General features: G+C 37.0%; 1 protein-coding gene across 1 annotated transcript; it reads right to left on the bottom strand.

The window, feature by feature from the left end:
* Positions 1 to 254: 254 nt before the first annotated feature.
* Positions 255 to 78681, bottom strand: LOC149781008 (insulin-like growth factor 2 mRNA-binding protein 2). Its single transcript, XM_089938121.1, has 18 exons — positions 78652 to 78681; positions 78377 to 78559; positions 71337 to 71391; positions 64890 to 64993; positions 61636 to 61690; positions 56715 to 56763; positions 49266 to 49322; positions 46434 to 46600; positions 44312 to 44398; positions 42311 to 42353; positions 39832 to 39926; positions 38792 to 38908; positions 34295 to 34430; positions 33187 to 33300; positions 28564 to 28728; positions 27960 to 28070; positions 18774 to 18905; positions 255 to 8207 (listed from the first exon to the last, which is right to left on the bottom strand). The coding sequence occupies exons 2-18, from the start codon at positions 78546 to 78548 to the stop codon at positions 7986 to 7988; spliced, it is 1881 nt and encodes a 626-aa protein (XP_089794247.1). The 5' UTR covers positions 78549 to 78559; positions 78652 to 78681; the 3' UTR covers positions 255 to 7985.
* Positions 78682 to 121896: the final 43215 nt, after the last annotated feature.

Here is a 121896-nt window from a genome sequence, read left to right as displayed (position 1 = left end):
CACCCTCTCTGCTGCTAGCAGCTATAATGAACTTGTGAAAAATGATGGACAACTCTTTGGGTGTATGACAAGTAGTGCAAACAAAACTAAAGCCAATGGTAGGAAAAGTGATATATCTGTCTGACCCTGTTAACCAAGAAGGTGGAACAATAAAATCTATTTTGTCAACTGTAAGTGGGACAATAAACCTACTGGCAATGTCGTTTGTAAAAAGATGGAAGCTTGAAACAGGGAAGGAAACACAAACAACAGTGTGAACTAGAATGCTTGTTTATTCATGGTAGAAAAGGAGATGGCATTGCTAACTATACAGCCCCAAGACCAACAGGCTGTAATGGCAGCATAAAAACTTCTCATGTCCTGATGGGGTTACAACAGTGGCATTTACTGTTAGCCAATCTTAGTACCATTTACTACCATTCCTTCATTATTGTAAGAGCAAAAGTACAAAACTGGTACATGCAATACAGGCAGAACTGCAATGTATGCTTAAACAAATGAAAAGTGACAAAAATTTTAAGTGACATGAAGTGGATTCAACACAGAATTACAAACTGTGCCGATCATACCTACAAGGATGGAATGCATTTCATACTGCAGAATGTCATGTGTCTCAGTTAATCCTTGGTGAAGTTTGTTTGGTTGACAGTAAGATTTGGAACATTTAATGGACATGCATGACTAGTATACCCACTTTCCTTTACTTCACCCTGGCAAGATTTTTTCTTTACATTTTTGAAAGAAAAAAAATACCCGTTTAACCATATAGAATAAACTTTAAATATGTTAAAGTTATTCTGCACAGACGTCTTTACAGCAAGTCAAAACATGGTTTTCCAAGTTGTGTTTTTAACACATCCTTTATTATCACTACATCCGCAAAATCGGAAATTGATAATCAAGTCTGTGAAGGAAAACTAAGGAGGCATAATTCAACATTCAAATATAGATAGCGAGAAGTGCATTAAAAATATTGTGTATAATCCTTCATTAATACACATCCCCAAGCACAGCAAGCAATCAGTTTCTAAAAATCTGCCAGTAATGTATACAGAACTAGTTCTGGGCCTGCAAATGTTTGATGTTTCTGGTATCTTTAGAAATTAAATCTTGAACTATCTGTATGTGTGTACAACTTTCTCAGAATACAACAGGATAAAGTTTATTAGGATTATGTGATAACAAGCCATACATGTTCAATACCTAAAAAAGACATTTGTATTTATGTTATCTGTATTGAAAATTACAACTGGCTCCTCCATCATAAAGCTTCACACAACATTTCAAGCAATAAATGTTCATCCTTACTCGAAATGTACAAATCCTGCATCTTTATTGATCAGAAGAGATTCAAGATTTGGAGTGGAGTTTAAACATGGTGGGTCCTAAACATGCTTTGAATTGATGTTATGATGTTGCAAGACATGAACTTGCATTATTTGATGTCGATTAGCCAAATGAAATACAGTGGCACCCTTGTAATTGAGCAAATACGGATGCAACTAGAAGTACTGATGCAGGTTTACACAATTTATGAAATCTATTGTTCCTGTTCGATTAAAATGAAATTCTTTTTGCAGCAAACAAATTTCACTTCTCCCTTCGTTTTTAACAAACAAGTTCCATTGTACTGTGCACGAAAGCAAAACAACGGCAGGTCCTATAGTTGTAAAACTTGTTTTCACCTTGGGCTGTCATGAAAAAGGCCAGTCATTGCCTGGTGAAAAATTAATCTATATAGAACCTGGGGAAAACGGAACTGGCTTTCCCTGCACTGTGAAACACACCCCATAACAAAACAAAATAATAAAAAAACCAAAACAAAATTTCTACAGGTCTGCATCCTCTATGACCAATGGCACAACTATAGGTCAGCTAAATCAGTGTTACATTACATTTTTGCCAAGTACAGATTACAAAGCCTAACTGTCAGATTCCTTCATTGATATCTTTTAGAATTTTTCACTTTCCTCACCAATGTCGGTGAAGACCATACATTTTCTTGGCTAATTATTACTCAATAAATCGATTTAGTGAATGGTATTCAACGTTGCATCAACACATGAAAGGTATTTACTGCTGAGGCTAATGTTGAGTGAGTCTCGTGCCCAAAGACACAGCAAGGCAACTGACAAGTCTGGTCTAGAAAGATTTCTAACCCACAACCGTTTTGTTTTGCAACCGTACATGGTATACAGAGGATATGGACTTGAAAAAATATTTGCCAGGTAACCCATTACTCAAGTTTGAGAATGCTTAAAAAAAAAAAAAAAGAGAGTCTAAAATGTATCTACGAGAAAATACTCTAAATTGGAATTGCCTTCAAGAGGTTTAAGTTGTATTGTTTGTTGGCTTTTTCATTATGTATATTATGTATATGTCATGTAACTGACCTTAGTCCTGAATCAAGTTAATCATCTAACTGACCAGTGACATTTTAAAACCACATAAAGCAGAGCTAATATTTCTCTGATTATAGATTAAATATTCAGACCATTATTAATTGTAAACACATTTACTTCAGTTTGAGTTAAGATACGGTCTTGATTCTGACATTAGCATTTTCTGGAGAAGAATGTCTTTTAAGATGACTGCATATTTTCAAAAACTGGAAATTGTAACCTAGTGATGTGGAGGAGTATACAAACTTGTTTACTTGAGGATTATTCATTCTTAACATCCACGTTCTTCCAAATTTGCTAGTAATTTATACCTCTATATGCTGTGTATGGTCATTTACAGCACCTGACTTTACTGATCCCCTAATTCTATGACTGCACCACTGGCCATTGGAAGAGCTCTGTATTCTAGTATCTTACAAGGGAGTAAACAGTATACACTTATCAAGGACTACAATGATTATTAACAACTACAACGTTTAACCATTCATCACTCAACCTAACATAAACATGAAGATATTACAGCTGTCTTTGTTTCCTTTATATTGCAGTTGATTAAGAATTCAGACCTACAGACTAAGCATGTCCACACTGAAGGATAAAGCCCCTCTGAAATAATACCATTTTCCAGTGCATGTTATTTAAGGTAAAAACTCTGTTCGTCGACAACAATATGGTTATCAATTTTGTATCTAAACTGTCTATTACACAAAATTTGTAAAAAATATAGAATAGCAAAACAATTAACACTACAATCAGAATAGTAAATCGCCATTCTGCAAACATGTTAACCTGCGGATTTCAGCAAAATGAAGTTGGCATGTAGATGTAATAGATAAGATCAAGGAAAATTATGAAACATAATTTATACTGGACAGCAAAACTGCAGATCAGAATTTATCCTTACCTGTCTTAACCATGTGGCTAACTTGCTACATTTCAAACCTGCAAAATATCTTTGTAACTGAAAAATGAAGACTAGGTTGCACAGGCCACAGAGTTGTTTTTCCAAGCCTTTCTATTTTTACAAAAACTGTCACACAAATTACAGCTGAAAGTAAAATGCTGGATTCAAGTATTTAATTTACAAGCCACAATAGACACCTTGATCTGAGGATATGGTGTTTAACAAGAGAACCCAATACAACTGTAAAGGAACAAAGAAAATTTTATAATCTATCAAAGCCAAGTCTTGGAGAGATTAAATAGACGAATAACATGAAGTGCAAAAGAAATATCTGCACAAAGCATAAAATTGAACAGTCCTCACCACCTATATACGAGGTAGACACAAAAGTAAGACAAAATGTATAAATACATGTCACAAAACACCGTGCAAATGCAGAAATATCTCTGTGACCAATACAGGTTATTAAGTGTACGCTATATAATCTTTACATTATCAAATCAACACTTGGAAGATTTTTCTTTTACATCACTTCTCCAAATCAGTGATTTTTAGCATAACTGCTGCTATAAAATGACCGAACTGCGAACACAAGTATCTGCCTAAAGATGAGATCACAAATAAATTCTCTCGGATATCTGAGGATTATTTTTCTGGTCTGTCAGGTTGTTTTGGATTACGATATTATAGTTTCATGATGTTATAATGTAGTACAACACTATAACAATGTTAGTGTTTGCATGCAAGGCAAGACATTGATGTAATGGAGAAGAAAGAAAAAAGACCCTTCACCACCACCACCCCCGACTAATGAATGTGAAACAATCACAGCAGGGGTTAGCATTAAAAGATAAACTCCACAACTTAGATTTTCTGATCTCTCTGTCAACCCCAAATCAGACTGTATTAGACCCTACCTGCCAACATGTCAAATGTTCCCCAGTCTCTGCAGTTGGATTCAAATTTCATTCAATCAGGTAGATCTACTCCACTTTTCTGCCAGTTAAATAACAACAGAAAAATGGCCAACTTGAAATTCATGGGTAACATTCACAATTGACTGTTCAGTCATAGAAGTGGACACAACTGATTGGCTGCAATACTTCATTCAATATATTACCATGATCTTTGACAACACAGATTTTAATAGTGTTCTTTATTTAGTACACAGAAGACAAATCTGGATTATTTATCATCATTATTATTCCAGTTTACAAAAACAGTATTTATGAAAATATGACAATATTGCAAAATACACTGAACTAACTAGGGGACAAAATGAATGAAATCCATGCTGGCCTAAATGTAACAAGTTCTGTACTTTTCCTTATGTCATTCAGCAAAATCTACACATACCTGTCCTGCTCAACTTGTTCATAGTAAATTAACTGATGGATTAAAAACAGAGGAGCCAGGATAACATACCCACTCGTTTGTCTTGCCTTTACCATAAATATTAAAAAACTTTATTAAATTTTGACTGGACGTGACAATTTTGTAGAAACTGGATGAAACAGAAGTATTAACAATGTGACACTATATGCATTATGTAGTAAAACTAGGCATGCAAACGATACTTCAGGTGTAATTATGTTCAACCATATGCTAGCCACGTCTCAAATTTAACACGCATAGTATGTTTGGTTGAGTCACATGAAGCCAGGGATAACAGTTAGCTGGTTGTAGAGCAGAGGTGCTTGGTAAACACAGCATGAGGGTTACAGATGAACACTTGGCATATCCTCCATTACCTAAATTATCATTTCTCAAAAGGTCTGTGCAAAAACCCTACTTAGCAAAATGTGTACATGTATTAAGGACAAAATTGTCGACTTTTACTAGATTTCTTTTTACAGGTGTTTCAGATCCTATGCTTGCAAAAAATTTCACATTAAATTCATTCAGCATGGAATTCATTCACCTTGTACCAAGACTTGGCTTTATTTACAGATATGAATGTAAAGTAACAAGATATCTGAAGAAAAAAAAAATACAAGCAGTTTTTGCCACGTTGCGAGACTGAAATTTAGCATGAATAATTGGGCTTACATTTCAAACTGGCATGATAAATTTCAAACACAACATGTCAGAAAAAACTACAAAACTGTATGAACATTATCTGTACATTAACGAGTAAAACCCATTTACAAAGTGGTATTATTTGTATCAATATCCATCCAACTGTGACTACCATTGAATACCGGTCTTATCTCAGCAACAATGTGTGCTTGAGCATCTTGAAGGTGTCTTCAACATTTCCAGCAGAGTGATCCTAGTGAAGTGTGTCCATGATCTTACTACTGAAGGAAACAGAACAACACAAGCGCTCAATTAGATTTGTAATCGAGGTCAAACTTGGATGAATATCAACAACTCCATTATTATTTACGCAATCAAATTTAACAGAAAAATATTCCATAATTGCTCAATTTCATCAAATATGGATGGTGTAAATATTGTCTCCAATATACTTCAGAAAGTTAAATTGGCAGTAATGCCCCCAAAATAGAATTAAAATTTTGATACGTTAAAAATTTAGGTACTCAACAATCTGAATAAGATTATGAAATACTGGTATCCGATTTGATCTTTTACCTTTCAAGAATAAGAGTTGATAGTTTTAACTTGTGAAATGGAAAAAATATTTTTATAGGAGTCATTTTGGATACTCCCTTTGAAATACATGAAGAACTTCTCACAAGATACAATGAAAAAAGTATGTTTCTAATTCTAGTATTTTCACATTAAGACAATTATGTTTAATAAATGTCACTATTCCATGAAGTTCCATCTAGAACTGCACGAGTGGTATAATAAAAATATCTTTATTAAACTTTTTTCCAGGATTTACTTTTAGATGTGGTACCTTGGAAGAAACTGTGCATCAATTTTTACTTATTTGATAGATCTATCAAATTTACTTATGTTTATGATGCTGTTATAAATGTTTCATCACATTTCTTTGCACTGTTCTTGGAAAAATAACAAACATTGAAGTTTAAATGGATCTAAATGCAGACTTGTTCAGTCGACACAAATTTCATTTTTTTTAAAGAAGTTCCATGTTGTTCAATTTCACCACAACAGAGAACAATGTTAATAGGAATGAAAATCTTTTATAATCGACTGTAGATTTCAACATCAGCAATGCATGAAATGTAAAAAGGAAATAATAAGTGTTGTCAAAAGGCATCAAAACCTTTCTTTCAAAAGCAACTGTCACTGACCCAATGTCAATTCATTTTTGATAACATAAATTGGAATTATACTGGGTGTCGGAAATGTCAGGTTTAATGCATGTCATGCAAGTCGGATATCTTACATAGAGAAAGTTTCCATATTGGTTCAAGTTGAGGTAAATGTTCTTTCCTGAAATAAATTGGGTTGTAAAATCTCTTCAGTAATTTTACCTTAGCTCAGATGTTTTACTTCACCCAAAAGCACTGCAAAATTCTCAGGGACTAGAGTTCACATGATGGTACTTACTCCAAGTGTACTGATCAATTTGCATATAAATCACTGCAGTACGCTACTGAATATTTAATGCCATCTATGACTATGATTACAGTGTATATGGTTTGCAATCTGAATTCTAAATTTGATTGGCTGCAAGAATTTTTTTTCAATGTTTACCTCAAATCGAGTGAATATGACGAATAGCCTCGAAGTCAGTATCCGTATTTAATGATATAAATAAAACACCCCATGACTGTACTGTCTGCAACTAAGACTGCTGTAATGCCCATATATAAATACAATCAAGGTTGCTTCAAGAACTATCTGAACATGAAACTGGGTGGATTGAAAAACGATGCAACAGTTTTCAAGATTTACTTGTGCATGCAGTTCCGATCTACCTATTAGAACTGGGACCACAATTGGTTACTGCATCATGCTAAAACAGGAAAAGAGATAGTTGATAATTTATCTCAACCTGCAATACAATGCAGTAAACGAGTCTGGGTCAACAATTTTAACAACAGCACCTAGCCCTGCAGTGAACACAAGCACAAGTCGATAATATATAGGTTTTAACAAATGACGTTGGAGGACACCTAATTCCAACATCAGTGCTTGGGAGCAACAGAACATTTCTTGGTGTGGACTAACAAATCACCTTGTACAGTTGAATACCTGGCGATCAGGATCAAAATGGAAGCTTACTGGTTTTGATTTACTGGATTCTACTTTAAGAAACTTTGTGGTTGGCAGTTTTTCCTTTTTCTTTTTTTCATTCCAAGAAATAACAACGGGCCAAAAACCATGCCCATCTACACAAGTTATAAAAAAATTTAACAAAAAATTACCAACAAGTATCAAAAATAAATATTAATACAAAAAGACCATGACATACAAGTTTAACAATGGTCTACCCATGTAAAATTTGTTCAACTTGATTATAAGGTTGAAAATGCAAGTCCACAAACCATGAATACTTTCAGTTATCTTCATACAATTTTTCTATCATTAATTCATCAATAGAAAATTTTGATGCCTTTTCAAATATTAAACTTTTCATCCTATAATTCCAGATTTAATAATTTTTTTATTAAAAAAAGCAACTAACAAAATTCACTTTTTTTTAGTATTGTTGCCCAATTAGAAAACACAGTTTTGGTTTTTAAAATTCTTAACAAAATGTCAAAAAAAAAAAAAAAAAAAAAGTGAGTGGGAGAAAACTAGTTGCCATTTTGCTGTTGCATCGGTCGTCTCCCTGCACCCTGCCCTTGGCCACTAGAGCCTTGACCTGATTGTATTACTAACGCACGGATGCGGCGCTGAGCCGACTGGCTGGCATAGAAGTGACCTATAATTGTGACTGGAACTTCTTCTGCATCAGGGAAAGTCTTTGTGTCTGGGGTTTTTACAATTGCACCACTGACCCTCTGCATCTCCTTCACCTGCAATTCATAACAAACAAGCAATGAAACCTGGCACAGAATAGGAATATAAAGTAGACTACAGGCTTCAAAGCGAGATAACATATTTGATGTGGAATGATGTTATTTGAAGAATGCTGCTTCACTTTTTTTAAAATTAAGAAAATGTTTCATGGGGGTGGGGAGATGTGACACTAATTTCAATCATGTTAGACTTACCTGTTGCTATTATTTTGCAATACCTTTCTAAGACCAAATTTACCCTCTTCCATACAACAGATTCCATCCATTAGACAAGTTCAAGCTCAGAATTAGAAACAATATTGTCCCAGTTTGCTCCTCATGTCACAGACCCATGCGGAGTAGTCATCCTATTTTTTTCATTAGACAAGTTCAAGTTCAGAATTAGAAACAATACTGTCCCAGTCTGCTCCTCATGTCACAGGCCCATGCACAATAGTCATTATTTTTTTCAGGGACATGTACTTGTGGGACATTAGGAGAGTTGATGAATTTGCCAGTGCAGAGGAAGGCTGGTGACTTAAAAGTTCTGGTATAAAAAAGAACACAGAAAGAAGAGTGGAAGGTAGTTTCTGACCAGATAGCCCACGAGATATCAATGGCTCAGACTTCATGGGTTTAATCTTTATGAATCAAATGTCCCTCTTGGCAAGTGACTGACAATACATTACTTGAGATGAATCAAGCATGAAGATAAATCTGTTGACTATTGTGCAGAAGAGAGCTGTGTGGGTCACAGATGGGCCATCAAAAATGAGCTGAACTGTGGAGATCCAGACTTTTTAGAACACTGGACAGTGGGAAGGCATAATTGAATAGATTATCACTTCAGGAAGAAAGCATCTTCAACCAAAGTCCCTTTTGATTTGAGACTGAGGAAATGTAAATGGGGAGCATGTTTAGCTTTGTTCCAAGTGCAACAGGATTTCTGTCTTGTGTAACGTGGAGCAATTCACTATACTCGAGAAAATTCATCGCAATATATATGAAATTCTGAGATGGCATTAGTGCAGAGTGCTCTATGTTTTGCGAAAGGCCCAGTTGTGTCACTGCAGAAATCCTGAACAAGAAATTCTAAAAAAAGCTACTGTGGACAACACAGTCATCGAAATAGTGAAGGACCGGGATTCCCAGTCATCTTCTATCACATCACTTCTTTCAAATTGCAACAACAACTTTAAACCTTTTTTATGGTTTGCACTTTTGTGCACCCTGGCTTCTTTGCATCTGTGTGAAAAAGAACAATTTAAAAAACCTAATTTCAATCAAATTACAACTAGGTTCTCTCTGGTATTTATTTACGTTGTAAGTTCAGGCTGAGTTATGTATGATGAAGCAGCAAGCTGATGTTTATTAGCTTTTTCGTGCTCTTTATTTCAAGGGCAGCTCCATGCCCAACAGCGAAATCGCATTACACAATTTGCAAAACATATTCTCCTTTACTAGATGGTTTCACAAATCTAAACAAGACGGCACAATTGGAATTAAATCACAATTAATACTTCCAGTTCAGTACCCACAAATGTAGTTCTAGTCTATTTTTAGAACATTTTTCCTCTCTCATTTTGGTGGTGATAGAAGAGTTTTATTTATGCATTTTTGGTAGGGATTTAAAGGTCTGTTTATTCTTGATAATATGAGCTCAGGGTGTTGTTGTCTGTATGTATTTTGGCGACAGTGCACAGTGAGTAATAAGGCCTTGGTGATGATCCGGAAGTGAAATATATGTTCTGTTTACATGCTGTTATGTTGACAGTCAATCATCTAAAAAAAGAGCAGGTCAACCTTTGACAAGAACTTCACCGTGGAGTCATCTTTGAAGGTATTTTAGATTAACATATGATTTGCATTGATTGTCACACAGCGGAAAGGTCAGTACTAAGAAACAAATGTAGAGATCATATAATAAAATTAACTGTGTTCTATGTCCAATTGTCCTTCTAGTTCTGTTTTCACGTCTTTCCTGGAGAAAATTCTGAATATTCTGCTTTCCTATTCAACATTAGAAGTTGAATATTACGAAAATGAGATACAGTGACAGCAGTAACTGTTTGCAAAATCCAATATGGCAGATAAAGACAGGCATTGTAGCCTCAATTTTGAATGAACCAATATTGTAGAACTGTATTCCTATATAATGCGATGCATTTCTATCAGAATGGAACATAGTGCCTGTTCTAAACTGAAAATTGCAAGGAATTTTAAAAATATTTATAAAAAAAATAAAAACTTTTTTGCAAAAAAAAACGTACACCTGTATTCAGGTCCAAAATATGGGACAAATATGGAAAATACACTTGGCAGCTATGTGCCATAAACAGCATCTCCTGGATGTGCAACCAGCCTGAGATGATGCTCTGAGAATGGTTTTGGACTTCTTAAGAAACTTCAGTTTATACACAAACATGATTCTGGTTCTTTATGATAATAATAATAATAATAATAATAATAATAAAAATAAAAATAAAATAGCAATAATGCCCACCCTCCACAAATATTAGGGCAGGTGTTGGGGTCGAGATCTCCAGATTGGTGACCCGTATCAGGGTGTCCTGACCAAACATACTTCTCCAACGTTAGTGCTCGTCATTTTATGTGCGTGTCAATAATTCAAAATTTTCATGTGAGTCAATTCACATTTTTTGCTGTATAGATTGTAAAACAAATTTCCATTTTCATAAATCATCCAGGTTTTTATTTCTTTCTTGACTAAATATTTTAATTACATACATCAATTATATTAATATGTTCAAATATATTTACTTGTATACCCTCATTGGACACGAATAGTTTATGTGCACAACCTCTATTACGTCTAATCACATGCACACACACCGAATTTAAAAACAAAAGCATCAAGGATATGGAAAATGCACAAAACTTTGTCATTTAACACGGATTTATAATATGCAACCCTATCATAACAGGGGTTCTGAACACTGTCAACTTGTCAGCATTTCAAACCAAATCAGGAGCTCTTGGTGTTATAAATAAGACAACACTACACACTTGTTTTCTCGTTTTCCAGAACAGTCCAAATCAGTAAAAACTCACATGTCCAATATCTGCTTTGCCTAGTCCTATTATTTATATATATATATATATATATATATATGTATGTATGTATGTGTGTATATATATATATATATATATATATATATATATATATATATATATATATATATATATATATATTGAAAGAAAGGATTCTTCACTGGATGTAAAAGAACCCCAGTGTCCATGGATGACAACAAAAAAGTAATTTCTTTTGCAGAAGCATGAAAATTCATAACCTTCTGAACTGAATCAATCTTTGATAATGACCGACTATCATATAACCATTAGTTGTAAAATGTTAGAGGTTTATGAGCACCACAAACAAGCAAGTATCTGTGATGCAAATGGTTTATAAGACCTCTGATTTCTCTTGCATTCATCCCTTCCTGATATGACCCACATATTAAAGGCCAGCCGTACACAAGAATGCATGCCCCACTCATAATAAGCATAAATATGTTGTGAAATATTATCTATTATGGTTCTATCATCGTGCAACTTTAGTCAACATGGGTTCTGTCAGACATTCATAGACTACTTCGAACTGCACAGTGAAGGGCACATTTTATGCAGACCCTATGCTCAGAAGCACTTTTTGTAGTTAACTGAAATTTCTCAGCTGAAATCAGGTTTCATCTTCAGGTCATAGTGTCCTTAATCTACAACAAAAAAAAAAAGAAAAAACAAAAAAGTATTTTTCCTTACCCAAAGTAATGCAACTATGCTGAAACCACTTGTCTTATTTTAGCCACACATACCCATTCTTTTCTCATGGGACCCCAAAATCAACAGACTTCCTTCTTAACCCAAGTGCAAGCCGCAAAACAGTTTGGCACATGTCACTCACTGACACGGACCCTCTGACCCCAAAACTGATAGGATTCTTCCATACCCAATGGTATCGACTGGTTTCTTAATTGAAGCTGGTATGGAGCTAGAGTCATTCAGCAAAAACTTAAATTGGCAACAGATGAATAAACACGTTTTGATTATCTTCATGGCAGGCATATACAAAAAGGATTCTACTAAAGACGGCATTACTGCCACAGATTTTAAGAAAAATATTCCAGAACTTTTCCAGACCAGAAATAAAAACTTGTAGACTTTCCAGAGAGATCAGAGTTTGTACACAAAAAAATTTACCACACAACAGAGCACTCGCGTTGCTGATTTCCAACTACCGGGTACATACTGACCTGGAGAACTGAAATTCAGCATCTTTTCAATGACTACTCTACTCACTGTCCAAAGTGTTCTGCTTCAGTTACTAATTTAAATGCGTGATTTGAATTTTAACTTAGTTTTAACAATATTTTAATTGCACCACTACCGTGTCTGCATCAGGGGAAAGTCTTTTTTCTGGGGTTTTTACTATTGCACGACGTACCCTCTACATCTCTTTCACCTGCAATCCATAACAAACAAGCAATGAAACCTGGCACAGAATATGAATATTAAGTAGACTACAGGCTTCAAAGCGAGATAACATATTTGATGTGGAATGATGCTATTCAAAGGCTGCTTAATTTTTTTTAATTAAGAAAATGTTTCAAGGGGGTGTGGAGATGTGACACTAATTTCAATCATTTTATACTTACCTGTTGCTATTGTTTTGCAATACCTTTCTAAGACCAAATTTACCCTCTCCCATACAATAAATTCCATCCATTAGACAAGTTCAAGTTCAGAATTAGAAACAATACTGTCCCAGTCTGCTCCTCATGTCACAGGCTCATGCACAATAGTCCTTATTTTTTTCAGGGATATGTACTTTTGGGGCATTAGGAGGGTGGATGAATTTGCCAGTGCAGAGGAAGGCTGATGGCTTAAAAATTCTGGTATAAAACAGAACACAGACAGAAGTAAGAGTGGAAGGTAGTTTCTGACCGCCCAAAATCAACTTTAATAATAAAAAAAAAACATGAACGAGTTCGATGGCCCAAGAGATATCAATGGCTCAAACTTCACATGTTTAATCTTTATGAATCAAATGTCCCTCTTGGCAAGTGACTGACAATACCGCCTGAAAATCTGATCATCAATGTGGAAAATTTCTCGACCCGAACAACACACTCAGCAACTTTTCTTGAAAACTTGTCATTGATGATCATCACTTGAGAAGAATCAAGCATGAAGATGTCTGTCAACTATTGGGGTCACAGAGGGGCTATCAAAAAGGAGCTGAACTGTGGAGATCCAGACTTTGTGGAACACTGGACAGTGGGAAGCATAATTGAACAGGTTATCACTTCAGGAAGAAAGCATCTTCAACCAAAGCCCTTTTTTGATTTGAGACTGGGGAAATGTAAAAGGGGAGCATGTTTAGCTTTGTTCCAAGTGCAACAGGATTATGTCTTGTGTAACATGGAGCAATCCACTATACTTGAGGAAATTCATCGCAATACATATGAAATTCTGAGATGGCATTAGTGCAGATTGCTCTAGGTTTTGCGAAAGGCCCAATGGTGTCACTGCAGAAATCCTGAACAAGAAATTCTAAAAAGCTACTGTGGACAATACAGTCATCGAAATAGTGTAGGAACGGGATGCCTAGTCATCTTCTTGCACATCATTCCTATCAAAGTGCAACAACAATTTGTAAACCTTTTTCATGGTTTGCACTTGTGCACCCTGGCATCTTTGGGAAAAAGAACAACACTCCCCCTCCCTTGTGTCTCTATATTAGCAGATCAACCCTGCTAGGAGGCCAAGACCATGATGGCAGCATGTATGGGAAGGACAACTCACTTCCCTGAAATCGATGTCCCAGCATCAGATTGGAATTAAGAGATTATGTGAAAGGGTGTGCTGTCGATCCCAACCCCTTTATATTCAGGCCCATGCATGCTTACTCCAAGGCACCAACAGGGTTCTTACGCAGCCTGATCAGCATGTCAATGCATTCCCTGTCCCAACGAAAATGTAAATTTTTGCAATAGCATGAAAATTGATAGCCATTAAATGAAATTCAGTTGTTTATTTTTACAATTATCTTGACATATAGCTGTAAAACTAGAAACTGGACTGCATCACAACAATGGTATTGTCTGTCATGTAAAAAATGTAAGAGGTTTATAGACACCACAGGGAGGAATGTACCTATGATGATATTTTTTTTTATAGTACCTCTGATTTCTTTTGCATTCAGCCCTTCCTGATATGACCCACATATTCAAGGCCAGCCGTACACAAGAATGCACAACTTTCTCATAACAAGAGTTATTTCAATATACTATTATCCTTTATAGTTCAATTTTCAAGTGACCGAACAGGACTAGAGACCAAATTGTCTCGTGTAAATAATCAATTTCCAATAATGACAATGGCTTCATATGCAATGACTAAAAGAATGTACATTTAGTAGACCCCATTTCCAAATGCTGAATTAACTATAGCCGTTTGATTCAGGTTAGTGAAAGGTCCGCCCTCTACAGGACAAGACACCAGACAATGCTGGCATTCATATAACATCAGTTCATAGACTGGAGATATTAAGGACAAGAGCAACAAGAACAGGACAGGAAAGCAATATTCACATCTTGCAAGAGATTTAAATGGAAATGCCACTTGTGCTGTAATGACCTAGAAATGGAGCTGAAGCAAGGTATGATCAATTTTGTAAAATATTATGGACAGTTTCAAAGTAGGAATTTAACGAGTAGATGAATGTCCCCCTGCAGGTTCTTGAAGTGGAATGGGCCGATGTGCCTTCCTATGTCATAAGCAGCATCTCCTGGATGTGTAACCAGCCTGAGATGATGCTCTGAGAATGCATTGGATTTCTTAAGAAACTTCAGTTTGTGTGACATCATTTTGGTTTTATAATAATAATAATAATAATAATAATAATAATAATAATAAAATAGCAGCAATACCCCACCACCCCAACTTTTTTTTACGGTGGGTGTTGGGGTCAAGATCTCAAGATTGGTGACCCGTATCAGGGTGTCCTGACCAAAAATACTTCTATAATGTTAGTACTCAGGCCATTACATGTGCATGTCAATAATTCACAATTTCTGCTGCAGAGATTGTAAAACAAATTTCCATTTTCATAAATCAGAGTTTTTATTTCTTTCTTGACTAAATATTTTAATTATATACGTCTATTATATTAAGATGTTCCAATATATTTACTTCTATTCCCTCACTGGACACGAATTGTCGATTCAGATATGCTGTAGTATGTGTAAAACCTCTTATGTCTAATCACACACAAACAAACCAAATCTAAAAACAAAAAGCATCAAGGATACGAAAAACGCACAAAACTTTGTCATTTAACACGGATTTATAATATGTAACCCTATCATAACAGGGGTTCTGAACACTGTCAACTTGTTAGCATTTCAAACCAAACCAGGAGTTCTTGAAGTTATTTTCTACTTTTTCCAGAACAGTCCAAATTAGTAAAAACTTGTCCATGTCCAATATTTCCTATGCCCAGTCTTATATATATATATATATATATATATATATATATATATATATATATATATATATATATATATATAAAATAAGGATTCTTCACTGGAAATAAAAGAACCCGTGTCCACGGATAACCAAAAAATTAATTTCTTTTGCAGAAGCATGAAAATTCATAACCTTCTAAGCTGAATCAATCTTTACAAGATGTAGTACAAACCTGATAATGACCGACAATCATAAAACGATGGCATCAGTTGTAAAATGTTAGAGGGTTATGAGCATCACAAGTAAGTATCTGTGATGCAAATGGTTTATAAGACCTCTGATTTCTCTTGCATTCATCCCTTCCTGATATGACCCACATATTAAAAGGCCAGCCGTACACAAGAATGCATGCCCCACTCATAATAAGCATAATTATGTTGTGAAATATTATATATTATGGTTCTATCATCGTGCAACTTTAGTCAACTTGGGTTCTGTAAGACTCTAGTAGTCAATACCTTCAATACTCCTATGAAAAACTATCAGTCAATGATTCAAATGAGATGACTTTTGTACATCCAGTGCTGTGTCATCTTTGATTTAAGATGCAACTAATGATGAACGTCTATTTAATGACAAGTCTATCCTCTATGGAATAAGACACCAGCTGCACTTGATACAAAAAAGGTATTAATCTGGTCGTTTTTTCCTTTGTCATAATCGTTCATGAAATTTGCTTCAGAATCTATTATCATTGTCCACCCATGAATTCAGATTGTACTGGGTGGAAGTCATATGTCCTAGTAATGATGGAGTATCAGATACTAAGATCATTAAAGATGCTAGTTCATGAATCAGTAATTACCTTACTAGTGACTACAGCCAAGACCATGCATGAAATCCAGTCATTCAACTGGTTCTATTTGTACTCATTTATGCATACAATACACACTTAACCTCTTGACAGTAACCTGTATAACAATTATTCAGTTTGTGAGCGGTATTACGGAAAATGTTTCCAAATTCATTACTGAAGTATTTCCATATACCTACTGTATATACATGATCGGATATGCTTCCTAAATGGGAAAAAAGTAGTTACAAATGACATCATCAACGTGGCAAGAAAAGTAATATCACCATTGTGGAGGTCATTTTTCTCCCATTGCTACATTTCATTCTCTCTCGATGAAATATGTACTGCAATATATGATGAATGGTCATTAACATGAAATGTTTACCACTAAAGAGACATTCATAGATTACTTCGATATGCAGTGAAGGGCACATTTTATGCAGACCCCATGCTCATAAGATCTTTACGTAGTTAACCCTTTACCTCATACAAGCGTCTTTGGACGCCTCTACTCCATTCGCATGGAAGCGCCTTTTGAGGCCTCTACAAGATTCGCATAGACGCGCCTTTTGACGCCTGCGGCAAACATCAGCCATTTTGAGCTAGTTTTCGTAGCGCCACCTTCGGGGAAAACCCCCCTATTACATACTACATTCATTTCTGCGAATGACAATTACGTCAGATCATGTGGTCGCTATTCATGCACTGGTCGATATCTGCTATTTAAAGTAACTGGGTTGTAATCTCCACTCTCCAAAATGGCAGCCGCGGATTTCATTCAGTACGTACGAAGTTTTCACGATTAGAATAACAACCACGAAAGATTCAATAAATTAGGTAAAGTCTCTGATATTGATGTAGGCAGCAATTAGTTTTTATAAATTATCAAATTCAGATGACTTAGTGATATAGACGCACACGAAAACCTTGTAAATTTCGAGTATTGGAAATAGCAGCTACGGTTGGTCACGTGGCCTCACGGACATGACGGTGAATGAGTTCTCTCAAGATTTTGAAGCACATAAAAAAATTCTTCTGTGGAAAATAATTACACAGCTATAACAATCGGGCATTACTCTTAAATTTTTCCACATATAATATATGTGTACCAAAAATGTAAAATGGTTAAAATTGTTGTTAAATGTGACATACACTAAATTGCTTAACAGTTCACAGGCAGGATTTCATTCAGTACTTACGAAGTTTTCACAAGTAGAATCACAAACACGAAAGATTCAATAACCTTGGTAAAGGCTATGAGATTTATGCAAGCAGCAATTAGTTTTTTATTGATTATCAACTTCAGATGACTTAGTGATGTAGACGCAGACAAAAAACGTGTAAATTTCGAGTATGGGAAATGGCAGCTATGGTCGGTCACGCGGCCTCACTGACATGACGGTGAATGAGTTCTCTCTCGATTTTATAGCACATAAAATATTCTTCTGTGAAAAATAATTACACAGCTATAACAATCAGACTTTACTCTTCAATTTTTCCACATATAATAAACGTCTGCCTAAAACGTAAAATGGCTAAAACTGCTGTTAAACACCACTACATTGCTTAACAATTCACAGGCATGCCTATGCGGATACGGTCTGCTAGGTAACAGGTGTTCTATTTATAGCGTGCTGCACTTTGTCACTAAGCTCTATGAGGTAAAGGATTAACTGAAATTTCTCTGCTGAAATCAGGTTTATTCCTCAATTTACTACAAAATAAAAAATAATTCAGGCGAATCAAAGAATATAAGGGGTAGTCCGCATTTTACATGTGCACGTGAACTTCTTTGATGCATGGTTCATACCACATCAAAATGATTTGTCTAGGACCTAATGAGGCAATTAAACTTAGTGAAGTGAAAGTGTGTGCATCCATTAATTACAAAAGGGGCACTATACATATCCAATTACTTGTATGGATTATGATAAGAGTGGAATCCTTTAATGACCATACGAACCCTGGATTAAACGTTTTAAAAACAAAGATGTAAAACTTTTTTGTCTTTTAGGTTGCTTTTCAATTTATTTTTAAGACCTGGAAAAACAATTTTCAAATCTGAGACCTTTTCCAAGAGTTCCAGACCTGTGCAGGAACCCTGCAAGAAGCTTCTGAAACTTTTTTGCTGGTAAAAAAAACATGTATTATCATGAAAATGCCTCTTCAGAATTCATTGCAGCAACATACCAAAAATTACAATTCTTACTGAACCATGTCGTATCCAGTGAACTACTTACATTTTGACCTCCTTTGCCTATAATGCGTCCTATTAATGTTTTTGGCACCATAATTTCTGAACGTAAATGGACATCTTCCATGGCAGCAAAACCACCTTCTGTCTTTATTTTTTCTACAATGTAGAACTGAGCCTGCAAATAAAAAGGATGTCAAATTATTGTCATTGTGCATGAATACTTGCATAAAACATCAGTTTCTTTGTTTTAAAAAAATCTACAGCTTTCATTACTGGTATGAACAAGATTAGTTCAAATGATACAAAACAAAACATGTTACAGAATAACCATCACAAATTTTTTATTTAAAAAAATTGCAAACTTTGCCAGACCACAAATAAAAATTTCCATACCTAACAAAATGTGAAGAAATTTAAAAACTACAAGATTTGACATGTACAGTAAAACATCTCCCAAACGCAAATGAGCAGTCACATCACATTTCAATTAAAAAAACTTTTTTAGACTAGTTGCGTCATCTTTCAATTTTTCCAGTGATTTTCAAGACCTGTAGGAGTTACTGTCAAATTTGAGACCTTTTCTGGACCAAAATAAGTACAGTAGTCCCCCTCTTATAAGGCCACCCCTAATGGTCAGGGGGGCCGTTCAAGAGGGGGACTACTGTACCCTGATAGACAATTTTTTTATTTACATCACTCACTTGAACTAATCTTCATGTCTATCTGAATGAACACGTACTCAAATCCACAAATTCTGCAATGAGCATGATGACATGCTCTGCTCCAACCTGACTGCTGTATTACTTCACTCTCTTATGCTTTAAATCTGCACAGCACTATTAATTGGACCAATTTTTCAGCACAGAATAGGCTACATATTGTGGCCATTATATTAGGTTGAGGAATTGTTGTATGGTTTAACGCATTTTTCAGCACAAGATAGACTATACATGGCGGCCAGTGTTAATGGTGGAGGAAGAACCCGGGAAAACTCTGGAAAGAACTACCGACCCACGAGAAGCTATTGGCAAGCTTTCTATAGAAAAAAAAAAAAACACACTGGCCGAATCCGAGACTCAAACCCACGCAGACTGAAGTGAGATGGCAGTTATCTGTAAGGGACAGCACTTTAGACCACTCGGAGCCCCTTAGGCTGAGGAATAACCCATGAAGAACCACCAACCTATCTATGGGTAAACTTTACCACATACCCATATTGGCCAAGCTCAATAGGAGATGTTGGTCATCTTAAGTACCTTTGACCACTCAGCCACCTGGGGCCCCCAGTACTGAATTGTCCTTCTGTGATCCATCATGTTTTGAAGTTTAGAAAGATCCCTCTCCTGCAACATTTTCCAGTCTTGTAACATCCAGAAGTCACACTGATAAAGCAAATTTCAATTAAAATCTGGCACCATTCTTTTTCAAGTCGAGACTGGTCCACTACCTAAATACACGTTTCAAAATATAGTTAAAAGTTTGAAATGTTTTCAAAATAATGTAACCTGTCTGTTCTCCAGGATATGTGTCATTTACAGCTGTTATAGAGACAAAAAGGAAAATATATGTAGGTCTACTATAGACAACTGAACTTGCAATGCTATTCTTACACAGCATTCTTTTTATTTTTCAAGTATTCTCAAAATAAATGATGTATGCAACTTAAGAAAGGACAAAACAAACTTTTCATTGCGTTTTGTTTTGAATGTACCAAACAGGCATAATCCAAATGCTGGCAAGCACAAGACAATTGGGTGAAGAAAAAAAAAGCCCAATGACGAAGCCAAAAACGTGAAGTTTGGCAGGTTTGAAATCTTAGCAGAAATATGTAATTTAGAGGGGTAAAATGTGATTGGTAATGTCAGACACAATTTTTCCATAAAAAAAATCTGAATTTTTTTTTGGTGGGGGTGGGGTGTTTGCAGGGTCCTTCCTCAATGGGGTCTCAAGGGGTAGCACCCCGATCCAGGAGTCCAAAAACACATTACACTTATAAAATACTGATCCTGGTACAACTTACGATCATAAAATAAACCGAATTAATTATTTGAAAAACTAATAACCTTAGGGCTATTCCATTTAAACATACCCCATGGATAGCAAAATATAAAACTTCCATGCATGGTCATCAATAAACAATCACTTCCGTGCTATGTCATATCAAAAGAAAAAATGCTTCTATTGGTGGTGCCTATATTATTTTAACCCTTTACCTCATGCAAGTGCCTTTTGATGCCTCTACTCCATTCGCATGGAGGTGCCTTTTGACGCCTGTTGTAAACATCAGCCATTTTAAGTGGGTTTTCGTAGTGATACCTTCTGCTTAACGGACCCATTATTTTCATATTGAGACCACTATTTATTCCAATTGCCAATCATATCCTACTTTTTGCAAAGGTTCATCTGTCTGTTTGCAGCTCATATTGGTCTGCCTTAGATCTGAGACCAAAAGTCTAAATATGACAAAATCAGATACCGACCATAGGCGAATTTTGGGTAGAAAAAAAAATCGGGTCCAAACAGTGAGCTTTTCCCCTCTGTATTTTGCAGTGCAACTAGAAATTCCAGATTATCTGGTATCATTATAGAGCTACATATGTCTACCTTTCTATAATACCACTCACTTTAGTGTATCATACATGACCGTGACGCTATAGAGCTCGGCAACAGGCTAAAAACTTCTGCCACGTAATCTCGTCACCAAGGGTTAATGTATTAAACCTAACATATGCTACATTGCTTAACAGTAAACAGGCAGTCCTATGTGTATGGAGTCGAATAGGTAACAGGTGTTCTATATATAGTGTACTGCACTGGATAACTTTGCTACATGTGTATCGAAGGCCTATGAGGTAAAGGGTTAATATCTGTCATGCCACCATTGAGTTCCTTTTCTCTTCTGACCCCCCAACCCCCCCGGCCTCCAAAAACTAATTTCCAGATTACTCATTGTAATTCACGGAATTTCAGAGAAAAGAAAAACTAGATCAGCAATTTCCGATGAAATGTAACAGAAGTACAAAAACAATCGGAATGTGGATCTCCAGAAGTTTTCGTATGTAGCCATATATGGTACGGATGCTGCAGCCGAATATTTAGAAAATGACTAAAAATGGCGACAGAAAGACAATACAACATGTGGTCCTTCGAAGATGTGGGGATATGACTTCAGGCTGGCTGGAGTCAGCTGTGGTTAATTTTAGAGGTGACAACTTGACCATAGATAAAAGGTTGAGACATTCTTCAACCTTGAATTAAGTTTGAAAATCGTACATTTGAAACTCATCTCAACATGGTCAAGATCGCACCCACTTAATATGCAAGTGCAACACACAGAATGGAATGCTGTATTCTTATTGGCTGACCGAAAATGAGGTACTGATCAATTGATTTTAAGATGACTAACGGGGACCACATTCCATTTTTTGCGTTGCACTAGCATATTAAATGGGCGCAATCATGGTCATGTCGAGTGATAGCGTGGAAAAATGGTCTGGCATTCCATAAATTTATAAATACGATGTCAAAATTTTAGTAGGTGTATGACGTCGAATGCCTGAGCTAAACATCGGTACCAAATTTATTACACTACACGCAATGTAGCTTAAAATATCAGCACAGATTCTTCAATAGGTAGTGTGAGAAGGCAGAAAAGTGTCATCCCTTATAGTATTTTATATTGCATGTGTGACTGATAATGAAAATGAAAACAAGTATGCGCACCCGTGACTCTTCACTGAATGTATGCGATTTGGTCATACCAATTGTAACTATTTGACTTATCTCCATATCAACTAGGGAAAATTGGCGAAGGGATCCAAATGGTTGCATTACGTGACTAAGTTAGGCTTGCATACATTTTTCACTTATGGGTTTATTAATATTTACGTGGTCACCCATTTTTGAATGTGCCTTCTCCCCCAGGGGTATGTTTCAATGGAATAGCCCTTACCAAAAATGTTCAACCTGACTTCAATAATTTCACAATATTTAGTCACATGAATTTGTTCTCCAATACTATTGATGCTGAAGTTACTTCATGTGCATGTCAGTTTTCAAGTCGTAATTAAGTCACAATAATTTCTCAATTTTTGGAGCAAATATATTATAGTTCTCACTTTTCATTACAAATCTGTAAAATAAACACCGAAGTACATCAACTATATATAAATAAGCCCATACATTCACTTGTCTTTTTCTCCAACGGATACAACCTGTTGATATGCCAGCTGAGCTCTTTCTGCAGCTTTGGCAAAGATTTAAGCCTTCCTTTTTGTCACCACTGACTCTTGTGGCTCAATGTGCAATCGTTTCTTTTCCTTCTCAATGAATAAGAGCCCTTTTCCTTTCAAGCTGGTGCTTGTCATGAGTATGCATATTCTGACAGAGGGCTACATTTTTTCTCTCATGCAAGAAATATTTCTTCCTACAGTAATTAATTGCACATTTTCCAGATGCCTTCTGAGCTTAAATTTTTCCCTATGCAGCTTCTTTTGTAGGTGCTTTCCAACCTCTTCCAACTGCGATTACCATAATTCCGATCTTTATTGCCGAGGTCACAAAATGTCAGTCCTCTAGCGTTCAGTTTTCCTATACACTGACCAACTAAATTTCCGTCAACTTTTAGCCCCAGCAATTCCCATGTTTTTCTTAAACCTTTATCTAAACTTTTCGTGACAATGTCTCTCTTAACAACTCGGGACACCATGATTTGCTTCTTCTTTCCATTGCCATCAGTCTCCATTACATGAAAATTCATTGGATAATTTAAACTTTTGACCACTCAGAATACTCTTTACGAGTCGTGTTCCAACTAATAAATGGAATGAATATGTTACAAGGGTCGTTGCAGAATGGGAGCGGACAGATCCTTTTATAAATATTAAAAAAAACAGATCGGAGATGATATAAAAAACATTGAACAATATCAAGAAAAATCTGATTCATATCAGGAGAAAAGCAGAATTCGGCTTTAAAACAGAAAAATCGTGTCTGTAATGTATAAATTATCACGCAAAATGAACAACATAATCATATTTGGCCTTGTGGCCTGGTAAACTAGTGATCCTAGGTTCACATAACACTATATTCCATATCCTTCTATTGTCTGTTAAACCAGAATTGAATCAATGATTACATTGCCTCTACAAAGCTTTCATCAGCAAGCTTTATAAACATTAACTATTGTACAGAAAATTTTAATTTACAAGATCAAATACAAGCTTTTTAAAAAAAAATTTTTTATCCCAACATTTTTAGAACTTTTTAATCAACACTATATGGCCAAGAAGTGTGCAGTAATATTAGCAAACCCGTTTACAGTGGTATTTATTTTCCCTGGTACACAACACTACTTTTTCAGTACTTTAGAAGGTTCCATCAATAAGCAATCTCAGGGTTTCTACAGACTGTAAACAAATTTCATAACTTTTCCAGGGCCATTTTACAAGGCTCAAGGATATGTCTACTGACCACAACTATCTGAAAAAAGTTTTTTTTTCTCACTCTCTGCTCGGAGCTCTATGAAATGAGAAATTCTCATTTTTTTAAAATAGTCCACTGTCAGAAATTCCACTACTTTTCCAAACGGTTTCCACGACTTTCAAAGCGCCTGAAATTTTGTTAAATGCCAAAACTTTTCCACGATTCCAGGACCCACAGATGTATGGAAATTCCCAAGTTATCTTGTTAGGAATTTAAGGCTATTACAAGAATGGCTTCATTTTTCAGGACCAGATGAATCCAAGGTTTTATATATTTTTTAAAAATTCATTTTACAGAATATTTTTTGGGGGTCACAAAATTGGTTTTGAATGGAAAAGATATTGGGACCAAATCAAACTTTTTGAAAAAAGACAAAAATATACATTTATTTTTGTACAGTGGCCAAGCTTGACACTTGAACCCACCCAGATGAAGCAAGATGTCGGTGATCTGTAAAGGCATGTAAATTACACAACCCTGGGTCATAATTAATTTTGTCATGTACTAGTGCATGTTAATTTGTTTAAGGGAACATCAGGGTTAGTAGCATATTTCTTTCAAAATTTTCAAGGTTTTTGCAAGGTTTTTCAAGTGCATTATTACATTAACTTTAAAGGATACATAAATGAAACTATGTAAACACAAGTTAATATTTACTATTACTCTACACCAGGAAGATTTCTTGCAAACTTATTTTTATAAAATTAAAAAATAAAACATGAAGTCGATAGTATAATCACTGATATCTTTCCCATTAACATTAAACATCCTATATAAGGGCATCAGAATAATGTAGTCACTAAACTAAGTTCATTTTACTGTCTACGCTACACTAATTACAAAGTCCAAAATATTTAAGAGTGGTTCTTGTGGCTTGTCATAAAATAAAAAAATTAAAGATTCGTTTTTCACATTATCGCTTATTTAAAAACAGTGCATTGATACTTTAAACTATTTCATTGTAATATTTCTCTCAGCTAAGCTGTACTTTTAGATTTATCGTGTTCATTGCAATTATCATCTGTCCTACTGCCAATCAATCCAAAATTAAAACTATACAGTTTCTATTTTAAAACATGAATCTGTGTTCAAACATACCTCTTGATCTGCCTGTATTAAATGCCATTACAAAAACATGGTTTTGTTTTTTCTTCAGCTACATTTGACCGAGGAGCACTCTCTCCCATTCTGACATAATTTGCATTTTGAGAAAGAGGTCCTAATCCAAATTTTACATTTTTCTTCATCTAGCCACCAAAGTTGTAATCGGCAGCCAGCCATGTTGAAGTGAATGATTCAAATTTAAACCACTGCTACATCCAGGCTTCTTACAATCTTAAGTTCAAAATGTATGACTGCGCAGTGGCCAGTTGTGGAAAATTTTCTGCTGCAGCACAAGCTTAGCAAGAGATTGGGTTTTTCTTCTTCCCATTTTTCTTTTTATTCAATTCTGTAAAACGAAAACTATTAATTCCTTATGGTTTCATGAAAATCAAGTCTTTTCAAGGTACCCCTACAATATTTTGAATTTTCAAGATGTTTTCAAGGTCCCCTATGGACCCTGGAACATCTTGCAATGCGAATTATTCTAAAATGTTCAGAAGAACAGTTGTTTTCTGTCTAAATAATGTGCCATTTCTCTGGTCAACTCAACATTTTCTCGTCAAGTCGGTGTGTTTCTTGTTTACTATTTTTAATACACATCTTTCCCTGGGTGTTAGCTTCCCCCAAATTTTTGTCTGCATATTTTATCAAAGGCATTGCTAGTAAATTGTAGGCTTCAATGTCATGTAACATCAGCACAATGTCATTTAAGGGTGTCAGCTACAGTGTAAGCATCAACCCACCTTAGGCAGATTTTAACTTGTACAACAATTAACATACACATAGCAAAGTGACCACATAATGGGGGGGGGGGGCTAATTCTTTCAGCCAAGTTTTTTTATTTCCTTCAACTTCAAGATATTTAATTTAGAAAAAAATATAATATATTGTTGGATTTCTTTCAAGCAAAGCAAGTTATTTTTCCATCTTCATTAGAATGGGAAATGTTTAAGAAAATGTGTCCCTGCTTCATAAAATTAAATTGTTGGTCCACATTTTAATTTTGTTATACCATAGTACATATAGCGATATGTAAAAAACATTAACAGCAGTATACCATGGTACCCATTTCTAATAGCCAATATTGTACAGACATGCTGTTAAACCATATAAAGACATTTATACCTATGTATATACACATGCAGACAGAATAACGATGGACACCAGACCATATTATATGCTGCGTGGGTTCAAGTCCAAGGCTCGGCTAGCATGGGTACATGGGAAAGCCTGCCAAAAGCTTCTCGTGGGTCGTGGTTCTTCCCTGGGTTCTTCATCCACCAGTTATACTAGCCACCAGGAATAGCCTATCTTGTGCTGAAAAATGGCGTTAAACCCTAGTACAACAACATATGCTTGCAGGGCGTTTGATTGGGAAGACAAATAACCACCACAGCTGCCAACCTTCCAGGCTCACAATTAGTGAAAATATGGATAAAAAGTCGTGAATTTGGACATGAATTCGTGAAATATACCATGACAATAACTCCATCCACTCTGACTGTCAATACTACACTATATCAAGTTCGCAAAATAAAAATAAAACACTACATATATGCAGAAATATTTATTTATGATGACATGATACTGTGGCAGTCTTGAACTTCCTCAACTGCTTGATCGTAAATTTATTTTCTAAACATTTCTGACTTCTTGCCTGCTGGTTGATCTTGGAGATTAAAATTGCGGACAAATTTTCAGCAGCTAAGGAGGCCCTAAAGTCTGTCTTGTGTTTCCTCACTAAAGAAAATACTCTTTCGCTGTCACTGTTGCTGTGAGGAATGCACAGGAGCTGCAGCATTTTTGGTTCTTCAACAGGAAAATTTGGAAGCGATTTTCAAGTCCGGGAACATTTGTCAGAACAAATGGTTAGCATGGTCTCCAGGTGATAAAGGTAGATTGTGTTCGACAAGAAAACTAACAAATAATGCTTCAGCGTTGGTCTTCTGCAAACGGTTTAAAATATTCCAGAGCTGAAATCTGCGAATTCTTATTTTTCCCAACTTCGTGTTTTTTGCAACCAACATTCTTCCTCACATAGTCTCTGCGATGGCACACTTAGTGTAAAAAGCATGAATGAATATTAATGTTTAATGGCAGAATGCACGGCCAATTTTTGATATATTCCAAATTAAACTTCACTTTTTGAGTAATACATTTCTTTTTCCTTGGTGGTGAAGACATTCTCAAGATCTTACATTTGATGCTTAACAGTAACTGAAATCAGTGTTTTGACGCATGCGCGGAGCAAATTTCCGGTTAGGCCCCAGTTTCTCTCATAAGCATTTGTAAAACTACTCTTATACATATAGATTAAAATAGGCTAAAATGCTGGCTACCGGACCAAGTATACTAATCGGCTGTAGATCTACTAATATCGTGACCAGCTGTACCGGACAGTTTCGGCGACTGTGAATAGCACGTCTAGTGCTTAATGGGAAATCGGTTATTTTATTAAAGATTTAAAATAATTGAGGATTGGAAAATTCGTGAATTTTTGGCTTATGGCGTGAATCCATGAATCGCTGAAAAAGTCGTGAAATTCACACCAAATTCGTGAGGGTTGGCAGCTATGAACCACATCTGTGAACCCTGAACTCCATACTGATCCACAGAAATTCCTTCACTCCGTCCAACTTACCTTCCATTGTGCCTCTGGAGTCCCTGTGATGATGACCTTTCTTTCTTCTGCACGACCTGATGGTCCTCTCTTCTCGCCATTTGTCTCACCATTCTTATTCTGGGCTAAAATCTGAAATTTGAAGGGTCATTTCTTCAACAACACAAGTTTAGGTTAAAATTTCTAACAATACCAACGCAGATCTAGCAGAATTCACATTACTTCCAGTTAATGACTCAAGGTAGGCAAACATCTACAACCACAGACCAGGTTAAAACTGAAGCGGGACAATTTCTGCTTGCAGTAGGCATGTATAATGTTCCAGCATAAACAAAGTAAAGTTCAAACTCTTGTTAAATTCCTGTACCAATTTACCTAAAAGAACAACCATAACAGTTGAAATTTGTATTTCACATTATTGTTGCATCTATTTCTTTGTACATGTTAACAGGGAAAATAACTTCAAAGAAAGAGATAATATTGAGCAGATTTCCATCATTTATTAGTTTCTTAGTGCCCTCAAATAAACATAAAAGGATGCATTAAACAAGCACTTACCTCAATTGTAGCATTAAGGTATAGTGCGTTTAAATAAATCTAAATGATATATTAAACAAGCCCTTACCTTGATTCTAGCATTGGACAACCTCATGATATTTTTTATATTTGACCCTTTGCTGCCAATGACAGCACCAACTGTCGACTCTGGTATGTAGAGGTAGGTGACTTCCAGCTGTTGAGGGGGTTGTTGTGCAGGTCCACTAAAAAGACCTGGGTAGAAAGAGTTACCCTGAAATGTACAATTCAAATGTTTAATCAAAATGATATGGAAACAACAATGGGGAACAATATCTATTATTTAATTAATAGTTTCTGTGATAATGAAAAGAGACAATACAACTATGCCTTCTTCTAGTAACAATGCCAAAGGACCAATATTTTGTGCAGGCAATCCATAACCAGCTAATGAAAAACAAAAAACTAATGAATAATGGAAGGACAAGGTTTCACAGTAAAATTCCCAGCTCACTGTTCCCAAGCTTTTTTAAAGATAAATTTCCAGGTCATTTCCTGGATGAAATTAATTTTTTCAAGGTTCACATATGACCATTACCGAACGGAATTAAAGAACATTTTAGATCATAAATCATGCATTTTCTGAATCTAAAGATGGTTCTCTTTCAAGACTCTCCAAAACATCTAAGCCAGAAAAGATGATCACATACAAGACCACAAAATGTATCACACGAAACAAGTTTGATTATTTTCCTATAAATTGGCATGTAAAATCATTCCAATATACAAAATAAAAATTCTGACTTTATTTTGCTGACCTGCATTATGTTGCCAAGTGGGAACAACATAATGAACATAAATTAGTTTTGTTTCCGTTCAAGCCTTGTATTCTAAAGAATTCTATAGCAATATATATTTGCATCTTATAGAAAGTAATCATTTTATATTAGCAGTATAAAAAAATCAACACAAGTAGAATCTTGTCTTGTAACGAAGGGAGTTGAACCCTGAATTTACCTGTGCCAGTAAAATCCCAAAGATTTTTAAAACAACCTAATCTTTTTAAGACGCTCTGGTTAAAAATCCATCATTTAAAAAAACATTTTCAAGAGATGATTTAAATTTTGACAAAAGAGCTTCAAAAGTATATACTGTTGTATAAACAAGGACTGAATTTTCTGTAAAATCAACGTGCCTTCTTGTAATTCGTTAAACCAATCTCCAAACTTGTATTTATACACGGGCTTGAATCCTTTTTTTATATTTAATGCAAGGGACGTCAATTTCTCATTTCAGCAAAGATTCAACAATTTTAAATCCAAATTTGGTTTTAAACAAATAGCAGTCAATTTTCTAATCCAGGTTTCCTATGACTATTTCCACCCCATTATTCACATTTGGACATTTAGGTTGGTGTGTAAGGTCGCTGCAATTTCATATAGAAAATTAGGAATTTGCTACCATCTTGCGGTAGCAACGCATGGTAGTCGCTTACCAGCAGGCCTAGAAAATTGAAACTTGCATTATATGGACTTGTACCTGCATGAAACTGATAGGAAAATGAATTATTTTCTCAGAAATGGCAAGCATTATAACCATTACATCTTTAATCCGCTGACAGACTAGACAAAAACTAAGGCATTGATGAAATCTGACCAAGTACTTGCCATCTGCATTACTAGTCACTTCACCAATCTCAAATGACATCGAAGTCCATTAGTCACATGATGTCAACAACAAATTCAATTTTAATGTTCTTGTAGAGAAATTCAATTAATTAAATGTAAGTCAGATAATTTATGTAAAAACCAACAATCTGGCCAGTCTGATTTATCAAGCAGAGAGCACATGTCAACGTGGTAGTCACATGTTACAAAACTCCCAAAGTTGTTCTCGGAATATATAAATACGGAAAGTTGTGTTCCTTCATTTTTGTATTTTTATTAAAACCAGTATACGACTTGCATGTAATTTAAAAAAAAAATCCACAACAATATTGGAAAATGTGGGTCAGATTTGTGTACTCGTGCGACTAGCAATGCAAATTGTGAGTACCAGGTCATATTTCATCAACAACGTTGATTTATCATGTTTAAAAGCAGATTGTAGAAATAATGATTTTAATACTCACAGTTTCTGAGAAAAAAAGTAATTTTCATATCCATTTCATGGAAGGATCACTATATCTAACATTTAAAGTTTGCTAGGCCATCCGGTAAACGGATACAGATATCGAGCAGACTTTTAAAAAAAAAAGGTCCACTAGATGAATCTAATCCATTGAGCATTTAGATTGACTCGGCGAATATTCTGGTTAGAACTTTATAAATTTAAAAACATTGTTTCTACCGACTTTTTTCCAATTTCTTGGTAGTGTGGGAACCCTACCAACTACAGATGCTCTGACAGCTAATCTGACCAGAAGAAAAGCATAATAGTTAATCATACTGATTACAGGCACACAGGTCATGGATTTATTAAATTCCGGAACATTCACTTTTCAAACATAATACATTTTTCATCATTGTTTATTCCATCCACAGCAGTTTGATAAAACTTTCTTGTCGACGAAAATAGCCATGATCTGACTGGTAGACGTGATCATTTTAGTAGACCAGCAAACTGGCAACAAATGTGCTGGTCTTGTGTCGCAAATTACTAGATAAATGGGAATGACCCGACAATACTCAGCTTATATGCTGGAAACTGATTATAGACGCTACAATTTACCAGAAAAGACTTGAAAGGACGGAAAATACTCTCCACTTCTATTTCCCAAGTTTTCTTTTGGTTTACTCTTTTGGAAAAATTTAAATTTTTGTTTGCTATGGCACGATTTGTGAAGAGGCTCAGCAATTTGGGACACTCCCGACAAATTTTGGGATGATGGGCATCTGTGTAATGACCAATTTTCCAGGATGGTACTTGCTCACATCAATTAGATTTGTGATTCCAATGGAAAACTTGACGTAAGGCTCACATACTATGCACACTGCCTCATCATTCTTCCTATCCGCTTTACTCTTTTTTCCATTTGGACAACCAATGCTTTCAAAATTGTCACAATTTCATTCTGAGCTATGCCTGAAACACTTGGTACCCAAGGTCAACGTCAGTTGTCAATATCAGCAATGTGACTGTGGACAAAAGAGTTGAAGCTTCAGGGATGAGCATTCACATAGATGTAACTTCCGATTACCCATGCTGCATCTTCCCAGGGAAGGGACCTGGAGTGGCCAAGTGATCTAAAGCTCTCTCCGTTACGGATCACTGCCATCTCACCTCTGTCTGCGTGGGTTCTAGTCTCGGATTCGGCTAATGTGGGTATGTAAGAAAGCTTGCCAGTAGCTTTTCGTGGGTCACGTGTTTTTTCTGGGTTTTCCCAGAGTTCTTCCTCCACCATTAATACTGGTCACCATGTAAAGCCTATCATGTGCTGAAAAATGGCATTAAACCATACGACGACAACAACAACTTCCCAGGGAAACGAAATATAAATGTTACTGAAGCTTCTGATTTGGAATTCAATGGGCCATTGTCAATTGGAAACTATTTAAAGTGGAAAAATACTGCTAGTGTTAATTTATAAATATAATTAGAGTTCCATTGCAACTTTTTATTAAAATCTGCATCAATACTGACTTGTTCTATACTGATACAAGTTTATATGGCATTCACTGGTTTAATACCAAATGATCGAGATAACTAGATTACTGTATATCATACAAGTGGCCCACAACACCTGGCCAATATCTTGCCTAACAGTAACATGCAAGAGCAGTTGGCCAAGAAATCTGTCAGCAAGACATTTTATTAAACTTTCCTGAATGCAATTGATAAATGGGTGATCACGATGTATGTGAGGGTTTTGTTCTGATGCACGTACTTTGAGATTCGCATAAATTACGACGATTTTCTCTCTGCAGGAATTCAATATGTTACAAATTAGGTGATGCTTCTGTACAGTAGATTAAAATAAAAAATTAATAAACATTTTCATAAAAAAACATAGGACTGATTACATATTTAATACATGTTTTTATGATTGCTAAAATTTTTATATTTTCATCCATACCCTCTCCTGCATGTTGCAAGAGGTGACTGACTAGTAAAGGCATCCACCACTGATTGAATCCTGCAATATTTATCAAATTCTGTTGTCTTGACAAAACATTTTTAAAAATTTCGAATTTTAGTTCTGGCCACCATATCTGAATCAGCATTATTTTGCATAAATCTAAGGCATAAATACCAGAATGCTTTCCATCAAATTTGGTTAAACAGTTATTTAGATATTAAAGGTTGGTCTATTTTTATTACCAGCAGCTACATTTGACATCAATCTGGCATCATCCAATTTTGTATCTGAAATATCGTTTAAAGGCTTTTCCATTTTAGTACCAATAGCCGTATTTGACGGTGGATCAACACCATTTGCACAAACTCTAAAGGTCCACATACCAGGATAATTTCTGTAAAATTCAAAATCTGTCAAATTTAATTCAGCTATTTTGGTTAAGTCGTCTTAAGTTGGTTTTTTTTTCCTCTTTCTTTTACGGCAAACAATATTTGATGGCAAATAGACGTAACAAATTTTGCACATACTGCGTCGAGTTTGCTTGAATCTACTCTGGAGGATTTCAACAAGCTAAAGATGTCTGAGACAAATGTAAGACCGGCAACATATAACAAGGCCAAGAGAGCTAAAATCAAATGTAGGAAGCCAGCTTACCATCTGGGCCTGTTGAGAATACTGGAAAGGACTTCTTGGACTAGGGTAGTTGCCACCAGCAAAGTTAGGCATGACACTTGGACCTCCATAATTACCAAACATATTCATCTGGTTCTAGGAGAAGAAAAAAAGAAAAAGAACACGAGATCACTACAATTACATTACTTTGCTGCAACCTGAAAAAAAGGATCTTGTAAAATGGCAAGATGTATACATTGTACAATAAAATGAGTTGCAAATGACTGGACCCCTGTACAATTCTAATATGATTTGTGTAAAATTAAAAAGTTTCTTGATCTAACCTATTAGAAAGATCTAACAAGAACCCTATCAAATGCCCAGTGGTCTGCATGCCAAGTCCAGAATCAAATCATTCTCAGCATTATCATTCCTCCCCAAGTATGAACAAAACCCATAACACACATTTACTGACTATTACCTGGATGCATATTCACAAGGGAAAGTGAACAAGATGTATAATGAATAGTCTCCTCTTAACAAACAATTCAAAGTCAAACAAGAATCTATCATGGGGATTAGAAAATACATGCAAACAGAAACTTGAACCAAAGCCATCAGCAGAAAAATGAATGCTAGGTCTCATTTTCCCACTATTTTGGGTTTGACAAAAATTGTGCATTAACATGTTAGAACGACTTAAAATCCATATTGGTGAATCTTTTTGTTGATAGGATTTGGGAGCAACATTTTTATGACTAGGGAAGAAATCCAAACCATTGATGTTAAAATGTGTGGTCCTTTGCATTAAACATTTATTGAAATTCAATTATTCACAAAACCTACAGATTTTGTAAATATGTTCAAAACATTTCTTGATTAATTGTTCTTCCATGTCTGACACATTTTAATAGAAGTACATCTGTGAAAATCATTTTTGGACTGGTTATGCATGTAGTTTTCAAAATAAATTTCATTAAATGCATGAAAGCCCTGAACTGCTATCCTGGTCCAGTTACCCTTGAAAAGCTGATCCAAATGTAGTCAAAGACTTTGTTTTCAACACAGCTACATTACTTCATCAGAAGTTGTCTGAGATGCACAGATAAATATAAGCCCAAAAACGGCCGACATGTTGTTTCAAACTTACACTATAGTTCTGCATGTCCTGCTCAAAGCATTTCCTCATTTTCTCACTAACAAGAGTCTCAGCTTTGGTTGCATTATCTAAGGAACCAGTAATGGTGATGACTCTGTCTACATAGAAGTTACTGGCATCTGTTGTGCTGTTGGAAGAACAAAGGTAGATATGTAATTTAAAAAGTTAAATATCGTAACCTTTTATCTATATAAAGACATATCTATACACAGGCAATTTATACACAGAGGGACTATTTTCATTTAGCAATAATTTCCAACAAATAAATTTGTCAACAATTTTCTTGGAATTTCTGAGTGTTGTTCCATTTAAACATACATGGTACCCAGAGAAGGCAGTTTATAAAAAAAAATATAGACCAGGGTGCTTTGATTTCACAAAGGTCATATTTAAAATAAGAAAATTCTAAATTGCATCTATCGGTGAGTACCCCACATTAAAAGTGCCTTCCCTGGGTCTAAGGTACGTTTTACTGGAACAGCCCTGAATTGCCATCAGAATTTCACAGAAAGCATTCAAATTCTCAAACATAAAAGCTAACAGCAAATAGCTTCACCATTTTCATTGCAATCGATAGTGATCTTTCCTTACTTATAACATTTTTTGGGGCTATCTGTTTGGACAGTTTACAATACATACTGGTTAATAACTGACGTACATTTTGTGCCTTAAATTACTTGTATTCAATACAAACCATGAAATTTGTTCAAGATATGCTTGATGTCACAAAGTCTAATGTGAGGCTATAAAGTACTTTTTAGATTATGTCTAACGAACCAACACGCACTGTTTATAAGAACACTTCCCACTTTTTATCATTATAAAGGAAACAGTGTTCAGTATCCTAGTTTGTTGACTTCTGTCTTCTTGGTTAATATGCTGCAAAGATTCCTATCCTTTAAAACAGAACAGTGATTTAATCTGACGTGAAACTAACTCTTGCACCCATGTCATAGGACACCTTTATTCTTGAAACACCGAAAGTAATCACCAAAATTAAAATGAAATATAAATTTGCTTTTGAAGCTGAAAATAGCAGGGTATTATTCTTGTCCTTGCAAGCCATCCATTACGTATCAACAGATGGTGGAGAACTAGAGATGTGGTGCAAAAACCCTTTTTTTAAATAAATAACCTTGACCCTTAAGCTTTTGACCCAGATACTTATAGCCATGTAAAAATTAATGCAACCACAGAAGGTACAATCAAGAGTTACTTTGAGGCAACCATTTTTCTTTCAGTAAGTGACCACGACCTTTCAACCCCAAAACAGACAGAGTTCTCCCTTACTCAAAGTACAAGTCAGCAACTTCAACAGATGAGAACCTAGCTCTTGTGCAGAAACCAGTAATCTTCTTTCAGCCAGTGACCTCAACATTTCGACTTTTAACCCTGAAATCTATTGGGCTCTTCCTGATACCATGTTCAAGCCATCCACAAAATATGTACCTATTAGGGGTAAAACGATTCATCAATATACTGATGCATCAATACTTTTGCTGTAACAATACACGTATCGATATAAGATTTAGAGAATCGATACAAAACAATACTTACCGTATGCAAATTATTTTAGTCTTAAGCATTCATGAATAAGTATTACTAGTTTGCCTTTTTGCCTATTATTCTTTAAAATTATAATTCATCTGAAACACAATCTGCAGTCGCAGGCACTTATTTTTATTAGTAAAAAAAGAAAAAGACTATTGAAAATACTCGAGTGCCGTCTATAAATTAACACAATGTGACATGGTTCATACCCCCCTATTCTATGCTAATTATCTTAACATAGCAGCACATTCAGCATATAGGATATGTTCCAAAATGTGTTCCACATCTATAATGAAGTACTTTATTCATCATGTAATAACCACTTTTACGCCAAGTTTCTACATTGAATTGTATCATGTCTACACTGGTAAATTTCAAATCTACTGGTGTGTCGCATGGTGAAATTTGTTGCACTGAATTCTCATTGGCTGTTATTGATCGTTCCAGTCCAGGTTAAACAATAACCACAAATGCATGACAAACATGAAGTATTGCCAAATAAGTCATGAAGTGATATGTAAAGTACTTGACATGGGATGCTGTCAGGGTGTGCAATTGCGTGAATCATGCAAACTACAAATTCATGAACTTTGAGCATACAACTTTTATTTAACCATTCTTATTGGGACAGGTTTTTCGTGAAGGCAACTGTTTACACATCTGGGTTCTTCAAGCATGACATGAATGGTTGTTAAACAAAATAAGATTGGCATATGGTGCCCATTAATAAAGCATTATTATGGCATAGTTTTAAGTTCAACGAAGGAAGTTTTACAAGTGTGAGTTTAAAATGTGGGATACCTACAAAACCCAAAGTGGTTGATTCCTGGTGTAGTTCATTAGGATTTCTTTCGGCAAGTACTGGCTGATCGTAGTGATGATGACAATTTTTTAAGTTATGAAGTATATCTGATTATTGGTACTGGCCTGAGTGTTAATAGAAATGCCAAGGAGTGACACTGAACAAAACAATGGTGTTAAATGTGATTCAGACGTACATGTTAGAAGGACAAAAATAGATGGCATGGTGGTCAATATCTCCTTGTGCAGTATTTCGAACCAAGATGTAGAAAGGGCAGAATACTGAACCTAATTAAAAAAATGACAATTTAAAAGTATACTGCAATTTTCGTTTTTTTTTTTAATCAAGCAATTTAGCCTGTGGATCACATGCTACAAAACCATGTATCCTCATCAGGGTGAAGATAAACTTAATAAATAAGGGTTAAAAAAAATGAAATCAGGAAGTAAAGGTATGTATACATGTGATTTCGAACTTTAAGACAGCTTTAACAATTTTTCAGCCATAATGCTAACATGTCTACAATGTGACAGTTTATAGTGATGGCTAGCAGTGGCGCGACATGCCGCAAACATGTAACATTATGTCCAACCCAGTCGCATTATCCTGATACAAGGCTGACCAGTCTTAACACTAACCTCTTAATGCTGAGCAGCTAGCAAGGGATAATACCATTTTGTATGTCTTTGATATGACTCTGCCAGGTCTTGACCCCACGACTTCCCACATGCGAGGCGGAGGCTCTAACCACTAGGCTACCAGAATGGTACATTATAGAACAGGCAAGAAATCTGGCATTGTAGTCAGTAAACCACTGATTCAACAAAGTTTGTTGGTGAAAAATCCTATTTTGGAGCAGATGTATCCAAAAGATGATATCTGAGCTCTGGATAATTATACATAACAGTAATAAAAACCCGTTTCCCAACATATTCAAGCTGACAAAGCTAGCTATGTATATGACCCTGCAGAAGGAAGAACAGAACAATATTCATACACAGATAAGAATCAGAGTATGCTCAGAAATAATCTACAGATTAATACTTGTATAACTAGAGGTGACATCTTTTAAAGAAGTTGATTTCAGAAGAGCTCTAACAAAGTGGAGCAAGAAGAAAGAGATACTGAAGTGTTCAGCAAATACTGAACTATAACCACTTTTTCCTCTTATCCTTTCTTCCACTCCCCTTTGACAAATGGGGAGGTCTCCCTTAAGATAACACCATGGCACTACCACTACTTAAATTGCACATGGAGAACAGACTTGGAATGTCTTTTTATGCAGAGAATTTAACAAGCAAATGAAGGTGCCAATGGAATAAATAAAATTAGCACATAATCAGCAATGGGGCAGATTTCAAACCGCTGAGGTTTATCACCTTATTTAAATTTTAAAAAATTATAGGACTGGGTGTTACCAACAACTTTCCTTCTTCACTAACAAATACAAGTACCCATGGCCACAGCAGTCTTTTGCATCTGCAGGAAGTACAATGTGATAGATTTCGTTGGTATTCATCCTCATTTCCATACCTGCATTAATTCTAGATGAAATTTTCTTTACACAAGGAAACTGCACAATTTGTTCTGTTTCGAAGATAACATTGTAATGTCTTCCAAGTGAGACATGAAATTGGCAATATGACGTTTTCATGCCGTGCGAAACAAAGTGCCTGGTGGCTAAAGTAAGTTAAATGGAGCCACCAGTGAATGGCTTAAAACACTGAATAAAACTCACTGGCAACCAAAAGGAAATCTATTTGAAAGTATATCTGTTATCTTATCATCAATGAGAATAGCATATAAATATATGATTACTAATGTCTATATGTAAATACAACCAAGAATGTCAACATATATAAAAGGGCACCATCTAACTTCCAAAGATAGAAAGACCATCAAGGTCATGTGTGTATTGATATGTATCATTTCACAGGCTGTGTATTGTGAATCATATCGATACGAGGCACAGGTGCATCGTTTCACCCCATGTAACTATAGATGCTAAACAAATGTAGTTATGTGGAAACCTAACCGACATGCAGAGAGCACCACAAGATTATACTTTATGGCAACATTACCACTGGGACCTTGCTTATATTTAACTGTAGATACAAAACGACCAAAAGGCTTACCTTGATACTACAATATGAGAGCCAGATTCCTCCATAAATGATTTGATGACTGATCCTCCCTTCCCAATTATCCTGCCACAAAGGTTGTTAGGACACAGCAGTTTAATTGGATATTCTCTGCAAGGAAAAATAAAAGTGTGTGTGCCAATTTTATGTTCCACACATGTAATACATACAGCTGCATATCCCTTAAAATTTTAGCACTGTTTCAACAGCTTAACAATGCAATGCACCCAGTTGTGGAAGTAAATTACAAATCTTTGGTATGACTCTGCCGGGGTTCAAACCTCCAACCTCCTGCATCCAGAAGTTTAATCCACATAGGACACCAGAGTAGTCATGTATAGTTGCTATAAAAACTGAAAATAAGGAAAGCACATGAAGATCTGGGATGGACAAATCAATGTAATCTTATGCAACAGCCTTCTTTTCTAGAATATTCTTAAGTTTATATGACAAGTCAGATTAAAGAAATGTAAAAATTTTTTATACAAAATCTTTTTAATGCTTTATTTTTACTTTTTAATAAAAGCAGGATCCATATACATGTGAGCACAAGATGTAATCAGGTGGGAAAAAAAGCATGATTACTCTAAAGCACACTGGTTGGAATATATGTGACAGGTACTAAAGATGTAATCAGGTGGAAAAAAAAACACGATTACTCTAAAGCACACTGGTTGGCATATATGTGACATATCACCACCAATTTTATAATAATAGTGTTTAGCATGAACTGGTTCCTGCAAAGTAAGAATTCTTTGTGCATATCTTCAAAGCTATTAAGACCATATTGCCCATTATTGCTTTATTTTATTATCAACTGTTCATCACATTGGATTTGCAGGAGATGCATATAATGATTCGTATGCTGAATATGAAGTCAAACAAAAGTGTGGTTGATACAGAAATTGATCCACCAAATTTTTATCTAATGTATTTTATTTAAAAATATGTAAAAAGCATTCTGAACAAGAGTCGCTCAAAGTCACTGGCTCAACTGGCTGAAAAGAATTTCCTTGAATTCAAACACAACTTACCCTTTGTTCAGCGATTGTGCTTCTTGTTGGACGACTTTCATGATTTCTTTACATGCTCCTGTGCAACTTTCTGGGCTTCCTTTGATGGTGATGACCTTAAAATTAAAAGAAAATTCTGGAACTCTAGTTTTTAGATATCCTGCTATTACTATCTAATCTTGACTGCTTAAAACTGCACACTGACATATGAACCTCTGCAAAGAGTTGCAAGTTTGAGGTCGGAGTAAAATAATACCAGGACACATAATTATGGGTCTAACATACTCGTTAAAAAAAAAACACCCAAAAAAAAGCCGTTTTGTCAATCTAAAGCACATTTTAAACATCCAAGCATCTGGCAAAGTGAAAATATCTCTTGAACAGATGAATTTGGATTCAGTAATTGTACCCACCCCCAAATGTTTCCTACACCCACTTCAAGCATAAATAGGAAATGAGTTCATGTAATAAAGTGTTTCTGTGAAGTCTGACAACAAAAAATAATGGGGGGGGGGGAGGGGGCGGCGCGTGTCAATGGTATGATCACAATGCACCAACCTCATACTGAAACCTAATGTTGTATTATCTTTGCTTTGGATTTTCCTCTGATACTTCCAACTATATTTTAAGAGTCTAGTCCAAACCTGCAATTAGTCATCAGTCTTACAAGCTTTTGAGTGATTCTGTAAATTTGATTTTTATCCATCATTCTGTAAATTTGATTTTTATCCATCATTCCTCTACTGTGAAATCTAGTTCTTCACTGTATATTTCAGTTTTTGTTTGACTTGTGACTTAGTTCTTGTAGGTTTTACACAGAAGTCTTCATATTTACATTTTTTATGTTTATTGCTTTAACAATGTAAGCATGTTGCTGGGGAAAAGAAATCATGTGAGAAACTTTTTATATAAAAATGTAAATAAAACTATAGATGTTATCTTGACACTGCATCAAATTTGTTAATTTTTTTTCTTCCATTGAGACTACTGTATATCAGTCACATTCAATTTCCTGATTTCTGATGTATAAGGGGTAATTCTTCCCAAAACTTATACAAATATCACAGAACATAACTCTGTCTTCAAGTTGTGCTTTAAAACCACTTTTGTGCTCCGAACAAACCAAAAAATCAGAAATTTTGATGCAATTTTTTTTTGAGGCAGTAAATCTAACTTGGTGTCCACCCTCCACATTCCAACCACCACTAACTTGACACTGAAAATAATAATTTTACATCCCTATATGGCTGATTTCACTTCTGGGAACAGACCAAAGTTCACAGCCGTGCATATGAATGGAAAGGGTACAAGTTGCAGAACGCCCCTAAGGCACACATTTTGATTATGAATAATTAACAGCATTTGCAAGTATACTTTGGTATAAATGTACATCTATCAAATTTGGATGGAACACATATGGTGATAAAAAGAATGTCCTTACTTTTGAATTTAGTTTTAGATACTCATTGTTTCATTTTATCATAACAGAGCTAAATGTGTATACTGTCACAAAAAGTAAAATGTGCAACTCTTAACAAATTTGCCGAGTTCTCACAATCAACAATTTCAATTTGGACAAGTTTTGCGTGAATCATGCACCCTGGGAATCTGAAGTAGATGCATCCTCAAACTTTGCATCTACACAGAAGTCTTTATTTTGGAGTTGCAAGCCTCTAGTGTATGCAGATTAAACACCATCTTCTCATATAGACAAGATTCACAAGTATCACAGATAACAATTCTCATTTATGTTTGACATTAACCCTTTACATCATGCAAGCGTCCTTGTACGCCTCTACAACATTCACATGGAAGCACCTTTTGACGCCTGCTGTAAACAGCAGCAATTATTAGCCAGTTTTCGTAGCACCACATTTGGGGAAAAAAACCTATTAGATACTACATTTATTTCTGCAAATGACAATTATGTCAGATCACGTGGTCACCGTTTATGCTCTGGTCGATATCTGCTATTTAAAGTAACTGGGTCATAATATCCACTCTCCAAAATGGAGGTTACGGATTTCATTCAGTACTTACAAAGTTTTCACAATTAGAATCACAACTATGAAAGATTCAATAACTTATGTAAAGGCTCTGATACTGATGTAGGCGCAGACGAAAAACTTGTAAATTTCGATTATGAGAATGGCAGCTACAGTTGGTCACACGGTTTCACTGACTTGACGGTGAACGAGTTCTACATTGCTCAACAGTTAACAGGCAGGCCTATGCGTATGGAGTCAAATAGGTAACAGGTGTTCTATTTATAGTGTGCTGCACTTTGTAACAATGCTCTGTGAGGTAAAGGGTTAATAGTATATATAAAATATGTATATTAGATTTACAGGATGTGGCTAAAACTACAACTGGCCTTATGGCAGGGTTACTCATTTTGTTGCTCCAGTCTGCTGTAAAATTGGTAGGCATTGGAGTGGTTGGAATTTTGCCTGCTGCATGGCACGACGGATAACAAATCAATAAAATGAAAAGAACTTACTGTTTCTGAAGATGCCAAGTTGTCCCTGCGATGGATATCAACTCTGAAATAATTTAAATGAAACATGCATCATCTGTCACAATAGTAAACAGTAATACATATAACAACATAAAGATTTCTGGAGATGTAAAGGGGCTTAATATTTTCATTTTTCTAAATATATCTAAAGAGATCCCAAGTTCTCATGGTCCTTTCTATGACATCTGTAGCACAAAATATGAAATGAATCATTTATACTGGGACTTTTTCAAGTAAATGTTATCAACATCACTTGAATAGCATTTCATATTCAAAAAGAACTGAGTACAATGCCAATTTTTTTCAATCTGCTACACCAGACTTTGGAGGTCCATGCACAGTGGTACCAAAACTGGTCTCCTATGTGCAATAACAGTTATATCCAGACTGGTTCAATAGAAGTTATTTCCCAATCTTGTTGTCCAATGCAATCAGCAATATTAACAACCATTACAAGTCATTTCCCAATCTTGCTGTATCCTGTAAGGGCTGTTCCAGTAAAACATATTTTGTGGTAATTTAAGTTGTTATTGTTGTTGGGTTTAACGCCAATTTTTAGCACTAGACTGGCTATACATGGCAGCCAGTATAAACAGTGGAGGAAGAACCCAGGAAAAAACACAGACCCACAAGAAGCTATTGGCAAGCCTTTTCACATACCCACATTGGCCGAATCCAAGACTCGAACCCAGGCAGACAGGTGAGATGGCAGTGATCTGTAATGGAGAGCACTTTAGACCACTCTGCCACTTGGCCCCCCCCCCCAACCCGGGATAGTAAAGCCGTCAATACTTTTAATACTGCACTTGTGAAATGGTAGTGATCTGTAATTGTGAGTGCTTGAGACCACTAGGCCATGCATGGTCCTGCTAATTTAAGTTGAGCTTTCAGACAAACGGAATAAACAAGGATTTTACAAACTAAAAAGAGCACATTCAAGATATCCATGTCTGAACAAGCAGATTATGGGAATGTTGGACTTAAAACCCTAATACAGCATTATGGAAGAGAAGAAATCAGGCATAAAAGGCAGCAAAGCACTGATTCAAGAAGTAAAACTTCAGCAAAGTTCATGTTTGTGAAAACTTTTCTTTTTGGAAGATATATCCGAGAGAATACCTGTGAGATGTTGAAAATTGCACAACCATAAAGAAGACAAAAGGTATACAGTCAACTAAACCAATGTGAATTTAGAAACTTAAAAGATGTTTCAAAATTCATTTTAACCTTCTGGTTATAGCTGTTCTGATCTGTTTCTGTCCATTCTGGTGATTATGTCCACTGAATTGGTATGTTTGGAATTTTTTTGGGCAAATTGAAAGATTTAAAATCTTTTGGCAAATTATTATTATCGAGTGTACTTCTGCCTGAGAGATGTGAATAATTTCATTTCTTGGATTGAAAGTGCAGAACGTTACTGCTAGACCATCAGTGATGATGATGCCGTTGACAATACAGTTAACTACAATGACGATTAGTTAAGTACTCTGGGAAAAATGATTCCTTGACTTTCATCCATTTAAAAAAATCAAATTTATGATATAAAAATGTTTGACTTGCTAGATTTCCTTTTTTTATTGAAAGAAATAATAACAAGGAACCATAGAATCTGACCAAACATTTATTTCTTTCAATAAATGTTTTGATAAACTTATCATACATTTGTCAGGGAAGAAACCTTAATTCCCATGGAAGTTATGTCACATATTTTCTGCCTACGTTTAAATTTCATTTCTTGTAATAACATACATTTCAGTTACCCGATGCCTTTATTTTTATATTTGTTTCAAGACTAATACAAGTTATATATATATATATATATATATATATATATATATATATATATATATATATATATATAGTTTCATAGAGATATCTTCAGCAGTGTTGTGTACTGGAAACAAAATGTTGATGAATGTGACCCATTTTTCTGTTCTCTCAGTAATGAACATAAATTGTCAGTTTTTTAAGTTCCAAACTTACCTGGCTCTAGTGTCTGAGGTAATCTTCTGGATTGTCTGACCTTGTCTTCCAATAATAGCACCAACAAATTCACTACCAACCAGAATTCTGAAGAAAAAAGGTGAAACTGATCTATTAACCCGTTACCTCGTGCAAACGCCTTTGGATGCCTCCACTCCACTCGCATGGAAGCGCCTTTGCATGCCTGCTGTAAACATGAACCATTTTTAGCAGGTTTTTGCAGCGCCACCTTCGGGGAAAACCCCCTATTAGATACCTCAATCATTGCTGTTAATCACCATTATGTCAGATCACGTGGTTGCTATTTATGCTCTGGTCAAAATAACTGGGTCGTATTCTCCACTCTCCAAAATGGAGGTCGTGGACTTCGTTCAGTATGCTTCATGATTAGAATCACAACTATGAAAGCTTTAATACTTAGGTAAAGGCTCTGATATTGATTTTTATAAATTATCAAATTCAGAGGAGTTAGTGATGTATGTAGACATAGACAAAGAACTTGTAAATTCAAGTACGAGAAATGGCAGCTACTGTTGGTCATGCAGCTTCACTGACTTGGCGGTGAACAAGTTCTCTTAAGCTTTTAAAGCACAAAAAATTCTTACATTAAAAATAATTACACAGCTATAATGATCGGACTTTAATCTTAAATTTTTCCGTACATAATGCATGTGTACCAAAAATGTAAAATTGTTTAAATTGCTGTTAAACATAATATACAAAAATACACTGCATAACAGTTAACAGACCTATGTGTATGGAGTCGAATAGGTAACAGGGGTTCTGTTTATAGCGCACTGCACTGGGCGACTTTGCTTCATGTGTATTGGAGGGCTAAAAAGCCATACACTCTGAGGTAAAGGGTTAACACTCCACCCTTCTGGGCTCCTGTTCTTAACAGATGCATTACATTTTCATTGATATTCAAGTGGCATAGAAATGCACATTCTTCTCACTTTTTTTCTGGTATAAATAATTGTCCAGGAAGAGCCAATTCTTGCTTGCCAGTATACAATTGCTCAAAGGCAAGTTATACAGATCTCTTTTTTTAATTAGAAACGTATGTTTCCTCCAAGGGAAAGGTGGAATATATTCTAAAATTCATGTCCCATTGCCGAAGCTGTGGTTATTTCATCCCCCCCCCCTTTAAATGTACGTTCCAGGATGATCTTTGTGCAATAAAGTGACCAATTACTATTTTAAGCCTTAGAATTGTTGAGACCAATCAATTCATCACAGCACATTTCAATTATTCTACCAAAACCTCACTGTAAGCATGGATCCCTTACAAACTTGTCTTTCCATTTCCAATGAATCCAAAATACAGTCAATATGATGAATTTGCTCAATATTCTTGCATGAAAACATGAAGGTCATAAACAAGGATTTTTGTATCATGTACTTCAAGTAACTTCATGTGGCAGTTTCACACTGAATACTCAAAGCAGAACACTGCTTTGACAATATCCTGTTTATTGTAATTCTGCAATTTTTTAAGCATGCAGTTTTGGACCTGCCAACCCTTAAATCTCAGTAAGTCAGTTATCTTTTTCTGCAAGCTGCAACAAAATATCCACTGCTCTTGTGAAGTTGGAAAACATGTATTTAAGAAGTTCAGCATTTCAAACATGCTGAAACAGTAAACATTATATTCAACTGAAAAGTATGTAGGTACACGTAGCCATTATTTACCTCTAGTACAGTTGCACAAATTTCAGTTCCAAACTATGCAGCTCAACAGTTGGTTGCAATCTCTTAATGTTATTCTTTGATTTTTTTTCCCATTTCACATGACGGCAATCGTATCTCCTGCCATGAGACATACTCGAACGGACACAAAATTATGTACCTTCCTGCTTTTGTTGACATCTAAATACTCTGTAGTTGTTTCTATATTTGACAAGAATGTATTTTAAGGGTCATTCAAACAAGACTAGCGGCAAAATCTAAAGGGTTAGCAGGTCTGTAATTTGAGTAGTTTATTTACCGTCTCGATTTACATTTACTTAAGATGCCCTTGGTGATTAATAAAACAAAATGGGATACAAATCTGCCAATTTGTGCATGAATCTCATCAGATCAATCATGTGTATGATGCCTGGTGTAGCTACATTTCAATTACCTCAGTGGCAGCTCTTGGCGGTTTGATAAATTGTTGTTGTTTGGACCCCGCTGAATTCGATTGCGTGGGCCTCCACGAGAGTTGGAAAAGTCACCTCCACGAGAGTTTCCGTAGTCACCACCACGATTATTACCATAGTCACCACCACGATTATTGGCATAGTCGACCTGTTGAAAAGAGGGAAATGTGATGGATCACATGAAACATACCCATCTCCATCAAAAGTCACTCAATGGGACTGATACTCAACTGATTGAAAGAAAATTTGTACGAATTCACATTCTTACCACCTTTCATCATGCTTTCTTTCTATTACAGTGTATTAAAATCATTTCAGATATTCTCGAGAAATTTCAAAAATTCAAATTTTGGTTACAAATATTTTTCTTGCATATAGGTATTGACATGCTCACAAGACAAGTGCAGTATAAAATATATCCTTGGTGCCACTGAACTTGTCAAATAATGTCAAGAAATAATTGCACGTTTGATTTATATTCCAAATAAAAAAATTGAAGAAATAAAAACAACAAATGTAATAACTTGTCATCATTTAAGGTATTCTGCAGGTATATCCACAAAATTGGGTTTTGTTAAAAATCTATTTATACCTTTTGTAAACATGCATAAAATGCTTGCTATATTGTTGGTTGGATGAGAACCCTTTTATTCAAGAACTATGTTTTCCAAAGAGTTTTACTAAAAATCCAAGATTAATAATCACAAGACTTTCATGACAAGTGTTGATGGAGAATGCCAAATCCATGCCATTTTCATTTAGAATCAAACGCACAAGTCTTGAGTGAAAACCCATCTGTGCAATTGTAGCATCAAGAACAATGACAAATGTTGATGGACAATGTCAAATCCATGCCATTTTCATTTAGAATCAAACACACAATCTCAAGTGAAAACCCTTCTGTGTAATTGTAGCATCAAGAACAATGCAAAAACCGGTCAACAACATGACGGTCAGGCTGAATGTTAAATCACCACCATTTTTATAATGGACTAATTACAAGTCACAAGAAATCTTGTAGTGAAAACCTGGTTATCAACGTGACCATCCATTCAGGAGGTGCAGCAACAAATTTTTCAAGGTGGACTATCTCATATTTACAAAAAAATCTTTTGTGACAATTGCACATTGATGTAATCATCCATTGAGAAGTAGCAGCTACAAGATTTTAAAGACATTACATTTCCAAACTGCACCAGCTTCATCGGAGAACCTCTACCTTTGAATGAAACTGTATGCGCGGTTTCACAAATTTCTTCCAAGTAGCACAAGATTAGCAGCAATAACAAACTTCCAACAGATGATGAACAGGACCATTGCACAAGCCTCCTCTTGTCTTCTGATTAAAATGAAGATTGCATAGAGAAAAAGAACTAGGCCGACACCTATATATATATGGGTACCAAGATATAAAGTTCCAAAAATGTTGCACCTGTAATCTGTAGAAAACTAAATACCCACCAAAAAAGACACTTTGATCAAATTCTGTTCATCAATTTTTACAAGTTTCTTTTCAGTGGAATGCAATGGTTTATATGCCCTTCTTAGTCATGACACTGTATTTTGACCACATGGCTTCCAACAAGTGAAGCTGAAACTATACAGTTGAATCCATCTTAACTGATAGGACTATCTTGCTTATAATAAAGTAATTACAAATAGGTAAAACATCGCAATTAATGTAAACTGATAAGAGTACCTAAATTATAATATCGTGTAATTACATACAGACAAAATTATGTAATTAACTGATACAAATACATCAATTATTACAAAAGTTAAAATTATATCACGGGAAAATTATAATAAAAATTTAACACAAAACTTATGAACTGTACAAAAGGACATGAACAGATTGCCTTCATGCCATTTTGTTCATCTATTCGGGAACACAGTGGTCACAAATTTCTTGTTTCAGATATAGCTGATAAACTATTTCTACCTATCTGTAACTATAACAATGTAACCTATTATTAATGAATAATCTCTTATGAGCTGTTTGGAAGTCACCCAAGCACTACATGGTGTTAAAATTAAGATGGGCACAAACCATATTAGTCATTTAGATGGTGGATTAGCACGAATTGTTCAAATTTCAAGCCCTCTTTTCCAGTACGCTTCATGTCATATTTGGTTCAATATTGCAGAGTGCTCTTTGATCAAACAAACATCCAAAGGTTTATGTTTGTAGCAATGGTTGACCAGATTTCATGGCAGAAGAGCAGCATCTGTACAAAATTTTAAGTTCTTTATGACAGGGCTATTTCTGCCTAATTAGTACAAATCCTGGTTTTAGTAACAGAATCCAGATTGATCAGCATCATTTTACAAATGATGGCACCGATAATGATCCATGTAAAATGTGCACATCTGTGAAAATGAATTTGATCTCAGTGAAATTAGCAACTGTAAATGGATGATGCTATATTAAGGGGACCAAACCATAAGCTCACTTGGCCAGAGGAGCCGAAATGGACAAAAATGACAATGACATTTGGAATTGGCACAACCACCCCCCACCCCCCGCTTTCATGCTCTTAAAAGTGAAGAAAGGCATACAATAGCAATGATCAAATGATCACTGTCAGCACAACAGACGTAGAACAGTTTTACTAATGTATACTAAACTCATGTCAATTTTGTTCACTCCCATGCATGCTTATTAGTGAATTAAAGCTGCAATGTTAGTTGCAATACAAAAATCTGAATGTGAATAGAAAAAATGTTGAAAGTGAATGAGGAGAGCGAGTGCTATGCAAGTGGTGGTGATGGTGGTTCAGATGTGGAGGTCTGATCAAGAGTATATAGCAGACCTCCGGCCGCCTATCTGGAAGTCGCTTTCTTCTTAGGCCTTTGTCAGCTAAGTCAACCTAATAGGAAAGAGAGAAAAAGTTTCCATAATTACTTACAGCCCAAAGTGTATTGTAGTTGTTGCGGTGATCAATAGCAAGCGATGCAAAGCTTTAGTGTTCTGATCTGTTATATTCTTGCATATAATTTGTGAATGCAGACCTAAGTATACAAAACACCAAGTTAATTTCCAGTTAGCCTGCTAGTAAATATTTAACAAGATCTACAATAATTAGACAATAGTGCATTGCAGGTTCTTTTATTATGTATCTCATTAATCTTTTCATATACACATACACACACACATATGTACCTGAATCAACTTATATAACACTTGTGAGGATTTTCTTTCACTTAAAACTTTATATACTTTACTAAACAAAAACCAAATTTTTTAGTCACGGAAAATAAAATAAAAAGCCCCATTAAAGAACACCTAAAATTTCACATTTGATCAGTCTTAATGTAGGTGATGCAGAGTATACAGAATAAAGCGATATTGCAACAACAAAACGTACAGTCAATACACTTTGTGCTTACTAGTCCCAACCCCCCCCAAAAAAACCCAACATGTTTTGGTCTATTAGAACTGTTCAGTTTTCATATTGTGATCTATCAATTAACTGTTTTCTCTTAAGACATTCTCAATTGGCAAGATTCACCCCAATGCACCATGCATTGCTGATCACTCCCTGTCCCGTTTTGAGACAGTTGACTTAGCTGAGAAAAAAAAGAAGAGGTAGAACAGCCAAGTGCAAATCTGAATTCTGAAAATGCAGTGCAATTTGTATTAAAGCAAATGTTATGAAGAGGTACATGTATGGCCCTGTCAACCCCAACAAGATATTCTCAGTAAAGTGGTGAATATTTTTCAGAACTTCAAGTAACATTCAGTAAGGTGTAACAAAATATTATCTACTATTATTGTCAACTTGGAAAACATGCAATTATAATGTTTACAAGAAATCACGACTGATGCAGCAAAGGCAAACATTATGTTCAACTAAGATGTTTGTAAAGTACACTTCGACCTTAATTACCTCCAGTACAGTGTCAGAAACTGCAATTGTGAACCCCAGGATCTCCTAACTAGATGCAATCTTTCGGATTTTATTGTTTACAATTTCACATGGTGATGGCAATCAGCTCTCTCACTATGACATGCACTTGAAACAACACAAATCAAAATAAGCCTATTGATGCTGATCCCAATTGTCACCCAAGAACTGAAGAGTGCACAGTTCAAACTTTTTAAGAGATTGTCCCATTTGTCTCCCTTTCAAGGGATGCAATTTCTAAAAAATAATGTGTGAATGCTCTCTCAAGCAAGATCTTAAATATAGGTATTTGCAATTTAAAATGTCAGAGACGCTATTGTCAAGTTGGACTGGTTTCAAGACCATCTCCACTTAATCTCAGATGAAAACTTGATCTGGATCAAAACAGATCCGTATTTTGATCAGCTGACAATTTCACAAAACAGCCAACACAGCATTATAACACTATGTAACCCATATCCCAAACTTCATGTTAATTTAACCAAGACTTCATCATAAGGGTGGGTGGGGGATTTCTCACTTTGGTACAAAGATAATGGAAGAGTAGAACAAAAATGATGGGGAGAAGGAAATGGCAAAAGTTCAGTATTTTCAAAAGATCCATCTTTCTTCCTGCTCCACTCTTAAAGACCACTATTGAAATTGAATTTTTTTAAACACGTTGCCTCATGTTTATTAGCATTAATATCTTCATCTTCTGTGTATGAATATTGGTCTGTTCTAAGAACTCTCTTTCACTGTGTGTTGTATATGAAGGGTCATACACATAGCTAGCTTAGCTGAACCAGTTTAAAAACTGTTCTGTATGGTTGTTGTGTAGATTTTCCACAGCTCACAGGTATTGTTATCTTTTGGATACTTCTGCTCCAAAATAATATTTTTCACTAACATAAGCTCTGCCAAAGTTTCAACTTTCCTGAATAAATCCTCTACTGACTACTATGCCAGATTCATGTTTCATTAATGCTGCTTTAGGCTTCTAGAGTCTACTTGTTTTGATCAAATAAAAAGCTTTACTTCGTAATTTCATTGATCCTATTTAACAGATTTATCGTAACGCTTCTGCGAGGGTTATACTATTTTGCAGCATTTGATCCCGCAGGGCTAAATTTTGAAGAGTAAAGAAACAAAGTGCAATCTACATTGAATTTTGAAATGCCATTGAAATGAGGCTTGACCATCATACCATCCAGCATCTACATTAGAGTCCTAATTAATGCCCATTTTGGGGTTCAAAATCACTCACTGGTATCTCCAATAACATTTTCCCAGTTTCAATAACCTGATATACTTTGCAACTTTAACAATAAATTGCCTTCATCACTATGATCAGCCACTATTTGCTGAACAAATTCATTATCTAAGGATGAATCACAATGAGGCTGCTATTTTGGGTCTTCCAGATAGCCCATTTATGAATATGCATTTGTAAAATTTCCTTGATCCAAGATTCAAACAACAACAGAATGCTTGTAAATGGGGCCCAATGTTCCACCAAATTTAACAACCATTTATGTCAGGCCAAAGAAACCAAATGTATAAAACAGGAAAATATACACATTGCCACAAGCTATACAATATATCCACCGACACAACTGTCGTCTTGACAGGAACTTTATGGGTGGATGGCTAAATAAAACTGTATAATGCGCATAGTACATTTTCATATTCATGACTTGAAACTAAATTGCAGAAGTACTCACACATCACCAACTTCCAAGTGCACAAATTTGTACTAATTTTGGGTGAATCACGTGCCTTCAGATCCTCTCTGTAAATATGAAAATTCCCTTGCCAATAATGAAAGTCATCCAAGATCCTGATAACCATTCACCATTCTTTATAGGAGCTGGATGAAAAATGTAGTCATATGGCACCGACAAGAAATTTGATGAAAATCAACTCAAAACTAGGGCTTCAAGATGGCAACAAACTCTAATAAAATCAGATGAGAAATAACCTCTTGAATATGTGTGGATCCTGTTCACTGCCAACATTATCCAAGATCTAGATGAAACCAAACTGAAACAATTACAACATGAATTCACACAACGCACAATCAAGGCATGCCTCCCTAAATTTTGCAATTATTTAACCCATTTCTTTTAAGTGCTTCAAGCCATCAACAAACAACAACAACAAAAAACAAAACCAAGTTTTCTTTGCGTTTATCTTTGATGTACTGGCTCCTTCAACCAATCACCACACAAATTCAGGGGTCTAAAAAAGTTTCCACCCAAATGTTTAAATCAATTATTTATCCACCTATTTAAGGGAAAACAACTGATCACCACTGCCTGTTCAATCATCATGCACACCAACCGTCAGCTGCATCTCCCCTCACCATTCACTTATTCATTCAGGTCAGAAATGCAGAGAGCAGTACTCCCACATAAACATTGTAATCAACAGTAATGCTTAAGTTATATGTATGTAACTGTACTGTTTTGGACCACTGACTGGACTGGAACCATTTAAACTGTATAGTTGATGTATTTACTCTTATAATTAAACAACTACTCAATGTTTTCTCTGCAGTTGCACAAAGTCCCAACTATAATTTGCAATCAACTTTCGCTACGTTCTAAATTTTCAGTCTTTCTGATGCAAACCCAGTTGTTTTCAGATCACACTATACTGATAATTTGAATGGTTTACTCCCCAAATGACTTCAGGCAGTTATAAACACCAGTTCAAGCATTCATCACATGTACCTTAGAAAGTCAATACCCTTAACTTCCTGTGTGAATTTCTGTTGATGTATTTTTAAAGACTCATTACAGGACTCTTTTTAGAAGCTATTAATGTCTATATACATTTATTCAATAAAATATATTTCTTTGTGCATAATTTCAATGCAATATCTATTATGGCAGACCTGCCAACCTTGACAAGTCCACCTCTAAGGCAGTTGATTTTTTCCGTAAGATTGACCAGTTTTCAGTAAGGTGTAACAAAATATCAATAACTGCTATTGTAAAACTGGAAAACGTAATTAAAAGTTTCACACAGAGACGATAAACATTGTGTTCAACTGAAAGGTTTGCAAAGTACACGAAGACTTTATTTACCACTTGTACAGTGGCAAAAACTAGTTCCAAACCATATGCAACTCACTGGCTTGTTGCTATCTCTCAACCTGACAATTCTTGGAAATTCTTTTCCATTTCACATGGCGACAGCATTCACATCTCCTGCCACGCAACATACTTAAATTGGCACATGATTTCCAATACACGTAATTGTGTCATTTCCAGCTTTTATTCACAAGCATCTGAATATTCCTTTTTATTCTTCTGTGTTGATTATTAACACTTTTCTAGAAGCTTATTTTCCCTTTCATCTTAAACATGCATCGCTTTCTGGACACCATTTAAAAAATTTATATAATCAACAGCAGACGCTTCACATGAACACATAGGTGCAGTTTAAAGTATCTGGGGTGCTGCTGTAAAGTTAGTCTGGTTCTCTGACCAATTTCACTAATTGTAAGATGAAACCTGAATCCAAAAAATACCTGGATGAACCAATTACATCACTCCCCTGATAACTCGTGAATCCACTTATAATGCAGGGTCAGGCGTAGTTCCTATTTCTTAAACCAGACAATGTAACACAAAAATTATTCCTATTTCTCAAAACTAAAATAGTGATCAAACTTGTTAACTTCACCATTGATATATCGCTTGTTTTATACTCGAAAACTGTAGATAGGACCTCAAAATTGTAATCAACATTTTTAAACTATCAATTTATAAGAGGTTACATTTTCTTTCCAAACCACATTCTTCACATACCGTAATTAAAGATATTCAAAGAAATTTTTATCAACAAAACTGTCACTCAAACCTAGTGTAGGCAGTAATACCTAACTACAGGTTACAGCCCCCACCTCTGAGACAGGAGGTTGTGGGTTCGATCCCCAGCCGTGTCATACTAAAGAGTTACAAAAATGGTAATAACAGCTGCCTCGCTTAGGACTCAGCATTAAGAAGGTTAGTGTTTGGGCTGGTTGGTCTGGTGTCAGGATAATGTGACTTGAGGTGAGAATCTTCTATTGGACTTTTTAACGCAGCATTAACAATTTTGCAGTCATATCGCTATCATGTCTGCAGTGTGCCCGTTTATAGTGATGTCTAGGAACTGAGGCATGCCGCAGACATGCAGCATGATGTCCCACCCAGTCACATTATCCCGATACAAGGCAGAACAGTCATAACACTAACCTCTTAATGCTGAGCGCCAAGGGAGGCAGCTGTTAGTACCATTTTTGTTAAGTCTTTGGTATGACTCAGCTGGGGAGCAATTCCACGACCTCCCTCATCCGAGGTAGAAGCTCTAACCACTAGGCCACCGGAGCGGCGACTGGATGGGACATCATGCTACATGTCTGCAGCAAGATGCCCTAATGCTAGACATCACTATAAACTGCCACACTGCAGACATCGTAGCAATATGACTGAAAATGTTTCAAAGCTATGTTAAAAATACCAATCTCACAATACCTAAATACAATAATTTTTGTTAAGTGAATTTTTAAAAAAATTATATCGTTTAGTTCCTCTTAAGTGTAATCATCATAAATGCAATGTGTATTTAGATGTAAAATGTTTCGATCTACCATAAACTGCTGTCCACAAGTGTTTCTCTGAGAAGCTAATAAAGTGCCATGTTTTGATAAGTGACTTGTGGAAGTATTATTTCTAGTGCTGCACTGAATTAAAATCTGGCCTCCTTTGTATTATCACGTTAATTATGTCTTTTGAATCAAATAAAGGAGGTGGATTAAAAGAAATGTTAAAAGGCACACAAATCCTATAAACATAAAATCTAGCGGCCACGGTCGTATGTCCGGTGAACTCACTTCATGGATCAATCAAGCACAGTTAAAAATATTGTGCACGTAACATAACCCACCTTAAATAAACCGACTCATTTATAAATGTGATCAAAGATAGCAAGTCAACCAAGCTAAAAGAATACTTCATAAAATAAAAACCTTTGTTTCACAGATACAGACCATTGTAGGCAAGCGAATTTCAGAGAATTCCTGAACTGGCACCAAGAGACATCCTCAAGGACGATAAGAAGTATCATTGTTACTTCCAGTGAAATCACGACATCAATAATTGAACAAATAAAAATAAAAAATAAGAGTTTCCACGTAGATGACTATCTCACGAAATATATGTCGATCATTATTTTAAATAAAGGAATCTGGTGATGTATCAACAGTTAGTCTAGTTCTTTGCTAACAGACTCCCGATTTGACAGGATACTATTAAATACCACTCCAGGAACAAAACTAATCAACAAAACAAAAAGTAGCGATGTAATACAAATGTTTTTGCGTACACATGATGGTTGCTGAAACCAGCTGGAACGATCTTTCACATGTTGGACATTTTGAAAAAAATTTTTAAATAAAGAATAACGAACAATTTCATTAGATAAAGAGCCTGTTATTAACAATTAATATTGACATGATTTTAAAACAAGGATTCAGTCATTAAACAGTGCAGTCCCCTAAGCCCTTCCTGTGGTTGTCTAGATGTTTAAGTGGACTTTTGAAATCCTTCGGTAACTTATAATAGTCATTGTTCATGGACCCCACTGTGTACGAGTTATCGAGGGAGAGATGTATCTGGTTTTTTATATATACAGCAATGATCATTTTCTAAATGTATTGGTGTGTTTAAGGCTAACCAATCAGATGCAAGGTCTCTTCAATATGCATGGCTCGTGTGCATGTTCATTATTGAATTCATCCAAGATTTGGAGGATATAAATCCATTTAAATTCACATAAGAATTATACTCCAGAGTCGCAATTTTTTTTATACCTAAATGACATACAATGCGTCACAGATGCAGGGCCATAACAAAAGTTTCCATGGCAACCAATCAAGCTATGCCACCAAAACTAGACTACTGTAAAATTAAACTGCAGTTTGGAGATGCACTTCTTTAAGAATTTCATGACTTACCAAAAGCAATATGATGGAAATAATGGTTAACCAAGTTTCTCCTGATGAACAGTGCACCCATGTGACCTCTGAACTGCTAAGCAGAACTTCAGTCCTAAGTAAATCATTTAAACACAAAGCATTATGAACTGTGATGAATCCAGGAAGCTGGGAAAGTCATCAAGAAAATATTTATGCCCAAATCAAAAGTGATGTAAATAAAAATGTCAAGCAAAAAATTAGTAGCAGGGATCAAATTCTGATTAACCAGCATGGTAGTGTTCCTAAATGCTTCAACTTTTTACAAACTTTTAAGATCACTTGTGTGAACATTCGTTTTTAGGAAACAGATGTCATAAAATGAACAGTCTCTGGAGACTATGACCTACCTTCAAGATGCAACCCTGGTAATCCATGCCATTGAGCCGGCTGACAGCTCTGCAAGAAAATCAATTTGATCCTCAAATACATAAAAATAAAAGCGAGGTCAATTTGAACGTTTCATTAAGTTAACTGCATGATACATTAATCTGCATATATCTACAAAATTTCAGGTATAAATATAAAATCAGGAAACCCAAGTGGGTCTAAGATCACTCACTCAGAAGGCATCAATCAAACAAAAATTCACAAGCAGATCAAGAAATCTGGATCATCAGGATGCTTTTTGGAAAATATTTCAGTGCTGTTAAATGCACAAGTAAACAAGCATTTCAAGGATTGTAAAGTTTAATATTTTCATCCATATCTGACTACATGTCATTTGTCCAATACTTTAAAAGTCTCTATTACAGGAAAATTTCTCTCAACATTGGTCATATTCTGTTCAACAGTTGTCTGAGATCAATGTGTGTAAATGCTTTCATATTTTCAGCATTGGCAGTCACAAATGATGGCATATCTCCATCTTTCTGATGAATTTGAAAACCCATTATGCCAAGATGCTGTAAAATTTGTTCACATTATGTCAAGTGGCTTCTTGCAAAAAGTTTCCGACAACTTTAGACTCTTGACAAAAAGTTATTTAAAGTGTTCCTCATTTTAGTATTATCAGCCATATTTGAAAGCAGCTGAAATCTTGAAAGCACTTCATGCAAACATGTTTGCCATAAATTTTTGTCCGGTGATATACATTAATTGCTCAAAGGATTTTCCTACATTTTTGTAATAGTGGCCATAATAAATGGCAAATTGGTATTGCTTAAAAATTTCAAAGTTTGCCCAAAAAGTTTTTTCATTATTAAAAACAGCAGCCATAATCGATGGCAGACTGGTATCATCTGAAAAACATTACAGATCTTTCAGACTGCCAGGATGCCTTCTGTCAAAATTGGACAAATTCCTCCAGATGTTCTAATGAGGTTCCTATTTAAGATTTTTCTCTTCTATTATTGTAATGGTTGGCATTGTCTGATGGAGCATGGCATCATTTCTAACAAAGGTCCCTCAAAAGGACTGATGCTCAACTGTCCAAGAATTTCCAGGAATTCAAGAAGACATCTTCCTTTTAACTGCCAAGCATTAAAACCACTTCAGATATTCATAATCAACAAGGTTTTTCAAGGTACCCATTGTAATAATGGATTAAGATCAGCACTGTTTCATTTAGGACCAATAATACACCATTAGAAGAATTCTGTTATTCATTCAGGACAATCTGTGACATTTTCATCATGTTCCTTGTGGCAGCCAAGTTCAAGATTGGCACCACCGTCGTTCAGGATGAACTAGGAAAGGTCGATAGCATAGACCACTCAGCCACTTAAAGCCCTGCTGTAGCAGGTAACAATATTCATTCTAGACATAATTCATAGTATTGTGGTGAAACATCCCAAGTAAAAACAGTTCTCCACTTAGATGGAGTAGCAATAACAAGGATGACAAATTCGTTAAATTTTCATTTAGTAGCAACTAGATATCACAAGTCTCCTGATGAAAACCCAACATGATTTGACCATCCATTCATACAGATTAATGATACAGACTGTTCAGGATGACCACTCTGGTTTCCATATTGGATAACCAGGTGGCACCATTGTCATTTACAACCAACATGCATCCAAAGAAATCTTCTGGTGAAAATTTCATTTGCACACAACTTTCCATTCAGGGGTAGCAATAACAAGACTTTCAAGATACAAGGCATCTAAATAGCACAATAATTCTTTTAGTGAAAACACCAGTAGTAGTGTGCCATTTGATTTTTAATGTAGCTTTTTTAAAAATTCAGTCATATTGCTACAATGTCTGCAATGTGGCAGTTTATAGTGATGCCTAACACTGGGGCATCATCCTGCAGAAAGTATTATGTCCCACCAAGATACATTAATCGGACACCACAACAATCAGTCCCAACAATATCTTAATGCTGAGCACCAAGCAAGAACTAGTAGTAAGATTTTTTAAAGTCACTGGTATAACTTGGCTGGGGTTCAAACGTGAGACGCAGGCATCATTTCATGGCAATCCTTACAGGCAGTGAAGCTGAAATTCACATTTAACAGTGTTAAGAGGTTAGTTTTAGGACTGGTCAGCTGGTGTCAGAATGTGACTAGGTGGGACATCATGCAACATGTTTAAACACTTCCAATATCTTTCAGCAATAACAAGATTTTCAAATTAGCTGCTTTGGTGCACATATTAGACGTCAGACTTGGTGAGAAACTTGTGTCATGTTTATCCATTCAGGGTGAGTAGTGTCCAAAAGATTTGCAAGACAGTTGTCATGGAAGCCATACAGGATGTAAAACCAACATTAATTTCATTTAGGAACTTCAGGAACCCGAACAAGTCTTATTGCTGGCAACCACAAGTTTGGAAAGCAACAGAGATATATTTTCAAGATGGCTGATGTGGTAGCCATATTGGTTTTTAGTTGGTCAAGACCAAATGGACATCACAAAATGTCTTCTGGTGAAAACCCCCCAAATATTTTTGTTCAAGAAGAGCTAAGACAAGATTTTTTAAAGATGGCTGCCATGGCAATCATACTGGATGCCAGAGTGTTGAAATTTTTATTTAGGACCAGCTGGACACCATGGGAAGTCTTTTAGTGGAAACCCCATACGGACATCCATTCAGCAGGATTAATCTTCAAGATGGCTGATGTGATAGCCATTTCGGATTAGCACCCTTCTCACTTAGAACCAACTAGACTCCATTAGAATTATTTTAGTGAAAACCTCACGTTGGTAAGGTCATCCATTCAGGAGTAAAAGCAAGATTTTCAAGATGGCTGATCAAGTAGCCACAGCAGACATCCAATCTGCACCATTTTCATTTGGGACCAACTAGAACTTGTACCAGTTTTTAAGGGAAAACCACCTGTTAAAATATCCTCAAAATCAGGAGAAATAGTGATAATATTTTAAAGATGATCACTGTGGCAGCTATATGGGAAGTCCAAGCAGCACAATTTTCATTTAGGATCCGCTGACATGGGATGAATGTGAGTGCCAAGGTTCTAAGCAATTCTCCAAGTAGCATAAGCGGGGTAGCGATAAGAAACTCCCATTAATGGACTGACAATGGATGACCGACGACATACCATCCCATTAACTGTTCTGGTCTATGACATATAAAGCTATTTTTTAAAAAGTCACAGCTACCAAGATTGAAAAATTGCTATAAAAAACGAACATATTCCACTCATCCAGCATGGCAAATACAACAAATTTATAACTGCCCAGAACAAAATCATACACAATTTTAGAAATGCACAAGTTTATGTCTGCAACCTAACTTAGACTGTGTGAAAGATTCTTTTCCAAAACTTATTTTGTCCTCATTCTATCAGTCACCATGTCTGCTATCCTCATTGTGAAATGTTCACATAGCTGCCAACCTTCCAGGCTCGCAATTAGTGAAAATAGGGATAAAAAGTAGTGAATATGGACATGAATTAGTGAAAAATACTATGACAATAACTCCATCCACTCTGACTGTCAATACTACACCGTCAAGATCGCAATATAAATCTGGAACATTACATATATGCAGAAATATATCTGCATTTCTATTTATTATGGGATCATAAACTTCACTTGTACTTGTGGTTATTTATCAAGACATGATACTGTGGCAGACTTGAACTTCCTCAACTGCTTGATCATAAATGTATTTTCTAAACAGTTCAGACTTCTTGCCTGCTGGTTGATCTCGGTGACCAAAATTGCTGACAAATTCTCTGCAGCTAAGGAGGCCCTAAAGTCTTTATTTTTCCTTACACGAGAAAAGACTCTTTCATTGTCACTGTTGCTGTGAGGAATGCACAGGAACTACAGCACTTTTGGTTCTTCGACACGAAAATTTGGAAGAGATGTTCAAGTCGAAGCAAATGTTTATCATGGCTGATAAAGGTAGATTGTGTTCAACAAGAAAACTCACAAATAATGCTTCAGCGTTGGTAGCTTGCAGGTCTTCCGCCAATGGCTTAAAATATTCCAGAGCTGAAATCTGCAAATTCTTGATTATCCCCAACTTTTAAGTGTTTTTTATTTGCTTCATCACATCATCTCTGCCACAGGCCTAATACTAAAATTTGTGGCACACTATGTGCAAAAACCATGATGTACATCAATGTTTAATGGCAGAATGCACGGCCAACTTTTTATATATTCCAAATTAAACTTCACTTTATGAGCAATACATTTCTTTCTCCTTAGTGGTGAAGACATTTCCAAGATCTTACATGCAAAGCTGAACGGTAACTCAAATCAGTGTAGGTGACGCATGGGCAGAGCAAAATTCCAGTGAGGCCACAGTTTCTCTTAAAAGCATTTGCAAAACTACTCTTATACATATAAATTAAAATCGGTTAAAATGCTTGCTACCGGGCCAACTGTACTAATTGGCTGTAGTTCTAATATCGCGATCAGCAGTACCGGACCATTTTGGCAACTGCCAATATCACGACTAGCGCTTAAAGGGAAATCGGTTATTTTATTAAAGATTTAAAATAATTGAGAATTGGAGAATTCGCGAATTTTTGGCTTGCGACGTGAATCGCTGAAAAGGCATGAAATTCACTCTAAATTCATGAGGGTTGGCAGCTATGTGTTCACTTGTGTTGAATAAGGTGAGTGAAGCACTTGTACAAGCTTGACTTAAACAAATTGAAAGTATAGATTTTGAAAGAACAAAATTGGCAATATTCTCAAAAGACTTCTTTCACTGATGACACAGGTCAGCCCTGAATCTGCACTCATCCTATCGGTTGCTTCATAGGAAAATCTGTGCGATTCATTAACATGGCAATTTGAGTTTTCAATACCGTATCTGGATATCTTGTTGGTGCGCATTCATACTTACTCCTGAGCATGGTCTGGATTCTCAAAGGTCGCATAAACAACACCCTCAGCACCTGCTGAAATAAAGAAGTAAAATAAGTATCAGTCAATGCTTTTGCTATGTCTAAGTGGAATCTGAGATTGTTTTCATTAACACTTGAATACACTGTCCTAATTAATGCCTTTATTTTAAAACAGAAAAAAGGGCCCAAAAGAGATTGCTTTGCCTAGTCCCATAAGCATCAGCATATGACCAAGAAATATTTTAGTAGGGCAATCACTGTAGAAATTTACTATAACCTGCTGTTAATTTCATTTGTTTCATAATGTCTTTGTTTTGTAACTTCAACAGCTGATAGCACATAATTATCATTCATCAAATTTGGTCCAAATCTATTCAGTGCTTTTATTACAGATGAATTTAATTTAAAGCTCTATATTCAGTAACAGTGGCCATATCAAGACCGGCATACACTGAAAAAAAACCCCCAAAAAACCAAAAAAACAACCAAAATCAGGAAAATCACCACTAAAAATCAGGAGGCAGGGTAAAAAATCAGAAGGTACATAGGAAGGTGTATATATCAAGATAAAGGATAAAGATGTTTACTTTTGCTATTTCAGTCCACTGTATGCTGTCGATTTTCATTTCTGCAAAATTTCATATATTTGTCCCTGGGTGCCAAATTTGCTAAGAAGAATAGCTTCTAGGGTTGATGGTGACATTCTGGCTTTTTGGCTAGTTTTTATCATTCTTTTTCTGACCACTGAGAATGCTCTCAGCACTGCTGTTGCTGTGCGGTATTGAAAGGTATTGACAGCATTCTTTCCCAAGGGTTGGAAACAACAGTTGGCCAGATCCATCCCTTTTCTTTTCCTGAGAGCAACCCAATGATGATCTGCCCTTTCTACATTCAATTCTGTGTCTAAATTGTATATTTGGTAAAGTTGAAACTCAATGCAGATCACAAGTCAATTCCTTCCATTCGGCTGGAAGAAAAAGGCCAGGTCCTTAAACAATACTACAGATTGTTTAGACACATCTGCAACACTTTCACTCTGTTTATTAATGTCATCTATACCATCACATGGTATTGAGAGATGCTGTGAGCAACACTGGCAGAATGCATGATAGACCCGCAAGTGGATGGACGAATGAAAGCAAACTGCTTCTCCAAATCACTCCTGTATTTTGATCCATTTCTTTTTTTTTCTTTTCCAGCCTTGCTACGAAACTTACCTATTATGTTGCTGTGATTTGCTGATGGGGTCGGATAAAGAGAACCTACCCTGGGACAATCGCTTTGTGTGCGCAATTTGGATTTTTAACGTAGCTTTAACAATTTTTCAGTCATATCGCTACGATGTCTGCAGTGTGACAGTTTATAGTGATATCGAGCGCTGAGGCATCATGCCGCAGACATGTAGCATGATGTCCCACCCAGTCACATTATCCCGATACCAGACCGACTAGTCCTAGCACTAACCTCATAATGCTGAGCGCCAAGCAAAGTAGCTGATAGTACCATTTTTCTAAGTCTTTGGTGTGACTTGACACGGGATCAAACCCATGATCTACTGCATCCGAGGTGGACGCTCTAACCACGAGGCCACCGGATCGGTCCAATCTCTTTGTATTGGTGGATGAAAACCGGAAATCAAGCTAGATATAGTAAAGTACTAAGAAACATACCAGACACAGAAAAGTGTATTTTGTTTCCTTCTCGTTGTTGAAAAATCATTTTTCTTAAAAATCAGAATCGGGAGATTCGTCTGAAAATCGATAATCTCTCAATTTTTTCAGTAGGGCTGGCAGGTCTGCATATCCGATGAATTCATATTATTTGTACAGTTTAATTCCTTCAAGTCTACATCCTTCAGTCAATTTCTGGTCAGCAGTTTAATACTGCAAAAGCCCATTATCAGAGCTACATTTAGGATTTAGTAAATCTGGGCAGTTTCCCTCCATGGAACTTGTTTAACTGGCTAAAAGGGATTTTGACGAAGTGAAGACAAGGTCATTTCTTCCCTTTAGCTGCCAAGTGTAGGAGCCGTTTCTGATGTTCTCCAGATTGCCAGTGTGGCAGCCATATTATAAGTCTGATTGGCACCATTTTCATAAAAAGTATTTCAGCAAAAAACAAAAAACATGCAGATATAACCATTCATACAGGTAAAATGATGACATGACCATTGGCATTCACACTGAAGTGTCTCAGTGGCACCATCTTAATTTAGGACCAAACAGACAATAAAAGTCTTGTAGTGAAAACCCATGTTGATATTACCATCCATTCAGGAGGAGTAGTAGTGTTTTAAAAATGGCTATAATTGACATCAAAGTTGTACCTTTTTATTTATGACCAGCTGGACACTAAAATGAAGCTTTCTAGTGCAAAACAATGCTGACGTATCAGTCAATTCAGAGACTTGGTTTGGTGGTTTATGACACAGCAACATGCTCAACTTATCTAGTGCTCAGGGAATTGTTGGCATACCTTTTGGTTTAAGACACCAGATTAGGCAACCCAGAATGGTCCGATGATAGGATTCAAACCTTCACCTTTTATTTCACGAGTCCACCACCTAACCACCATGGCAGCTCCTATTCAGGAGGAACAGCAAGATTTTCAAGATGATATAACATATGATCAACAACGTTTTGATTAAAGACCAACAAGAGATCACAAGTCGTCTGCCCCACATACCCCCACTCATTAGACATTCATTTAGAAGTAGCAATAACACAGCCACTGTGAAGGCCATACTGGTCGTCAGATCACCACCATTTTTTAAATTGGCACCAACCTAACATCACATAACTGTTTTAGCACAGAAAAACTAACCATCAATTCAGGAGGAGTAGCAATAAGATTTTAAGACCTATGTGATGGGCATATATTGGACATCTGACTAGCACCTATTATTTAGAACCAACTAGGTCTCAGTATTTTGAGGACTTCATATTCTGGACAAGATGGTCCATATGATAGCCAAAGTAGTACAGTTTGGAGCCATTTATTCTTTATGTCCATCTGATTGTGGTGTCAAGCATTGTCCAAAGCAAGCTGGACAGTATGTAATAATGCAAGTTGTGCAACTCCATGGAGTAGTTGTGAATGTCCAGGGGGGAAAGTGAGCAATACTGTAATATTCAAAGAATATTTGCAAGAGTCACCAGAAGACAATAATAGGCTGGAATTGCATAAATATTTCAATATATAAATATAACATGATACTGCAGTCCTTAAATAAATTAGATGGAAGTTCACCTACCTAGTTCACACTTCTGTACTGGTCCCAGCGTGGAAACAAGCTGCTGAATTTCTTCACTGCTAATATGAGGCGACAAATTGCGAATCTGGATTTTGTTCACCCTCCTGTTTAAACAGAAAATACAAATGTGTGACGGCTATTTTTCATCACAATAATATTAAACATTGTGGTATACAGATACAAGTTCCTTCATGACTAAGACTCTTTACCTATTCCAGTACCAAATGCCCTGGTTACTACACCTGCCTCATAGCAGCTGTTGCTTGCCTGAACCGCAGTGCAAAATGACTGCACAGATTAATGATAGTAAGAGTTAGTACACATGCTACCTAGAATGTTGTTACATGCAAACCAGGTACATGTAGTTTAATGAGAAATAAAATTTAGAAGACTCAAAGTTCTGAGCCACTTATTTCCAAAGACACGTAATCTATTTTCTTTCTGGAAACACCAGGTATCTGTATGTGAACTACATATTCTCCTGGTCAGATGCTATTATGAAGAAAATGGACAAACTATGTCTTTCCATGCAGTTACTGCTTATGTTCCCTTCTGAATTGTTTTGACCAGATCTCTAGCAAGGTTCTGTTAATTATTTTTGTGAATTTAGGTACACCTCATTGGAACATACGGTTCAACTGCACAGTGGATCAGTGCATCTTCAGTGGTCGAGCTATCTGGCAAAATGGGTGACTTAACCCGTTACCTCATAGAGCATAGTTACAAAAGCGCAGCGCGCTATAAATAGAACACCTGTTACCTATTTGACCCCATACGCATAGGCCTGCCTGTGAACTGTTAAGCAAATTAGTGTACGTTACGTTTAACAGCAACTGTAACCATTTTACATTTTTGGTACACATCTATTATATGTGGAAAAATTTAAGAGTAAAGTCCGACTGTTATAGCTGTGTAATTGTTTTTCACGGAAAACTTTTTTATCTGCTTTTAAGTCTTGAGAGAACTCGTTCACCGTCATGTCAGTGAGGCTGCGTGACCAACTGTAGCTGTCATTTCTCATACTCGAAATTTAGAAGTTTTTCATCTGTGTCTACATCACTAAGTCATCTAAATTTGATAATCTATAAAAACTAATTGCTGCCTACATCAATATCAGAGCCTTTACCCAAGTTATTGAATCTTTCGTAGTTGTGTTTCTAATCGTGAAAACTTCGTTAAGTACTGAATGAAATCCGCGACTGCCATTTTGGAGAGGAGATTATGACCCAGTTACTTTAAATAGCAGATATCAATCAGTGCATAAACAGTGATCATGTGACGTAATTGTCATTCGCAGAAATGAATGTAGCATCTAATAGGGGGTTTCCCACCCGAATGTGGCGCTACGAAAACCGGCTTAAAATGGCTAATGTTTACAGCAGGCGTCAAAAGGCAATTCCATGCAAATGGAGTAAAGGTGTCAAAAGGCGCTTCCATGCAAATGGAGTAGAGGCATCCAAAGACGCTTGCATGAGGTAAAGGGTTAAGTGAAGTATATTCTGCTAGACACCAAACAAAATTATATGATTTTGTTCTTGCACATGCATATTTTCTCCAATTTTGGAATCAGGAAACAGTATTTTGAAGGACCAATATCGCCTTCTGTTCAAGAATGGAACGCTCTATTATGTATTCATCTATGAATCGGTTTTTCATCATTTTGTAATCCATCTGTGAAATTATGTGGAAAACAATTTTGCTCTATTACATGCATCAACTAGAATAAATCTGACGACTTTTAGTGCCAAATACCTACAGACTGGTTCTGTACCAGCTATTAATTACAAAGAATCTGCGAGCAAAAGATTAAAAATTAGAAAACCAGTCTGTTCTCTAGTAACCATGATATATAGCTGATATAAATATAAACAGAAGTCAAAAGTATGAAAGTAGAAACCAGTTTCTTGGAAATTGGGCAGATGCAATAAATAGAACATAATACTGTTAGGAAAGTGCATGCAAGTCTATGGACAAGTGTACTAGTATGTCGTGTTACGCAGAAGCCGTCTCGTCATGAATACGGTCTGTGGGATTAATGGGATGTTAATATAAAAAAAACATCTTATTTGGAGGGGGATATACCAAAAATGCATAATCCGAATACATCTACGCATAAAGTGTAATTTAGTGGGGTAAAAAGAGCAATGATTACACCAAAAGCGTAACGGTTGGCGTTAATGAATATACACGTGCCAAGTATACTGACCTATAAATAGAACACCACAGTTCATACGAGTCAAAGCAAGAGACTAAGTTGCCTGAAAGTGTCATATTGAACCCCAATGCAAAATGTACTGGTAGCATTAAAAAAAACTCTTGCACATTCACAGGCACGTGTTCTAATAGCCAATTAACCCTTTCAGTAGCAAGTTATCTTTGCAGACTTCTGCAAGCCATCTGATGATGAAAACATACAAACTACATTAGTTTCTAAAGTTAAATAACACTATGAAATGTTTTATAGCAGAATCCATAAAATGTACTTTGTAAATATTTTTTAATGATTTAAATTGCCACGTTTGCATTATTTTCTTCAAAAAATGAGCACGAAGCTAAGTGAAACTATCAATGTGTAATAATGGCAAACAGTGTCTTCGATTTCTTTTCATTACATGTTTGTTTATATTAAGGAAAATATATAATTCATAGAAAGCAAAGTCTAAATATAAGGGGATAGAAAATGGCTTTAAAAAAAGAACCGCAAAAATGTGTTGGAAAATGCTATGCAGGAATTCAAGATGTGCTACAAAAAAATTGATGTTTTCTTCCACCACCCACTTTTGAGAAATTACTGCAGTGAAAGAAATATTAAAACCACAAATTCGCAATCTTGCATATGAATTGTTGTAATGAACTTCATTATGAAGTTAGAAAGTGAAAAGAAAATATCAAAAAAATTCTTCTAAAATATATGATTAGCTTGAATGCAACTGTAAACAACAAAATAAAGGTAAATTACAAGTATAATATTACATCATTGAAATCACATAAAGGAATGATCACGATGATGCAAAACATCTGCTGTCGAGAACCTGTTAATGGGATTGTTCTGCCGAGAACCTGTTAATGGGGTTGTTCTGCTGAGAGCATGTTGATGGGGTTGTTCCAAACTAGTTTTGAAACGTTGCTGACTGCCACATTGTAAAGTTTTAGAAAGTCAAATCCCTTCATAATAAAGTGGTAACTGATTAAGCATTTCTACAAACTTGCAATTACAACATTACTTTCAAGGTAGTTTCATCAGTTAAAATTACAATGTAGAGTTTCTGATGTGCTCTTCTAAGATCATATGGCCAAAATAGACTGATTTCTACATCCAACATACATTTACAAGCATTAATACAATGCATGAGCGTTATATTATTATACACTCAATTAAAATGTATTTATAAAAGCATTCATCACATAATTTTCTACTTGTAAAGTACTGCATACAACCAATGTGAAATACAAATTGCATATTGAGAAAAATAAAAGCAAGACAAAAGAACAAGAGCATACACATGTGTGCATGTGATGCATGCACACCCACACATGTATATACATATACACAAACACCCAGACATCGTGGTCCCAATCATGAATGCCACCACCATCAGCCATCCACATTTTATAGCAAGAATCCCTTGGCACAGAACAGTTGTGTTCAAAAGTACCCCTTTAACACAACTGAAGCAGCATATAGCACAAACCTGTAAAATTTACCCTTACAAGCAGATACATTTTGTGTCCAGAACCATTATTTTATTCAGGTGACTAATCTGATTACCTTACCTTACATGCCAACCCCTGGCAAGGAAAAAGTGAAATCCAACTGGATGAAAAGAGTAATCCGAAGAGAAAAAGAATAATCCACATATAACATGCTAAAAATTCAATGAACATGTGTAAAAAAATCTAGAATTATGTTCTATAGATTGTCTTGCTTCTGCACCAATAGAACGATCTCTACTATCTTTCTGGTTTGCTTTACCAGGAAAGTCTAGATCAGTTAAAAGCTTGGCTGATGTAATGATTGCTGCTTAATACTTTCATCTCTTTTTTTCTTTTGACTTCTAATAACATACTCTACTTTAATGCTAGTCTTCTTCACTTTGCCCCCATTTCTCAGAGCAGACTCATTTTTTACTTTAGTGCAATACTTCACTTGCTCGCCCCTCCCTGCCGTTTCTTTCTGCAGACTCACTTTTTACTTTAGTGCAATTCTTCACTTTTACTCATTTTCAGGTTGAAAGAAAGCTCGTACTGCTGTCCAAAGCTCAAGTAAATGGCCAATACATTGGTCAAGGGGTAACAATCTTGAACATAAACATGCTTTATATCTTTATAGTCTTTAATGTCAAGGTCAAACTCATCTTGAAACAACTTTAGAACTTGTTTCCTTTTACTGTTTTTCTCCAAATAACAGTAGATGTCAATTAGTAAATGACCAATGTCTACTTCTAATTTAAACAGTGTAAATTTATCTTGCTCTTGAACATGAAAATTAATCGTGGTTTAGACAACCAAATTCCCAATGACAGCTACTTTTGTTCTAAAAAATTCCCAACAAAACCAGGAGCAAACTCTGAATTTACAAATTGCATAACGATCCGGTCATGAGACTGAATATACATACTTGTTTTAACTACGTGTGTAAGGCACTTGACCAGCCATTTAATTTATGGACTAGGCTGTTCTTTCCAAACAATATATTTCTCTTCCATTCCATAAAAGATAATTTTTAAGTAAGGAAAGGAATGGCCTGATGTCCTTTTAGAATACAATAAAGTTTAAATCACCCCTCAAAACCATGTGATTGGATGTCGGAAGAAATAGTACAATATACTGCAGAGAACTTGTCAGGGCCGGATCACCCCACCCACAAAGGCAGTCACTTAAAATTTGATCCTTGTTTTATTTATTGCACAGATTTATTGGGTGCTGTGCACACTTAGAGTAAAAAGACTTTTGCTGTGTTGCCCTTTGGTGGGAAGTATTGCTTGTGCATGGGAAGTATCAGAAATTATGCATTAATGTTTCACATCAGTCAAGTATGCATGCAGTTTTGTAGTAAAATGTTTGATGGATACCTTTATCATTCTTTTTCACTGCATGGAGTGCAATATTAATTAATTTCATACAATACTTAACAAAATATATTGTGCCAACTGCAACAAAAATGAACGAGTCTGTACATTCTGATAACATATTGAGAATATTTTAAAACAAGATTCACTGTGCTAAATGTACTCAAAATAGATCCATTAGCACTTGTGTACTTTTTATTTCATGTAAGTAGTGGATTCCATAATATGCATCAGAAAGCACAACACTAATCCAAGATAAGAACGGAGTCCCAACTTGGTATTACTGCTACTGTCAAGTCTTATATTTGCATACAGTCATAACATCTTGTTAAAGAAATTTTAATTTAACAGTTATCATTTTAGTGATTGACAGGACGAAGATTCAATCCCAACTCTTCGTTTTAGCTGCAAAGCAAAATACCAAAACAGAAATCAACTAAATATTATAGAAAAAAATTGATCTGCTTGTTTTCTTTTTCTCAATAGCCATACCAGCCAATAGTCACAAACTCTACTGAAATAATTGTCTTAAGTGTCTTACGCCTATATTACAATTAGGTTACTGATGCCTCATTTCCAAAACATACCGCAGGCTCTTCTAGTAAATGTGTTTGATTTTAATTTTAATGAAACTTAATTTTTTTTTGTCATTTTGCTTCGATGTCCACAGTGTGGATGTTTATAGTGATGTCCAGCACTGGGGCATCATGCACCACCCAGTCACATTATTCTAACACAAGGCAAACCAGTCCTAACGCCAGCCTCTTAATGCTGAGCACCAAGTGAGGCAGCTATTAGCAGCATTTTGCAAGTCTTTGGTATGACTTGGGAAATGGACTTGAACCTGTGACCTCCTGCACCCAAGGCGGATACTCCAGCCCATAGGCCACTGGAGCAGTCTTCTGTTCTATGACCAGAGAGCTAAAAATCTACACCACAGAATTAGAAAAAACATACTAAAAGAACACTTATTTCATAAGAATATTTTAATGATAAATAAATCATTCAAGTACGAGAGAAGAAAACAAAGTTAAATACTGCAATGTTTTCCAAAGCAACAAATACTTGTACATGTGGAAGTTCACATTTCAGCAAATATGACAATTTACTATTCGCTGTGGATCTTTTAATTATTCCCCATGTAAACTGGTGCTGCCAAGAATCTAACTGGATATATTTTGTTCTGTAATACACACTACAACCATTGTTGTTTACATGTATATTGTTGAAATTTTATTTTCTGGAATTCTCCCATAAACTTGCTTTCCAAACGTTTAAATTCGTAAATCAACCTTAATCCATGCACTGGTGCACCCTGGCAGCCATTCCCAAGAACTTGAAAAATTATGACCATGATGGCATAAAAACAGTCTCTTACCTCCGCCTGGACATCGCTGGTTCAACCTGCATGACAGAGTCTTCAATCTGGTACCCTAAAATTAAGAATAAAATTCACCATCATTTCTTCGCACACAAACAAGCACCATGACCATCTTTTAATACTGCCAGTGAATCACTACAAAACAATACTTACCCTACACAAGTTACTTTAATCTATACCAGTCATGAATAATTATTATTCATTTGCCCTCAAGTCATATATAGTTCTTGCGAAATATATTTTATGCATGCATCTAAAAACAAAATTATATAGCAATATAAATATACTTCTATCATTAAACATGAAATCGAATTTACATTTGAACATATTTTAGCACATGAAAGTTTCTGAATTACTCATTTTCCTTTATAACAATTTAAATTTGTTTTACCGATGCTTAAATTATGAGTAGTATGATCTTTCCGCTACAGTTATTTTCTCCAGCCTTAAAATTTGTCTTTTTAGTTGGAGGTTTGTCAATTGCTATTAAGGTTCTAGTTGTTAAAATCATCAGTGCTCAATTGTAATATCGAAGGTAAATACGGTTTTGACTGGCCTGTGTGAAAATCTATACATGTGCAATGCATGTCTAACAATTACTGAAATAAAAAGAAACAAGTATCTCATCCAGAAACAATCATTTACTCAAGAGACAAATGTCTATGGCTTCATTCAAAGATGACAAACTGGAATTAACTCTATGCAAAGTGTGTAACCTCGTCTTGAATCCTATCAAGTGAATCCCGCAAATGATTCTCTCTTGCCGGTTTAATAGACAATGACTTTATTCACCCCCACAATAGATATCAACTCTAATGACAAATAATATACACGGCCACTATGTCAACACTGGCACTACAATGGCAATTCGTGACATGTACATTAGCCTGGTTTACGGACTGTAGCATATATCACCGGTAGCAACAATCCTATTTGTAAAATATTCCTTTAACGTTTTTTTTTTATCATCAGAATCATTAATCAAGCTGTTGTAACAACTGATTAAATATAGGTCAGTGGTGTCTGTTCCCGCAATATGGTTGTTGATAGAGAGGAGTGGTCCTACGATAAGGCAGAGAAGCAGTGTGGGAATAATTAGATTGGTTACCTGCTTCCTATGCTCCCTGCTTTGCTCACCCCTATAATTAACAGCGGAGAACCACGCAGGAAGCATAAGAAATGGGGAACCAGACAAAGAAATAATCTACATATACATTAGTCTGGTTTATGACAGAGCCTATAAAAAAATGCAATAGACATAGCTAAAAAATTCAGACACTGGTAGCCAGCCTATTGTTTTTTAAATTTAAATTTAGATTGGTATGAGCTATCGTTTTTACAGGAATTAAATAATGGTTGATGGAGTTAATCATTTTTTGTGATGCAGTCATTCATAGCAGTGTCAAAATGCATATTTTCCCAAGATATCATGGCCGCTGGTCGCTTATAACAGAGCGTTCATGTAATAAAATCGATCCGTGCATTACGTTTGTGGTAGGAAATGACAAGTGTTCGCTCATATCAGTTTTTACTGTACTGCTACATCCGGGCTTCGTACAATTCGAACTTAAAAAAAAAAACGATTGTACTGTGGCCAGTTGTGGAAATATAAGATAAGATAAGAATCCTTTATTTCAGACTACAAAGTCCATACCTCTAAAATAAAATATAGATATAAATTAAAACATTGTAAACATAAAAGAACATATATATCATACCTACAAGTATACAGATACATTTACAACTAATAACTGTGCCATGCATTGTTAAGAATGAAATTAAATGACACAAGTAAATAGCAATTTGTTCCATCTACTAATAATGAGAATTTAAATGAACGTCATAGAAATGAATGTCACTGTTCCAAAAGGATTTCAATATACAGTTCTTACTGTCAATATTTCCGTTCTGGCACAAACTTTGCGCAAGATTGTTTGTTTTTTGTTTTTTCCCCCATTTTTTAAATTTAATTCTGCACAATAAAAAATATTAATTCATTTTTCAAGGCTTTTCAAGGTCCCCTACAGACCATATACTGTTACAAAATATACATACATAAATAGAGTGCAAATCGGGTTTTCTGTTACTATCTATATTTGTAATTTATAAGTTGATTCTGCTTCAGTGTGCATTGTTCACAATGGTATTTTGTCAGTCAAATATAAGAGAAACATCCAGGTAAAATGGGCAGAATATCGTCTGCTAATGACCTTACTGGGAATTATTTATTGTTGCAGACATAAAACTGTATACATTTATGCATATATCTTTCTCTGTAGTGTGATGTTATGAATGGCCAAGAATTAAATCCCTGAATTATCAAAATAACTATGCTTTTCCTTTCTATCATTTTGAATGAGATGGATCCCACATTTATGCCAGAGACTCGCACACAAAGACTGGGGACTCTTGAGATCCAGGAGTGAAGAGTATAGGACTTGTCCTGAGAGCTGTTGAGGGCCCTACACCAATCAGAAGTAATCAACTCTTTCAGACACACCAAAAAGTATTGCCATTTAAACTCAATATAAATTAAACAGACACAATGTTCAGGCAAAAATGGTATTAAATAATCAAGCAAAGTTAGACACTTGTATCACATATAAATAATGAACGTAATAATAATATAACGAGGACTTTGTATAGCACATAATCAAGCTCCAAGCGCTTTACATTATAAAACCCCTATAACATCATATATAAAAAAACAATGATATGATTACAAAAAAAAACCCACCATGATATTAGAAAACAAAAAAACATGCTTATAATATTTAAGGTAGGAAACATTAGGTCTAAGTTTGTTCTTGCAGTTGAAATAAATGAGTTTTGAGAGCCCTCTTGAACGTGGTCACTGTGTCTTTGTGTCTAAGTTCAGTGGGCAATTCATTCCATGTTGCTGGACCCTGGTATGCAAAAGAATGTTGTCCAAATGACTTCGTGTTCAAAGTGGTAATAACGAGTACATGATTGTCAGGAGAGGAGCGTGTCTCACCGGTGTGTACACATGGGTGAGGTCAGATGGGTATGTTGGACTGGAGTCCATCAGTGAAACTTATCACAGAACAAATTTTGTGTTTGATTCTGGATCGAACGGATAGCCAGTGTAGGGTACAGAGCAGCAGGGAGGTGTGCTCTGATAGTGGTACTATAAGGATGATCCGAGCAGCTGTGTTTTGAACTTTTTTAAGTTTATAGAGTAGATATTGAGATGAACCAGAGAGAACTGAGTTACATTAGTACAGACTTGAAAGTACTAATGAACATGTACGACCCCAAACTAATCAAAACACGACGTTAAAAATTGCTGTAATATATTCAGGGATCGTCCTGGGCTTCGCCAATGTCGCAAATTGCGATTTTTTTTCCTTATTGGCGACAAAAATATCCCATCTGGCGATTTTTTTGGCGACAGACTTTATGGTTATTTAATTTGTACATACAATCATAGATTTGGACTGGATAAATTAAAAGGGAGAACGAAAGGAAGCCACAAACTTGACTAAGCAATGCATTGGAATCAATCTGTTACACAAACAATCCTTTGTTCGTATTGACAACCCCATCTTTACAGTGCATTGTTACATCATGATCTGCTTATGCTGACATCTGGGCTGAGTACTGTATGCTGCGATACAGTCAATCATGCTACCGCACTATACCTACAACTGACCGACTTCTGAAGATGTGAATAGAACAGATACAATTAATTGAATGGCTAAATCTTCTGTTGTTTTTTTTTTTTTTTTTTTTTTACATATACCAGTACAATAGTTTTGCTGAACCTTCATAGAAAACCGACAACCTTTGAAGTACCGACTACTGTGTATAAATACAAAGCAAATGGAAAAATCTCAATCACAATTATGTCTGTCGCCAGTGCAGCATTTTACTCATTGTTCTTTTCCTTTGGCCATCAATCAGTGTTACGGCTGCTGAGACTTAAACTCCGAAACAAGAAATAGCACAAAAAAAACAACCAGTTTTGCATAATTAATAATAATTATTTATTTCTCAAAATACAAGAGTGAAAGAATCTCTAAATTGGGTGTGAATTTATGCTTATATATACGGTCCAATATTGCCAGGTGTTGACTCGTGTAAGTTTCATTCGTGGGAATGGAGATCATATTTTGTTTGTCGAGAAAATTTATACAGCATTCAGTGATCATTCTTGGGATTTAGGAAGCAATTCACTACAAGCTTTGTGAAGCTAGCCATGGGGGGGGGGGGGGGGGGGCTGCTGATAGACTACTGGTGTCACCTGTCAGTGCTGTGGACTGTGAACGTAGATTCAGTAAGATGAACCTCATAAAAACTGACATCAGAAATAAACTCTGCATCTCGTCTCTCGAGAATTTCATGAGAATCAGCACGTACAGATGTGAAAAATTAAACTTTGAAACTGCATTCAACAAGTGGGCAGCCCTAAAATTGCGACGGATCTTCATGTAACACTTTGTAACATTTTGTTAATGCTTGTTGTAATTAAAGAATTAAGTAACCCATCTTTTGTAATTTTCATTGCCTGTTACATTAATAGACTAAATTAACCCTTGGAAAAATGTACACTACTTGTTCTGGCGACACTTTTTGAAAATTGGCGACAAAATATTGAGGTTGGCGATTTTTTTGGCGACAGCTTTTTAAAAGCCAGGACCATCCCTGATATTTGTGGTCCAATTTTTTTTAAAAAGTAGCATTATTAACAGTAAATAAGCTTCATTAAAGTACCAAATTTGATTTCAGTATCTCTACAAATATAAAAGCGCTCGTAATGGTACCACTTTTTGGCACAAAAAGTTTGACATTTACATACAGTAAACGTTTAATTCTCTCAAAAAGCATTACATGTGTGCAAATTTTGATAAGAGTTATCTTTCGAATACAAAATTATTGGTTCATGCTATTGTGATCCTGTGTGGTTACAGAGTTAATATGTGGAGACGATACAATCGCCTGTTTGTCTTGGCGTACAATATGGTAAAAAGTTCCATCTGGCCCCATTAATTACATCATTTATCTGATTATTTTATACTTCCTTAATTTCCTTCCTATGTTTAGTCACCATCCAAATAAAATTATATCCTTCATTTGTAACTGCTTATTTAACTAATTATTTACTTCAAATAAACCTTATTATTTTCACTGGAATTTCCTCCTTGCTTCTTGATTTGAGTAAGTAATAATTTCACTTTCATGAAATGAGACATCTTTCTTCTTTCTGTCGTTCTACTTTTAGAACTTTCCCTCTCTCTCTATTAACTAAATGGGTTGTTTTCATGGACGTCACGATTTAGTATGCAAATACCCACAATGAAATGCGTGCGCACCTTGCATCGCCATTTTGAATCCCTAACAAACCTTTGTCAACATCAGTCATGCATATTCAAGATAATAATCTGATTTAACTGTCGATAAGGACATTTACTTCATTGAAGCAATGCACAGATTAAACTTCAAATTAAGTGCCCTATAGAACGAAAATAAAAATAAGGCTGGAAGTTCCCAATAGTGATTAGTGAATCTGAACCGTAATCATGTATATTGCTATCAAATAGAAATGTGTTTTTGTTGTTTTTTTACAGACAACATGGACATTTTTACAAAGCGTGTCGTATCATATCCCTAAGATATCTTGAAAGAGTATTTCCAGACGATTTTCGGGATAAAATATCAGTTGGGAATTAAAATGTCATAGCATGTATTTTATGCCAACTTTTATGTACAAATACTTTTCATGATGTTTGTGCCAAAGACAGTTGACAAAACCAGTTTAATTAGTATTGTCAAATAATGTATTTGATGTGGAGATGATGGACGTGTGATTATACTGAATGAAAGTGAAAAACATTCAAAAAGACGTTTCATCTTCAGTGTATTCAAACGAAACACTTGCAAAACGGAACATGACTGTGTCGAATGTCAAAACTAAGCATTCCTGAAATGCTTTTAGAAATATGAAATTATATATTAACAATTAGGTATTTAACTCAAACAATAACCAAATGATTGATTTCAGCCCATGAAAATTGAAAATCGTTAAATGTTTCTACTTGTTTGTATATCCATTTGTTTATGCGTTTGATCTATTTGTTTATGAAAGAATAACAAAGCTTGTTGAAATTTAAACTTTTTACTTGAAGAAACAAGTAGAAAAGTCATGCATTCGGTCTTGTGCGGATGACATGCACAACATAATGTGATGTATTATTGTATTTTTATGCACAAAATGAGACGTGCCTTCGTAAATGTGTGGGAAGAAAAATGTTATTAGATGCCGGTTTGAGGGGCTAGGGGCTCAAAATGGCGGATATGGAAGTACACACGTTTGTGACGTCACGTGAAAACAACGGATTATATCACCGAATACCCTTTTATTATAAACGAACCTGGGTTAGAATAAATGAAATACGTGGGGACTTTGAAAGCTAAACTCCGTCCGTTCGTCCACTAACTTCGCTGGTGTGCATCAGCCCCCCCCCCCTTATTTTTCTCTCATCAAGCGGAGAAAGCCATATTAGGTTTTGTAAAGAATTGTCCCCGTTACGCTATGTATACTAATCAATCTCATGTTACTAATTTGAACACTATACTTCAACAAGTGAAATCGGGACGACTAAACTACAACTCTCGCAGAATTTTTCGTAAAATGGTTCCTCCATGAAAAGAGAGCCGGCCCAGCTTTGTGCGGCCAGCTTGGGGCGGATTTGTACCGACCTGCTTTCTACAAAGAGAAAAGTGCATCAGGCCACGAGATGCTAAATTCTGGCAATTTAATATCCATATAATATGAAAGAAAAAGACTTTTAAAGTATAGCTTACAACTGAAGTACACATTATGTGCTCTACTATTTGTTAAATTCGCAAGAAAATCTGCACCCACGTGCGGCTCACATGCTTTCAACAACGTGGGTTTCGGCCATTTTGGAAGCTTTCGACCATAAATACGTGTGTAAAAAATCTATATTAATGATTGTTTTATCATATAAATAAATATGCACATGTATTTCTCATTCCTTCATGCAGGCACTCACCGTTTAGTTTGTCAATGGCTCTGTCAACGTTGGCCTGGTCCGGACAGTCTACAAATGCAAAGCCCCTTTTCACCACGACGTTGTCTACCACAATACCCTCCTCTTCAAATACACCACGCAGCGTCTCTTCGTCAACTTTCGGATCAAGATTGCCGACGTAAACTTTAAACATGTTTGCGTTATCTGCAAATAAAGGTTAAGTTTCGGTTCAGTTATGACATGCAAATACAAAAAATATACCCGACAGCTTCCAAAAATATCAAGGCACTATTTACTTGGTGGATTAATATGACCGGCAATCGTGAGTCATTTGTAGCGAATGAATTTGACCTTGGATAGTCTACAACGATGAAAGGGGTGATGAGTGTGAAGTCAAGCACATGTTGTACGAAACATAATTCAGCACTTCCCTATTATTAAATTGATTTTGCTAATGCATTAAATTATTTTATTACGTTCAAGAACATATTTATTGTTTCTTTTTTTTCGTAATTAGAAAAACTCAAAAAGCTTATATAGCCTTCTCCACTGTGGGTCCTACCGGCTCGTGCTTTGCCTAAATCAGTTACTCACGTGGTACGAACATTCCGCCAAAACTGTCGTCCTAGGTAGTTAGAGTGAGCATCTCTATTTCATCAATGAATTTGTAAGCGACGGTTACAACGTTGACCCCCCCCCCTTCGATCGATCAGTCGTTTAAATTATTGTTGTTTTTTTTTTTTAATAATAAGAAATATCAAACAAATATGGCTGCGGACAGGAATTGTGGGCCCTAGGGAAAACTCTCCAGTAGGTCCCTATGAATTACAAACTATGACAGCGGTGGGTCCCGGAATTGTTCTAGTCGTCCCCTGTCCACAGCTTTGAAAAAAAAAACAATGCTTAAATCCGATTGCACACTGATCAATCGTAACGTGTCTGTAACAATGCAGATACGCACTGGTAAGGAAAAAATTACGAAAGGAGAATTGGATTCTGCCATTTTATCAAGTTAAATAAACAACGCTGACGGCGGTATTAGTCACATGCATTGTCTAAAACAAAATGACCCAACTCTAAGCCAATAGCCAAATGTGGCCCGCCCGTTTTTTGTTGTTGTTTTTGTGTGTATGGCCCGTGCTCATACAAAAAGGACGTTGTACAGGGCCGACAAGGGGGAGGGACAACCGGGCATATATCCCGTAAGGGAGCCCGGGCCGAACAACACTTTGTAATTTTATTAAAGAAATATGTTGCATGAACAAGAACTAGGACAGGCCCGTGTGTTTCTTACCACAGGGCCTGTGATCGCACACTACGGCCCTGACGCTCTATTACGATGGCATATCTTTTTTATGGTCCACGAATTTGACATTTTTGGTCCATGTATCCCAAGATGTTGAATATGTTGGACCACCCTCGTCTAAAAGATTCATCAGTTAGCCCTTGCATGATGGTGTAATGAATACCAGGACAGATTCAGAAATATGGTTGGGGTGGGTAGGGTGGGAGGCATAACCATATAGGCGAAGGTATGTGGGACGGAAGCCCCATTGTGGGACCAAGAAGCGAAGCCCCCTGAAGCACCTGCATTTGAAGCGTTTCCATTGCATAATTTTAATCATCTAACTGTGAAGAATTCAAGGAACCGCTCGCGTTATTTCGTGCGGGGGGGGGGGGGGGTTGAATCTGAGATGTAAATTACCGTTTGAAAATCATGCCGTCCAGTGAACCGTTCTACCTACCATAGGTTTTCATTTTTCGCTTATTACTGTGTGACCAGGAGACTTCTATTCTTGTTTTATGGTTGTGGTTTCATTTCAACGCATCGTACATCGATTTTGATACACAGAGGTAACATGCTCTCCAAATCTTGCAACAATATATTTAGTCCTTAGTCGTTTGCCATTTTAGCGTAAAGTAATCGCTTAAATGAACTGTACTGTTAATGCGTTCTTGTAATTTCAACAGATCAATTCTTACGATATATCTGTACACGTGTAACCAATGCACGAGAAATAATCATTCGGTAGTGCAAAACTGAGCACAACCACTACAAACACTTCAATCTACACGAACGCAATATTTTTTTAATTACACATCACCATTTTAAAAAAAAGAATTAGATTCAAATAGTTCTTGGCACATATTTTTTTATAAATTCTTTTGCTTTAAAAAACAATTAGTCTCCAATAACAGTAAATACAGGAAATTAAAAAAATACAAAGTTGGCTTGTGAATTCGTCTACTTCTATTTTTGTATGCCATAAGTAGTGAAGGGGGGGGGGGAGATTAGCGACAATGGGAATTAGCATTACAGAGACCCCTGGGTCAGATTAGCGACAATGGAAATTTAACATGGAGAAAAATCGTGGGTCAGATTAGCGACAAGGGAAATTAACATGGAGAAAAAAAAATCGTGGGTCTGTCTAGCGACAAAAAAGGAAATTAAACAGGGTGGGTCTTTATAGCGTCAAGGGAAATTGAACATGGGATTTTTTTTTTTTTAAATTTTTTTTTAAAAAAGGGGTAGGCAATGGAAAGGCTATCTCTTTTCGAGAAATATGGGGCCCTGAAAAGGGCCTTTGGGTTTTTCTTCTTTTAACTTCTTAACTTCTTCCACCATCCTCTTATTTTGTCCATCAACCCCTTCTTCTTCTTTTCTGTTTCCGGCAGCCAGTCCGGGTGACCCATGGCCCGGAACTTCTCTTGGATTTTCATCCAGTTTGTGTTCAGTTTTTCTAGTTCATCCTTTTTTTTTCTATTTTCTTCTTCTTTTCTTTCCTTTGACCACTTTTCTTTGATCTTCTTGACCTCTTCGGTCAGCACATTCCTCATTAGTTCTTCAGCTTTCTTAAGTTTTTCTAACCCCCACTTCGCAAAACACCAATCTGTCCATTCTACAATGTCTTCTAGAAAGCACCTTGCACTCGTCACATGATCTATTGCTTCTTTTAACTTACCCACTTTCACATACGGTGGGTTAATTAAACCCCTGATTCTCTTCTCCTCATCCTCTATCATTTCTTTTACAATATTTACGGATAAGTGGAGGCTGGTTACTTGTCTTGAGACGAAGTCTTTTGTCACTGCATACCTCCATTCCTGTTCAACCCTTTCTACTACACTCAATCCATCCACCATCCAATACCAACTTCCCATAAGATCGTTGTATAAAGCTGAAGCTGCTGGCATCTTCTTGTTTGCTTATTCCGTAGAATGGGCTCCAATGGCCAACACTGTTAGTTTTATACTGAAAGCGCGTACGTGAAGGAAAACATCCCCCTAAAACATAAAATTGATCTTACCTAGATCATGACCCAACAACGCGCGGACGTGAAGGAAAACATCCCCTACTTTCTCATTTCATATAATAAAACCCTAACTATACTCTTCACATACGCTAAGAAACAATAAATAAACCCATAATCTACTATTCACACAAACATACCTGAGCTCTTATAAACACTAACACACCAACACATACCCTCACACAATGAAAAGAAAGAGTTAGTGTTTATATTCACACTACTCTACCTACACACATTGGCAAATTAATAGTTATTTCTTTTCTAGAGTATTGGGTAGCCCTGAAAAGGGCTGTTTTTTGAACTCCAGATGCACCTATCTAATGGTTGCACCTTCCTGGCCTGGCGCCACACACGCATCTTCTTCCCCAGTCTCCTTTCACCTTTCTTCTGGGGAGCGAAGAGGGAGGATGATTCGCTTCATCACCCCAATCCTCTGTCTCGGGAATATTGAACGACATCCTCTCTTCTCTTTTCTTTTCCTCCTCTTCCCTCTGTCTTCTCTCCTCCTCTTCCTTCTTTATTCTTTCTTCTTCTATTATAGCCTCCGCAGCCAGTTCATTTACCAGGCGCCTTACATATTCCAGATGTATCTGGAGTTCAAGAAGTTTGCTTATTCTGCTACTATTCATTCTTGTGTTGATCAATCAACAAGGGTAGCTAGACTGCCCAGCGAGTTTCAATTTATAGTGAAAGCGCGGACGTGATGGAAAACATCCCCCTAAAAGCATAAAATTGATCTTACTTAGATCATGACCAAAAAAAACAACAACGCGCGGACTTAAAAGAAACACTCACTCACTTTTTATGCTACCCATCATTATTTTAAAATTTTTTATAAATCACTTCAATAGACTATCCACATACGCAAAGCAATCCAATCTAACCCCAAATATACACCTCAAACACCAAAAAAAACATGATTTTAATCTACTATCCACACCAACTTACGTGAGCACTTACAAACACACACACACACACACACACACACACACACACACACACTATCAATAAAGAGTTAGTGTTTATATTCACACTACTCTACCTACACATTGGCAAATGGATAGTTATTTCTTTTCTAGAGTATTGGGGTAGCCCTGAAAAGGGCTGTTTTTTTGTTTGCTATGGCATTCTTTTTTAGTTTCTAAGAATGCGATGTCCTCTGAGGATAGACTTTCTGGCGATAGGTCTGCTTCTTCGGAAAGAGAAGAAGAACTCTTTGGTGTCGATACGACAATCGACAAAGCCTCTGTCAGCTTCAGGTTGCTGCTGCTGCTGTTGTTGCTGTTGCTGCTGTCTCTGAAGTCTGTACTTCTCTGTCCATTCTTCTTTTTCCCTGTTCATTTCTTCTCTGAAGAGCTCTTCTATCAGGTCTTCAGTGATTTTTAACATTCTCACATTCTCTATTTCTTCTGGCTTCGGTATCAGACTGTGTCTGACCCTATGCAAATTCACGTAGGCTTCGTTGAGCTTAGCTAGTTTGGAGCACATCTTCGTAGGAGGATGAGTCGACAATGGATGGTTAGACTGGAAACAACCCCGGTTCTTAAAGTCAAAGCGCGGACGTGAAGGAAAACATCCCCCACACGGTTTTCGAGTCGCAACGTTCAGTGAGTGTCATGAGAGGGATAGTAAGAAATGAAAGAGCATCAATCCAACATTCTTATAGCTAAACAAACCACAAAGGCATTTTTTTTTCAAAACACAACATTTTTTATTCAAAAATCACTTAACACTAAACAACAACTCTAACATTTTTAACAATAATCCAACATGATAACATCAAACAATTTTTTTCAAAACACAACATTTTTTCTCAATTGACAATCTACTTTAAACAGGGCTGACAACGTTGTGAATGAAATTGTGATTTCCACTGTTGGAAATCATTAGGCCATTGATGGACACTACGTTTCCTAGCTTGAGACAAAAGATATGCATAATGGTCACAAAACCATCGATCTACTTTCACATCGTTTCTAGCAGAAGAACGAGGATCAAAATGAGTCACTAAATGTTCTAAGGAATAGCCCAGGCTGCGATGATGCAGAAAATACACACAGTACTGTCCACACACCAAGGAATCTGTGCCTTGTAATTTCACATTATTGAATCGGGTGGTCTGAGCATTTCTTCTCATAAAGTCAATGATATCGTCTTCCAAAGGGGGTAATCCGTACGAATCGAAATATTCCACACATCCTTCTTGAGGAAAGTAGACGGCTACCCAGTGGGTTCCTGGGAGATGACTTTCGTCCGTGTTGATCACGTAAGCTTGATGGTCTTTAGGTTTGCGATGAGGGAGTTCATCTTTAGCACAGACGACAGGATTCCAAGAAGCCGTATACGAACTGTGGTTCAAAAGGTAATAAAGTTCCCAGGTATCCATGTTTTTTTCTTCACAGGTAATAATAAGTCGTCAATTCGATCCTGACTTTTTGCTTGAAAATGTCTGACGAATAAACGGTTATTCGTTCTGTTTCCTCACTCTGATTCAGGACAGCTTCGATACGATGGATCTCTTGAGTGGTTAATGGTGGACAAGAATGTTCACGCAAGTCTTTATACCACTGGTGCAACACGTCTTTGTTCGAGATGAGACTCCAAGCCTCGTCCAGATACTCGTCCAATTTTTATTCTTGACTTAACATCAGGCATTTATCGTGTTGAATTTGACTGGGATGATCGTTTTGACATCCATAGCAATTTTTCTTGATCAATTCCGTCATTTTGTCGACCAAGTGTTTGGCAAAACAGGAGACTAAATGGGCTTCTTGTTCTGGCCATCTTGACTTCATCATGATCACTTCTTCTTCTTTTTCCACGGTCTCCTTACATTCCATGTCCAAGGTTTCTCCACTAGGTAAAGAGGGATAACAGTCTTCCATGGTTTCCAGTAATCTAGAATGACTTCTCTCAAACTGTTGATTTCTATGGTATTGTCAAATTCTGCATACAGGATGACGTTCACTGTGTTATCTGCGGGTAGTGGATTCGCCAACTGAATTTCCACACGAATCTGGACAGATTTTATAGGGTGGAAATGTCCCTCGTCGCTGCCTTGGTCAGGAGTGAAATCGAAAGCCCACAAAGCGTAGCCTCCTGCATAATCCTCGTACGTAATACCGTGACTGGTGTTGGTTCCTAACTGTCCTGTGGCTTCGTACAGGGACAAGTACGATCTCAAGTAATTCTTCTCGGGCTCAAATTTAGGCTCGAAAGGTCGGGTACACAAGGTCTTGCCGTCGCGACTGACTTCAATCTTGGACACTTTGTAATGTTGAAACTCAAAAGGATTATCGTGGTAGGCTCCGTTGAAGGCTGAATTCTTGACGATACCAACAATCAAACGTTTGGGTAACTGTCCTTGGAACAGATGATCTTGGATCATGGATCGCTGTCCAGCAGGAATGGTGAAGGTTTTCACTTCCACGCGTCGTATGGGATACTTGGCGGTCGTTCTGCTCAACGTCTGACTGATGTCGTTTCCCACTTTAGGCAACACTTCCACACGACGCACGTAGAGTCTGGCTTCTTGGATGACGGTTTTGTAAGTGGCATCACGAGCAGCCATCAAATGGAAAGCGGCACTGCTGAGATTCAGTCTCAGGCGGACATCCACCCCGTTCAGCAAATACTTTTCTTGTAACCACATGTCCAAATGCAAGCGATCCATCAGTTCTAAACTACGACTTCCAGCAATTTTCTTTCGTCGTTCTACAAATGCCGTTGAATGTGAAGCATCCGCAGCAAGTACAATAGTGTTGAACTTAGTCGCTTGGTCAGGTTTCCATACCACGCAAGCATCCAGATGAGTGTTCTTGGCTTCTTTTCCGTACGTCAAGAAATTCTCCAGGTAGGCTCGGTAAGGGTAAGTATCCATGCTGCTGCTGACCAGTTTGTTATTCAAGTACAAGTCCACTTCGCTAAACAAGGAATGCATGAAATTGTTGACGGGAGCTACTGCATCATCATCGCCTAGGATAGCGTTGGGTGGTTCGATCACTTGCACTTTCAAGTACAAGTAACTGCTATTCAGATCGATGTAATCTTCGGGCTGTCCTTTGATTTCAAACTCGATGGGAGCGGAATCGGTCAATGAGGAGATCGGGTGAAATTCCACCCACTGGGATTCTTGCATGGTCATCATGGTGGGGGGCATGGCAAACATATCCAGTTCCGTTTTGGAACAAGCGCAAGACTCTCGGTGCATCATTTTTTGTTCTTTCTCAATAATCGAAAACGTCTAAGTCTCGAACGGTTCTTCTTTTCTTGGCCTTTCTAGCTTGAAGTCTGGTGAAAGGGTGTTTTCTTCTTCTTCGTCTCTTTCTGCCTTGTCCTTGCTGAATGCCTGACTCGGTAGCGTGCAGGGCATTTATAGGTGTGTCTCGTCGGCCCAAAATGTCTTTGCCCGTTTGCAGCAAGACATTTTTGCCTGCCCTCATGAAGGCTTCTTTAGGGTTTTGTTTGTCGATGATGACATTTTGGAGAAATTCTTTGCCTTGCGTCAGTGCCGCATCTTTCAAGGCGTGCAATCCGCGTGTCACCATCGGTTTCAACACCGGGGCCACCGAACGAAAGGCCGATTTTAACATATCTCCTAAACCGTGTCCTCGCTGTCGAGCCACCCCTCTGTACACTGGATACATGACTTACTTACGAATCGTGAGAGAACCGTTTTCGAAAATGGAGTTTCACCGTGACTTTTCCTTTGGTGAATGGAATATTTTGTCCCAAATCTCCTTTTATAGTAATGTTGACCGTGTCCAAATACGACTTGCTGACCGGCAAATAGTGAGGATGGACAAATTCGCGGTGGACGTGATAAGTGTTTCCACCTTCCTCGTCAGCGTTCGTGGCAGAATCCACTTTGAAAGGAATGACACGCAGTAACGGCACAGAGGTGTGTCCCACCACGTTGTACTCCACCACATCGGAATACACGAACATCAAATTCAGTCCTTGATTCAGTTCTACCGGGGTACGAAAATACTGGCCAAAAGACTCGTTGTCGAAAATGACTGATAATTCGGGGCTTTTTTTTTTGTTCTACTTTCTTCCTCATCTCCATGTCACCGCCCAACATGTCAAACAATCCATCACAAAAATAGAAAGACATGATTTTGGGCCCCTCAGGAAATTTCATCAGAAAGCGACGAGCTGTTTTGTGGTACTCCAGGGTGATCTTTTTATTGGCATTGTCCATAGCTTTATGGAACACGCCATTAAACCTGGTGGCTATGGTGCTGACCAAATGTTGACCGCTGAAATAATAGCCTGCGGAAATCATCAAGTTGTAGGTCCACGTTTTAGTTTTGTCATTATAGGTTTTATTGGTATATGTGCCAATATTATCCAACTCATGTTGCAATTGTTGGTCATGAATTTCCACCTTAAAATAATTTTGATGGGAAATGACATTGAGGACTTGGGTCGGGTGAATCATTTCTACTAAAGCCACTTCCCAATGGGCTTCGTGATCTAACGGGATGGCTTGAGGTAATTTAGCCGTGTAACAGCACAACGTGTTGTTGGGGAACACCTCCATGGAACTGTCACTGGGTAAGGTCAAGTAAAATTGGTTTTCGTGACTCATAATTCCAGAGTTCTGTGGCTGTCCGAGGGGATATTACTGGACGTCAGAGGCGTGTCTCCGCCCGAAATAGGGTTCTGGTTGTTATTGGAGTGGTGACTGACACTGGCACTGGACACAAGGTTCCCGTTCGAGGAGAATTTCAGGGAGGGATTGGGAAGCAGGTAACCGATGCAACTGCTCAATAAAATGGTCCACAATTGTTTGTCTCCTTGTTGCAAACTCAAATTGGCAATGGCTGTCCCGATGACACAATACACCACGAAGATTTGGCAGAAAAATACGATTTGCGTTTTAGGCACACGTTCTCCACACCACACCCACAAGGGTTGTTTTTGTAAATCTTGCACAGAAGAACTGGGTGAAGGAGGAGTGGTCGACGTAGCTGCGTCTGCTGTGTGAAAGGGCATGATGGTCACTTCTTTTTATAGTCGATGACTTGCGAAGCGTCGATCCAAGAATCGAAACTGGGTGGATATCCTTTCCAACGTACTTTGACTTCTTTGACACGTCGTTTGCCCACTTTACGGGTTCTGCGTTCGAGAATGCTTTCGATGTCGTACACGTCGTCTTCTCTTTTGGTGACACGTTGTAACTCGGGTAAATAAAACGTTCCTTTGAGTACTTCTCCGTTCATGTCTTCCAATTTATAGACGGCAGGATGACGGCCATGCACTAGTCCAGTGACGCGAAACAATTCGGTCGTCCAGTTAGGTAAGTAACCTTTGTCAAAAGTGCGTTTGGTTTTGCCAATGCGCACCCAATCTCCTACGGTCAACACTCCACTTTTCTTGGGGACAGCCCTCGTCGGGGACGTACCAAACAGGCGCTCAAACACCAACACTTCGTTCTCGGGAGTCACTTCTTGTGGGGTACGTCCGATGCTTCGATGGTAAGATTGGTTGTACGCTTGCACCAGGTGCGGTAAGATGTCGATGTACTTCAGAGTGTGGTGATGCGTAAAATATTTCCACATGCGTTCTTTCAATGTGCGTTGAAAACGTTCAACGATGCTGGCTTTGGTTTCGGGATTCTCGGTGGTAAAAAAATGAATGTCACGTTTCCTTAATTCTTTTTGGAAAGCTTGGTTCAGAAATTCGGTGCCTTTGTCCGTTTGCCATCGAAGAGGGTGACGACCGCTTTGTTTCAACACCCGTTGCAGGGCTCGCACTAACTCGCTGCTGGATTTGGAAGTCAAGGGCACGACCCAGGCAAATTTGGAAAAGACGTCGATGACACAAAACAAATATTTGTAGCCACGATTGTAGCTGGCCAAATGAGAGACATCGGCTAAATCGGCTTGCCATTGATGATCGATGCCTTCCACTCGGGAGCGACTTCTGGCAAACTTGCGTCGAATGGGTTTGTGTAAAGTGTAGGTAGCTTGTTCTTGTAACCATCGTTGCACTTGAGGTAAACGGAGACTTTTCAGTCGCGTTTTGGCAGCACGAAACAATTTTTGAACTCCTGCGTAACCTGCAGGATGGGAGGGATCATAGTAAATGCTGGCTAAGACTTTTTCCATTTTTTTTGTGTGTGTTAATAAGTCACCCACTCTTCGGTGATGCTACTTTGGGTGGGACGAAAGGGTGGTTTGGAAACGGATTTACGTGTCCGATGGGCTACGGGAGTAGAAGTCGAAGGTAGTGGTGGAGGTGGAGGTGGCAATGGAATGGCTTTGGTCTTCTTTTCTTTTTTCACTTCTGGTTTCCCTTCTTTCTTTTTCACTTCTGTCGAAGGAGGAGTGGACATCATCTTTTTAACCCAAGCTTTCATTTCTTCTCGTTGGGGTGTGGGGGACGGGGTCAACAAGGATGCTGCAATCTTACTCGAAATGGGAGCTGCTGACGGTGTTTGAAACACTTCTCGCATCTCTTCTTCCTCAGGTCTTCGTGGGGTAGCATCTCTGGTGACCCCTGGGGATGGTAGTAGTGGTGGTGGTGGTGGTGGTAGTGATGATGGAGCTGGACTTTTCATCAAGGTCTTAAAATCTTTCAGAGTGGGTAGAGCTGTTTCGTCTAAAGCTTTCTGGTGAAAGAGTTGCAGTCGTTGCAAGAGTTGACCGTACTTTTGCGATTTTTCTGTTTCGGACAAATCTTGGCGATCCATCAAGGACTGCAATTCGTGTTGTAACTGGGACATCTCGCTCAAATTGGGATTGGGAGGTAAATGCGGGGTGCGTTGTTCTTGCCACCGATGGTATTCCATCCATCGTTTGTAAGGTACTAAAGCTAGTTTTCGTCCTTCCATGGGGTTGTCAGGGGTCGATTCTGAGATCTTGGGACTTCCGAAGGCCTTTTTATCTTGCTCCCACCAGTCCTCCCAACATGGTTCCCAAGACTCCTTTCAGTATGGGACCTAACAAGAGAGGCAAAATGCCTCCACGTTGGACCAACATCTTTTTTTGACGAATGGGAATTTTTTTTCGAACCATTTGGCGAAGAACGTGACGATGCTTGCTTATGCATTGTTTCTGGTGTTTGGACAAAGGGATCGTGCCTTTCAAAACGTTCAAACAACATTCGCACACGGTATCGATGACCTCTTTGGAGGCCGTTTGAATGAGTTTTTTTCGTAGGGGTGGAAAAGCTTTGGACAGGACAGATAACATGTCCCCATGTTTGGCTAAACGTGGTGGCAATCCTTTCCTTTTCTTTTCTTGGGGTTTTCTGGAGGGTGACATCTTTGCTTGTGGGTGCCGGGACATTCACCAAACAGACACTAACGTCGATGACTTAACACACACCCTTTTATCTTTTTTTTGGGACTATCGCTTTGTCATAAAGGTGACAATGTTTTTCCCAAAATCGCCAAGGAATCCTCCCCTTTGTTGACGCCTCTTTTTTTTGGAACGACTGTGTCTTTTCTTAGGGTAACGTCGATGCTTGGCCAAGCGCTTTGTCGGATGACGCGTCTGCCTTTGTCTCTTTCTTTTTTGGCTTCTTGGAGGTGACATCTTTTACAAGTTCACTGATACTCCTACTTGGTCACAGGCCTTTTTTATACTGGAACGCGTCGCCAATGATTGTCTTTACGTCGTATTAGTTTGAGGACAGGCATGACACGTCGTGCAGGGGTACGCAACGGACTAAATCGAGCCAGTTCTTGCTTGGACAAGTCCAGTAAACTTTGTAACATGCCCGATCTTTCATGGACTTTGATTTTGGGAGAAGGTACTTTGTGAGCAGCAGCCACTGCCGCTAAATTGGAGGGTCCTGCCACTGGGGAAGCTCTTTTGGGGGTCATCAACGGAGAAGTTCTTGGTGTGATTAACGTCTCCAAGTACTCTTCAGTTCCTGGTGACATCAACGGAGAAGTGGACAAACGTGAGGCTGCCGGAGACGCAGTCACCGCTGTGGCAGGTCGTGGTTTGCGAGTGTAAGGTTGCGTCCTGGCCGAAGTGCCTCTCTTGCGACTAGTTTTCTTCTGTGGTCTTTTCTTTTTCTGGGGACATTTTTTCTGTTTCTTTTTCTGGGGGCTTCTTTTCTTTTTCCGGGGTGGTGGTGTCTGGTCAGAGGAGGGTCCTGCCACTGGAGAAGTTCTCCTTGGGGACCTGGTCTTTTTCTTTTTCTTCTTGGGGCTTCGTTGGACTTTTTTCTTGGGGATAACTTTGGGGGCATTAGGATCCCATCTTAAGAGTGAGCGAATGATGACCCCTCCTAGAGTACTGCTCCCTCCAGGTTTCAAAATGATTTGTTTTTTGGTTTGAGTGTCGATGCGGGGATCGGCCAGTTGGACCAAAGCGACTTTGTTTCGATCGAAAAAGCGTTTGGTTTGATGAGGAATCTGAATGATTCCTTGGAGTAATTGACGTGCCGTCACCGTGAACCATCGTAAGACTTCTTTGAGACTAGCTTCTAAGACACGAGCTCGTGTTTGTGGATTTTTTTCTCGACTGATGCCATACAAGGCACGAATCAATTTGACGGGAAGATGCGACTGAAGGGACGTCATGTTCACACTGTGTGAGACAGACGAAAAAGGGTCTGAGGTTTTTATAGATTTTTTTCATGGGGAGTGAAATGAAGTCGAGGACGGAGACGTGTACAGGAGAGGCCCTCCGTCTTGGCACCAGTGGTGAAACAAGTGGGTACGAAATCGCAAATCCTCGGGAGTCGTAGGTTTCAAATCGACGAGTAAATAGGCGTGTGGTGTTTGAGTGGCATCGTCGTACGCCTGAGTCAGCCAAGGCGTTCCTAACTGTTTGGCTACGACTTGCACTTGCGATTTTTCTCGAGGGCTTTTAAACAAGACCACGTAATGCGCATTGAGACTGATGGTGCGATGGGCTTTACTTTGTTGAAACAAATTTTGGGTGATGTAAACGACACTGGCATTACGGTGATGCCCTTTGCGCGTGAACCACAGTTTAATTTCTTCTTCGTCTTCTCCTAACATGTCGTCGAAAATGACCAAATGGGTTTGACGGTAGTCAGAGACGATGCCGTTGTCTTCTTTAGGAATACCTTCCACAAACACGATGGAATCGCCTTGACTTTCTCGCAAGAGGCTGTACGCCGATTGCCACTCTTTGTAACACCATACGATCCGTTGAGGTGGTCGATCGATCAAATGATGTTTATGTTCGATCAAACGTTTGACGAATTCGGTTTTTCCTGAACCGCTAGGTCCAGCAATGAGCATGTTAAAGGGATGGCGAAGATACAAAGCCTCCCAACTGGCACGATCTAAGTGTTCGTCGATGACTTTGACAGTAGAGGAAGAGGGAGCAGAGACAGCAGAGGTAGCCATGGTGTGAGAAATGTCACTTGTGACACGAAAAACAAACAAGACAAGAGTTTATATACTTTTTCAGAACACGTTTATTGAATGTTTTTTTTCAAACATGAATACGAAAGACAAAAATACATAAAAGCCAAAGGCTTAAGTACAAGGATAAAAGGCACATGATAACCATGAACGTGGAATAAACACAAGTGTCTGTACAACATGTTTTGGGTAATGTTCTAACCAGTTCTATAGTAGGGGGTAAGGTCACACAAGTGTCCTCCCGAAAGGGTCTTTCAGGTCTGTCCACGACAGTCCTGTCCTGGGTGACGGGTTCTTCTGGCACCGTCACTAACACGGATTGGAAAGTAACTTTTTTCCTTGAATAACTCTCGTGCATACTGGGCCACTTCTTGGGTCCAAGCCTCAAAACCCCATTCTTTCCAGGCACGGACATCTGTCCAATGGGGATGTAAGTCACAAGCTACACACACATCGTCATACACGTCTTGGGTAGCTAAAAGTTGACGAATCTTTTTTTCCTGTTGAGGTCGAGAAGTATCCAGATGAAAACGCAAGGCTTTGAGCAAAAGGAGTTTTTCGTGACCATTTAAGGCCATGGAGGTGGTAAGTACTGATCGTAAAGAGTCCACAAAGAATCGGCTGGTAAACGAAATCCCAGAAAACAAGTCACTAAGACACACACCACTTGTCGTCCCAAATTGAACGGATACAGTTCTTGTAATAATTGATGGTAATGATCCACGGTTTGAATATGGTCATTGAGTACCTTCCACGGAATCTGTTGGATGACATGTGACATAAACCGTGGCATGGCAGCCTGTTTTTATATTCTCTTTTTTTCGGATGCAATACACGTACTTTCTAGCCAGAGATCTTCGTTCTCCAGTAAGGAATCTAAATCTTGCATACTGTAACCGAAACGTCAGAGTTCGTTTAGAAGTTTCCTCTTCCGCTAAATAGATTCCACGTAACAAATGTTGGTAATCCTTTAACTTGTCTTCCTCAATGCGTTGCACTAGGTGAATCTCGAAGTAACCATAATCATGAACATGTCGATCATTAGCGACCTCAAAGTTTTGAACAATGTCTGACCATTGAAAGAATTTCTGACGAATCAGTTCTCTTATACCATTCAGGTACCAGTGGTTAAAGATCTGGTGACGTATCGGATGCAATTGTTCTTTACGTTTGACTTGTATTTTGACCAGCTCTCGGTAAATCCTTTCTCTCAACTCCACAGGCAAAGCACGAATGTTCTCTTGTAAAGTATTCATGAATAGGTCAGTCCGTACAATTCACAAAAGTAATCCACATAGTGAGTAATTTCTGACCACTGCCATTCAGGGTAACGTCCAAGAATGTCACTGAACTCTTTTGATGTAAACGGTCTAAAGCGATACAATAGGAGGAATGCACCCTTGACCCAAAGAAATCTAACACACTGGTTGACTTTCTTCACTTTCCTCTTATGAATTTCTCGACACAAAAGTTCTACAGTGACCCATTGAGATTTCACTCTGGCAAACCCCTGCCAAACTTCCTTGTAAATCTTCTCTTGTAGTTCTTTAGGTAATGATTCAATATCGTTTTTGAAATGAAGTTTAAATACTGGTCTCGGTGATGTCCAACATTTGACTCCTAGCCAATCTGGTTTCTTCTTCGTCAACGACATGGTAAGTTACTTCAATGTCTCGGTCCCACTAAGGGTAAGTAATGACAATTCGGTGACCATCGAGCATGTTCAACGTAGGCCGAATCTTGCGGTTCCCAGTGGTGAAGTGACACACCGCAACTGAAGCACTTGACTTTATCTCCTTCGCCCAAGTAGAAAAATCCGGCTCTGGCTAATTCTTCGGGGGTCGGTCCTCCCAGATACTTAGGCCATTTTCCTTTGAACGATTGAAGACGATTTTCAAAGTCGCAGTATTCCGACAAACGCACAGGAAACGAATATTCGTCTTTCACAGGTTCGTTTCGATGAGGGCTGGGTGACATGAACAGGAGTTTGCTCAAGGCTGGATGACATCCGTAGGGGGGTAAACGTGAAGGTCGACATTCCCCTTTAAACCCAGTAAAATGTCCAAGAGGACGAGCGGCATCACTTTCGCATCCCTCAGGTTTGACACGCACAGCATCACTTTCCATGATAGGGGTAGGGACACTAAAGTTCCCATGATGCTTTACGGCATCGCTCAGGTCACAACGTACAGCATCGTACCCATCGCAAGGCTCACAATCGCATTCCACTTCCGAAGCCTCACACTTGAATTGTGCCTTTCTAAACAACTTGTTCTGTGTTTCTCTGAAAGTATTCATCTTGTTTGCTCGGTCTTGGTAGTCACAATGAACGATCGATCTTGACCATAGCCCCTTTTAATACTAGTCGCAATGCAGTCTCCAGCTTGTACATCTTTCCTTTTTTACGTTTTTTATGTCTTGTTTCGGAAGGTACCGTCTCTAAGGTACCGTCAACATTGTACCGTAGTGTAATGGGTGGAAAGGCCAAAGAAAGGTAAGGGCAATGCGGAGACCATCGAGTATGTTCCAGAATAGCTGAATCTTTATAGATACATAGATCCATTCGTAACTTCAGTCCGCAAGCGAAACACTGTTCCTCGTATCCCAATCCTGACTCAGGTCCCAAGTAGACAAATCCTGTTCTAGCTAAAACATGCGAAGAAGGTAATCCTTCCCTATCCGTAGGCCATTTCTGAAACGTGTCCAATCGACGGGCACAATCACAATAGTCAGGTAAGAAGACTGGAAAATGGTAGGGTTTGAACTTGGAGTTCTCATCGGGTTTCTCATTCGATTCTTGCTGTGGCGAAGTCATCTTTCTGGTGGGGTAACTATCCTCTTACAGCCAATGTTTTATACCAACGTGTCCATACGGTAAGGTGAAATGATTGGGAAGTCGAACTCACTTCTGGTACACGATTTGATAGACTTTTTCCAAGGGCCGACTGACGATGTGGTGAGTGGGTAAACGTACAATCTTGTTCGGGTTGGTAAGTGGTCACTTTAAAGTTTCCATCCTCTCCCGATTGCAAGGCTTCTTTCAATACCCCAAAGTTGACCACTCGACTGGTACGATAATTCAGAGTCAGTCCTTTCACTTTGCACGTCGTGTGCACTTCTCCTTGTTTGTCCCGGTATTCGTAGCCGTAATTTTTGGGACCGCCACTGACGAAACTTAGAATCTTGTCGTCGGGATGCTCGTCTGTCCAGGCTCCTAAACGGTCTCCTTCGACGTCAGGGTGATGTTGAATCGGGTGATGGATGTAAATGCAACTGTCCGTGTCAAAGTACAGGACGCGTTCCCCTAACAGTTCTAAAGCTTCGTACAATTTTAAGCGAGCATGGGCTGTCACGTAAGCCGCAATGATGACATTTCCAAAAGGGTCGTCTTGTACAAAGTCCAGATCTTCTTCGTAATTGACCAAGATTAAATTCTCTCGAACGACGTCCACGTGTTTCATGTATTTGGTTTTGTCGTGAATCATCTGGAAGTAGCGGGAAGGTTCTGTCAAATATTCCGTCTTGGGTAAACACGGTCGTTGTGCCATTTTTCCCCACAAGCAATTTAACATCACTTTGGCAAACGATCGCCTGCCTTCGTTTTTCTTGATGTGGTCTAAAGTGATGCCTTCTTGTTCCCGGTATTTCTCTTTGAATTTTATTTGGTCTTCGGGAGTGTGACACCAGGAAGGATAGCCGCTGGCTTCTTGTTTCAGTTTCAAAAAGGCATCCACGTAGTCTGCGAAAATGCCTTTCTGAGTAGGGTCACCCTTGTGGTATTGTTGTGTCTTGGGAACGTGGCAAATTTCGTACACTTCTAACAGTTGGTATCCCATGTCCATAGCTTTGAACAATTCTACGCTGACCCAGGTTCCCGTCAAGGCCCGTTCTTCCTGGGTGTGCTGACAAGGCTGATCTTGGTTGCACGTTTCGGCACAAGTACGGCACAAGGGAAACATCAGTTTGCCTTGACAATGGTGAGGTAAGACGGGATGGTATAGGTTCGTGGGAGGCAAAACTTTGCACTTGATCAAGCCTTCGTATTGTCGAATGTTGACCAGGTCCATGTGTTCCGTCAGCAATTGTGGGTGCCCTGTAGGAAAGCGACAATATTTGCACACGTAGGGATACAGCGAACACACATCCAAGTATTTGATTTCTTCTCCTTTCTCTTCGTCGGCTTGGTACAGCAAACAGGTGGCATTGGTCCTTCCTCCGTACAAACTACCCCTCGGGTTCAGTGGGTCCATGAACTGGTAACTTTCCACGAGGCGTTTAAACTCGGGATCGGTTTTCATACGGTGATCGTACTCGTGTTCCCACATTTCCACCACTTGGTATCCTTCCTGTTCCAACTTTAGGCGCCGCTGACAAGTGTCCTGGTACAAGTCTTCCATGGTTCGTTGCAAAAACTGATTTTTAGTGCCACGGTCAGGGTAACAGACGGGACATCCGTGAAATAAGCAACCGTTAAACTCGTACACGATCTTGGGGTTTTCTAAGTCCCAGCCATCGACCGAATACGTTCCGATGGTCTTTTCGCCTCCTCCGTTGCGGGCATGCTGAATCCATTTGTCTTCCTTGTCGCACAAGTAATGTAACCAACGTAGGGCTTTGACCGAGTATTCACGTTTGACATAGTGGGTCGTTTGAGGACTGATGACAGCCACGGTGTTTTCAGGCATGAATCGTTGTCGATACACTAAGGAACACGCTTTGGCAATGGTGCAAGCTTCTTTCAAAGGATCGACCCCTCCGTGTTCCATGAACAGTTCTCGAAATTTTCCACAGCAACGCCGTAAAATGTCCACGTCGGAACGACAATACTTTAGCATTTCTTCCTGAAAGTCGAAAGGGTCCGAGGCGTGAGCCTGGTACCAAGCGTAGAAAGCTTCTCGTTGTTCGGTACGCATGTTGTCGGGGTCGTAATAGTGAGCCTCAGGTAAATGGGGTAGAACGGCGTGTTGATTGGCTTCCGTATTGAAAAAGTGTGGAAAGTACCCTTTAGCCATTTCTGTCATTCCAAACGTTTTAGGCATTCGACTCAAAGGCATGGCCAAATAACTCATCGAATCTTTAAACTGTACTTGTCCCACTTGCATGAAAATGATTTTGGCTCCGTTCAAAGTCACTTTAGGACGTTCGGTGCCATGTTCCGTATAGTACCTCAAAAGAAACTGTCCATCGTATCCGGAGAAATTGTGAGCCATCACCGTGGCATGACGATGACAATCTCCGTAACGTTCGATGTCCTCTTGGCTCCACGTCTTGTCGACGGGGTCTAAGACCCATTGGGCAAAATCGGCTAACGTGTTCGGTCCCCGAAAGATTTTTTCACGTCCTCCAGGAATCTTGCTGCAGTGAGGGCAATGACTGAAGATAGGTTCTTGAATGCACTTCTCGCACGCTCGATGAGCCACGCAGAAATTAGGAATGTGAATGCCAGTCTCTTGCATGCATTCGAAATCGAAAAAGATGAAATTGCCTTTCTTCTTGTGACCGTCCTCTTTCTCTGGTGGGGGTTGGTATTTTTGCACGTAACATTGGTGTTCCAAGTCCACGATGTGGTGACAAATGTGCCATTTTTTCTTTCCTGAACATACGTGTGCCTTGGTATTATTGGTACGTATGACTTGTTCACACGTAGAGCACAATCTCAGCAGTTGACAAGCGCATTTCTTCTGTGAACCTTGCGTTTTCAGATGTTGTTGGTAACAGGTAGGGCTGACAAACGTGCGCAGACAAGTTGAACAAGGTACTGGTTCTTCGCTCAGACAGGGTGAAGAGGCCAAACATCCTGTGCATTTCGATCCACAATGCTTGTGTTGCTCTCGATTGTTATAACCATGGTCACATTTCTCACAGTAATAACTGTATCCCAGGAATCCGGTGATACTGGTAATGGTATCGAAATGTTCATCGTGATAATAGACATGAATGTATTTTCCGTCCTTAATGTCTTGGCCTCGAAACAACAGAGGTCCGCGCACTTCTTGAGGGTGCACTTTCAAGGTGTAGCGTGGAGCTAGGGCATCTTGCAATTTTTGCATCTCAGGAATGCCACAGGGTGTGTCTTTGGACAGTCCGGCTTGTTGTAACAGGAGTTCTGCTTCATTTCGTTGTTTGGCTCGATCGGATCGTTGAATAGTTTTCCAGGTTCTTTTCCATTCTGCCGTGTCGTTCTTGTTGGCATAGGTTCGTCCCACCACGATGGCTCGGGCTAAGCACATCTGGTCTTGAGGATTGTTAATTTGGACGAGACTCTTTTTGGTGCTGCGAAGGTCGTTCACCAATAACATCTTTTTGTATCCAGTTCCTTGAGGAGGAGAGACGTGGGTCATGTCCAGTGTGGCTTTACCATCGGTGATGTCAAACTGATCATTAGATTGTTGTACGTGTTGAATCTTGTCCATGACTTTGGAAGCGGTCAATTCTGCAGGGGTGCTAAACTCGATCCAAACAGGGGATTTCAAACCGTCGTGTTGTATGGAAAGTCTCAAGCGATCGTCTTCTTTGGGTTGACATTGTTGCTTGAGTGCAGTGAGCAAAGAATCCCACACCCCAGTGATGAACACTTCTGCTTTCTCTAACGGCACTTCAGCCTTGAAATCTTTAAACTTCACCGTGTATTTGTAAGCTGTGGTTCTAAATTTTCTAGAGGAGCGTTTTTCCGTCTCTCGAATGGAATAGTATTTTTCAGGGTTGACTAAGGGTGGTAAACTTGGTTTAGAGGTTTCAAATTCTGGTTCACTCATGTCCTCTTCAAAATCACTGGCATGAATTTGTGCCAAGATTTCAGCCCTGGTACGAGGCGATAGATCACGTTTCTGCCTCTTACTTTCTTCTTCTTTCTTCTCGAATGAATAGGATCGTTTCATCTTGAGTGAAAAACGTCAAATGACTCAAGTTCAAACACCATAGACTAATTTATAGTCATAGCAGACCAGCGTATATAAAAGGGTGTGTGTCTTGTCCTTTTCACTATTCATTTCAGTCTCAAGCCGAGCACAACGATGGAAGAGACTAACCAGATGGAACGTTTCGTCAGAGCTTTGCGAGGGGTCATTAGAAAATTCTCTTCAGACCAGCCTACGGACTACTCTCCTTCCTTTAGAGATAAAAGTCAGGATACTTGCTATATCTGTCAGAAGAAAGGGCATTGGTCTTCAGAATGTCCAGACCGTCAAAAAAGAAAAAAAAACGGGATAAAAAAGACAAAAGTCAAGATACCTGTTATTATTGTAAAGAAAAAGGACATTGGTCTCCAGATTGCCCGAAAAAGAAACAAGAGGAGTCAGAAGAAAAGAGGAATTCTTCAGAAGAAGAGAGGGATTCTTCATAGGAAGAGAGGGATTCTTCTTCTGAGGAAGAAAGAAGACAGGTGAAGAAAAAGAAACAGGAGAAAAAAAGAAGAAGGGAAGAAAGCGAGGAGGAAGAAGAAGAGGAAAAGAGTGTGACGGTGAAGAAATTCAAAAAACAGAGAGACTAAACAAGGAGAAAAGAAGAAATCAATGAACTTTTAATTAAAGTGTTGTGTTGCGAATTGTGAATTGCATTGTAACAAAGGATAAATGAATAAATTAATGATATAAGGTAAGTGTCTTTGAGTTGTGATTTTAAAATAAGAAGCTACACTCACGCACTCATACACAGAAACGTACTATAAGGGTAAAATGGGTGGGGTTTTTTTTTTGAGTTATTGGCAAATTGAAATTGTATTTCTTTTCGAGAAATGTGGGTGGCCCTGAAAAGGGCATTTTTTCTTCATGGTGCAGGGGTGAGTTTAAGCAATCAACTTTAACTGCCTTAAGCCTTTGCCACGGCCAAGGCCTACTTCTGGACTGCGTAATGTTGATGATGATTGGGTTGAAATCACTAAGGGTGGTACCGTAGGCTTAGTCACAGGGTTGACGTGTTTAGCTCGGGAAGGTCGTATTCTCTTCGGTCGTAATAAAGAAGTCTGATACATTTGTTTCAGACTTCTTAACTCCGCTAAAATGTCCAACAGTACCGTGACCGTTTGATTTTCGCCCTCTTGTTTCTTTGCTGCTGCTACTTCTTGCTGTTGTTGCTGTTGTTTTTTTCTTATCTCTTTTTCTTGCTGCTGTTGCTGTAGGAGAAAAGCTTGTTCCGCTTCCTTTTGTCGTTGTATAAATTTCTCCAATTCTTCTTTCTGTCTCTGTCTAAAATTCTCCACTTGCGGTAATGAAGAAGGTAACGAAGGTTCCGGAACAAATTCTTGCGAGGAGAGAAAATCCACAAAATCCCAATTCACCTCTTCTGAAAGTAAGTCCGAGTTCCCTTGGGCAGTCTCCCCTGTTGGTGCAGCCCAATGGATCGTTTTCTGAATTTCCGTCATGTTGAATCACTGTCGCATAGATTGACTGCACACAAGCGCTAGCGAATCTATATAGACTACGTGACGTCACAGACTGCTCTCTTCGGATTGGATGCGGGCTGACTGAATTTTGTAACGCGTGTTAGGATTGGTGAATGAACTCAATCCGTTTCAATCCTTCCTGTACCTATAAATAAGCGCAGTTCACTGCATTGATTCACCTGTTCTCGGCGCCTCAACATGTGGACCGATGTGCACTCTTCAACACTTGTGTCAACGATGATGTTCAGGACGGACATGCTCATGTATGTCCGATCGAAGTGGACCATTGTCCACAGGACAAACACCAGCCTGTGGATACGTAGGATCTACGTTGAAAGACAAGGATGCCTGAAAAGAGTGCTAATTTACGGGCCAACAGTGAGACGCAGCCTAAGGACAAGAAGAAGACCAATGCGGTGCCCTTTATGTTAATGAATACATTAACATAAACCCAAAGGCCCTTTTCAGGGCCAGCCATATTTCTCGAAAAGAGATAGCCTTTCCATTGCCTACCCCTTTTTTAAAAAAAATTTAAAAAAAAAAAAAATCCCATGTTCAATTTCCCTTGACGCTATAAAGACCCACCCTGTTTAATTTCCTTTTTTGTCGCTAGACAGACCCACGATTTTTTTTCTTCTCCATGTTAATTTCCCTTGTCGCTAATCTGACCCACGATTTTTCTCCATGTTAAATTTCCATTGTCGCTAATCTGACCCAGGGGTCTCTGTAATGCTAATTCCCATTGTCGCTAATCTCCCCCCCCCTTCACTACTGCCATAGTAATTTCGAGTATGAAAACTCTTATCCGTATAATGCATCTTTTCGGCAAAATTCGTAAACGTATTTTACTACATAACCCTAAACCTAAACCTATCTTCTTCTCTCTAACGAGGTTGTTGGGGTTTCCGTTATAACCTCACAGTCACCAGTCAATTTATCGACCATTGGTATATAATTCATTGTAAAGTTATGATATCTGGAACTAGGTGCTTGCATACGTTTAGCTCATGAAATAATCAAATTTTGTTCAGCTGCCTCAAATTATACAGTGCATTAGCTGAATACAACTTGTTAACAAATGTTTGAAACGATAACAAAAAGAATAGTACGGAATTAGGAATTTTGCCTTTTGTTTTCTTTATGTACCTGCCACTCGTCCTCGCCCCTACCCCCCCCCCCCCGTGACATGCTTAGCCCATACGTGACCCATGCATGTTGATCACTTTTAGTTTTTTTTCCACGGGTATGTAAACGCCTTGGACGTGAGTGAGCCAGTCATTCGGGAGCAGAGTCGGCGGATGTCAGTGCCCCAAAGGGTTTCCAAAAGAGAGCAAATCCCCAGCCTTTGATACTACTTGTTGTGATTGTAGAAATAAATCCTGTAGAGTGTACTTATTTATTCAGGCAAGCATATAATAGCGATCAATACACGCGCTGAGAGTTAATGTGTTTTCGATCGATAACCAGTTCTCTGCGTGCAGATTGTTCTGTTTTGTTGTTGTTGTTGTTGTTCTTTTTTTTCTTTTTTTGTAAAAAAACTTTTTCCGTCTGTAAATCCACATTGTTTCTTATTTGTGCTCGTAATCCTCTGTGATTTTCAATTACTGCCAGCAAACTCAGCAACACTCCTCGATTGCGACCGAATACAATTTACTTATCGTTTTGAGACTGCTTCAAGCAATTCTGAATAGACGCGTATTTGTGAATTCAGGCGCTATGAAATTAATTTGCTAGCACCACTAGAGACACCGGTTGTTATGGATATAGCTCCGACAATAATACCTATTAGTAAACCTAAAAAAAATTCTGCTTCGACGTTTTTCTTCGCGTAGGCAAGACTGTGGATCTGTCATAGATCTTTTATTACTAATACAATCGCATATTTTGATTGCACGATCGTCAGACCTTGTCTGGTCTCATCATCACGCGCAAGTGAAATCTTTAACACAAATACCAAAGGTGGTTAAGTAGACAATCGGATAAATGTTTAGTATTCAAACGGCAACTAATGATGTTGATAATGGAACTGTGCAAAAATGTCCAATTTTACTGTCAGAATTGTAAAACATTACTCTTAGCATAAATAATAATCGATGTGCCGCTGTTCATTTATCAACATTTTTGTTAAATTCCATGTACTTTTCCCCCCAGTTATTATAAGCAAGTATGATCCAGTCTCGCGCGCCTTTAAGATGTGACCCTTATGTATATCCAAGCCACTTAAACAAAAAGTCAAAATAAATCGACTATTTGCTAAAGTAGAGATATTATTTTGTTCGTCTCCTTTTTGAAAAATATTTAACAAGTTGGTTCTGTCAAGTTATTACACGTGATGAGGGTGCTATTGGTGGTATATGAGCAATGTGTTGATCTATGCTGAATTAGTATCATCAACATACTTTTTGATAAACTCAACAGACACACCACTGCCTCTGATTCCACCGTTGTCAGAGAACTCAGCCAGATTTAACAGTGTGATTCCCAAAAATTTTCTCAGAGAACTCAGCCAGATTTACCAGTGTGATTTCCAAAAATCACAAGTTCAACTGGGTCAACGCTAACAACCTTGTGCTTACTGTGTCGGTTAAGTAGTCGAGCAAGATTCATTATCCATTCATAGTGTGATATCGTTTCTGGTTCTTTCAATCCACTCTGCAGCAACAAATCAATCGGAGCTCATCTGTTTTTTCCATGGGGAGATAATGCCAACGCATAAAAGCCACTGTCATAAGTGAACGCATTAACAGCATTACATGGGCTCAGATTTGTTCAGTCTATTTTTAGTAACATGCACGAACATTCAATATCACCGTCGTTCTAACTGTGAAATTTTGTCAATGGCTCGTTTTATGTTTTGCATTTTATCAGGATCAAATACTGTAATAGTTTCAATCCAAATTACTATTTCATTTATTTTTGTTTTGCTTGCTCATGTTTAATGTTATGCGCTTTGTCGTATCTATGTTTAATGCCGTTTTTGTAGGTCTGCAAATCATGCTTGTTTTAACGAGTCATTTGTTTTATTAATGTCGGTAAAATACTTATTGGAGCTAACGTCGAATTGTTGTTTTTAATCATGCCGACGTTAAAAAATCTGATCTCATTGTAACATCGCTCGGTCATTTCTGTCAGGTCATGAAATAACTTCGGAAGCATTTGTAATAATATTCATCAGTTTCATATATTTGGTGATTCATCTCGGATGGAGTGCACCACATATGTTACAACAGAGAAGACCGACGATGCTCCAATTGTGATTTTGTCTTCTTGAGCAGTCATATTGTTCCATGTGAGCGAAAGTAGTTCAGAACATAATTCTCAATAAGGGCGAATTACATCCGATCTTGTTTTTTCGATTTGATGGAAAATACTGAAAATCTTGCGTCTGCAATAGTTGTATATAGTGGGCAGGCAATATGGGAATGAACACTTGTCCGTATATGTTCGTGGCAGTGTAACTTGGGAGTTAAAAGAAAATCTTATGTTAAAATTTTTCATTTTTAACGACATGCCCAAAAGAGTGGTTGATGACTCTTCGCTTGTCCACATCTTGCTTGAATTGTCTTGAGAATAGGTGACACCAAATGAAAATGCGCATGTATTTATAACCTCGGACCGGATCTAAAGGGATTGAAATATTCCACCAATCAAAACGCATGTTTCTCTATTCATTCAGAGAGTGTGATCTCTCTTCCAATCAGAATAGTCGAACGCGCGACGTCACTTCCAATCTATAGATGCGAGAACGTTCCTAGGGTTTACCATTAAGGAACAGTTTAGATGCAGTTCCAATGGCTGAAATACTAAGACAATGTCTCGGGTTACGCCTGCTGAGTATAAACTGTATACTTTGAGAGGCATTACCATTACTACGACTACTACTGCGGCTGTAACAATATTCTTCTTCCAGAAGAGGATGACTTCAATTTAGTTTTGGCTCATTTCTCGTCGTCTCCGCAAGAATGCTTGCCAGCGATGGAAGTACCTTCACCTTCTTTTCCATCATTATCTTTTGCGGATGATTTCAGAAAGAAATGTAACGAAGAATTGGAGAATATTTTGCAACGTCAGAAAGAAGGAGAAGGATAACTTGTTCAACACCAAGAAGAGACTAAAGCAAGCAAGAATTGGGAATGGCAGCTGGATGAAAATGAAACGGTGAGTCTGTTAAGGACATGTTATTCTAGTTTAAGCATCTGTGAGTAATGTATCATACTTGTTTAGCTACGCCCTTCGCGTGATTTCTACACTTATAATCACTATCTCCACCACTGAGATGATAGCAGCAGCCGTTCCTGTCATTACCGAAGCAACAACACAGCTTCGTTAAGACGAGTATGACTTGGCCGTGGAAAGGGATTAGGGCAATTAAAACTTATGATGTAAGATTAAAAATCCCAATTGCCAAGGTTCCTTTTCAGGGCAACCTATATTCAAGTGTGTGTGTGTGTGTGTGTGTGTGTGTTTTTAATTATCTTATTCATACTAAATGAACAAATCAAGGCAAAGAGACACATTTTGTTTCGGTATATTCTCTTTCAATAAGAATCACAATGAAAACTCATCACAAAAGTCCACTTCTTTGTTTCTTTTCTTTCTTTCTTTCACACTATCTGTGTCTTGTTTTGAATTTCTTCACAGGTATGGGATCCTCTTCTTTAGTGTTATTTTTTTGTTTTGGTTTTTTTTTTTCTTTTTTTTTTGTATTTTTGGGGGGCCTAGCCCTCTTGATTTATTTTTCAGTTATTTCAGCTCTCGTTGTTTTCTTAGCACACTGAAGACCTGTGTACATTTCCTGACAATGATAACATGTATCTTTATCTGTGTCTCTCTTTTCTCCTGTCCTTCCTTTCTTTCACGTTGTGAACATTCTCCCGAATGTTCACAATGTCATTTCAGATGACAAAGACATAGCAAGTATCTTGAGTTTTATCTCGAGTGTAGTAATCCTTAGTCATGTTGGAATACTCTTGAATGACCCTCTGTAAATCTCGAACGAGAAAGGAGATCTGTTTTGACTCTTCCATCATCTTCACAGTCTAAAATCTGAACAAATATATAGCTTCCTTCATATACAGAGAAAGAGTGTGCAAAACTAAATAAATTAAATTCTGGAATCAAGATTAAACGATCGCACTTTGATGAGACGAAATCAGAAGAAGACACCAAGGGATGGCGATGACGTTCAATGTCGCCTCATAAACTAAATGAAGTGTTAGCACAAGTAAATGACCGTGATTTCGAATATGACATGAGGCAACCTGAACCAGCGCCCTTTACCGCTACCTCAGGGTCAAAACAGTCGAAATCCACCAAGACGTTCATTAGTTCCCGAAGATTATTTATACATTCGAGAGACGCACATAGTAACTTTTGTGCGTCTCTCGAATGTGTAAATAATCAGCTTCCACAAAATTTAGATCCACCGCTAACACATACACGATGAATTTTAAAGCGTTCAAGTTTATAATGCGACCAGAGAAAGCAGCAAGTTTCATTAAAATTTGTGGGATTCATTGTGAGAGACACTGAAATGATAATGTCAAGCTAAAGATTGCGTTTGTTTGAGACTCTCCATCAAATAAGACAGTTTAAAGTCGACTGTTTGAATCGAATTAAGAAAATTGGCAGAATTAACACCGTCGAAAATTGGTGTCAAAATTCAAACAAGTTCAACTATCCAGTGACGAGAAAAATCTCTCTTCACATGACCTTCACAGAAGCAGCGAACGCAGAAAAGTGTTATTGCAAAACACAATTCACGCTACTAAGGTGGCGCTCTACAGTTTCGTATATTGCACTGGTTATACTGGCTATTTAAAAAAGACCTTGTATATCTTAGGTATAATTCAAAGAATCTTTAATTCTCTTTAGTTTGGTGTATGATTGACGGGTGTACTTTGGGTTATAGAGTATACAGCTTGGCCTTACTTCAGATGTGCACCTTTCAAAAGGTGCTAGCTCTACTTGGTCATTTTCACTTCCCGAACTTCAGAAGTAAATTGTATAAAAAAAGAGCCGAAATTTTTTGTTTTTTACATTTTATATATTTGGTAATTCATTCATTGCACTTTCAGAAGCTGGTATTGTCTAGTCTGGCAAAATTCAGTTTCCCTATTTTAATAGCTGCTATGTATAGTGTACTTTAGACTAATTCAGGCTGATTTTGTAACACAAGGGATCAGACATTTTGGTTAGCAGGGTGCTTAAATCATGTAAAATTTATAACAGTACAATATCGAAAGAAATATCATCCACATTACATTAATATAGTATAGAGGTATGCCAACATTCTCTCCACTGTGCATGTTTTAAATACTAACAGCTTCACCTTACATACGTCACTCTCTCAAAAGTACATATTAACTGGTGAGCGCCCCCTAAACACTGTGACGTCAAAACTGAGAGCGCACAATCTGCTTAGCATGAGCTATAGTCGTGGGTCAAACGTATATCAAGATGAACCATACAGCAGAATGGAAAAGATCATGACAGAGCATTGACAATCGGACAAACCCAACCAACAAAAATAAGCAGAACTCCTTTCGTAGCAAGCAAGCATTTCCAAATGGATTGTGTCTGGCCTTTCTGAAATACAAAAGCTTCAAGAGATCTCGGCTCCTCGTTAGACTCGGAAAGTTTTCCCTCAAGTGGTTCACGGCCTCTCGTATTTCGGAGACCAAATTTCCATGAAGAAAAATACTTTCACGTGTTTTACGTGTATCATCAAATAAAACGTATTGCGATGTTATTACTAGTATAAAAGGATGTGGGGGCCCCGAGTGGCCGAGTGGTCTAAAGCGCTCACCGTTCCGGATCACTGCCATCTCACCTCTGTCTGCGTGGGTTCTAGTCCAAATCTCGGCTAGCGTGGGTACGTGGGAAAGCCTGCCAGTAGCTTCTCGTGGGTCGGTGGTTCTTCCCTGGGTTTTCCAGGGTTCTTCCTCCACCAGTTATACTGGCCGCCATCTATAACCTATCTTGTGCTGAAAATGGCGTTCAACCCTAGAACAACAACATAAAAGGATGTCTTGGATACATTTAGGTTTGCGAGAAATGTGACGAATGATATGCCAGTTGGGAGCAACACATTCATTGAGGAGAGAGATGTTGTGGGTGTTTAGCTTCGAAGTCATGCCTTCCAAAAGGAAATGGCTACAGCGTTTGGATTGACAGAAATGGAAAAGGTTATATTCCATACCATTTCTATTGATACGACTCCCATAGTCATACACTAAGTAACAGAAAGAAGCTAAAACCAACAAGTTTGCTAAACTTAACAAAGAATTTAATTATCAAAGTCATAAGTGAAAATGTAAGAGGAACCTACAGTATTATGAAGTGAATCCAGAATAATCCTGATTAAGTTCCATGAAAGTCATAAATGATATAAAGGTTTTGTATAAGTTTAAAAACCGGAAATATACTGGTCTCACATGAAGCAAAACCAACATTTAAAAAAAAAGTTAACAATGAATTTAATTATCAAGGTTATAATATGAAAACGTGAGTGGAACATACAGTATTATGAAGTCAATCCAGAATAATCCTGATTAAGTTCTATGTAAGCCCTAAATGAATGAAACGTTCTGTATAAATTTCAAAACCGGAAATATACTGTTCCGCTAAGAACCGTGACGTTGTCAATATGGCGCCGCCCATAACTCCTTTGAATGATTCACAAAGTTCCAGAATAATGTTATAGTCCAAATAATTAGAACTTGCTGTCTCCACTGAACAGTCAAAGCAAATGTTTTCCTCTCGAATAATATCTAAGTTCAACATAAAACGCTTCCTCTAAGGACATTGTAGTAGTCTGTAATACGAATATAGGCATATAAGAGAAAATATTTATTTATTACATCACTGATTTGTTGAAAGTGAAACTTAAAGATTTAATTTTTTTCAACCACTGCACCACCCATGTATGATACACTCTTTGCAAATATTGGTTACTATTGCTCATTACTTGCTGCTCAGTTTCAGTAAATAAAACTTTGAGTAAACAATACTATTATAGACGTCATTAGGTTTCAAGATGTTTATTGTTAACTTCATATAACTTCCTCCTCCCATACGAAAATCATATTTAAACAATTAAGTCATTTCACGTCATTTATAGAAAAGAAACACCCCTCTCTGTGTACTCTGTCCATATTTAGATGGGACATCAACGGGTTGATAGCTTTATTGCGTTCCTATTTTTATCGAATATTCAGAAGGAATTGTGTTTGTAAATCCTTCCTACAGGAACATTACGAATAGGACTAGCACAACAAGCAAAAGGACAATGATTACTAGTCACAAGTACAATAGGCCAATGATTACCAGTCCAATGCACAATAGGCCAATGACTACTAGTCAAACGTACAATAGGCCAGTGTTTGCTAGTCAAACGTACAATAGGCCAATGATTACCTGTCAAACCTATAATATACCAATGAATACTAGTCAAACGTACAATATGCCAATGATTACCTGTCGAACGCACAATAGGCCAATGATTACTAGTATAACGTACAATAGGCCAATGTTTACTAGTCAAACGTACAATAGGCCAATGATTACCTGTCAAACCTATAATATACCAATGAATACTAGTCAAACGTACAATATGCCAATGATTACCAGTCAAACACACAATAGACCAATGATTACCTGTCAAACCTACAATTGGCCAATGATTACCAGTCAAACGTACAATATAACAATGATTACCAGTCAAACGTACAATACCGCTCCGGTAGCCTCGTGGTTAGAGCGTCCTCCCCGGCCGAGTCATACCAAAGACTTACAATAAATGGTACTAACAGCTGCCTCGCTAGGCGCTCAGCATTAACAAGTTAGTGTTAGGACTGGTCGTCCTGGTGTCAGGATAATGTGACCCGGTGGTACTTGATTATACGTGTCTTCGGCATGATACCCCAGTGCTAGACATCACTATAAACTGCAACACTGCAGATATCGTAGCGATATGACTGAATAATTGTTAAAGCTACGTTAAAAATCCTAATCACACACACACACACACACACACACACACAACACACACACACACACGGCCGATGATTACCAGTCAAATGTACAATAGGCCATTGATTATCATTCAAACCTACAATAGGCCATTGCCTACCAGTCAAAACATACAATAGGCCAACGATTACCAGTCATAAACTTAGGTTTCCAGTTGGAAAAATGTCTTCATATAGATTCTGGACTTAATTCCGTTCAAGTATGGACACGAAACCAAAAATCAAGAGAACATCAATGATAGTAATCATTTGTCGGGTATAACAAAATAACAAAATTGTATTATATATAGGTGTAACAACGAGGTATTATATATGGGTATAAAAACCATGAATTGTATACGTCCCCTCCCCTGCCTTATTACTGTGCCACTACAAAACTTCATGAAGTTTAGATCATGAAGACAGAATTTAAAATGCACATATTGTTCTATTTCCATATTTTCCATTTATTAACAACATGTCAATTTAAAAAAAAACAGACTGTATTTTCTCTCTCGTTTTATCATTCAACAACTCTTATGATTGAAAAGAGTAGACTGTAATATACAGTGTGCTTCTTCTCTTGGTACTGAGCATATGGCCTTGCCAGCAAAACACCCCCAAAATTCCAATCGACAAACAAGACCAATCACCAAAACAAAACTAGACATCACACTTTCATTTTTCTATCCCAGATATTGTGCCAACGGAAGAATCTTCAAACTAGCCAATCACTGAACATTGTGCCAACGGAAGAATCTTCAAACTAGCCAATCACAGAATATTGCATGTTGTTTGATTCAGGCTCTCAAAAGAGGTATCGTGTGCATGTTTTAGGTTCTTTGGTTTATAATCAGACGGTAAAATATCAACGACCTATTCGTCTTCTGTCTGAAATCTGAGGACGCTAAATAAAGCGGTGAATTTATTTTCCAGTCATTATGTTATTTCTTTAGAAAATACAATAATGCATGAATCCGCTAAGTATTAAATAGTACAAATCAATTAAATGAGATAGTAAACACAACTGGAGCTACTTCTGTGTCTCGTCACGTCAAATCCCCACTCTTTTTATTAAATATACCCATCCGCCAGAACTTAGCGTCATTAACCGATTGCAACAAAAACTCCGTTACATATATTACGTTTTCTTGTGCTAAGATTGCATCTTTACTGTTTTTTTTGTTAATACATAACATTCAATGTAGATCTAAATAAATGGTGTAATTGCTTACGTAGTTGTATTTCACAATTCTGGTATTATAATCTCTCTCTCTCTCTCTCTCTCTCTCTCTCTGTGCTGTGTAAAGACGCTATTTATAATGCAACAGGATTGAGTAGCGTTTACACTTTTAGACTGCCTTTTGCTGATGGATTTTGAGCTTCCGCGTCAGTTGTCTTTCCTCATTTTTGTACCACTGTCTGGTCTGTTTTCATGTTGATTTTGGATCTGAATCATTTAATAGGCTATAGAAGGGAAGCTAATGGCAAGGTTTCTCACATACCCATGCTGGCCGAGGCGAGAGTTGAACCCACGTGGACTGAGGTGAGATGTCAGTGATCTGTAAAGCGAGCGTCTTAAACCACTAAGCAAAGAACATTTGTTAGTCTACATTAAAACTAAATCGTTTTACGTTCAGTAATAATGAAATCAAATACATATGACAAAAATACAAGTCCTTTATATCTCAGACGGTTTGGACTATATTCAAAAATGTGTTCTACCTCATGGTCATCAAAATCGGTTGTACTTTATGGTCTTCAAAATATGTATCACCTCACGGTCATCAAAATATGTACTACCTCATGGGCATCAATATCGGTATTACCTCATTGTCATCAAAATTTGTACTATATCATGGTTATCAAAATCGGTACTACCTAATGGTCATCAAAATCGGTACTATATCATGGTCATCAAAATCGGTACTCCCTCGTGGTCATCAAAATTTGCACTTTATCATGGTCATCAAAATTTGTACCATATCATGGTCATCAAAATCTGTACTATCTCATCGTCATCAAAATCTGTACTGTATCATGGACAACAAAATTTGTACTATATTATGGTCATCAAAATTTTTACTATATCATGGTCATCAAATTTGTACCATATCATGGTCATCAAAATTTGTACTATATCATGGTCATCAAAATCTGTACTATTTCATGGTCATCAAAATCTGTACTATTTCATGGTCATCACAATTTGTACCATATCATGGTCATCAAAATCTGTACTATTTCATGGTCATCAAAATCTGTACTATTTCATGGTCATCACAATTTGTACCATATCATGGTCATCAAAATCTGTACTGTCTCATCCTCATCAAAATCTGTGCTATAATATGGTCAACACAATTTGTACTATATCATGGTCATCACAATTTGTACTATATCATGGCCATCAAATTTGTACCACATCATGGTCGTCACAATTTGTACCATATCATGGTCATCAAAATTTTTACTATATCATGGACATCAAAATCTGTACTATTTCATGATCATCAAAATCGGTACTATATCATGGTCATCCAAATTTGTACTATTTCATAGACATCAAAATCTGTACTATTTCATGGTCATGAAAATAGGTACTACCTCATGGTAATCAAAAACTGTACTATATCATGGTCATCAAAATTTGTACTATTTCATGGTCATCAAAATCAGTACTACCTCATGGTGATCAAAATTTGTACTATATCATGGTCATCAAAATTTGTACTATATCATGGTCATCAAAATCAGTACTATATCATAGTCATCAAAATCGGTACTATATCATGGTCAACAAAATTTGTACTATATCATCGTCATCAAAATCTGTACTATCTCATGGTAATCATAATCTGTACTATATCATGGACAATAAATTTGTACTATATAGTGGTCATCACAATTTGTACTATATGATATAGTACAAATTGTGATGACCATTATATAGTACAAATTTGATAACAATGATTGTTATCAAAATCGGTAATACCTCATGGTCATCAAAATTTGTACTATGTCATGGTCAACACAATTTGTACTATATCATGGTCATCAAAATGTGTACTATATCATGGTCATCAAAATCTGTACTATTTCACGGTCATCAAAATTTGTACTATATCATGGTCATCAAAATCAACTATAGCATGGTCATCAAAATCTGTACTATCTCATGGTCATCAAAATCTGTACTACTGCATGTTTATCATTTAAACTGACCATAGTTATGAAGATGATTACTAAGAAATGAAAATCTGTTAAACGGTCAACTTCACAGCATGGTTTCAGAAGGTAGGTAGCAAGTTCTGCAGCCAAACCCTGATTTATTCCTTATAAAACAAAGTAAGAATTAAAAGATAATTCTTTTACTATTCTGTCAGACTGTGCAACGAAAACTGTTATTGTATTTTTATGAATCAAACAGAGAGATAGGTCACGAAACCATTCTTTTGTTTCTGCTTCCAACATTTTTGGAAATATTTTGACAGATACTCTGCAGACAATGTAAGAATATTTAAGACTTATATTTTGTCAAACTGTTATTGATTTTTTCTTCTCAACAGTATGCGCGTTTTTTTTCCAGAGCAGATAGCCCAGCAAGGGATACAAAAAATGTATCTCCGTCGGATATACAATTTTCCATCTATTTGACATATCGGATGCTCAGCGGCAATTTCAAATACAATTTAGGGGTGAACTCTCACTTACCATATATCCCTTGAAGAAATTCCATACAATATTTCCCAAATTAATTTATTTTTCCAGTGGAAAAAAAAATTCCACAAATTTGGCATTATAAGGTCCAATACCAATCTCAAAAGGTCATTTTCTATTCTTGATCGAGGCATAATTATTTTAATATTTTGTTTAGTTTATCTTTAAAGTAAAAAAAAGACAGGGAGACCGTTGGGTATTCACGTGAAAAATGTGCAAAGAACTCTATAGCGACAGAATGACTTATTTTATATCCATTTGAATGAAATTTCAGTGTGCGCAACATAAATATATTTGGAAATTTAAAAAAAAAATAGCATTGCTTCACGTTTAAAAAACAGCAAAACTCATGATGAACTTGCTTATTGTAAGCAAAAGCAGTATACTTGTCAATAGTTCTGATCCTTTGCGCAATTTAATACCACTAGACTGTTTGTAAGCAAACGCTATATACGTGTCAATAGCTTTGATCCACTGTGCAATTTAATACTACTAGACAACTTTTTGTGCGCTGGCTTGTCCGATGCCAAGAAAATAAATGACTGGATGCATTGAAAATGTCTCATTCTTGATCCGTCAATATGTATAGAAGAGTTTGATGCTAGTGTTTAAATTCATAATTATACATTTATAGGACCAATTAGATTGTGAAGAAAACTAATTTTGTGAAGAGAATTTTTTTCTATTTCACATCATAAATAACCGCAAAGTATAGAGTGAAATCTCAAAGGAGAGACAAGTCTTTTAATGAGCTGGTTTTATTTTTACGAGTTACGTCCCATAAACTCAATTCAACATATGCAAATTTACCGGAAAGCACGTACATACTATATATGGTACAGGATATACCTTATGTACAAATCGCAATTATATGTATGTAATAATTAGAAATAATGAGTGGCACTTAGTTAACTACATTACAGAATGAAACAGTGATGTAATGCACACATTCAAATCATAATATGATATCGGTTTGCACGCCGCATCACAGTCTAGAAATCTTTAATTCCGAGCGAAACCTATGAATATACTGAAAAAAGGTGATATTGATAATATCAAATTTGGACAGGAAATTAGCGAAGTACAATGATGAATGGCATTATCCCAGAAGTATAGAGGACATTGGGAAATATGAAAATAAATAAGATAAATCTATAATGTTTATGAACTAGAGCAAACAATACTACATCACACCTGTCAGAGTAAATGAACATAAATTAAAATGGATGTGTTGACATTTTAATAATATTTCCGTTTTTTGTTCCTGATCACGACAAAGATGAAAAGTTCCATGTTGGAATAGTGTTTATACAAAATTAAATTTGTGCTACGTCACACAACCCTGCCATCATTTTCCAGAATTGGCCAGTTTCTTCCGGAGACGGAGAGACGGGATAAATAGTATTTTAATAATATTTCGAAAAAAAATGAAAGAATCAAAACAATTCTAACGTAAAATATTATTATTATTATTATTATTATTATTATTATTATTAAAAGTTGTATAAGGTACCTGTTTAAGCATGTACAAAGTATGTGTAATTTTCCCGAATTCCCCTTAAATGAAAAAAAGTAATATCATCCCAATGAAGCAATGTGTTTGTGTGTGTGTGTGTGTGTGAGAGAGAGAGAGAGAGAGAGAGAGAGAGACTTTTATTGGGTGAAAGCAAAATGCAGTTGATGAGAAAACTAAACTAATGTCAGGATATGTATTGAATGACCCATTTATGTATTTATCAAACCAGGAGTACCCGGATGGTATTGACTTAAGTGTGAATGTAAGATATCTAGTTTAAGTTGCTAAATAGAGATCACTATCCCGATTAACTTCAATCAAACACACACTAAGGTTGGGGGTGTTCGACATTGTTTTTTTTTTTTAAAAACTCTGAACTGTTGTGGATTTAATCTTGCTCCGTCATGTTTTGATTAATGCAGGTTACGCCCTTCAAAACGTTTATAAGAGCAATTATTAGAATATTCAGTGGTTTATATTAGTCTCATTCTTACACGCATTGCATATGTCTGGCTAATTGCATATGCTATGTTAACATAGTTGGGTCAGTTTTTAATCAATGTTTGTATTCAATTGAAAGGTAGCACTGGTCTATAAATTTGTTTATTTATTGGATTATATAATGTAGTGTAATCTGTCTAGCAATTATTCGAGCTATATTCATATTGATATTATATCTTCCAGAATTACATTTTCTAGATGAATAAATGAATGTGTGTGTGTGTGTGTGTGTGTGTAAGTATGAGAGAGAGAGAGGGAGAGAGAGATTAAAGCAAGACTGTTTGCAATTATATATTTATACTAACATCTTAAGGATTTGTGTACACTTATTTTATCCATTTATTTTGAAATTTTCTTACAGTCACCTTCAAATCGCGACATACATCCAAATATCTGAGAACCCGGCTTTTGAGAATAATTGGAGAACACTTATTTTTATCCATTTAATTGTTTGCAAATTGTGTACATCTAGTTTCGTGTAATTAGTACGTCAAGAACAAATTATAAATGCCACCTGTGGATGACACATTTTCTTAGCAGACTCACACTTTGGATGAAATCCGCCACGTGGTTAATCTCACGAGTTGTACTTTTGGCAATTAACACATGGCGACATGGATCAAAACTACCTTTGAAAATCAAGGACATACTGTAGGAGGCTAGCTTATAACCTGAAAGTCGGCGAATCCCTGATTCGTAACAAATATTACGATTACAATGTAAATGACAAGTTAAAATAACAATATTTATTCTTTATTTGTCAACACTTGCTTTAAATAGTTAATATTCTTATTATCACGTGTTCTGCGTGAGAAAATGCAAGACTGACCTTAACATTAGCTACAATATGGAAATGACGCTACAATAGACGAAACAAAAAGTAACCAGTTAAGCAGAACAAGAATGCGCTACATACAAACGCTAAATAAATTTGTTGATATATGTGTTCTAGTGAGATCGATAGAGTGTGTGTGTGTGGTTTGGATTAACAATTTAACAATTTTTCAGTCATATAATGTCTGCTGTGTGGCAGTTTATAGTGATGTCTAGCACTGGGGCATCATGCCGCAGACACGTAGCATGATGCCCCACCCATTCACATTATCCTGACACCATGCCGACCAGTGATAACACAAACCTCTTAATGCTGAGCGCAAAGCGAGGCATCTGTTAGTATCATTTCTATTAGTCTCTGGTATGACTCGGCTGGAGTTCGAACCCCGAGGCATTATGAACTGAACACGAACCCTTGTCGATAAATTAGCACGCACAGAGTTAATTTGTTTTTATTACTTATACACCGACTTTCAATAAAAATTACTTGCATTTTGTATCCTTCTCTCAATCTCGTGGGCTTGCCCGCGGGCTCGTTCCATGCAAATATCTGATATTGCCTGAAACGAATATGAGTTTGCCCCGGGAGTCGGGCGAATTGATTTGTTAATCCGACATATATCAACGATTCAATAGCATAAAAGTCCGTTTTATTTAATCTGTGATGACTGTAAATCAATTCGACTGTTAAAATCAAATTTAAAGAATCTATTGTCTATTTACAATTAAATCAATTAAAGCTCATGACCCAGTCGACACAGTATTAATCATCAGTAAAATAAAATGACCCAGTCGACACAGTATTAATCATCAGTAAAATAAAAAGACCCAGTCGACACAGTATTAATCGTCAGTAAAATAAAATGACCCAGTCGACACAGTATTAATCGTCAGTAAAATAAAATGACCCAGTCGACACAGTATTAATCATTAGTAAAATAAAATGACCCAGTCGACACAGTATTGATCATCAGTAAAATAAAATGACCCAGTCGACACAGTATTAATCGCCAGTAAAATAAAATGACCCAGTCGACACAGTATTAATCGTCAGTAAAATAAAATGACCCAATCGACACAGTATTAATCGTCAGTAAAATAAAATGACCCAGTCGACACAGTATTAATCATTAGTAAAATGACCCAGTCGACACAGTATTAATCGTCAGTAAAATAAAATGACCCAGTCGACACAGTATTAATCGTCAGTAAAATAAAATGACCCAGTCGACACAGTATTAATCATCAGTAAAATAAAATGACCCAGTCGACACAGTATTAATCGTCAGTAAAATAAAATGACCCGGTCAACACAGTATTAATCGTCAGTAAAATAAAATGACCCAGTTGACACAGTATTAATCGTCAGTAAAATAAAATGACCCAGTTGACACGGTATTAATCGTCAGTAAAATAAAATGACCCAGTTGACACAGTATTAATCGTCAGTAAAATAAAATGACCCAGTCGATACAGTATTAATCGTCAGTAAAATAAAATGACCCGGTCGACACAGTATTAATCGTCAGTAAAATAAAATGACCCAGTTGACACGGTATTAATCGTCAGTAAAATAAAATGCACCGTTTACTGCCGAGTTTTCCTTACTGTACAAAGTCCCCAAAACACCCTTGTGACAAATATATGAAATAATGATGGTATACAATTAGGTGAGACAGATTTATTTGGCGTTATAATGAATGCAATTCTTGCAGGAAATTACTTTTTGTCCAGACATCAGGTTGATATCGATGATGGTATTCGGGAAAGGCGGTATTACGCGGGAAGTAAGGTTTCGGGCAATTGGTTCTGGGAAATCTAATGGCGACAAGAGGTGACTGTAAAATGCGTGGCGTGAAAAAATTAAATAACAATACATTAACTGATTCCAAACATAGGTATTAATTAACTAAACAAACCCACATCGGAGAAAACGCGCTCGCTTAAATAAGTCTTGTAGTTTTGTGGAAAAAATTCATTATTACACAGTTAATTGAGAACATTGTAGAAAAAAAAGAATATATGAATCAATCTTAACTAGTAGATTAAATCTACAACCTTGAAAATTAATTATACATTATTGTAGGTAATTATTTATTTTGCTTAGTGTTTGTTTATTTAGCTGAAAATTTTTTAAAAAAGTTTTATTTTGGGTGGAGTGGTGTGGATAGGAGGGAGAATTCACTGAATTAATAGGAAATTTTTGAGATTTGAAAACAATATTTTGCAAATTTATTATTATCTTGCTATATTACATCACTGATGCTTTGTAGATGGTACGGCTTGTAACATAGATCATCTTCCCATTTATAAAGGAAATCAATAAGATTTTATTCGTAAATGAGTCAAAGCTTATCTGAATTTCTTAATGATAAGAAATTAAGATACTCTTTGCAACCATAGTAAACTTTAGTGGAAATTCGAGTGAAGCCCAACGCTGAGAGTAATTACGAGCATGTGATGGCATGTAAAGTGTTGATATGTCAACAGTCTTTTGTTAGATCACACTAATATAATTCCAGGTTGGAATTCACTAAAATCACTGTGAATGTCTCTGTCAAAAAATATTACTTCTTATGAGCACTGTGTATTTCCAGAGAAACAAAACACCGAATTAAATAAATTGAAGAAATAAATTCCAGCCCAAATGAACGTCGGTATACAACGATAATACAAAATTGAATCTGCTAGATGTTAAAACACAAATGAATAATCTGTCCAGTGACAATAGTATATGGTACTCTACTTGACCGCAGGTCACATATAGAATTTTCTATTAAAAAATAACAAACTATAACCTATTGGAAAATAACACAATTAGCATTTTCTAAAAAGAAAACTATAACCTATTGGATAATGACCTTCTAGAAACTTGTAAATATTTACACAACAAAATGTTAATTAAAATGAGACACTCTGTTACTAAAATTGAAATTCGAGAATATGCAGCTATTGCATTATTATATGTTCCAGTGAACAACACATGATTCTCTTGATTGTAGCTATCACAAACTTTGTGATGAATCAGACTGGGGTGCTTCCCATCGGCATTTTATTTCGAATTAAATGTTTTCTACGGTGAAATACCCGTAAAAGCCACGTGATGCAATATATATATATTCTAAAGGTATGATGTATGCACTGTTTCCTACGTTGGATTTTGTCCAGGGATCTGTCGCTCTGCTTGGCACAGAATCTGCCGTTTTACTGTGTATTCTTTTTTGGTTTTTGTTGTAAATTTTATATTTGTTTTGAACATGCTTCGAATTTGTAAATACAAAACTAATAACAATAAAGCAACAGATTAATTGTGTCAAAAGATGCATTTTCCTCTTTTATTTCTTCGGTTATGAATAAAGTTCTTTTCCATGTTCTACTCCATTTGTCCCGGATTTAGATTTCTTTTTATTCGTTTTGCCCTATCACATGCAAATAAGGAATTCGTCTAAACATGATTCTATGTCCTGTAGCTTGTGAAAAAACTCTAATTTTGCATTTTGCAAGTTTGATTAGGTTGTATTGGATGCCTATTCTTTTTTCTGACTGATTTAGTCAGGCTTTCTTCCACGATTTGTTTTACTTCGAGATGTTGCATACCCGCTTTCAACCATTCGTCGGGCTATTGCCGGTTTAAGCGTTAAATTCGTTTATCTCTTAGGATGTTTGCTTTTAACAGATTGTGTTAAGTTGCACTCTTCCTTAGTGTTACAAATTGTTACTGTCACTAACTAAGTGTCAAATATTCTAGTTCATTGTAAACAAAATCAACTAAATGCCCCAATTTAAGAAAGAATAGGTAAGCAGACAAATCATCAGTTAAACATGGCAATAACTGTTACACGTCTGACGTGTTGTGGTCTTTATCTATATTTTAAATGTCAGAGATAAACAGCTTATCTAATATCATTTACAACGCATCATTAAAGACTGACGTAGTTTTAACACGCACCTTCATACATAATTTGTACATTACACAACAGAGTCTTGTACTGAGAATAGTATCAAACAGGTTACGTACAATGAATTGATGTACATACAATTTGATGCGAAGACTTATTCATCATACACACAGATTATTTAACTGCTTGTTCTGCTAAAATATTGGGGCGTCTCTAAGAGAACCAGTTGTTGTTAATACGAAAAAGAGCTATGCAAATTTACTTTCATACTGTAAATGATTTCTTTAATAAGATAAATAAATGCTTTACAAAACCCATCGTTTCTGATATATTAACAGTTATCTTCCACTTCAGACAATATTGCGTCAAGACATATGTTGCAAAACATCAGTATTTCAATAAACTATCACAACATCATGGCCATACAATACCAGACATTTTCATTGTACCCATATTAATACCATCGAGCAGACCTAAGGATTCCGACAAAAAAATAAAGCTTCCACAGAAATCTAATCCGTAGAAAGGCTCCGTTTACCAAATTAAGTCTTCCTGGGAGGGTTTTATCGCTGTTGAACCCCAACCTGTGAATAAACCCCTATTCGAAGGTCTAGCTGCGGAGTAGGGTTGTATACGATTTTATTTATTTTTATTTTTTATTTTATACGACGAACTATCGGTGGCGCCCTCCCTGCTGCTGTCGTGTTTAAATGAAAATTTTAATTTTAATTTTAAGATACAAATTGAAAATATAATAAACGGATGTGGGAGAATCATTAAGAAGTAGAATAACACGAGAGCGATTAAAAGGAATAGAAGAGTATCTACCAGTACGAGAATCAGTTAAAAGAAAAATGCGTGCGGTTCAAGAAGCAAAGGAAGGATTCGCTGAAACAACTCAAGAATTATTTAAACCAGTAACTGAAAGCACAGAAAAAAGCTCTTTTAGGTGATGTAAGAGATCCTGAGGATGTGAAACAAGGTATCCTCCCTGTGCTAAAAAGAATTGAAAAACAAACTGCTGTTAGGACCCGTGCTATTGATAAATTTACCGATGATGGAATTACAACAATAAAAGCAGCCGGGGATGTTAATGCTCTTGCTAGAGCTGCTGTTAATTCATTTTCTCGGCGAAAAAATATTTTAAAACCTGAGTACGCTGATAAGCTCATGGCTCGTGAAAAATGATACAAATGGATCTATTATGTGTGTTATAATGTCGATCGAGCTGGTGCTAGTGATCACGGAAATGTTGCATATATTAATGCAATAAAAGGATTTATACAGCAACCTAAACCTAAATATATACCACATGAAATATTTACTGAAGATACTCTTAATATCATCAAAGATAAAGATAAATTAATTGAAATTGCTAAAAATTATGATGAAAGAGAAAAATATATAAAACCTAAATATATTGATGAAATTTCATCAGGTGATTGGATTCCTGCGTTATATTTCGCTTCTAAAAGATTAAAAATAAATTTTAAAAATCCAGATTATATAAAATTTGTTGAAGAATTAAAATCTCAACCCGCGCAACAACAATTACCTAGAACCGATTTATTAATGTTTAAACCAGATATTTCTAAATTATTTAAAGATCGTAAAAGAGTGAGTGAAATAGCTGCACATGATTATAATGAAAGAAAAAATATTTATTTCACGATTATGTTGATCATGTAAAAGAATCTGACTGGAATCCTGCGTTATATTTTGCTTTTTATAATAAAAAACGTGATCTAGATGATCCAGATTATAAAAAATTTGTTAGAGAGGTAAAAGAAGAAAAATTATCTCCAGGGGAAGAAGAATCTGATATTCCAGAATCATATCGATCTGTAGATATTCCAGTGGATCAATCAACGATGCAGGGTATAAATCCCAAAGATTTTTTTCTTGCTAATGCTTTAAAACAATTTAATGATACATCTAAAATATATCGTATTGCTGCATTTGGATACTATGAGAAAGAAAAATATTTAAGAAAAGATTCTATTGATGCT

Source organism: Sinohyriopsis cumingii, chromosome 16 (assembly GCF_028554795.1).
Source record: "Sinohyriopsis cumingii isolate HCF-2022 chromosome 16, ASM2855479v2, whole genome shotgun sequence".
Lineage (NCBI taxonomy): Eukaryota > Metazoa > Mollusca > Bivalvia > Unionida > Unionidae > Sinohyriopsis > Sinohyriopsis cumingii.
Note: the sequence above shows the minus strand (reverse complement) of the source record. Positions and strands in the feature narration are given on the sequence as shown.

Coding starts and splice junctions, on each gene's coding strand:
- LOC149781008 (XM_089938121.1), bottom strand. CDS start 78,548: ATGTTTAAAGTTTACGTCGGCAATCTTGATCCGAAAGTTGACGAAGAG. Junction 49,323..56,714: donor ACCAGGGTTGCATCTTGAAG/GTAGGTCATAGT, acceptor CTTTCCTATTAG/GTTGACTTAGCTGACAAAGG. Junction 28,729..33,186: donor ATTCTCAACAGGCCCAGATG/GTAAGCTGGCTT, acceptor TGTACATTTCAG/GGTAACTCTTTCTACCCAGG.